The sequence below is a fragment of the Pongo abelii genome, chromosome 18, assembly GCF_028885655.2.
Source record: "Pongo abelii isolate AG06213 chromosome 18, NHGRI_mPonAbe1-v2.0_pri, whole genome shotgun sequence".
In the NCBI taxonomy this organism is placed as follows: Eukaryota; Metazoa; Chordata; class Mammalia; order Primates; family Hominidae; genus Pongo; species Pongo abelii.
In genome coordinates, this window is record NC_072003.2 from 102,693 (window position 1) to 240,298 (window position 137,606).

General features: G+C 53.0%; 8 protein-coding genes across 19 annotated transcripts; 5 read left to right on the plus strand and 3 right to left on the minus strand.

Moving 5' to 3' along the window:
* Positions 1–12,445: 12,445 nt before the first annotated feature.
* On the minus strand, positions 12,446–18,835 carry POLR3K (RNA polymerase III subunit K). Its single transcript, XM_024233292.3, has 3 exons — positions 18,507–18,835; positions 17,026–17,113; positions 12,446–12,948 (listed from the first exon to the last, which is right to left on the minus strand). The coding sequence occupies exons 1-3, from the start codon at positions 18,615–18,617 to the stop codon at positions 12,821–12,823; spliced, it is 327 nt and encodes a 108-aa protein (XP_024089060.1). The 5' UTR covers positions 18,618–18,835; the 3' UTR covers positions 12,446–12,820.
* Positions 18,836–18,888: 53 nt separating this feature from the next.
* On the plus strand, positions 18,889–22,531 carry SNRNP25 (small nuclear ribonucleoprotein U11/U12 subunit 25). The gene is made up of 5 exons (XM_003778521.5): positions 18,889–19,087; positions 20,528–20,618; positions 20,845–20,950; positions 21,592–21,666; positions 22,139–22,531. The coding sequence occupies exons 1-5, from the start codon at positions 19,019–19,021 to the stop codon at positions 22,194–22,196; spliced, it is 399 nt and encodes a 132-aa protein (XP_003778569.1). The 5' UTR covers positions 18,889–19,018; the 3' UTR covers positions 22,197–22,531.
* Positions 22,532–23,128: 597 nt separating this feature from the next.
* RHBDF1 (rhomboid 5 homolog 1) lies at positions 23,129–37,630 on the minus strand. Of its 3 annotated transcripts, none has more exons than XM_063717122.1 (18): positions 37,488–37,630; positions 29,983–30,123; positions 29,783–29,913; positions 28,681–28,894; positions 28,067–28,276; positions 27,869–27,991; positions 27,633–27,790; positions 26,895–27,149; positions 26,682–26,793; positions 26,482–26,556; positions 26,220–26,381; positions 25,534–25,634; positions 25,310–25,373; positions 24,802–24,896; positions 24,488–24,563; positions 24,318–24,418; positions 24,041–24,194; positions 23,129–23,826 (listed from the first exon to the last, which is right to left on the minus strand). In XM_063717122.1, exons 2-18 carry the CDS (start codon positions 30,097–30,099, stop codon positions 23,407–23,409), a joined length of 2,568 nt encoding a protein of 855 aa, XP_063573192.1. In that variant the 5' UTR covers positions 30,100–30,123; positions 37,488–37,630; the 3' UTR covers positions 23,129–23,406. The 3 variants fall into 3 exon arrangements, with proteins under 3 accessions (XP_063573192.1, XP_063573193.1, XP_054389215.1); XM_063717123.1 differs by having other exon boundaries at positions 37,484–37,602; XM_054533240.2 differs by lacking the exon at positions 37,488–37,630 and adding an exon at positions 30,794–34,938.
* A 4,912-nt stretch (positions 37,631–42,542) lies between these two features.
* MPG (N-methylpurine DNA glycosylase) lies at positions 42,543–50,317 on the plus strand. 3 transcript variants are annotated; one of them, XM_002825900.5, is made up of 5 exons: positions 42,543–42,985; positions 43,310–43,433; positions 44,485–44,760; positions 47,491–47,695; positions 49,872–50,317. In XM_002825900.5, exons 1-5 carry the CDS (start codon positions 42,717–42,719, stop codon positions 50,246–50,248), a joined length of 1,251 nt encoding a protein of 416 aa, XP_002825946.4. In that variant the 5' UTR covers positions 42,543–42,716; the 3' UTR covers positions 50,249–50,317. The 3 variants fall into 3 exon arrangements, with proteins under 3 accessions (XP_002825946.4, XP_063573198.1, XP_024089064.1); XM_063717128.1 differs by lacking the exon at positions 42,543–42,985 and adding an exon at positions 44,202–44,391 and having other exon boundaries at positions 43,321–43,433; XM_024233296.3 differs by lacking the exons at positions 42,543–42,985; positions 43,310–43,433 and adding exons at positions 43,504–43,730; positions 44,202–44,391.
* NPRL3 (NPR3 like, GATOR1 complex subunit) lies at positions 44,501–105,148 on the minus strand. Of its 8 annotated transcripts, XR_010137699.1 has the most exons (16): positions 104,311–104,658; positions 95,805–95,874; positions 89,004–89,042; positions 84,391–84,520; positions 82,619–82,693; positions 77,975–78,128; positions 75,794–75,875; positions 64,900–65,037; positions 62,326–62,482; positions 57,490–57,596; positions 56,873–57,002; positions 54,003–54,192; positions 52,988–53,180; positions 51,138–51,340; positions 46,734–46,806; positions 44,501–44,936 (listed from the first exon to the last, which is right to left on the minus strand). XR_010137699.1 is itself a non-coding variant. In XM_063717125.1 (15 exons), the coding sequence occupies exons 1-14, from the start codon at positions 104,426–104,428 to the stop codon at positions 51,175–51,177; spliced, it is 1,749 nt and encodes a 582-aa protein (XP_063573195.1). In that variant the 5' UTR covers positions 104,429–104,658; the 3' UTR covers positions 44,501–46,806; positions 51,138–51,174. The 8 variants fall into 8 exon arrangements, 7 of the variants coding, with proteins under 7 accessions (XP_063573195.1, XP_063573194.1, XP_054389221.1 ...); XM_063717125.1 differs by having other exon boundaries at positions 44,501–46,806; XM_063717124.1 differs by lacking the exons at positions 44,501–44,936; positions 46,734–46,806 and adding an exon at positions 48,701–49,066.
* A 16,645-nt stretch (positions 105,149–121,793) lies between these two features.
* On the plus strand, positions 121,794–123,752 carry HBZ (hemoglobin subunit zeta). The gene is made up of 3 exons (XM_024233297.2): positions 121,794–122,193; positions 123,096–123,300; positions 123,478–123,752. Exons 1-3 carry the CDS (start codon positions 122,099–122,101, stop codon positions 123,604–123,606), a joined length of 429 nt encoding a protein of 142 aa, XP_024089065.1. The 5' UTR covers positions 121,794–122,098; the 3' UTR covers positions 123,607–123,752.
* Positions 123,753–131,624: 7,872 nt separating this feature from the next.
* Positions 131,625–133,704, plus strand: LOC112128517 (hemoglobin subunit zeta-like). The gene is made up of 3 exons (XM_024233298.2): positions 131,625–131,855; positions 132,758–132,962; positions 133,407–133,704. Exons 1-3 carry the CDS (start codon positions 131,761–131,763, stop codon positions 133,533–133,535), a joined length of 429 nt encoding a protein of 142 aa, XP_024089066.2. The 5' UTR covers positions 131,625–131,760; the 3' UTR covers positions 133,536–133,704.
* A 464-nt stretch (positions 133,705–134,168) lies between these two features.
* Positions 134,169–135,139, plus strand: HBM (hemoglobin subunit mu). Its single transcript, XM_003778523.2, has 3 exons — positions 134,169–134,470; positions 134,650–134,854; positions 134,957–135,139. The coding sequence occupies exons 1-3, from the start codon at positions 134,379–134,381 to the stop codon at positions 135,083–135,085; spliced, it is 426 nt and encodes a 141-aa protein (XP_003778571.1). The 5' UTR covers positions 134,169–134,378; the 3' UTR covers positions 135,086–135,139.
* Positions 135,140–137,606: the final 2,467 nt, after the last annotated feature.

The following is a 137,606-nucleotide window of genomic DNA, read 5'->3' on the forward strand; positions in this document are numbered from 1 at the left end:
CATCTTACTGGAGTCCTTCCTGGTATGACTGAAGTGCATTTCACATGACTTAAGTGCCAGCCACTGCCCCAACTAGCAGCCCTGCATCTTTATTTCTACAAAACCCTGCCCCTGCAGTAACCATGTGGGCCCTCCCCTCCCAGGGGCCAAGCCCGCCCCCAGCCCTGGATCTTACTTGGCTGGGACTGAGAACACTCACTGGGCCACAGGGGTCCCAGGCTGCAGGGCCCTGCTCCCAGCCCCCAAGCAGCCAGGATGTTCTTGCCAAGGGGCCCCGCCCCAGGCCTATAGCCGCTGCTCACCGTGTCTCCGGGGCAGGTACTCCGGGTCCACCAGGCTGACCTGCTCCCTCCCAGACACGCATTTGGAAAGTGATGATGAAATTGTCGGACGGCAGGAGCACCGCCTCGGGCGGCAGCACAACAGTGCACTCACTGCCCCGCAAGATGTACTTACGTGTGCCACCAGGAGCCTGGTTGCTGGAAAGGGCATGTGTCAGCACCACGGGGTTGCTACACTATCCTGGCATATCTGCTGCAATCCTGGGGACCCCACCCTCATCCCTGTCCAGCTGGGCATGGCCCTCCACCCTCACCTAGTGAAGAGGAGCCTGGGGCTGGAGCCCTGGCCCAGCTCTGGGGCAGACCAGTGGCAATCGATCCTGAGAATGTTGTTGGTGAGGCAGGTGGAGGTTCCAGCCCTTGGCCCTGGAGACAGTGAAGGTCGGGAGCCCACATTGAGTGCTTCAGGGCAGAGCTGAGTTGGGGGGTTGCGGGGGGATCTGACAGCTGACACCCTAGCAGGGCAGTTACCAGTGAATGATCCCAGAATCTGTCCAGGAAAGCACTGGGAGGCCTGGGAAGTGATGGGCTCTGACCCATGGTACATGGGCAAGTCAGACCCAGAGAGGCGTCAAGAGGGTGAAGGAAGGGAGACTAAGGTCTGTCCAGGGACTGAAGATAGGGAGGTAAAGGAAGCAAGAATAGAGACTGAGTTCCAGGCTGAACCCTAGAGGACATGCCCCAGCACAGTTTGGGCCAAACTTTCCCTAGGGTCTCAACATCAGACAAACCAGTCCCCCAAACATGCCCTAGTTCTCCACACACCTCATACAGACACTAGTGCCCAGCCCTCACCTCATCCTTCCCCTGAGACAGACTCCAGAGCAGACACAGGTGCAGACACAGGTGCAGGCCAGGAGCCAGGTGCCCATGTCTCGCCTCAGGGCCTCACTCTCCAAGGTCCAGCCTGCAAGGGCCTGGGCTGAGGGCCTGTGCGAGCCATCCCTCTCTGGAGGGGTGCTCCCCATGAATTGCTCCCCAGCAGAGTGCTCCATGGGTCTCCATCTGCACTCACACGGTGTCCTGTGAAAGACACTGGGCACCACTACCCAGAGTTTACTGATAAGGAACTGAAGCTCAGAAAGGCACTTGACCCAGCCAAAGACTCATGGCTTCAGGGTGTCAGATGTACCCTGAAACTTAGATCTGGACTCTGACTTAGCTAGGTCTCCACGTCCACCAAGAAGGCTCCTCTCTAGGATGGGCATCCTCTGCCAGCCCATCCCCTGTCCCTGGGCCCAGGCCCCATTCTGCAGGGGAGTCAGGACTGGGGGAACCAGTCACTACTTACAACCACCACAGGTGCATTCTCTATGAAAATTCTCAGAACAGCTCTGTAAGGGAGAAGCACTGTCCCCATTCACAGGCTGAGTCCCAAGGAGTGAAGCAGGGAAAATGACTTGGGCAGGGTCACACAGATGGTCTCTATGCATTCTTTTTTTCTTCTCTCTCTCTTTTTTTTTTTTGAGACGGAGTCTCCCTCTGTTGCCCAGGCTGGAGGCTGGAGTGCAGTGGCGTGATCTCGGCTCACTGCAACCTCCGACTCCTGGGTTCAGGTGATTCTTCTGCCTCAGCCTCTCAAGTAGTTGGGATTACAGGTGCCCACTGCCACCCAGTTAATTTTTTTGTATTTTTAGTAGAGACGGTTTCACCGTGTTGGCCAGGCTGGTCTTGAACCCGTGACCTCAAGTGATCCACCAGCCTCGGCCTCCCAAAGTCCTGGGATTACAGGAGTGAGCCACCATGCCCAGCCTCTATGCATTCTCTCTCCCTTTTGTCTTCTTAAATAAAGACCCATCCCAGGATTCTGTCCCAGGAAGGTGGACGAAGGCAGCAGCGGGGTATCGATGCAACAGACAGCACTTCCAGAGCTCTGTTGTACCCGTTCCAAGGTGCCTCCAAGGGAAGGCACACCAGAAGGGCAAAGCCCTCTATGATGGAGTGTGAGGCGTGAGCCCCAAGATTCCTGGGGGAGCCAGAGGCTGGCTGGAGATGAGGGGCTGGGTGTCAGGAAGCTCGAGTGTGGGAAGGTTACTGATGCCCTATCACCCTATTTGCAGCTCCAGATGATACACCAATAGCTTCTAAGCAGGAAGCAGGGCCAGCCTGGTTACACAAGACTGACTAGTGTTAAGGAGGAGAAAAAAAACAGACATACAGCATGCACGCTTTGTTGTTGTTGTTGTTGTTTTTTGAGACAGAGGCTAGAGTACAGTGGCACAATCTCAGCTCACTACAAACTCTGCCTCCTGGGTTCCAGTGATTCTCCTGCCTCAGCCTCCTGAGTAGCTGGGATTACAGGTGCGTACCACCACTCCCAGCTAATTTTTGTGTTTTTAGTAGAGACGGGGTTTCACCATGTTGGTCAGGCTGGTCTTGAACTCCTGACCTAATGATCCGCCCGCCTCAGTCTCCCACAGTGCTGGGATTACAGGCATAAGCCACCATGCCTGGCCCAGCATGCACGCTCTTAAGGAACTCACACACTCTCAACAGGCAGTAGGCACTACTCTAACCCCACTCCTGCAGCCTACCCAGGTACCCACAGGACAGTCCCCTGTTAAGACTGATGATCGGGAAGCCTCACCCTTCCCTAGAATGGAGCGTGCAGTCTGGCACCACCGGCCACAACATGAAACACTGTGGCAAGTTCTCTGCAGCAATGTCTGTCCCTTCTTGCAGCAGTTACTGGAAAGGTAGGAATGGGAAGACAGTCAGCCTGCTCTTGGGATATGTGAGGGCAGGGTTGGAGTGACCACCAGGACCTGGGGGAAGCACAGGCACAACAGCCACAGCTGAGAGCTGACCCAGGCCCCAAGATGGACAACCGCTGCCCCGGCAGTGGAGAAACACCCACATCTGTGTAGAATCAGGCCAGGCCAGCCACAGGCTAACCCAGGAGCAGATGGCTTGAGAGCAGGGAGCGGGGTGGCTCCAAGCTCAGCAGTCCTCATTTCTAGACAGGGAGAGGGGATGGTAGGGCAAGACCCACATGTGACACCTGAGAGCTACAAAGGAGGAGGCCAGGACACCCCCTGGGGGAGCACTGGAGTGTTGGGTACAGTGACAAGGGGGTATGGCCATCTGAGGGGAAGGTCTCTGCTTTTCCTCTGCACTGAAAACTCACAGCTGTACCTGGTAAGCTGAGCAGGGCAGGGTTACCACCCTCCTACAGATGAGGAAACTGAGGCTCAGAGACCTGGGACCTGCCCAATACCTGGCTCCTGACACCTCTGTTCTTGGCACATTCCCACCAGCTTCTGCACAAGCCTGTGAACTTCCCGAGGGCAGTGCCTGCAAGGCACCCTCAGCACATGCCCCAGCAGAAGGCACCACAGTGCTTTATAAATGGGGTGGAGCTACAGGCAGACCTGCGTTCCCCCATCCTTGACCACAGGACCAGGCAGTCGGCAGGTGCACACACCCCCCACCCACATGCTCCGTGCTCCTGGATGTCACCAGGGAGGCCTCACCACAGCTCAGATAACACCAGGTCACAGGACAGTTGTGAGAGCAAGAGGGGAAGCCAGTGTCTGCCACCTGGGACAGAGCTGCCCCTGACACCTCCAGTCCTGCTGGGAAGCCTGGCTGACATCACTGCCCAGCACACCCTCTCCTGCATTGGATCTGTGGACATAGCCTCCAGCCCATGGTCACTCTGGGCCCTTCTTAGAGCCTCACCTGTTCCATGGCCTCAGCATCAAGGCCTGGCCCAGATGACCACTGGGCCTCACGGCCTGCCTGCCCTGGTTCCCTGGGCCACTATGAAGCTGTGGGCTGCCCTGCAGCTAGACCCTTCCCTCAGACCACAGGCTCTGCCACACCCACGGGAGGGTCTTCAGGCAAGCTCAGCCCTTCACCCTCCCTTAGCTGGGCAGGGTGGCCCACACCTATAGTCCCAGCTCCTCGGGAGGCTGAGGTGGGAGGATCTCCCGAGCCTGGCAATTTCAGGTTGTGGTGAGTCATTATTGCACCACTGTACTCCAACCTGGCTGACAGTGAAACCCTGTCTCCAAAAAAAAAAACAGTAACTGCTGCAAGAATATTCCCAAAGATGAGAAACTAACGCAGCAAAAAAGGAAGTGTAAATATGTGTTAAAACTGGCAGTGGTAAAAGCATGTGTGGAGCAGGAAAAAGCTTAGGTGGACAAATGTACAAAGCTTGTGAAAACATAAAGTGCTTAAAGTGTATGGTTTTTTACTCCATCATCATTATTATTACTATTATTATCATTATTATTATTATTGAGACGGAGTCTCACTCTGTCGCCCAGGCTGGAGTGCAACGACGCGATCTCAGCTCACTGCAACCTCTGCCTTCCAGGTTCAAGTGATTCTCCTGCCTCAGCCTCCAGAATAGCTGGGATTACAAGCTGTGCCACCATGCCCAGCATGAGCCACTGCGCCCGGCCTAGTTTTTGTATTTTTAGTAAAGATGAGGTTTCGCCATGTTGGCCAGGCTGGTCTCGAACCCCTGACCTCAGGTGATCCGCCAACAACAGCCTCAAAGTGCTAGGATTACAGGCATGAGCCACTGTGCCTGACTTCACTGCATTATTCATCAGCAAGAACTCTGTGGGAAATACCTGAATCCATTGTCAGTGGTGAGTCTATTGACTCTATCAGTGGTGTCAATGGTATACTTCATTTGCTCTCCTGCACGTAACCAGCATTCACAGATGCACATTTGCAATTGATTTCAATGACAGGGAACACTAACTTTGAACCCCAATTAGGCAAGATGGCATCCACTCTTCTCAGTAATAGACCCACATTATAAAAATTAAACTCAATTATTATGTTTTGAATTTTGTCCATAATCACATTCTGAGGTTAAATTCAAAAAAATTAAATAAAAAGTATAAACTAAAAAAAAATTGCCTATAAAAAACATATGGAAGTTACCAGCCTGGGCAACATGGCAAAGCCCTGTCTCTACAAACAGAAATATATAAAAATTAGGCCAGGCGCAGTGGCTCATGCCTGTAATCCTAGCACTTTGGGAGGCCGAGGTGGGCGGATCACTTGAAGTCAGGGGTTCAAGCCCCGCCTGACCAGTATGGAGAAACCCCGTCTCTACTAAACATAGAAAATAAGCCAGGCATGGTAGCACATGCCTGTAATCCCAGCTACTCAGGAGGGTGAGGCAGGAGAATAGCTTGAACCCAGGAGGCGGAGGTTGCAGTGAGCCGAGATCATGCCATTGCACTCCACCCTGGGCAACAAGAGCAAAACTCTGTCTCAAAAATAATAATAATAATAAGATGCGCATGGCGCGCACCTGTAGTTCCAGCCACTCAGGAGGCTGAGGTGGGAGGATCATTTGAGCCCAGGAGGTCCAGGCTGCAGTAAGCTGGGATTGTGTTGGAACAGGAATTAAAAGAAATTAAAGAATGTGTAAGCAGAAACTCAGCTGTATGTAAGAAAACCCAGTTCCCCTGAGAAAGAGAAAGAGCTGGAGTCCTTTAAAAATTGACTGCCTGTTTTTCTGTGGCTAGTGAGCCTTATCTCCCCTCCTTTCCCAGGCATTGTGAAGACCCTGTTTCTCTAGCTGTGCAGCTGCAAGGTCACTAGACAGATAAACTCAAGTCATAAAACATGTTTTTCTTTGAAAAGTGAGAAAAGATGTAATGCATATCTCAATTAATTAAATAACTATCTTTGTTTCTCACTTCTGTAATATGTTTCCCCCTGCACAGATCTCCCACCACCCCACAAAATACTTAAAAGGTAACTCTTTGTTCAGGGCTCAGTCCTTTGGATGTTAATCTGACTGGGCTGGTGCTTCTAAATAATAAATATCCTCCTCAACCCCATCAGTCTCTCTGATTCCTTATCAATCCTGAAACATTTCTGGGGGTTCATCTGGGATTGGAGACGACAGATTTACTCTCTCCTTTGCCTGTGCCACTAGAGCCCCAGGGCCAGGGGAGACCCAGCATCCAAGGCGCACCACGGGTGAACTTCACCCGGATGGAAGCCGGCTCTCCCCACGTCCTGGCGCCCTGTCCAGCAGCACAACGGAACCAGGCATGGAGCTGTAGGATGATACCAGCACTTCGGGAACCATGGTAAGGAGTAAGGGCCCAAGGCAGGAAAGCCTGTCCCACGGGGATGAATGGGAGCTTGATCACCTCCCAGGGACCAACCACTAATCCAACCCAGAGCAGCTGGGGGCGGCAGGAGTGGCCTGCCAATTTGGATGAACCTCGCGTCCCCACTAACATAGTGAAAGTGGTTCACTGGATCTGGAGACAGCAACTGGGAGTGTGTGGGTGCGTGTGAACCTACCCGGGACATGAGAGAGGCTAGTTTCGTCCAATAAGGAGTCCTGGGGTAGGAGTGGTGTGTGTTATGTGTGTGAATGTAGGAGCCTAACTAGGCTCACCCGGGACATAAGAGAGGCTCATTTCATCTGATGAGGAGTCCTGGGGCAAGGGAGGTGTGTGAAAGTGTGTGAAAGAGACAGTCTCGGGAGAGGCCAATGCAGGGAGTGACATGGGGAAGCACAGATCCCTTAGTGCAGGCTGTGTGCTCCCAGGCGAGTGCAGGGGAAATCAGACGTAGGACGTTGCATACAGCAGATAAGACCAGCTCCACAGCCGCAGCAGGCTGTGAGAGGGGAAGGCACATTCCTGGCTAAGCAGTGTCCGAAACTCCAGGACCGGGTCTGGTGGACCCAAGAGTGAAAGTGAGAGTGAGAGTGTGCCACAAGGGAGGAAATAGGAGGGAAGGTGTCTAAACCAACTCCTTTGGAGTGCATGATAAAGAACTTTAAAAAAGTATTTAGAGGTGATTATGGGATGAAACTGGATGCTCAAGAGTTAAGGACATACTGTGAAATAGATTGGCCTGCTTTCAATGTGGGGTGGCCCTCTGAAGGTACAACAGACAGGGAATTAATTGGCCGTGTGTTTAAGGCGGTCATTGGAGGTGGAGGAAAACCAGGATACCCAGACCAGTTTCCCTATATGGACACTTGGCTCAATGTGGCACAAACTTGCCCCAGGTGGCTACAGCCCTGCCTAGAGGGATATTACAAGGCATTAGTTGCCCAGGCAGCCCAACCAAAGGAAAAAAGAAAAACCAAAAATAGAAACAAAGAGATGCCTCAATTTATAGCTGATGCATTAGCAGAAAGTAACCCTGGATTTGCTAGAGGGTGTGGCCGAGGAACAGGGCAGACAAGACAGGGAGATGAAGCTGGTCCCGGCTGGCCAGGAACCAATGTGCAAGGTGCAGATAAATGGGCCACTGGAAACATGAGTGTCCCAAGAAGGAAACGGATGGAGATGATGGTCAATGGTCTAACACCCGAGTGTGGCATTCAGTTGCTGGTCATGGTGCTTCAAAGGCAGATCCTGATCTGATTGGCTTAGCGGGGGCTGAGAATTTTGAGGACTGAGAATGACTGGGCTCCATCTTTTTAGGCCCCGGGGAGCCTGTGGTCTCTATGGAAGTAGAGCGCCGATTAATGGATTTTTTGGTCAATACTGGTGCTGATTTATCTGTGGTAACTCACCCAATTAGCGCCCACAAAAAGAACTATGCTACTATCATGGGAGCTACTAGGGCCAAAGAAAAGACACCTTTTTCCAAATACAGGAGATGTGTTATTGGAGGACAAGAAGTGCAGCATGAGTTTCTATATATGCCAAATTGTTCAGTGCCCTTGTTGAGGAGAGACTTGCTCCAGAAACTGCAGGCACAAATTTCCTTTACACCTAAAGGGAATGTGACCCTGGAGATAGGGAAGCCAAAGGCAATGGTATTGACTAATGGCTAAATGAATGCAGCCCTGACTAGCAGTTTATTGTAGAACACTCACAGCTCACACCAAGAGAGAAATCAGCTGCGCTGGCAGCTACAGAGTTAAAGGGAAAGTCACAGTGGCTTGTAGCCACTGAGCCAAAAGCAAAAGTAAAAATCAGCTGCCCTGGAAGCTATGGGGACAAATGAAAAGTCTCAGAAAAGAAAGAGAAAAACCGTTTTGCAAGAACCACAGGAGGGAATAGAGACCCCTCCTCCCTATATTCCAATCTGCCCCCCTTTACCAAGGCTAACTGCACCTAAGGAGTTAAGTTCAAACAGATACACGCTCCCAGTCTCACCTGAGAGGGAGAAATCAGAGCTCCAGGAAGTTAAAGTGAAAGGCTCAAAAAGTCAGGCAGGCCATCTCAGGTCTGGCCATGCCCAAGTTATACTTATGCCTCTTAAGAGGACAAGAGGACCCCCACCAGGATCCAGATGATGCAGTCCAGCTTCAGCACCTACAAAGGTGCCAAAAAACATTTCTGCAAAGGCTAAAGGAAGGTAAAAGAGAAAGGCAACCAATACAAAAAATCTCAGAGGACAGGCCGGGTGCGGTGGCTCACACCCGTAATCCCAGCACTTTGGGAGGCCGAGGTGGGCGGATCACAAGGTCAGGAGATTGAGACCATCCTGGCTCACACGGTGAAACCCCATCTCTACTAAAAAATACAAAAAAATTAGCTGGGCGTGGTGGCACGTGCCTGTAGTCCCAGCTACTCAGGAGGCTGAGGCAGGAGAATGGCATGAACCCAGGAGGCGGAGCTTGCAGTGAGCCAAGATCACACCGTTGCACTCTAGCCTGGGCAACAGAGCAAGACTCCGTCTAAAAAAAAAAACACACACACACACAAAATCTCAGAGGTTCTCCAGGGTGCAAATAAAAGCACCAGCCAGTTTTATAATACACTTTGTAAGACATTTTGGTTGTACATTCCGTTTAACCCTGAGGCTGCTGAAAATCAGCACATGGTGAATACGACATTTGTAAGGCAGGCTCAAGGAGATATCAGGCATAAATCACAGAAGTTGGAAGCTCCGCAGACATGAATGCTACTCAGCTTATTAAAGTGGCTACCAAAGTGTACATTAACCGAGATCAGGAGGCTGATCAGAGGCTTAAGAAAGGCTAACTTAATAGCAGCAGCCCTTACAGGAAGAGAAGCTAGCTTTGCAAGAAGGCATGGACGCGGGCGTGAACGCAATCGTGGAAAAAGCTAATAAACTGACTTTAGAGACTGAATACCCTAAACCAAGCTACACTGCTCCTCATCAAGTCAGTGCCAAGAGGCCCCCTTCATTGCTGTGTGGACTTGGTAGATAAAGTGTTCTCAAGCTAGAGAGATTTAACAGATCGGCCCCTTGGGGACTCAGACATTGAATATTTTACTGATGGAAGCAATTTCATACTAAAGGGAGTCCCCCAAGCTGGGTATGCAGTGGTGACTTTGGACTCAGTAGTAAAGGTGCAGTCTTTGCCTACAGAAACTTCTGCTTAGAAAGCAGAGCTGATAGCTCCGACAAGAACTCTCTGGCTAGGAAAAGACCAAAAGACAAATACAAAGATTCCAAATATGCTTCTGCCACTTTGCGTGTTCATGAGGCTATTTACAAAAAAAAAAAAAAAAAAAAAAAGACTTTTAACTACTGAAAGTAAAAAAAAGCACAAGGAAGAAATTCTGCAGCAATTAGATGCTGTATGAGCCCCAAAAGAGGTGGCCGTGATGCCCTGCAAGAGGCACTAAAAGCAAGAACACTAAAGGCTAAAAAAAATAGAAACGCAAAAAGGCAAAGCAGGCTGCAGTGGCAACTCCACCTTCTAAAGAGGAAGCCTTAGCTATGCCTCTCTTCCCGGAGATTCCCTCCCAGAGATCCCACGCGCCCCTCCAAATAAAAGGGCTTGGTTTGCCCAGAAAAATAAGAACTACATTGAAGGAGGATGGTAAAAATTCTCCAATGGGAGGCTAGCCATACCTGAAATGGTGACCCCGATTTGTAAAACAGTTCCACCAAGGAACTCACATGGGAAAAAAAAAAACAGCACTAAAGACATTATTAAGGCATCACTTCTATGTGCCATGACCCTCTGCTATTACTCAAGCCATTTGTAAACAAACAGTGTTTAACTTGTGTTCAGAACAATCCATAACAGGGGCCTACTCAGCCCCCAGGAGTTCAGGAAACATGAGCCAGGGAGCCATGCCCTGTGAAAAACTGCTTATGGACTTCGCCAAATTGCCCTGAAAGGGGGGCTATCAGTACATGTGGGTGTTCATTTGCACCTTTTCAGGATAAGTCGAGGCCTCCTCATCTGGCCAGAGAAGGCACTAGAAGTGACTAAGGTGTTGTTAAGAGACATTATTCCCAGATTTGGACTGCTTCTAACTCTAAGATCAGACAATGGACCAACATTTGTGGCTACAAGAGTTCAGGACTTAACTCGACTATTAAAAATAAAGTGGAAATTGCGTACATCCTACAGGCCACAGAGCTCAAGTAAAGTAGAGTGCATGAACCAGACACTCAAACAGCTGCTGAAAAAATTTTGTCAAGAAACTCATCTAAAATAAGATCAGGTCTTGCCCATGGTCCCCCTGAGTCAGGCACACCCCCACCAAACAAACTGGGTATTCGTCCTATGAAATATTGTTCAGAAGGCTGCCCCCAATCATTAATCAAATTAGAGGGGATTTAAAAGAGTTAGGAGAGCTAACCCTTAGAAGACAGATGCACTCCTAAAGGAGTGACAATTCAAGAGATGCACGGCTAAGTATTAAAAAAAAAAAATGCCTATAAGTCTAACAGACCCAGTACACCCTTTCAAACCTAGGGACTTTGTTTAGGTTAAAAAATAAAATCCAACCACTCTAGGACCCATAAAGGATAGGCCCCATATTGTGATCAGGAACTGATCAACATGTTCAAACAATAAGAAAATACTCATATTAAGTGTAAAGATTGGCCAGACACAGTGGCTCATGCCTGTAATCCCAGCACTTTAGGAGGCCGAGGCAGACAGATTATCTGAGGTCAGGAGTTGGAGACCAGCCCGACCAACATGGAGAAACCCCATCTCCACTAAAAATGCAAAATTGCCCAGGTGTGGTGGTGCATGCCTGTAATCCCAGCTACTTGGGAGGCTGAGGCAGGAGAACCGCTTGAACCTGGGAAGTGAAGGTTATGGTGAGCCGAGATCATGCCACTGCATTCCAGCCTAGGCAACAAGAGCGAGACACCATCTCAAAAAAAAAAAAAAAAAAAAAAAAAAAGATTACACCATTTCTGGGAAAGATACCAAGTCTCAAAAGAGTAAAAATTGTGCCAAAGGCAGAAATGTTAAGTACCATGATTTCATAAGCAAGAATACACTATTGAAGATTTGGAGGCCAGGAATGGTGGCTCATGCCTGTAATCCCAACACGTTGGGAGGCTGAGGCTGGAGGATCACTTGAGCTCAGGAGTCCAAGACTAGCCTGGCCTACATGGCAAAACCCAGCCTCTACTAAAAATACAAAAATTTGCCGGGCATGGTGGCACATGCCTGTAATCTCAGTTACTTGGGAGGCTGAGGCAGAGGAATCACTTGAACTTGGGAGGCAGAGGTTGCAGTGAGCCGAGATCACGCCACTGCACTCCAGCTTGGGCAACAAGAGGGAAACTCCGTCTCAAAAAAAAAAAAAAAAAAAAAATTGTATCTCAGCTAGGCACAGTGGCTCACGCCCGTAATCCCAGCACTTTGGGAGGCCAAGGTGAGTGGATCATGAGGTCAGGAGTTCGAGACGTGCCTGGCCAATATGGTGAAACCCTGTCTCTACTAAAAATACAAAAATTAGCTGGGTGTGGTGGCGGGCACCTGTAGTCCCAGCTGCTTGGGAGGCTGAGACAGGAGAATCCCTTGAACCCGGCAGGCAGAGGTTGCAGTGAGCCGAATTCATGCCACTGCACTCCAGCCTGGGCGACAGAGCAAGACTCTGTCTTAAATAAATAAATAAATAAATAAATAAATAAATAGTATCTTATACATTTAAGGCAACCCTAGGAAGCATATCAGGGAAGGTTCAAAAAAATGAATAAGGGAGTAAGAATAGGAATAAAGAAACAAATTGAAATCCCAGTGATTAGCATTTTCGTAGCCTGTTCAAATGTAAGTATGTAGTCTACTCTGGGATCACTGTGATTTGGGGTTTGCTTTCCACCTCTTAAGCTATTTAAAACACTGAGAAGGCAATATTAGAACTTTCATTTAAATGAAATATTCAGAATTTTGATTAAAATAAATAATAAATTACACAAGCTTACAAGTAACAGTTAAATATTTAGGGGCATGTACTAAGTTTTGCAAACAGTACAAATATTTAAGAGTGCTGATTGGGAGTAAGGGAATGTCAACTGCCAATAAATGTGGAAGATGAAAGAATAGGACTTTAAACAGAGCATATTTATGCTCTCTGTCTCCTCCCCACACAGAAAAACTCACAGACATTCATGACTTCATCCACCCTGCCTGGCAGATAGGCCATATTTCCTGACCCCCCAGCTTTTCACCTCAAAAGGTTTATCTTTCCACCACACCAGCAAAGACCCTCAGGACACAGGATTCACACTGCCAGCTAAGCATCTACCCCGAGGGACAAGGTAAGCACACACTAAGGCAGCTGGGCCATCCTGCCCTAATCCCTCCAGCGGTGTCCACACTGAGCATTGCAGCACTTGTAGAAGGTGGTCATCGGCTCATCTGCAGAGCGGGTCTGAAGCTGCATGAAGTAAGCACGAGGATGTTCACATTTGGGACACGGCTCTGGCAATGAGAAAAAAGAAGTGACCACATTAAAAAAAGATGATGCTCGTGACTGTCAGAAGTGGGTATTACTTAATATGTGGGAGGCCAAGGCGGGCAGATCACCTGAGGTCAGGAGTTTGAGACCATCCAGGCCAGCATGGTGAAACCCCGTCTCTACTAAAAATATAAAATTAGCCGGGCATGGTGGCAGGCGCCTTTAATCCCAGCTACTTGGGAGGCTGAGGCAGGCGAATCGCTTGAACCCAGGAGGCAGAGATTGCAGTGAGCCAAGATCACACCACTGCGCTCAAAAAAAAAAAAAAGTGGGTATTACTTAATATCTTTTTTTTTTTTTTTTTTTTTGAGATGGAATCTCGCAGTCACCCGGGCTGGAGGGCAGTGGGGCGATCTCAGCTCACTGCAACCTCTGCCTCCCGGGTTCATGTGATTCTCCTTGCCTCAGCCTCCCAAGTAGCTGGGATTAAAGGCGCCTGCAACCAAGCCCGGCTAATTTTTTTGTATTTTTAGTAGAGACGGGTTTTCACTATGTTGGCCAGGCTGGTCTCGAACTCCTGACCTCGTGATCCGCCCACCTCAACCTCCCAAAGTGCTGGGATTACAGGCGTGAGCTACCGTGCCCAGCCTACTTAATATCTTTAAAGATGGTAAAGAACCTCCGTGCTCATTTGATCCCCCTTGACAAGGGTAGATCTACAAACAGTGATGTCATTCCCACTACACTCTAACACTAAGGGAATCTGGGAGACCTGTGACTCACACACTCTCCTCCTCCCCTCCCTGAGTCCCGTGGTTCTTCTCAAATCCAGCTGAAGGCTGGTTGGAAACATAACATGGAAGGTGACTGTTTTGGTCCATTTTGTGCTGCTGTAACAAAATGCCTAAGACTAAGTAATGGTTAGATGGTGGAAGAGTTTTGAAGTAAATGCTGGAAAAAGCCTGCATTGTCAAGAACTGAGCATTAAAGGCCGGGTGCGGTGGCTCACGCCTGTAATCCCAGCATTTTGGGAGGCCGAGGCGGGTGGATCACGAGGTCAGGAGATCGAGACCATCCTGGCTAACACGGTGAAACCCCGTCTCTACTAAAAATACAAAAAATTAGCCAGGCGTGGTGGCGGGTGCCTGTAGTCCCAGCTACTCAGGAGCTGAGGCAGGAGAATGGTGTGAACCCGGGAGGCGGAGCTTGCAGTGAGCCAAGATCGCGCCACTGCACTCCAGCTTGGGCAACAGCGAGACTCCATCTCAAAAAAAAAAAGAATTGAGCATTAAGGGCAATTCTGGTGTGGGCTCAAAAGAAGAGAAGAGGCCAGGTATGGTGGCTCTTCCTATAATCCCAGAACTTTGGGAGGCTGAGGCAGGTGGATCACGAGGTCAGGAGTTCAAGACCAGCCTAGCCAAGAGGGTGAAACCCCGTCTCTACCAAAACTACAAAAATTAGCCAGGCGTGGTGGCAGTTGCCTGTAATCCCAGCTACTAGGGAGGCTGAGGCAGGAGAATCGCTTGAACCCAGGCAGCACAGGTTTGCAGTGAGCAGAGATCGTGCCACTACACTCCAGCCTGGGCAAAAGAGACTCCGTCTCAAAAAAAAAGCCAGGCGCAGTGGCTCAGGCCTGTAATCCCAGCACTTTGGGAGGCCGAGGCCAACAGATCACCTGAGGTCGGGAGTTCATGACCAGCCTTATCAACATGGAGAAACCCCATCTCTACTAAAAATACAAAATTAGCCGGGCGTGGTGGCGCATGCCTGTAATCCCAGCTACTCAGGAGGCTGAGGCAGGATAATCGCTTGAACCCGGGAGGTGGAGGTTGCAGTGAGCCAAGATCGCACCACTGCACTCCAGCCTAGATGACAGGGCAAGACTCCGTCAAAAAAAAAAAAAAAAAAAAAGAAGTACCCCAAGGCACATATTTCTCTTCAAAGCGATTTCACTTTGAGAAACTTATCCTACACCTGACAGAAATGGCTTCAAACACTCTAACACTATTTCTGACATTAGGTAAAAAGATTTTTTTTTTTAGACAGTCTAGCTCAGGCTGGAGTGGCATGGTCTCGGCTCACTGCAACCTCCGCCTCCTGGTTCAAGCAATTCTCCTGCCTCAGCCTCCTGAGTAGCTAGGACTACAGGCACGTGCCACTGAGCCTGGCTAATTTGTTTTTTTTTTTTTGAGATGGAGTTTTGCTCTTGTTGCCTAGGCTGAAGTGCAATAGCACAATCTCAGCTCACTACAACCTCTGCCTCACAGGTTCAAGCGATTCTCCTGTCTCAGCCTCCCAAGTAGCTGGGATTACAGGCATGCACCACCACGCCCAGCTACTTTTTGTATTTTTAGTAGAGACGGGGTTTCACCATGTTGGCCAGGATGGTCTCGATGTCTTGACTTCGTGGTCTGCGCACATTGGCCTCCCAAAGTGCTGGGATTATAGGTGTGAGCCACCATGCCATCTGCTAACTTTTTCACATAGCAGATTTGTATGTTCTTCTTTTTTTTGACAGAGTTTCGCTCTTGTTGCCCAAGCTGGAGTGCAATGATACAATCTCGGCTCACTGCAACCTCTGCTTCCCGGGTTCAAGCGATTCTCCTGTCCCAGCCTCCCGAGTAGCTGGGATTACAGGCGCTGCCGCCATGCCTGGCTAATTTTTTGTATTTTTAGCAGAAACAGGGCTTCACCATGTTAGCCAGGCTGGTCTCGAACTCCTGACCTCAGGTGATCCGCCTGCATTGGCCTCCGAAAGTGCTGAGATTGCAGGCGTGAGCCACCGCACCCGGCCTATATGTTCTTTTATAGGGGGAAAAACACAGTACTAACCATCAGTTATCTCTCTCATCTCTCAGTACAACTTATATTTAGGGCCTTCCCCTTTCCTCTCCTGGTCACATCTATCTCTATCAGACATGCAATAAACATTTATTTTACCCAATCTGCAGTTTAATGCTCATTGGTATTAACTTCTAAAAATCTATATTAGAACCGTGTATTGGTCCGTTCTCACACTGCTATGAATACCTGAGACTGGGTAATTTATATAGAAAAAAAGGGTTTTGTTTGTTTGTTTGTTTTGAGACAGAGTCTCACTCTTGTCACTGAGGCTAGAGTGCAGTAGTGTGATCCCAGCTCACTGCAACCTCTGCCTCCTGGGTTCAAGCAATTCTCGTGCCTCAGCCTCCTGAGCAGCTGGATCTACAGGCTCGAACCACCACACCTTGCTAATTATTTTATCTTTAGTAGAGACAGGGTTTTGCCATGTGGGCCAGGCTGGTCTGGAACTCCTGACCTCAAGTGATCTGCCTACCTTGGCCTCCAAACTGCTGGGATTTACAGGCATGAGCCACGACACGCAGCCAAGAAGAGAGGTCTAATTTACTCACGGTTCTGCGTGGCCGGGGAGGCCTCAGGAAACCTACAATCATGGTGGAAGGTACCTCTTCACAGGGTAGCAGGAAACAGAATGAGTGTGAGCAGGGGAAATGCCAAATGCTTATACAACGATCAGATCTTGGGAGAACTCACTCACTATCAGAACATCATGGGGGGAAACCACTCCCATGATTCAATTACCTCCCACTGGGCCCCTCCCAGGACACCTGGGGATTACGGGAACTATAATTCAAGATGAGATTAGGGTGGAGACCCAGCCAAACCATATCAAACAGAAAGAACATACTGTTTTCCTTAGATTCTTATTTTTATTAATCTACTCATCATTGCCATTATCAAAGCTATCACCTGTTGAGTGCCTCTTACATACCAAGCACGGTATAATTCACTTTATGCTCTCACGGTCTACGAATATGGATTAGCCCCAGAGAAGTCAGGAGACCCAAGGAAGGTCCTACAACAATACAAGGTTGCCCTGAGAATCTGACCTGGGCCTGTATGACTCCAAGGCTGGTACACACATTGCTTGTCTGACAGATTATTAAACAGTAACAAATACAAATAAATTATTCAAGAACCATTTTCTATTTTTAGAACCCTACATCATTTATATGACATCATAGACTCTGCCAATGCAGTGGCATCAACAGCCTCGTAATTATCCACAGTTTAGCAACAGAAATAGTTTTCCCTCTTACCTGCAGTAGAGTCAACATTCTCCCAGGCAGCTGCTCCACCAAGCACATCATCCACTTCTTTCAGTTTTGGGTACTTCCGATTTGTTACCTAACAAAAACAACACTTCAGACTCCAAGTAACTGAATAGCGCAAACCTGGGCTGCCAAACCTCAAATTTCAGTGAACTCTTATGTAATATAAGAGTTCACTCGGCCGGGCGTGGTGGCTGACACCTGTAATCCCAGCACTTTGGGAGGCCGAGGAGGGTGGATCACGAGGTCAAGAGATGGAGAGCATGCTGGCTAACACGGTGAAATCTCGTCTCTCCTAAAAATACAAAAAATTAGCCCGGTGTGGTGGCGGGCGCCTGTAGTCCCAGCTACTCGAGAGGCTGAGGCAGGAGAATGGTGTGAACCTGGGAGGCGGAGCTTGCAGTGAGCGTTGATCGCACCACTGCACTCCAGCCTGGGCTAGGGAGCAAGACTCCATCTCAAAAAAAAAAAAAAAAAAAAAAAAAAAAAAAGGCCAGGCGCGGTGGCTCACGCCTGTAATCCCAGCACTTTGAGAGGCCGAGGCGGGCGGATCACGAGGTCAGGAGATCGAGACCGTCCTGGCTAACACACGGTGAAACCCCGTCTCTACTAAAAATACAAACAAATTAGCCAGGCATGGTGGCGGGCGCCTGTAGTCCCAGCTAATTGGGAGGCTGAGGCAGAAGAGTGGCGTGAACCCGGGAGGCAGAGCTTGCAGTGAGCCGAGATCGCGCCACTACACTCCAGCCTGGGCGACAGAGCGTGACTCCGTCTCAAAAAAAAAAAAAAAAAAACGATAAAAAAAATAAACAAATCGCACATTACATAATATATTAGAAGGTAATAAGCCCTATGGAAACAATTACAAAGGAGAGGAGGATAAATTGGAAGGAGGAGCTGAAATTTAAAATACGGTAAAGACAAGACCAATGGGTAAGGTGGTTATCTAGGGGCAGAGTGAACTGAGCAACAGCAAGTGCAAAGGCCCTGCTAGCACCACGTGCACGATGAGAGATCGTCCAGGAGGCGGTGTTGATGAGGCAAAGGGCAACAGGAAGGGCATTAGGACTTGAAATCGGAGACGCAAGCAGGGGAGGGGGTCAGTGTCAGAACCTGGTAGGCCCTGGGAGAACTCCGGCTTTTCGTCTGCGTGAGCTGGAGAACAGCCGAAGGTTTCTGCGCACAGCACGGACCTGTGTGCCTCAGCTTTAAGGAAATCACCGTGGCCGCTGCTGTGAACGCAGAGAAGGGCGCAAGCGTGGGAGCAGAAACCCAAGGAGGTGGGAAACGGTGGGGCTTGCTGAGTGTATTGGAAAGTAGAGCCCACAGATCTGCTGCAGACCAGAAAGGGGCGCGAGAAAGAGCGGACAGAGGCAGACGCCGGGGCTGGCGGCGATGGAGCAGCAGTCGGAGGAAGCGGAAGGCCTGCGAGAGTCGCCCGCGGCCCAGCGCCGGCCTTCGGGTCCCACCTTGCGGGTGATGTTGTGCACGTAGGGGCACGTGTTGCAGGCGAAGCGGTGGCAGCGTTGTCCCTCCTCCACGATCAGCCCGTTCCCGCAGCCGGGGCAGAACAGCAGCATGGTCTCGAACTCCGCAGGCTCCAACTCCCTGCAGCTCCCACTGCCGCTGAGCGCCGACGCGCCGCCCGCCTCGAGCTCACATTGGTCCCGGCAGCCTCCCCGCCACGCCAACCAACCAATGGACAGGGCGATTCTGCGCTCCCAGCCCCGCCGCAGGCTGTCTCGCACTTGTCATTGGTCACCGCAGCCTCCCCACCCATCGGCGCGCCAATGGCTGGGCGGCCTCGCTGGGGCGGGCCGCAGTTCCTGCGCTTGCGCGCTTGGCCTCCCTAGTGCGGACAGGCAGCGCCGGCAGAGCCGGGCTGAGAGGTGCAGCCCTGGAGGAGACGGAGGCCGCGGGTGGGCCCGAGGCGCAAGAGGAAGATGAGGACGAAGAAGAGGCGCTGCCGCACTCCGAGGCCATGGACGTGTTCCAGGAGGGTCTGGCTATGGTGGTGCAGGACCCGCTGCTCTGCGATCTGCCGATCCAGGTGTGTGCGGGCGGGGGCTGGGGGCGCGGGAGTCGTTCCCCGGGGGGCCGGGCATCTGGGCGCCGGCAGCCTCCAAAGGCGCTGGTGGGAGGCTGCGGCCCAAGGCTGAGGAAGGCGCCTCAGTGTAAACGAGGGTTTTAACCTTGGCCGGGTGCACTCGCCTGGGGCGCGAAGCTTAAAGAGGAACCAAAAACCTCCTTAATGAGTGACATTAAATGACATTTTAATGTAATTGTATTTAGGGGGCTCGGGGGACAGGGTCTTGCTCTGTTGCCCAGGCTGGAGTGCAGTGGCGTGATCTTGGCTCACTGCAGCCTGCACCTCCTGAGCTCAAGCCATCCTCCCACCTCAGCCTCCCGAGTAATTGGGACCACAGGTGCGCGCTACCACACCCGGCTAATTTTGAAATTTTTTGTACAGAGGGAGTCTCACCATGTTGCCCAGGCTGGTCTGAAACTCCTGGGCTCAGGCGATCCTCCTGCCTCGGCCTCCCAAAATGCTGGGATTATAGGTGTGAGCCACCCGCCCAGCCTGTAATACCTTTAAAAGTCAAAGTTGATGCAAAAAAAGAGCCTACGGTAAACGAAAAAGCTTAGTTTTAAATAAGAGCAAGATTAGTAGTACTGATTGTTCCATTTGCCTCAAGCGTCAATCATGTGTCAAAGCGTCAGTATCATGCTTTGGCACGATACTGTCTTATTTATTTATTTATTTATTTATTTGAGACTGAGTCTTGATGTTGCCAGGCTGGAGTGTAGTGGTGCGATCTCGGCTCACTGCACCCTCCCCCTCCCGGGTTCACTACAGGCACGCGCCACAACGCCCGGCTAATTTTTTGTATTTTAGTAGAGATGGGGTTTCACCATGTTAGGCCAGGATGGTCTCAATCTCCTGACCTCGTGATCCACCTGCCTCGGCCTCCCAAAGTGCTGGGATGACAGGCGTGAGCCACCGCACCCAGCCAATTTTAAATGTTTTATATTTTGCTCATCATGGATATTTTAATTGCCTTGTATTTCTTACATGTTGTATTAAAATATTTATTGTTATTACCGTTTTTTGCTGCCCTGGTAAATTTTGCACACCTGCCTTACTCAGTCCCGAGCCCTGGCCTGGGTCCTGATGATCAGGTATATCCTCAGGGTGAACTGACAGGCCCCTACCCACCCCTGGGGGCGGATCCTCATATGAGTTTATTCTCTTGCCTGTTTCTTAGCACCCCTTTCCCCCAAAGACTCTGTCCACTATGGACATTAAAATGTGAGTGAACATGAGATTGGGGCTCTGATGAATTGGGAAACCGTAACATACAGGCAACCACCCTTCCTTGCCCATCGTAAAATGGAGCACCACTTTTTGGCCACTATCAGCTTGTTCTTTGTTGTTGCTCAAGGGGTAAAGAGAGCCAGGGTTCCCACTTCTGCCCTTGGTCTTTTGTAGGTTACTTTGGAAGAAGTCAACTCCCAAATAGCCCTAGAATACGGCCAGGCAATGACAGTCCGAGTGTGCAAGATGGATGGAGAAGTAATGCGTAAGTGCTGCCCTCCTCCCTTCAGGTTATGTGGTCCAGGCTTTCACGCAGGAAGATGTAACAGTGCTGGTCAGCCTGCTCAGACACTCACAGGCCATGCCCAGGGGTACTGGGGCAACCACAAACCTGCCCTGTGCACAGAGTTGTGGGTTCCTTTCCTGCCATCGGAAGCTACGGCTTTGGGTTCTCACCATGGATCTTCTCCCATCTGTGTCCGTGGTTGCAGCTGTGGTTGTAGTGCAGAGTGCCACAGTCCTGGACCTGAAGAAGGCCATCCAGAGATACGTGCAGCTCAAGCAGGAGCGTGAAGGGGGCATTCAGCACATCAGCTGGTAAGTGGAACAACAATCCCTTCATTATAGCACTTCCTGGGGTCAGTGCCCTTCTTGGCACTGTCACCAGGCACCACCTGGAAACACCTCTCAGCTCTGCATGAGTACAGCACCACTGAAGTGATGAGCTCCCTGTCACAAGAGTTCAGACAGTGCAGGTCCTTCTGTGCCTGGGACTCCTGCCTCGGCCATCCCCAGCATACTGCTCTTTCATCGCCATCACCCTATCCAAGCTGCTGGATATCTTCACTTGGGGACACCGTTGGGAATTTCCAGTGTGTCTGGAAGTGGCCTCCCTATTTATGGATGGTACACCTGTAGTGGCTCCCATCCCCTTCTCACCTGGGTGCTGTCAGCCCTCACTCTCCTATTGGATCAACTGTCCTGTTCACCGAGTCTCAACACTGTCACCTGTTGCATTAGCAAGGTGTGTTTGGCCAAGCTGCCCCATACAGCCCTCTGAGAACAGAGCCTCCTTGTAGCTGCCTCAGACCCAATTTGCACATTGTACAGAACAGCCCAGGTAGGGAGGACAGCTGCCCCAGGTCCCATAGGGCTGAATGCCTCAAGCCCACGTCATGCACAGCCACTCAGCTCACCCTACTCAGGGCATGTGGTTTACCTGCATTCCCCTCTTACAGGTCCTATGTGTGGAGGACGTACCATCTGACCTCTGCAGGAGAGAAACTCACAGAAGATAGAAAGAAGCTCCGAGAGTAAGTGCCGGCCACATCCTGAGCCGTAGGGGACAGCTCTTCTGTCGCCCCTTAGTCCCCCATGCTCTGCCAGAGGGCTGCGGCCCCCTCTCCGGAGATAACACCCTCCTCCAAGGAGCTTCCTTGGGACCCTCCCCACTAGGAGAATGGCAGGCAGAGGGCACCTGGAGGGGCCTTGCTGCTTCCCACCAGTGGCAGCTTGGGGCTACGCAGTGCCAGCAGGGAGGAAATCAGAGTGGGCGTGGAGGCGAGAGGCTGTGACTCTATCTGACACTCAGTTCCCTGCCCCAGGGACTTGTGAGTCGGAGTGCTGCTGGGTCTGTGAGAGGATAGCCACTACCACTTCCCGGCCTTCCCAGAAGCCGCATGCCCCCCGCTGTTGTTTCTTCGTGGTCCCCCACAGCCTCAGGAGGGGAGTCACAGATGTGTCCTTCTGTAGGGCAGGCGCTTTATGCCTTTCCTTCTTTTTCAGCTATGGCATCCGGAATCGAGACGAGGTTTCCTTCATCAAAAAGCTGAGGCAAAAGTGAGCCTCCAGACAGGACAACTCGCTTCATCACTGGTGGCTGAGCTTTTTCCCAGCAGGATCGGCTCCTCGAGTCATTGTGCCTCTTTCACAGAAAGGATGTCGTGTTGGCCTCACCCCAGGCATGCCCAACAGGAACTGTCAGCATAAACCTGGGGGCCCTCAGGACTAGGACAGGGTGAGCCAGTGCTCCCTTCTTTCATGCACTTGGCCTGAGACTGACCTCTCCCTGGGTCCAAATGCCCTAGTCACATGGCAGAGCCACGGCCTGGCCCTGTGTATAAAATAAACCTGTTTGCTTCTTGGTTTGAAAAGTAAAAATCCACAGTAACCTGGGTAGCAAAGACTGAGATTGCCTCATCACAGAGGTGAGTTAAAGGGGAGAGAATTGGTACAGGTGAGTCCTATAGTCCAAGATGGCACCACATCACCAAAGCCTTGAGGCCACACAACTCCCCAAACCACACAACTGTGTTACCATGGTCTCCACAGCAAGGAGGAAATAAAAGCAGAGTGGCTTTAGGGTCTGCATCCCGGAGCTCACGGTGGCAACGAGCACAGTACAGCTGTGTGTGGGCCCTCCAGCCTCAGCCTTTAGGGTTCGCCCGCAGCAGTGCCTGCAGCAGGTTCAGTGGACAGGGAAGGAGTGTGGGGTGGAAATTGGAGCTGCTAAGGGTGGGGGCGGGGTGCTTCCCAGCATGTGGGGAGGGTGTGACAGCACATCCCTAGGTCCCTGTCCCAGCGTCGGCTACCAGCCACTCTGAGGAGAAAGAGCAGGGTGCACGTGCCTGGCTGAAGGATTTCACTGGGAAGTGAAAGAGGCTGTGACTGTATCTGACACTCAGTTCCCTGCCCGGCTGAGCCAGCCACAAGGGGCCTGCAGGACCTCCCTCCACAGCTTTCAGCCAGAAACAAAGAAGGATGGGGAAGCCCTGGTCAAGTTAATGGCAGCTAAAACGCTCCCAGTCCATTTACTGGCCACATGAGGTGGCCGTCAAACAAGTTAGAAGGTTATGACAGGAAGGAGTATAATAAATGCCCGGCAGTACGAGGGGTTCAGCAGAAGTGAACAAGGCACAAGAAAGAGGTCTGTGTTCAGGAAACAGGCCAGTCCCCACATGGAGCAGGTGACTCCTGTAAGCCTGTGAGGCTCAGGGTTGTCGTGTCTTTCTCTAGCCTGCTGGAGCGCATGTGCCCTGGAGCCCACAGCCAGCTCAGTGGAGCTGAGCGTCCAGTTCGTACTTCTCGCAGAACTTGTCAGTGAAGGGGATGCAGGTGAGGAACTCACACCACTCACAGCGGACAGGATAGAAGTAGAAGAGGACCACCAGGCCAGCCAGGAGGCCCAGGAAGACCACCTGAAAGATGATGATCTGGCAGCGTTTCCGGTACAGGTCGAACTTGCCAAAGCTGATGTAGGGCAAGAAGGCGAAGGAGAGGAAGAGGCCACTGATGAACCCCGAGATGTGGGCAAAGTTATCAATCCACGGCAGCAGCCCAAAGGTGAAGAGGAAGAGCACCACAGCCAGCAGCTTGAAGAAGGCACGCCAGGGCCGCGCCAGGATCTGCCAGCTCTGGAAGAGCTCCACGAAGAGGCAGGCCAGGATGCCAAACTGGGAGCCAGCAGGACCCACCTGGGGGATGGTTGGGGTAGCTATAAGGCAGTGGGGCTGGGCAGGCCCCCTGGACCCAAGGCCTCATCTTTCTGCCCCACTTCCCATGGGCCAGAGCATATTGGGACCGAGGATCCAACTGGAGATGCTCCCAGACTCAGTGCTCGATATGGACAGGTTCACAGCAGACTGCAGGTGCACACGGGAGGATCCCCACCTTGAGGGTCAGCCTTACCTCTGCTCGGTATGGCAGGAAGATGGCACTGGCCAGGTTGCCGGTGACACCACTCAGCAAGTAGATGATGGCTATGCGGTGCCAGCCTGCCAGCTTCTCCAGGTCCCGCAGGACAGTCATCTGGAAGCAGATGGACACCAGGCAGTGCAGGATCCTGTAGTCAGTAGCAGGCAGGGGTCGGGAGACATTCAGCAGAGAAGTGACCTCTCTGCCACCCCCAGCCAGCCAATCCTGAGGACCCTGAGACCCCCCCCACCCGGCCCACAGTGTCACTTGCCCGGCGTGCAGGAAGAGGGATAGCCACAGGCGGTAGAACTGGTCAGGCACCTCGGGGTTGAGGAAAGGCAGGAGTCCACACACATCATCCATGCAGTGCACCTGCGCAGAGCAGCATATCAGCATCACAGCAGCTGGGGGAGGGGAACGACGGATACTCTGGAGACCTACCTGAGAGCAGAGTGTGGCCTCCTCGTGGAAGTAACCCCTCATGAAGTCACAGTACTCCCGGGAGGTGATCTCACACCTAGAAAGGTAGGCCAGGGTTCGGAGGCTGCTGCCTTGCAGAGGGGGATTGCTAGCATCCAGGGCAAGTTTCAGCCGCACCTACCCATCTTTCTTGGCCCCAAGGAAGTCCAGACCCCCTCTAACCCCACACCCTTGGTATACTGGGTTATTTCAGGATTTGGTTAGGGAGAAGGCACAGCCCTAGGGCGATGCTCTGAGCCCAGAGACCAGCTGCACTCGCTGGCACGCACACGTACCTGCCCTTGGTGCCAATGCAGCAGGGCCGTCCTGTGATGACACAGTCCATGTGGGGATGGTTGGTGTGGTTTCCGGCGCTGTTTTTGGTGCAGATCTGGGTCACAAATGGGGACGAGCTGGGTCAGGGCCTCCCCCAACCTTTGGCCCCACACCATGTTTGGGGGTAGAGGCAAAGATGGGTGGGCTCATAAAGTAGAAAACGGTGTGGCTTCCTTGACTTCAAGCAGGCCACCACACTGAGTCTCTATCAAACTGGAATAATGTCACTTGACCTTTCAAGTCTCCATCTAGTTCTCTTGATCTACTTGCTCAGAGGGGCAGGCGTTGGTTGATGGACAGGCTGTGCAAAGGCCAGGTGCACAGCATCTGAAAACGTGAGGTGGTCCCATGATGGGAATCTCTGGCATCACCAGTGGGTGGGGTGTGGCATTCTCCCCCACATGACATGGAGGGCTCCCTAACAACCCCCCACTGCAGCTCACCGGCCACTCCCCAACTGCAGCTCACCGGCCACTTGGTGATGTCTTCTGGCCACTCATGAGGGTCTTCGGAGGAGGGCTCATCACACACCCTGCATGAGCCAAGTATGTGGTCAGACGCTGCTTCGAGCCCCTAGCATTGGCACCCTTCCAGCCAAGTCACCAACAAGAGGAGCCCGGACACCCTCTGCACCACAGCCCCCAGGGAAGGTGTGGACAAAGGCAGGTGAGACAGCTGCCAGCAGGACTAACCTGGGATCCTGGTGGCAGACAGAGCCAAACTGTCTCTTGTGGCCCGCAAGCTCTGGGGCGCTGGGATGGATGGGCCACTTCACCCACACTGCCAGCGTGGACTGTGGGAGGGGGACACAGGGTCAGGTCCAGTTGGGTCAGGGCAATGAGGGGCGTGCAGGGAGTCAGGAGTCGAAGGCAAAACCACTGAGCTCTTCCCTCCGCTTCTCCAAGTCACCCCCACTCTTGAGAAACACGTGCATGTTGGAAAAGTTACAAGGAGTTTGACAGCATAATTCCTGTTAGCTGAAAATCAGAAACAACCTCTGTGTCCCAAATCAGGGAACTGGTATGGACTATGGCGCTTCCATATAAGGTGATGTGATGAAAGTTTGGATGAATTTTTTTAAAAATTGCTTAGTGGAAAAGAGGCAAGTACCACTTATGTAAGCTTTAAGACACATGCTGGAAGAGTACACCCAAATCAAAAAAGCAAATCAGATGATGGTCTATGGGGCGAGGAGCTGGAGATGGGGGAGGGTGGGGATAAGGAGAAATGAATATGACAAGAAAGGCCTTGCACATAAGGACGGCGGGACGTGCCAGGAACGAGGGCGAAGGATCACTCTGCCGAGTCTATCTGAAGTCTGAAGGAAAGAGCGAACACGGGGCAGACGAGGGTGGGAGTCCAGGGCGGGGAAACGCACCGAGCACTCCTCCTCCGAGGTCTGCACGCAGCCCGACCTGTCGTTGCGCACGCAGCAGGCGGAGTGCTTCTCGCGCTCACGCGCTGAGCGAATGAAGCTGTGCACCTGCGGGTCCTGGCGCATGCACGGCGAAAACTTGGCGCCCAGGTGGATGAGGGCCTCCTGCGGGCGAGGGAGACGAGCAGCCGCGGTCCAGGCCTCCTGCCCGCCGGGCACCTCCAGGTCCCGCCCCCGCCGGCCCCGCCCCCAGCCCCGCCCTCACCGAGCTGGGCCCGATCCAGAAGTTCTCCTGCTGCACGTACTTGACGTTCTCGTAGACCCCGCGGTTCCGAAGCACCTGGGAGGTTGGGGAGCGGGATCAGACGGGCCCCGACTCTGGCCCTCTCCTCCCAGAGCGGGTCGGGAGGGGGTCCAGTGCCCAGACTCCACTCGTCTGGGCCCAGTGAAGGCACAGGGGCTCACCGAGTCCACCGTTTCATGCTGCGAGAAGCCCACGGGCGCGATGCCATAGATGCACACGGCTAGAATGGTGACGAGCGAGTGCACGAAGGTAAGCCAGTAGGTGAAGAAGGGCCTGCGGGGCGGAGCATCAGCGGGGGCCTCATCCCCAACCCGGAGCCCCCACCCCCGGCCAGGAGCCTCCATCCCAACCCAGGCCTTGCCTGCCACGCCTACCTGTGGTCGTCCATGTCCTCGATCTGGCGCTTGACGAAGCTGTCGATGCGCTTGCGGTAGGTGCGGTTGGTGAGCCGTCCCACCATGCCCAGCCCATACGGCCGCTTCTCCCGGGCGAAGAGCTTGCGCACGGGCACCGCGATACGCTGGCCCCGCCGCGGCCCCGCGGTGCTCACCACCTCCTGTCGGAGCCGCACCTTGGGCTGCGGGGCTGCGGCGCCCTCCTTCTGCTTCCGCCAGCCTCGCTCCAAGGGCCTGGAGGGAGCCGGCGTTCACCTCCCGCCCCAGCCCCGCAAACTGCTGCAGTCCCTCCCCGGGGGCACCAGGGCAGCCTGTCTCTATCCTGGTGAAGATGCTACGCAAGTCACCCGGCATCTGCCTTCTCCTCGCCAGTAAAAAAGCAACACTGCGCGCCTCCGGGGATGGCAGGGAGCTGGAACGGGGACCCACTGAGTTCTGCAACTCAGCAAGTATCACCTCTGTCACCTCCTCCTCCCCGTTAGATTCTGCCCAGCCCCTGGGTTCTAAGATTGCTGTCCCATTCCACAGGCAAGCCACGAGACTGGGGCCATGCCCAGCCCTGCGTCTCCCACCCCTGGTGGCCAGTGACTAGTGAGTTCCCAGTCCCTAAGGCTACCCCTCCCATCGCCCACAGAAGTGAATGCCGATACTCGCCCAGCTGTTCCTGACGGGCCCGGGGTCTCTCTCTGCCCCGCTTTCCCTGCCTGCCGCACTCACAGCATCAGGTGGCTGCGCTCAAGCTCGCTGCGGTCCAGGGCCCCGCCGGTGAGGTCCGCCTGCTCCGGTGCCTTCTCCCAGTCCTTTAGCGCCGCCTCCGATGGGGACTCGAAAACTTCATCCGGGTATGTGGACAGCTCTTCATGGAGGATACCTTCCTGAGCAAACACATGAGGTCAGGGTGGACGCAGGGAGGAAGGGAACGGGGGTGGGGGGACGCCCTGGGCACTTCTTACCCGGGCAAAGAAGGATGTGTCCAGCTCATCGGGGAAATCAGTTGTGTCCTCCTCCAGAAAGCTAGCTGGAGTGAAGCTTCGACGCTGTGCCCGGCGCAAGGTGCCATCCCTCACGGAGCGGCCCTGGGGACGGGGAAGTGAGCATGAGACCCGGCTGCCGGCTCGGCCCCCAACCCCGCCTTTGGCCCCTGCACCCACTTTCATCAGTGCTGCGGCCGCCCGGAAGCTCATCTTGGCCACCGACTCTCGCTTGCGCCGCCGCGGGAGCCGGTGGAAACCTGAGCGGGAGCTGGAGAAGGAGCAGAGGGAGGCAGCCCCTGGCGTGACGGGAGTGTGTGGGGCACTCAGGCCTTCCCCAATGTCATCTGCCACACGGAAGGCGCGGCCACGGGCCAGGGGGTCTATGATCTGCAGGCGGGGAGGAGATGCTGGAGTCAGGACCATGGGGGCTCCTAGCTCACCCAGACGCACAGAGGCCTTGCAAAGACAGCGTGACTGCTGCTCCTGACTCCTCATGGGCCCCTGGACAGCTGTATTGCCACCACTCCCACCCCACAGCACCTAGAGGTCCTGCCTGGAATGCTCTCCCATCCAGACACTGGCCCCCTGGTGCAATCCCAAGACCATGTCCCCATCCCAAGGTACCCCTTCCCAGAGACTGTTTCAGGTGCCTTCACGAGCAGGCTGTCTGACTGCCCTTCCAGACTGTGAGCTCCCAGAGAGTCCCTTCTGCTCAGGCTGGCTGTGTCCACAGCCCCAGCGCCTAAGAGCAGAAGGAGGGGCCTGCAGGAGGCAGCAACAGGCAGGCATACCTTCTGCATGCCCAGCTGGCATGGCCCCACATAGAGTGGGGGTGGCGTCTCGGTGCTGGTCAGCGACACGTTGTCCTGGCTGGGCAGGTCCAGCTCCCGGAGGACCTGGGGCTTCAGCTTCCCGTAGCGCTGGCTGCAGTGACGGATGCTCTTGCGCTGCCATTTCTGGGTGCTGTCACTGTCCTTGCTCACTCCAAACCAGTCAGCGGTCCCCCTGGCATGGCAGGGACTCAGCAAGGGGCAGCCAGATCGCCCCCTCCCAGGCAGGGGACTTCAAAGGCCCTCCTCCAGGGCAGCACGCCCTGCCCCAGGCCTGTAGTCACTCCAGGGGCCAGGGTCTAATAAGAGGATGAGTGGGTTCCAGCCACCCCCTGAACTGTTAGCCAACTCCAAGTTTCCACTAGACCACAGCTGGCAGGCCTTGCCCGGTTGAGTGCTTCATAGAGGCCCTCACCCCACCATCCCTGAGGGACAGTTGAGAGGAGACACTGAATCCAGAGAGGGAGCTGCGAGCTCAACCCAAGAGAGCTTGGCCCCAGGACACCACAGAGCTCAGACAGCAGATGCCTACAGGCCCAGGCAGGCTGTCCACAGCACTTGGACATGCAAACAAAAACACTGCCAGCACCTGCCGTTAGGAGCCCCAGGGAATGCCAACCACGCTGGCAGCTCCCAAGAGGCCACATGCCAAGCACATGCCAGAAAACACCAACACACTCATGACCTGTATGAGATACCTGAACAGGGACCAAGACAGAGACTGGCGCTGTGGGAAGGCCCTGCGGGCAGCCCGGGGACCCAAGAGGGGTAGAGTGTGGACACGCCCGAAGCGTACTTGTCGGCTGCTAAGAGGCCAGAGCACCCGGGTGGTGGAGACAGAGAAAGACAGAGTGAGTGCTGAAGAGAAGGGAGTGGAGCAGGCTAGTGGGGTGAGAGCGGTCAGTCTCCAGAACAGGAGGAGGGCAAGGGGATGTGGGGACCGAGATGGAGGAGGAAGCTGAGACAAGAGGGCCCTTGTTCTCATTCCCATCCTCAGTGTACCTGCCTCTGCCCTGCCAACCCCCAGCTCTCACCCCATGGAGCAGCCGGGCCATGTCGGTACCTGCGGATGGTCTGTGTGATGGACGTCTGGCGCTGCAGCACCGGCCGCCGGAGCTCATGGTGGGGCGAAGAGATGTGGGCTGTCTCGGCTGGCATACTCACACTCCTCAGGAAAGCCTGTCGCCTCAGGGGCTGGGCAACAGGGTCATGGTGAGGGTACTGGCCAGGGGGCACCCACAGTCCCTGCAGGACAGGGCCTACCTGCAGGAAGCTGGGCTCTTCCACTGTCGGGGGCACCGCAGAGGGAATGTCCAGCTTTAGCCAGGGTGGCTTCTTGCGCTGCAGACTGCTGGTGCTGTCCCTGCGGGCCTCACTCATGGTTCCTGGCAGAGCAAGGCAGGCCTGCGGGGCATGGGGTGTTATTCAATAATGACAATGCTGACATCTGAAGATTCATCGCACCCAGACCCAGGGGGACGGAGAAGCAGTGATAAGCCCAACCGTGGTGCTCATGTCCCCCATTGTCAGAGCACTACTATGTGCTCAGCACTGACTTTCTCTCTGCCTGCCTTGTTCATCCCAACAGACAGTGCTGGGCACATCCTAGCTCCTCAGACAACATAAGTCCATGGGACAACTATCTTGAGCACACACTATGATCAGGATACTGCTCTAGGTGCTTGAAGCACGTTGGTGGAGAAATGAGACAAAATCCCTGCCCTCCTGGAGCTTACAGTCTAGACAATAAACTCTTTAAATAAGTGAATGTACAGGTTAAAAGACGCTAAGTATGATGGGGGAAGAAAGCAAACTAGGGTTGCTTGACAGGAGGCAGTGAGGCCTCCCTGTGAAGTGACATCTGAGCAAAGGCTTGAAGGAGGGGAGTGAGCACAGCTGGGGTTGCAGGGGTTTCCACACACAGGGGACAGTCTGTGCCCAGGGCAAATCTCAGACCTGTCTTACCCAGGCCTCACCCTCTTTCCCACCAAGACTTCCACTCCAGGGACAAAGGGCCCACTATGCACATGACAGCCTGTAAGGGGTGTGTCATCGGTCCACTGCACAGACTCACCACATTCAGGAAAGAGGGTGACAGAGCAGCAGCTGGTGGCCCCGGGCTCCTGTGCACAAATGACTTTCCAGAAACCACCCGGGCGCAGACGCCACAGTGACCACCAGGTGGTGCCACGTACCCAGAAACAGCAGTGAGGCGGCTGGGTGCCGGGGCTGCGGGGCATTGCATGCTTGGCTCTACCACGAGCATCCCAGGCACGGGGCCAGGGCCCAGGGCAAGGCCCCAGAGCAGATAGGCCAGGGTTCCATTCTGGCCACCACTGCCTGGCCATGTGACTACGACTGCATTTCCCCCTTACACCTTCCTGGCAGACCTGCAGCTGTCCCCAACCCAGGGGGACCACACGGCGATTCCAGTGGAGACCCAGATTGAGAAGGGCCCCTGAGCATGACACGAGACAGATAGTGGGGGGCTGGCCAGAACTGAAGCAATTTTGGACAGAAAACCCCAAACTCCTCAGCCTCTTTAAAGAGCTGCAGCCTCTGACAGGCTCGGAACTGCGGGGTGGGCAACCCACCCACTCAGGCTCAGAAATGGCTTTCACTCACAGGTCTCCCTCTCAACTGCTTGGAGGAAAGCCCCACCTATGCTGTACAAATAGGGAAACTGAGGCCAGGAAACACAGGCTTGCCTTGCTCAAGGTCACATATGGAGGGCAGCACAATTAGAGACAGCCCACGGTGCTGCTCACAGCGCCTTATGGTCTTATGCCAGCCAGGGACAGGCCTGGGACAGAGCTCACGGCTTCTTCCGACCCTGTACTACCAGGGAAAGGCTGGGAATGCTGCTCACAGCCCCTACTGGTCCTACATGGACCAGAACAGACACAGGTGGGAGGGGGTCCTTCAGGGATGCCTTCTGCTGGCTCTTACCCCCCCCCCCCCTCACGCTCCAGCCCCTTATCTGAGCTGACTGTGCACTTCAGGTCCCAGGTGAGAGTTGCGGGGCAAAGTTTTGGGGCACTCCCCAGGCATGGTGCCCAGGGTCATTCCATCCACATGGCCCCCTAAGGCTGAGTTCCTGTCCCTGGCCCATACTTGGCCTGGAATCCAGGGCAAGAGCCAAGGGCAGCAGTCTCCACATCACTGGGAAATCCCTCCAGGGCCCCTCGCCCACGCAGAGCCCCAGAGTGCAACAGGGTCGGACAGGAAGGCATCCTAACTGAGAACTGGGTGGGTCAAGGTCCCTCTGGGAACTGCACCAGGAGACCCCTCTGCATCTGACTCGTGGCCCAAACCCAGCCCAGACCTGCGTGTCCTGGATACGGTCCAGCCAGTGTGAAGGGGTCACAGCTCGACTTCCTCATCGTCCCCCAGCCCTCCCTCCACAGGGCATACGGACTCAGTACCATCACCCTGCTGGTAAGGAATCGCCAGGAGGGACCACCTCTGAGTCTCAGACACTAAGGGTGGAATTTCAGACAGCGTCAGGCACGTTGGGAAGGCAGGTGGTGGTCGGCAAGGGGCTTCCGGAACCCACGGTGCTGGGACAGCATTCTGAGTACACTCCCAGCATGTTCTTACCCAGAAAATGGACGAATGCTCTTAGTGAGGCCATTATGGGGGCCAGAGAGGAGCAGGGCCCAGCGTAGAGACTGGGGCCACTGCCAGGAATCAGCAGGCTGAATCCAGGGGGCCAGCCTCTCCAGGAGTCTCCACCTGTGCCCAGCAGCACTAGGCGACATCCAGCTGGTTCTTCACTCAGGAGTGTGAGGTACCTTTGCCAACAGAGACCGTTGCCAGCTGATGGGCTCACACACATCCATGACTTCCTGGCTCCTGCTGTCTGCTGCTCCTCACACCTGACTCCCTCCCATCTCAGAGCCCTGCAAATGCGTTCTGCCCAACCTCCCCTGTGTTGGAGGACCTGCAGCCTCAGGCTGCCCTACTCCCCAAAGGTGGTCCTTGGCCTGGATCCCCGGGCACAGCACAAGACAGGAGTTCATTCACATATGTATGGGCCACTGTCTTATCACTGCTGGTTCCACAGTGCTCAGGACTGGCCTGCCCTGAAGCCACCACTGGGTAAACACTGATCACTGAAGAACGCAGGCCATCAGGTCCCTAATCTGGGGTAACGGAGGATTCCTCAAGATGACCTCTCAACTGGGTCTGGGAAGAGGAGCTGTCTGACATGAGCGGGTTCAAGCAGGAACAGTTAGGGGGTGAGAAGAGCTGAGAGCTGTGAACGTGTACAGGTAACCTGACCTCCCCAGTACTGTCTCAGCCGGGGACCACAGTCGGCACCAGGAGACAGTAGAGCGCTCAGCTCATGAGGGAGGCACCAGCCGCCATGCCTGTACATCCAGGTCTCCTGGGGTTCCCACCTCCACAAAAACCCCTGCTGCTAGGAGTGCAGGCAGGAGGGGACCTGAGAACCCACAGTTATAGGTCCTGCGGGTGGGCAGTGCTGGGTGTTCTGGCCTGCCCCACCCATGTGTGCCAAGATCCCCATCTGGGCCTCAAGTGGGTGGGATTCCAAAGGAAGAGCTGGAGTAGGCGTGGGGAGGGGCAGGCCCAGGCTGGACAAAGAGTCTGGCCAGGGAGCGGCACATTGCCCTCCCAGAGACAGTGGCTCAGTGTCCAGGCCTTCCCCAGGCGCACAGTGGGCTCTTGTTCCCAGAAAGCCCCTCAGGGGGATCCAAACAGTGTCTCCCCCACCCCGCTGACCCTTCAGTGTATGGGGAAACCGTGGCCCACGGAAGGCCTGACTGCCTGGGGTCACACAGCATCTGAGTCACTGCAGCAGGATCACAGCTGCCAGCCCAGGCCCAGCCCCATCAGGAGACACCCAAAGCCACAGTGCATCCCAGGACCAGCTGGGGGGCTGCAGGCAGGACTCTCGATGAGGCTGAGGGACGAGGAGGGTCAAGGGAGCCACTGGCGCCATGCACGCTGACGTCCACTCTGGCTGCCTGCAGGGCCTGGTGTGGAAGGGCTGGGTGGGGGATGGTGGAGAGTCCTGTTAACTCAGGTTTCTGCTCTGGGGATGTCTGGGCACCCATCAAGCTGGCCACGTGCACAGGTGCAGGGAGAGCCAGAAAGCAGCAGCCGATGCAGGGAGGCCACTGAGGACAGCCCAGGCTGATGCTCAGGCCCCATGTGTCTCCACCACCTACAACCCTAAGCAAGCCTCAGCTTTCCCATCTGGAAAGCAGGGGTCACAGCAGTGCCTGGCACAATAGGCAGTGGCTGACTCCACCACAGAGTGGTAGCCTGTGGGTGCTTGGCACTCTCTGGGGGGCAGGAACTGGGGGGTGAAAGGGCCCTAGAACATATGCAATAAGAGGGCAGCCCTGGGGACACCTGGGGACAGGACCCTCCAAAGGTGTCGAGTTTGGGAAGAGACTAGAGAGAAGCTCTGGCCAGTCCAGGCATAGACAGTGGCCACAGCCAGTGGAGAGCTGCATCCTCAGGTGTGAGCAGCAACCAACTCTGTGCTCAGGCCTGCCCTGCACACTCACAGGACCATGCTGGCAGGGACAACTGGCAGCAGTGTTGACTGCCAACCCCGGGGCCAGAACCATCAAGCCTGGGCTCTACTCTGCCCAGGGAACTGCCTGCTGCCGAGGTCAGCTGGAGCAAGAGGCCTCACCCCGGGACACCTGCCCAGACGTGTCCTCAGCTCACCCCAGCCTCATCCCAGGGGGAGGTGGCTCCTCCAGCATCCCCACCCACACGCTGCTCTCTGACCCTCAGTCTTCTGTTTGACTCCTAATCTGAAGCTCAATCCTAGATCTCCCTTGAGAAGGGGGTCACCAGCTGTCTGACAGCCCAGCATCCAGGTCTTCTGGATTAATGAAGGGAAAGTCACCTGGCCTCTCTGCCTTGTCTATTAATGGCATCATGCTGAGAATGATATTTGCTAGGCCCTTTGCAAACCCCAAAGTGCTCTTCAATGCTCCCAGTGAAGCCTCTTCTTTTCTGTGGAAGAAATGAGGTTCAGAGTGGAGCAGGGCAGGCCTGAGACCTTTGCAGGGTTCTCTCCAGGTCCCCAGCAGGACACACTGGCGCCCTGCCTCCCCTCATCACCCTAGACAAGTAGACAGAACAAGAGGTTCCCCGCTACAGGCTATCTGTGAGGGAAGCCGCCCTAGAGCCTGGAGACACAGGAATCCCTGAGGACCTGACCTGGGAGGGTAGTGCACAAAGGGGCCAGCACTGGGGGGGGGGGGGGGGCACTGCCCCACAGCTCAGCTAGCAAATATGGCACAGGGGTCGCCAGAGCTAAACCCCTGACTCAGTTGGGTCTGACAGAGGCTGACATGGCAGACACACCCAGGAATCAGGGGACACCAAGTGCAGCTCAGGGCACCTGTCCAGGCCACACAGTCAGAAAGGGGATGGCAGCAAGGACTTAGCTACACTAGATTCTGGGTATAAACTGCCTGGTAAGCTGGTCACTTCTAGTCCCCAGTCTGGAGTCTAGCTGGGTCTCAGGAGTTAGGCGAAAACACCCTCCCCAGGCTGGAGGTGGGAGGCCCACATCCCATGCACACGTCTGGCCAGAGGACAGATGGGCAGCCCAGTCACCAGTCAGAGCCCTCCAGAGGGGTCCCTGACTGACCCTACACACATGCTCCCGGGTGCCCAGGCACCCTTGGGCTCAGCAGCCTCGCAACCCCCTCCCAGGACCCACCAGAAGCAGGATAGGACTGAAGAGGCCACAGGAGGGAAACCAAGTCAGAGCAGAAATGGCTTCGGTCCTCAGCAGCCTGGCTCAGCTTCCTCAAACCAGATCCTGACTGATCACACTGGTCTGTCTAACCCCTGGGAGGGGTCCTCTGTATCCATCTTACAGATAAGGAAACTGAGGCTCAGAGAAGCCCATCACTGCCTAAGGTCCCAGAGCCTATAAGGGAGCTCAAAGCCTTGGGCCAGGTCTGCCCAGGAGCTGTGGTAGAAGGGACCCTGTCTGCAGACCCCCGGAAGACAAGGCAGACCACCTGGTTTCTTCAGCCTTGTGGCTGCGGACGGCTGTCAGACCCTTCTAAGACCCCTTGCCACCTGCTCCATCAGGGGCATCTCAGTTAAAGAAGGAAGGAGTCATCCCCAGAATCATCCAACTCAGAAAACAGGCAGAAGCCAAGGAATCCAATCATTGGGCAAAATGTGATCCTGGCACAGACACTAAGGTGGGGGAACTGGAGCCAGTGTGGCGGAGGCCCTCACAGCCGAGAGCAACTGGGGTTGCCCTGGGCAGGGACTGTAGCTGGGAAGATCCTAGGGGAGGGCCTGATGGTCCCTGAAAGGCAGGGGAGACCTGCGTGACTCCTCCTAAACCAAGAGCGCCCCCTAGAAACTCAGCTCCCCAAGGTGGGGACCGGCCAGCTCATGAGGGGTGCTGGTTGAGGGGCCTGCTTGTGCAGTGGAGGCCACCCAGCCAGTGAAGGCTACTTGGAAGGGCTGGGAAAGGGTCTGAGGCCCAGTGCCTTCAATCTGGGACCACCAGACTCCCATGCACTCCATTTGCCCCTGCCCCATTCTCAGGAAAAGGGGTCCAGCTTGCCCAGAATGACCTCTGGTGGCAGGGGGCTCCACCTCAGGGACCCCTTGAGCCCCAGCCAGCTGCTTGGTCCCCAGCTTCTGCCCACTCTTGGGGTGGGGGCTAGGAGGTTGGGGTTGGCTCCACAGGGGTGGAGAGAACCCAGCCTGGGACTGCCCAGGCATCTAGCTGGGTCAAACCTGAAAAGCCAGTTTCATCCTTGAATCTTCTCCCGGTCTCCAACAGGAAGTCCCGTTGGCGGGTAGGAGTTCCCAGGATAGGAGTAGGGCCTCCAGACCTAGGCCCCACCCACCCGGAGAGACACACACATTCACCATCTCAAGCGGCACACACAGAAGAAACTCTGGTCAGGACCACCTGGGTTGGAAGCAGGCCTTGGGGGGCCAGGGAAGATCCCTTGCCCATTCCCCACCCAGCCCCACAAACATGCCCCCAGCATGACAGACAACCAGGCCCTCTGCCAATGCCCTGAGCATCTGGGGTCTGGCTGTCACCCCAGCTGGGAGAAGGCCTGTCCCCTCTGGCCTCTGCACACAGAGTGAGAGTCTGTCTTCGGAAGTCGCTCCCAGCCCACCCTGGAGCTTCGATGTTTACAGATGGGGGAGTCAGTGTCGGGGGGCAAAAGGCGGAGTCAGTCCCCCACCCCCAGCTCCACGGCTCCTGCTATTCCCATCGGTGAGGGCAGCTGGGACAGGGACCATCTCGCCCTGAGCTGGAGTTTCAACTTGGAGACACCACCCACCGGTCGTGGCCGGGAAGGAAAATGCAGTGGGGGGAGTTTAGAGGAACCTGGGGCACCCCCGGACTCTAGGCTCCCGCTCCTGGGACCCTCAGCTGTTGGGCGGGGGCTGGAGCCGAGCTGTCCGGCCCGGCCAGGCCGCTGGGACTGCTAATCCGGCCACGGGCTATTTTTGCGGCGCGCCGGGCTAGGAATCCGGGGCTGGGCCGCCTCCGCGGGCGACTCGGGAAACTCCAGGAAGAAAAGTCCGGCCGCCCCAGCGGGGCCTCGCCGCGATCCCTCCCCAGCCCCGACCCCGGCCCCGGCCCCGACACGGCCCCGACACGGCCCCGGCCGCTCTGAGCAGCTCCGGCCACGGGGTGCTGAGGACTCGCCCCGCGCTCGGCGGACGCAGCCCCGGAACCCGCCCGCCCCCAGAGCCCTGCGCTCCCGGCCGCGCTCACTCACTGCCGCCGCCGGGGGTCTCTAGGGGGTCCTGAGGACGCCGGGGAGGAGGGGCTGCCGCCGCTGGCCGGGAGGGCGCCCGCGCCGAGTCCCCGCCCGCCCGCCGGTCCGGCCCGCCCGGGAATGCCATGGAGCGAGGGGCGTGCGCGCCGGGGGCGGGCCCGGCCGGAGGGGGCGGTCGCGCTGACTCAGAGCTCAGGAATGCGCGCCGCCCGCCTGCCCGGCCCAAGTCACCTCCTCCCGGAAGGCCGCTGGGCTCCCTTCTCCCCAGTGTCCGCCCGCGGGGACACCTGGGACTGGGGTCTCCAGCGCCTTGGCCCGACGGAGGGCCTGGTGGGAGCTGATGGCAGCATCAGCGCTGGGCGGCTCCGCCTGTCCCTGGCTCCAGATTGAGGCCTGACCTGTCCCTGATTTGTGCTGAGAAAAGGGGGAGTGAGGAGGGAGAGCAGGTACGGGGTAAAGGGTGGAGGATGGGTGTGTATCCCTGGCTCCCCTAAACCCGACCTCCGCCAGAGGCCCACACTGACAAGTCCTGTATCCCACACTCACGCAATCCCACTGAGCACTCACATTCCCTCACACACATTCGTGTGCACCGATCACTCACAATCATACACACACGTCCCCACATTCTTCCACTTCATGCGTTCATTCGCCTATACATGCACGTGCTCACATGCACCCATCTACTTATGTACATCTTTCATGGGTACATACTCGTGCACACACACAAGTGTACACACTGATGCACACACTCAGTTCAGGACCACAGTAATTACCCCTCCCCCTGCCCTGTGCCCCTACCCCCAGAAGCCCTGCTCCACCAGCAGGCAGTCAGGCCAGGCTGCACCGGCCCCACCTGAAGCCACTCAGCAGAGGCAGCGCAGTGTCTGGTGTCCACTCTGGGCTCTTCTCACTGTCTCAGAGCTCAGCGGCCCACCCCGGGGTGGGCTCATATCCCTGCACAATCTGGGCTGGACTCAAAATGGCCCTCTGCTTTCCGCTGGGGCTGCTGGTGAGAGTTTCCCAGCATTTCTCTCCTGACAATGGGTGGGCTGACCCACCCAGGGCACATCCCAGGGTGAGGGACAGGGGTGCCAACAGCAGAGTACAGGCAAGGCTGTCCAGGAGCTCTGAGTGGCGGGGGGCCAAGGCTTCCTCTGGATAGAGGGTGCAGGGATCCCTTCATCCCATGGGTCCCTAAGGACCCCTCTACAGGGCGCCCCCTCAGGCCTCGGACAAATGTGTCTTCAGGCCCTGTACTGGTCACAAGGTGCTGCTGCTTCAGTGCCATCCTCTGGGTCTGGGTGGCACCAGCCCTCTCCAAACTGAGCTGTTGCACTGAGGGCCCAACGCAGACAATGGCCTGGTCCTTGGCTACACAGAAAAGGGGACAATTTGAACTAAAGGTGCTGGTACACTTACCGGTAGATCCCAGAGCCTGGGCAAGATTCCTCTGCCCATATCCTTGTCCATGCCATGGGATAGCGCGGTGCCTGCACATAGTGGGTCCTCTCTGAACACAAGCAATATCAACACAATTCTCATGCAGAAGGAGACAATGAAAGCTTTGGAGGGGGTGGAGGGGAACTCCACCAGGGGATGACTGCCAGTGCATCACAGACACCGGGTGAGAGGGAGCCTGCCCCGGTGCCAACACTCAGTGCTCCTGTAGCCTGCATGCGCCACCCCTCCCATGCCAGGCTCACAGCCAGAGACAGGACAGTCTCCATGCTTAGCATTATTGACCCTGCCAGGGATAAGCAAGCCCTGTTGGGCCTGGATGCCCAGACTAGGCTGGCAGGGCCAGAAGTGGTGTCCTCTCTGGAAAGCTGGGGACTGGGCTTGCCTCCAAAGCATGCCACAGCTGGGCATCTGGTGTCAGCAGGTCTCCTCCTGCAGTGGACTCTGTCAGACCCCACCCAGACCCGTTCCAAGACCCAGACACTCATTGCCAGCTGCCAGGAACACCAGCCACAGCTGGCTCAGAGCTGAAACACCCCGCACCCAGGAGTCACCTTCAGTGGGGAGCATGCCCCAGTCTGCCTCTGCAGGCACATCCCCAGCTCAGAGCCTGTGTCCAGGAATCCCCAGGCTCTCAGCCCACCCTGGCCTCCTGAGTGAGGTCATCAGAAGGATGATCAGAGGGAGGTTGACACACGTGTGCTCAGTGTCAGGCCTCTGAGCCCAAGCCTGCACATATACATCCAGATGAAGAAAGTGAAGAATCACAAAAGAAGTGAAAATGGCCGGTTCCTGCCTTAACTGATGACATTACCTTGTGAAATTCCTTCTCCTGGCTCAGAAGCGCCCCCACTGAGCATCTCGTGCCCCCACTCCTGCCCACCACAGAACAACCCCCTTTGACTGTAATTTTCCACTGCCTACCCAAATCCTATAAAACGGCCCCACCCCATCTCCCTTCCCTGACTCTCTTTTCGGACTCAGCCCGCCTGCACCCAGGTGAAATAAACAGCCTTGTTGCTCACACAAAGCCTGTTTGGTGGTCTCTTCACACGGACGCGCATGAAACTCAGGACTGTACCCAGTCCACATGGACAAGTGTGTGCACATATGTGTGCTCTGCCTCATGCCTGCCCTGCTACTCTCTGTCCTGGTGGAGGAGCTCCCTATACGGAAACCCAGCTCCTGGCCTCTCTCTTCCCACTTCATGCACCCTGGAGAAATGGAAATCAGCTGCAGTTGCCCAGCACTCCCGGGGCTGGTGGGCAGGCGTCTGAGAATGGGTGGGTGTCTAGACCAACCCCAGGGTTTGTGGGCCTCACGCCAAGACACGAAGGAATGGGAGCCCTGACCAGTAAGAGGAGTGTTCCCAACAGCTACCCCAGAATCCTCAGCTCAGCTTCCAGGCCACAAGTAATCACTCAAGGGGTCAGACCCTGGGCTATGGAGAGTCCCTGGAAGGATCAGAAGAAACCGCCTGGGGAGTAGGGCTCCAGGGATGGGCCCATGACCAGCTCCTGGCTATTTGGGGAAGAGGCAGAAGTGGGCCAGGCCAGCCAGTGGCCTGAAGTCATAGGCTATTTCTGAGGCAGCTGCCCCCTCCCCATATCCCAGGGTTTGGCAAGGGGTTCCCATAAGCACCTGGGCCCGGGGCCTGGCAGCACAGCCCCAGGCAGGGAGGATGTAGCTCACACACACCCAACCTCGGCCTGCCCAGTGGCTGCCTTCTCTGCCCAAGGAAGCTTTGACCCTCCAGGGCTCACCAGACACAGACGGCCACCGAGACCAGTCAAGAGGCCAGCAGCCACCCTGCTGGGAAGCTGCCAGCTCAAAGCTGTGTAGAGGACCCCATGGGCTCTGACCTGACACCTGCTTCAACAGCTGTCAGCACCCCCACTCCATCAGAGAGAAGAGGGAGCCAGTGTGCTGGGCACCCTGGGGTCATAAGGCTGATACTAGAACCCTGGCCCCTGTAGCCGATAGAGGCACATCTCTCAAAGACTTGTTTATAAAGGCTTCAGTGACTGATGGCCACACCTCCTACAGCTGGAGGCAGCTCCAGCCCCTCCACAGCCTGTGGCCTGTCGTGGAGGTCAGGGGTCAGGGCTGCTCACCCCAGCACCAATACTAGCCTTCACTCCTTTCAAAGCCTCAAGGGTGTCCTCATCTCCATCTTCCAATGATATCCTTGCCTCCTCCAACAAGCCTGTTCCAGCCCAGCAGTGGGGCAAACTGCGGACAGAGGAAGCCCCAGGCCCCCTCCTCTCACCTGTTCCAGCCCAGCAGTGGGGCAAACTGGGGACAGAGGAAGCCCCAGGTCCCCCTCTTCTCACCTGTTCCAGCCCAGCAGTGGGGCAAACTGGGGACAGAGGAAGCCCCAGGCCCCCCTCCTCTCACCTGGCACCACTTTCTCTTGCCCTGGACCACCCGCCAGCCCACTCTGCAAGCCGCAGTTGGAACTCTCATCCCACCACTACCAGCCTGTGGTGGGAGTGTTAGACCACAAACCAGGAAGTGGGGGGGGGTGCCCAGAGATTGCGCAACCCCCAGCACTCAGGCCAGAACATCTGGAGTTGGTTGCTGGCGCCCCAGCGCCGGCCTCTCTACCTCCTGGGGCAGGGGCCAATCTGCCCTCCAAATGATTCTTTCCTCATAAGAAAGGTGGGGATAAAAACACCCCTCTGGGAGCCTCTGGACTCCCCATGATTTCTGCAAGGACCATGTATCACTTGTAACATCAGAATAAATATAAGTATAAAGTAACACCCATCCTCTTCCTGCCCATCAAGAAGACAAAGGCTCAACTGGGGCCTCAGTTTCCCTACTAGACTGAGGGGGAGCACTCAGCAGGCGGGGGGATGGGGGAGCTGTTCCCACAGGAAGGAGAGACTCATTGTTTGGGAGACATGGCTGCAGGGGATAAGTAGGGAGGGTGTGGGATCACATCCAGGGCTGCTTTATAAACACGGATTGATGACACATTGTGCCCCCACCCCGGGAAGCGGCACACAGTGCTACAAACAGCTGGTGGCTTCCAGCCGGCTGATGGCCCCTCCCTCCCCAGGAAGTCCTGGCTGGGGCCCATGGGAGTGGGACGGCTGGTCAGAGGAGACGCAGTTGGAGACCAGGGTCCTGCCCTGTTAGCCTTTCTGTAGGACCAGGTGTCACACTCATCTGAGGGCTCCAGAAACATGGCCTGTGCGTCTGTCCTGCCCAGCGTCTCCCACCTGACACGGCCAGGTGCCCAATTGCTCTTCAAGGCCTTTTGAGGTGCCCCTTTCCAGGACCAGGGTCACAGAAGTCAAAGCTCAGGAAAAGCCCCTCGAGGGTTTTTGTACAGCAGAGGTGGGCTGTGGGGTGGGATTGTGCCTGCCATAGTGGAGGGGCCCTGCAGACCCAGATAAACCTTCAAGTGGCCAGAAGCGGGGGATGGCTCTGCTGGGTGCTGGGGCTGCCATGAGCCATGGGAGCCAGCAGTGTGCCCAGCTCCCTCAGGGCCCGTCCCCTAGGCCCTTCCTTCCACTGGGCCAAGCACCGTCCCTGCCCCTCCCTAGGGGCATGGATCTGACTTGAGAGGTCGTGAGAGGTTACAGGCGCAGCAGGCGCTGGGCCGTCGGGGAGGCCTCAGAGGCGTAGGACGGCTGCGCACTGCCAGGTCGTGTTCAGCCCTGGTCTGGCCTCAGCCTCTAGAGGAGGCTGGCTGCGCTCCAGCAGGCCCAACCCAGAACGTGGGCGAGCTCCCTTCAGCATCCTTGGGCGGAAAGAGGGATGGGGGCTCTGCTGCAGAGGCAGAATCCGCGCCGCTCCCTCCTTCCTTCCCCCCACCAGCCTGCGACAACCCCGACCAGGGGCGGGGGCTTCCGCACAAGCCTGGCGTCCACTTCCTGGATAAAGACTCCCTGGCCCACTCCGGACCATGGCTGGGGCGGCCTCCTAGGCGCTCACTCCGCTGGCACCCCACCGGAAAACACGTCTGCGGCCTGCCCCCTCCCCCAAAGCACGACCACTCCGCCCGGGCCCCTCGAGGATCCACTCAGGTTCACGATGGGCCCGTCCTCTTGGTGGTCTGACCACCGGCTGGTGGAGTGGGTTCTGAGGCCGCCAGGCGACCAGGGCGCAGGCGGGGGCGGACAGCTCATTGGGAGGGGCGCCGGGGCACAGTGGGGGGCTCGCCCCACCCCCAGGTGCCCCTTCCCCGCTCTCGCTCCGCAGGCGCCGCATCAGGCCCGGGCATCGGTCCAGAACTGGCGGTGGGCGCTGGGAAGAGGATCCACCTCCACGTGGTCCGCCCCGCCCCGGGGGCGAGACCGTTCTCGGCGTTCACTGCCCCCCTCTCCCGGCTTCCGTCCCCTTCTGCGCAGGCGCTGCTCCGCCCCGGTCCCAGCGGTGCTTCCGTGGTCGGCGGCTGCTGGGCTCCGCGCCGGGGTCCAAGCCCCACGAAGCCCCGGCCCGAGCCGTCGGATGCCCGCGCGCAGCGGGGCCCAGGTGAGCCCGCGCCTCGGCCGCCCCGCGGAACAGACGCGCCCACCCCCAGGCGCAGCAGCGAGCGCGGCCGCGGGAGCGGGGGTGCCGGGGACGGGCGTACCGAGGGTTCGGGGCAGAGCCAGAGCGTAGGCCAAGGGCCAAGCTCGGGCCGAGAACAGTGGCCGCAGCGCCCGCGGGCCGAGCTGCGGAGACGGTCACGTCACCGTCCGTTCCAGGCCGACTGGCAGTCTCCGTTCGACATTAACGTCAGCACTCCCGTTAAAAATAATGCATCTCTCCCATGCCAGGAGGACTTAGGTGCTGCTAAAGACCAGCCCTCCGGGTGCTGCCAGGCCGGCGCTCACCCGCCCCCTTCATCTTCCTTCCTCCTTTGCCCCAGGAGAGCTGAGGATGTGTGGTTAGGTTTCCCCTACCCATGGGGATGCCAGAGGTGGGAGGCTGGCGGCCTGCTGGGTCTCAGCAGACCCTTCTAGTCCCTCAGGAGACCTTGCCTTTGCCCCACTTGCTCGTTATCCAACCTCGGCCGTGAGGCAGAGGACAGTTAGGGACCCTGAGCACGTGGTGGTCACCCCGGTGCTCACCCCTCCCTGTGTGTCAGGCCTTGGCCCTGCCAAGATCCTGTCTGTGTTTTGAATTCTGGTAAGGGTTGGATGAAAGGGCAGGGTTCCAGAAACCAGCTCAGACGTTTGCTTGGGACCTGCATGATGAGTGGGAATCAGAGGGCACCAGCCCTGCTGTTCCAGGCTCAGGCCCCCATCTGCTCCCCAGGTCATGCAGCCTGGGCCCCCATGCTGTGCAGTTTGCACATATGTGGGGCAGAGCAGCCACCCTGCCACCAGCAGCCATCCATCGTCAGATGTGATCATTTCCTGAGGCCTCGAGTGTGTCAGGGTGTTTGTGCCTCATAACAACCCACAGGATGGTCACCCCCGCTTTGCAGATGAAGAAGCCGAAGCAGGTGGTCAAATCCAGTCCTTACACTTCCTGAGCCTGACTTTACCACACAGTTGTCTCCTATTCGAATGCTTATTTATTTTTTTCCCCATTATAGTTTTCCCGAAGGATGGGGCAAAAGAAGCAGCAACCAGCCAGAGCAGGGCAGCCACACAGCTCATCCGACGCAGCCCAGGCACCTGCAGAGCAGCCACACAGCTCGTCCGAGGCAGCCCAGGCACCTTGCCCCAGGGAGCCCTGCTTGGGACCGCCCACCACTCCGGGCCCATGCCGCAGCATCTATTTCTCAAGCCCAAAGGGCCACCTTACCCGACTGGGGTTGGAGTTTTTCGACCAGCCGGCAGTCCCCCTGGCCCGGGCATTTCTGGGACAGGTAATGTGAACATAGCACCGAGGTCCCTCCTGAAGTGCCTGTCACTGCAGTTGTCCCTGAACCCCGTCCGCCGCCTGCTGGACTTGGCCCTAGGTTAGTCCTTCTTGTCCTCATGCAGTTAGCTGCTTTGCTCACACTGGTCCCTGGTTAGCTTCATCTCAGTTGCCTGAGATCATCTGGGAAGAATGTGGAGATTGTCAGTGCTGCTTGCCCAGGGTGGAGCAGGGGTGCCACTGTCTACCTCTGGCTCTGGGCATCTAGGGCAGGAGCACTTGCACCGTTAGCCTTCCTCACCGGCAATCCACCTCAGTTTTTCCACACGTGGGAACTGTGGCTGTGGCCAGTGTCGGGCTGCCCCTTCCTGCTCTAGTGGCTCACAGTGCAGTGCTGGCTTCCCAGGGCCCCCACAGCTCAGTGTAGGTCAAGGACCTGGGCTCTGCCAATCAGACTTGGAGTAAGAAGCAGGGATTGCCCAGGTCCCATCCTGGTGGGGCCTGCGGTGCAGCCTGTCTCCACGAGCAAATGCTCACACAGCCGTGGCATCTTGGCTGGATCTATTGGGAGCGAGGTGGTGGTGGTCCTCGATGCCAAAGCCCCAGGCCTGCCTTTCTGGTTCTCCAGAGGCTCCAAGGCCTTCCCTTTGTCCTTCAATGAGCCTACTTTTAGGTTATAATCACCAAGAAGATCCAGAAAAGAAATACCAGTGCCAGGAGTCGGGTGCTAAAGGAGCAGACCCTAGAATGTGGGCTTGACCTCGTGGAGAACAAACAACATTCTGTCCCCATGCAGATTCTTCTAAAAGCACCTTAAATAATGGGCATTTGTGGCCAGGTGTGGTGGCTCATGCTGGTAATCCCAGCACTTTGGGAGGCCGAGGCGGGCGGATCACGAGGTCAGGAGTTTGAGACCAGCCTGGCCAACATGGTGAAACCCCGTCTCTACTAAAAATACAAAAATTAGCTGGGTGTGATGGCGGGTGCCTGTAATCTCAGCTACTCGGGAGGCTGAGGCAGGAGAGTCACTTGAACCCAGGAGGCAGAGGTTGCAGTGAGCTGAGATCACGCCATTGCATTCCAGCCTGGACAACAGGGCGAGACTCCGTCTCAAAAATAAAAAACCAAAATATAATGGGCATTTGTGATACAACAAAACGGCACGTTTGGCAGGTGCATCGTAGGAGCAGGGCAAGGGCCCAGCATGGCATCAGGGACCACAACACGTTTGTCTCTATTCAGCATCCTTGGCAGGCCACAGTCATGCCCACTTGAGCCCATTGGTGGACAAGATGATGTCCAGCAGAGAAGAGGGTGTGTCACCCTGTGTCCCTTGGATCAGGGACAGCCCTCTCCATAACCTCCCAGTGGATGCCCTTGCAGACCCCTCAGCCAGGCTTGGGTCATGCACTCATCCCTAAAAGGGTCACTGCAGTGAGTTGCCATGAAATCCCAGGCCACTCTCTGGGCTGAGGAGGGTATGGTCTCCCCCAGGAGGCTCCGCCAGCGAGGAAGAGGGTGTGTGTTGGCCATCGGGGCGGGGAGGGGTGAGAGGCCCCAGTATCTGCCATTGGTGGAAATGGTGTCAGTGAAATCCTGATTAGAAATTTGGGATGGAAAAGGAAACAATGAGAAAAGGGCTGTGGGAACCTCCTCTCCAGAATGGTAGGTAGTTGGGCCCCCCCAGTGTGCCCCCATGGAGGCACACGAGTGTGCAGAGTGAAGCCCCTGGAGGGACATTTCCCTCTAAGCTCCAGGGAAGATGGAACAGGGCCACCCTTTCTCCCCTGGACATGGTCTGGCCAAGCCTGGCCTGTTCACTTCTGTCCTCAGGGCTCTGGATGCCTAAGGATTTCTGGGCTTCCAGCACAGGCACTGACCGCTTCTTCCCACCACCCTACCTCCAGGAAGTCCTCCTGAATGCTCCCCCAGCGAGCATCTAAGCTCCAGTGCCCCTCCTCCCCAGCCCGTGATACTGACCATGGCCTCTGGCACCACAGGGCTTCCTGGGCGGAGGTGAAGGGAGCCTGGCTGTCCAGCTGACCTGCCTGGGCTAAAAACGAGAGAGGTGCTGGGGATGTGGTTGGGCCCCAGTGCTCTGCTGTTAACTGGGGCTCCAAGCAGTGAGACACAACTGTTCGCCGTTACCAGGACCATGGTCCAGGCTGGGGCACCGTGGGGCAGCTCGGCCTACTGCTCAGAAAGCCGGGGGGTGGGAGCTGAGTATGAGGGTCCCTTGTGGCCACCTCAGCAGCTCAGGTTTAGGGGACTTCACGGGCTCTGGGATTTCCCAGGTAGCTGGTGTGGGGACATCCTTGGGGTCCTGTGCCTTCCATGATGCCTGGCCTCATGCTAAATGCTGATGGTTTTCTCAAGGGTACTTGGGAAAGGAGGAAGCTGGGGAATGGAGGGTCCTGCTGAGAGGACTTGGAGGTCGACCTGCAAGGTGAATCCATGACTGCCGGTTCCCAGCCCAGCCCTGGCTGTGGCCTGAGGTGTCTTCGGCCTGTGGTCTAGTTGTCTAGCAGGGCTGGAGGAGACAACTGGTGCCTTCAATATCCACATTCAGCCTCAGCAGGAGCAAAAGAAAAGGCAGGATGGAGACGGGGCAAGGTCCCTGGCTAGACCTGGGCGGCTGACACACCCTGAGCTGGGGAGATGAGGTCCAGGCTGGGCACTATTAGGGTGAGTGGACCCCCATCCCTTCCTGCCCTGAGCAGAAACTGACTGCCCACAGGTCCTAGTCCGGCGACTTCCTAATGGCACAGAACTCCGAGGCCGCATCGTGGAGACTGAGGCATACCTGGGGCCAGAGGATGAAGCTGCCCACTCAAGGGGTGGCCGGCAGACCCCCCGCAACCGAGGCATGTTCATGAAGCCGGGGACCCTGTACGTGTACATCATTTATGGAATGTACTTCTGCATGAACATCTCCAGCCAGGGTGAGCAGTGCTGGGGCACGGGGGGGTTGGTGGTTGAGGGGGTTGGAGGGCTGGCAGAGCCCTGTCAGCTGGCAGCCAGGGGACCACTAGGAGGACTGAGGTGGGGCAGACATTTGAGCAAGGAAGTGCCATTTCCAGGGCCAGGTTAGGGTTTCAGGAGCTCTGGCTGCATTGACGGGGCAAGGTTGGTTAGAGGGGTAGAAAGGGTTGGTTGGGGCCGGGCGTGATGGCTCACACCTGTAATCCCAGCACTTTGGGAGGCCGAGGCAGGCAGATCACCTGAGGTCAGGAGTTCAACACCAGCCTGGCCAAGATGGTGAAACTCTGTCTCTACCAAAAATACAAAAATTAGCTGGGCATGGTGGTGGGCACCTGTAATCCCAGCTACTAGGGAGGCTGAGGCAGGAGAATCGCTTGAACCCGGGAGGCTGAGGTTGCAGTGAGCCAAGATCGCGCCATTGCACTCCAGCCTGGGTGACAGAGCAAGACTCCATCTCAAAAAAAAAAGAAAGAAAAAGAAAGGGTTGGTTGGAGTGGAGGCAGAAAGGAGGCTGAGGACACAAGTGTCACCTGCCCTTGATGGAGGCAGCACATGAGGATGAAAAGCTGATTTGAGAAGATGATCACAGTGCTAAGAGCAGAGTGGTCAGGTTGCCAAGGATGGAGCAGTGGGCACAGCAGGGGGAGTTAGGGTCGGCAGAGGAGTAGGTGAGGAAAGGGAGGTTTGGCAGGAAGAGATCAAAGGGCTCGTGTTTTTGTCAGGATGTGGGACTTGGATGTGTTCTGTGTGAAGGAGCCAGGGCAGGGGGGTGTGGTGATGAGGGCGGCCAGGCCCTGACTCATTTGCAGGCGGCTCTGTGGGGGCTCAGTGAGACAATGAGGGGCATGTGCCCTGCACCCACAGGGATGTAGAGGGTCCTGCTCCTCCCTACTGAGGTGGGTCAGGGTGGGCAGCGGCACCCCACCTGGTGAGCTGGAAGCAGCGTGGGAATCACACAATGGACGGGAACTTAAAGGCTCTGCTTGGCCTTGATTTTATCTTGAAATACTTTGACAACTGGCTGGTCGAGGGTATCTGCTCACAGGAACACCGCATTTGCTGGCTTTGCCGGAGGGCATGGCTTTGTCCACTAGTGCTCGCCCCTGGCTGCTGATGCAGAGCCTCATGTGGCTGCAGCCCAAGATTAGGGACTGGCTTGGCCACCTCCGGGCTAAGCTTCTGACTCCCAGGTGGCTGGGAGGGCCAGGGGTGCACAGGTGCGTCAGAGCAGGTGTCTCTAGGGAGCTGCCTTGCTGGAGGGCCAGGGCCCTTCTGGCCAGGGTCCAGGTCATCGTTGTCCCCAGCCAGGAATCCAAGGGGCCTTTCCAAAGCTGCAGGGCAGAGGGAATTCGGGTATCTGTGCTTGAGTGAGCCCCTGGGCCCAGGAGCCTCCACTTGCTATCTCTGCTTCTCAAGTGGCCTGGCCTGGTGAGGGAGGGGGCCAGGCTGGAGGAGGGATCCCAAGGGAGGTGAGGGGGCTTTGTCAGCCTCTTCCTGCCCTGCCTGTGCAGGGCGTTGCAGTCAGTCCTTCCACTGAGTCATTGCATGGGCTCTCCCAACATCCGGTGCACACTGGCAGCTGCTCTAAGCCAACCCCTAGCCCCCACCACTTGACCAACACAAATGCTGAGTGAGTGAGGCAGAAGGGGAGCGCTGGGGCCTGGCTAGGCCAAGGCTTCCTGCTTCCTGGCTGAATGATCGCACCCAAGGACTGGCTCTCTGGAGCTTCCTTTGCTGGCCTTATAGCTGCTGCCAGTCACAAGACCAGGGGAAGCCAGGTAGGAAGGAACTGATATCCAGCATTTGTCATGTGTTTTTAACAGTCTGGCTTTGTCGGGGCAGCCACAGTGGTGGAGGCCCTGCCTGGTGGTGGGAGCCAGAGGTGCCCACAGGAGGCACACCTCATGGTGCAGGCTTGGAGGATGGCAAGGTAGGCAGAGGGGTCTGGACACAGTGAGGTGCAGCCCCCTCCCACCAGGTCAGACCCAGCAGACGGTGCAGGTGCACAGAGCAGGTCCCTGGCCCAGGCAGGAAGGCAGCTGCACCCTCCCTGCAGCACGGGATGTCTGGATGTGCACTAGGGCAGATAGGACAGGAGCCTAGGGAGGCTCCACTTCCAAACTGTCCGTCCCACAGGGGACGGGGCTTGCGTCTTGCTGCGAGCACTGGAACCCCTGGAAGGTCTGGAGACCATGCGTCAGCTTCGCAGCACCCTCCGGAAAGGCACCGCCAGCCGTGTCCTCAAGGACCGTGAGCTCTGCAGTGGCCCCTCCAAGCTGTGCCAGGCCCTGGCCATCAACAAGAGCTTTGACCAGAGGGACCTGGCACAGGATGAAGCTGTATGGCTGGAGCGTGGTCCCCTGGAGCCCAGTGAGCCGGCTGTAGTGGCAGCAGCCCGGGTGGGCGTCGGCCATGCAGGGGAGTGGGCCCGGAAACCCCTCCGCTTCTATGTCCGGGGCAGCCCCTGGGTCAGTGTGGTCGACAGAGTGGCTGAGCAGGACACACAGGCCTGAGCAAAGGGCCTGCCCAGACAAGATTTTTTAATTGTTTAAAAACCAAATAAATGTTTTATTTCTAGAAAACTGCCTTAGCCAGAGCTCCTCTAGGTGATCAACACATGTCTGGAGCTAGCTCTTCCTCCAGGACACGAGAGCTGGGGGCCCTGAGTACGTAGCGCCAGGCCCGGTGTGGATGCTGGGGAGAATTATCATTGTGGGAGCCGAAAGCCCCCAAGGGTGGGGTCCTGCACAGTGGGCCATGCCTCCACCAGCAAGATGTGCACAGGTGACAGGGCTGCTCCAGCCTAGCAGGGCCAGCCCAGGCCCTCGTGCCCCAGATGGTCAGGGCCAGGTCACAGCTTGGCTATGAGCCTGTTTGTGGCTTCTGTGGACTGTGGTGAGGGCTGGGCCAGGAAAGACTCATGGCAGCCTGGGAGGAAGAAGCGCATGGCAGACAGAGGTGCTGGGGAGGGGGCCGCAGGGCACTTCACAGATGGAAGGCTGTCAGAGAGACAGGGACAGGCCACACAAGTGTTTCTGCACATTCTTCAAGGTGGCCACAGATGGGGGGGTCCAAGGAGCAGGTGTAGGGACAGAAGGAGGGTCTGAGAAACGCATAGCCCACATGGGCCTAGAAGGATGCGGCCCTCACCCAGAGACAGGAGTCCTGGCAGGCCCCCTCCAGCGTGGAGATGCCTACGCATGCGGCAAGGACTGGAAGGAAGCGTAGGAACACAGAGGGCAGCAGCCCCACAGCGGAACCACCAGGGGCCAGGACAGCAGGGCTCTGCAGGCTTCACTGGGCCACGGCCAGCCCGCATCCACCCAATGCCAGGCCTCAGGGCCAAGAGGGCTCAGCCTCAGCACGGGGGGATCCCTGGGGTGGGGAGACGCGAGCGCCCACCTGCGCACCCCAGCAGCCTTCCGCCCTCCGCCTGGGCTCAGGGGAGCAGAGCCTGGAAGACGGCAATGACGGGGTCCTCGTGGGTGGTCACCACCAGCACGCTGCGGAACTTGTCAAACAGCATGAGCAGCTGGGAGCGCCGCGTGTTCTCGTTGTACATAATCTCCTCCAGGTGGTGGCGGCCGCGGAAGTAGTGAAGGAGCCTGGAAGGGATGGGGGCGTGAGCCCAACCTGACGCCAGCCCCCAAAGGCCTCTGCTGAATAGCTGCTGTTGGGAATCAGCTCTGAGCTGCCCACAGGCCTGAGCAGAGCTGGCAGTGAAGGCCAGGGAGGCAGCCACCACAGCCTCCCAACAAGGGTAGGCAGGCCTCCTGGACCCCATGCCCACCATGGTCCCACTGACCAGCAGGTAGGCAAAGAGGGTCCAGGACGGTAGATGGCTGTTCGAACCCAGAGCTGCCCCAGCCTGCGTCCTGATGTTGGGACCAGGGGTCTGCTGGTGGCTTCTTTTTCATGCTACGGTGAGTCCCACGTAGCTCTGGAGCCAAACGGTCACTGCTTTTTTTTTTCTTTTTTGAGAGACGGAGTCTCACTCAGTCACCCAAGCTGGAGTGCAGTGGCTCAATCTCGGCTCACTGCAACCTCCACCTCCCAGATTCAAGTGATTCTCCTGCGTCAGCTTCCCAAGTAAGCTGGGACTACAGGAGTGCGCTACCACACCTGGCTAATTTCTCTATTTTTTAGTAGAGACAGGGTTTCATTATATGTTGGCCAGGCTGGTCTCGAACTCCTGAACTCAGGTGATCCACCCACCTCGGCCTCCCTAAGTGCTGGGATTATAAGCGTGAGCCACTGTGCCCAGCCTGCTTTTTTTTTTTTTTTTTTTTTTTTTTCTTTTTTTTTTTTTTTTTTTTTTTTTTTTCTTGAGACGGAGTCTCGCTCTGCCGCCCAGGCTGGAGGCGCAGTGGCGCAGCCATTCTCCTCCTCCCGCCAAGCTCCGCCTCCCGCCTTCACGCCATTCTCCTGCCTCAGCCTCCCCAGTAGCTGGGACTACAGCCGCCCACCACCACACCCAGCTAATTTTTTGTATTTTTTAGTAGAGACAGGGTTTCACCATGTTAGCCAGGATGATCTCGATCTCCTGACCTCGTGATCCGCCCACCTCAGCCTCCCAAAGTGCTGGGATTACAGGCGTGAGCCACTGTGCCCGGCTTTTTTTTTTTTTTTTTTTAATGTCACCATCATTTGGAAGGTCACTGCTTTAGGGTGCTTTCTGCAACTCAGGCTGGCACAGAGGAGGCTAGGATGCAGGTGAGACCTGGACCAGCTGCTCAGAAGAGTTGCAAGTGGTTCTCTCAAGGGCCTGGAGTGTAGTTCTTAACCGGGAACTCAGTCCCTGACAACCTGACCACTCCCCGGAAACTGTGCCCCTACACTGTCCCTCAAGTCAGGGTGGGGCTGACAGAGACCACTGAGCCACATCACCTATAACATGGGGGATCCTGGATGCCCCCAGGGCTTAGAGTCCTGGGCAAACCCCTGCCAAGTCCCATGAGGGTGAGAACTTGGCACTGCCTCTCAAGGGACAAGAAACATCTAAGAAGTACTGGAGAGAGAAGAGTCCCAAAAATAGGCACGCCACGCCCATGGCTCAGAGTCTTGGTGACAAGCCACATCCCCATGCCTGGGCAGTGGCACCTGCCCCTACACACCTGAATGTAGAGACTCCATCTCGAACAGGGCCCCATCTGTTCTCAGGGGATTTGGTGGTTCTGTTGCATACGTCCCTATCCACTTTCTGCCCTTACCCTGCAACTGGCCCCAGTCCCAACGGGTCAACCTACACCCACCTGGCAAACATGCGGAGGTCCTCAGGGTTCTGGGCTGCGGGTACACTGAGGATGGCTGCGCGTTCATGCTCCGACAGGCTGGCCAGCAGGTTCTCCGTCATCCTCTGGTTCAGTGGCGAGTCCCCGCTGGGAAGTAGTTCTGCGCTGGAGTTGTCCATGCTGGGGCTGGTGAGGGTCATGTCATCGCTGCTGGCTGTGGGGGGCATGGGTCAGAGTGACCAAGTGGAATTCCAGGACACCCAGGGGAACAGCGAGGGCAGAGCCAGCAGCCAGCCTCCAATGACACCTCTAACTCCCACAAGGGTTAGGGTACATCTGCCTGCAAGCATCTGCTGCTGCCCTACCTCCTGGGTGTGACACGCCCCTCATATGGCTGACTTGGGAAACGGGTAGCCTCCCCTCTGGGGGCAACCTCAAGGGACCTGAACAGAGGTGCAGTGTGTGCCCCACAAACACCCCAAGGTGGGCCTGGGCATCCTGCCCCTCACCCAGGATGGAGGACAAAGCACCCTGGGCAGGTGGGGTCCTGACATGAAGCATGAAGCCTACAGCCAGACCTCAGCCAAGGGGGGACTTTCAAAGTCTTCCACCCCCTTCCTTCCCCAAGCCTGGGGACCGGGGACCTGGAACCTGGCAACAGGCTGCTGCCCTCAAGCCACACTGGCCATGACAGCTCTTCTGGGGCACAGAGGTGACAGCTGTCCTGGTAGTGGTGTGAGATCCTGCTCTTCTCCCAGGCTGGGGCAGAGATTCCAGCACAGATTTGGTGGGCTGAGAGCTGCTCCTAATTCTAGCAAGCCTGCTGAAGAGCCCGGAGACAGAGCTGCCACCTCAGAGTCATGGTGGTGCTAGGAGACAGGAGAGGTGTCTCCACAGGGGACACGAGGCACGTGCATGTGCGTGTGCAGCCGTGTGGAGGCCCCTCATCACTCACAGCACTGCCCATGTTGAGCCTCCTGGATGCCACCCCCAAGCGTCTCCCCTGACTACCACAGCAGTGCACTGGGGGCCCTACTTGGGGAGCCAAAGCTGAGGGCGTTGGGCGTGCTGAGGCTGCGACCGCCAACCCGGGCAGTGAAGGGGACGTCGTCCTCTCGCGGGCGGGGCTCCTCCTCGCTGGGTGAGGCCATCAGGCAGACATAGGTGTGCAGCTGGATGAGAAGCCGGCGCTGCAGCATCCACACCACCATCTGGATGAGCTGGGTCTGTGGGTGGCAGCAGGTGAGGCTGGTCCCCCTCCCCACTCCAACTTCTTCCTGGGGGATCAGGGAGCCATGGCCCTAGACATGGCCACAGCAGGCTCCCTGTGCTGACTCACAGGCAGAAAGGCCCTCTTCTCAGAAAGGGAGCCCCCAGCTGCCAGCCACCTCTGCAAGGCCCGCTCACCCTCCCGGGAAGGGAGAGGGGCCGGGGAACATCTGGATCACACCTGCACAGGCTCCCACCACACACCTGGGCCACCCAGCGCCTGGCTGAGGAGCAGGACCTGAGATGTGGAGGCCCCTATGACTGCTTCTCTGAGCAAACCCCCCACACTGTGCTGCTGCAGCTGCTCCTCTGCCTCCTCTCTTCTTTGGCCCACTGGCCCTGGAGTTGGACCCAGCCAGCCAGTCCACCTCCAGACAAGCCCAGACACTGTTTAAAAAGAGGCTGTGGGCAGGTACCCTGAGAGCAGAAAGTCCTCTCCTTGGATCTACCCGAAAGTCCACCCTGAGCACAAGAGTGGATCCACAAGAAAGCTGAGGCCAGTGACCCTGGGCTTGGGGGTGGAGCACCCCCCCGCCCCCACCGTGAGAAGGCACGTCCTGGCCAGGCCCTCCAATGTCTCTGGGTTAGCAGGTGGGGCTGGCAGTGAGAAGCAGTGAGGAGTCTTGTGCCAGGTAGAGTCCAGTCCCCATGAGAAAGCACTGCCCAGACTTAGGTGTTGAGCAGCGAGGAGCGTGAGGCACATCAGTGTCCTCAGATACACATCTGTCTACTAATCTCTGGGAGGGTCAACAAGGAGCTGCTGGCCAGGGTCACCTCCTGGGAGGGGGCTGGGGAACTGGGGATGGGAGTGGGGGATATATCGCAGGCAAGTAAGAAGACCTGGTCAAAAGGACTGCAAGATAACCAGACTTCACGTGAATTTAAGAAATAAAACAGACGCGGGTGGATCACTTGAGCTCAGGAGTTTGAGACCAGCCTTGCCAACACAGTGAAACCTCATCTCTACTAAAAATACAAAAATTAGCCGGGCGTGGTGGCGCGTGCCTGTAATCCCAGCTACTTGGGAGGCTGAGGCAGGAGAATCACTTGAACCTGGGAGGCGGAGGTTGCAGTGAGCCAAGATCATGCCACTGTACTTCAGCCTGGACAACAAAGCAAGTTTCTATATCAAAACAATAAAAAAAAGCTGGGCATAGTGGCTCACGCCTGTAATCCCAGCACTTTGAGAGGATGAGGTGGGTGGATCACCTGAGGTCAGGAGTTAGAGACTACCCTGGTCAACACGGTGAAACCCCGTCTCTACTAAAAATACAAAAAATTAGCCAGGCGTGGTGGCGGGCACCTGTAATCCCAGCTACTTGGGAGGGTGAGGCAGGAGATTGCTTGAACCTGGGGGTTGCAGTGAGCCGAGATCATGCCATTGCACTCCAGCCTGGAGTGCAATCAAAATTAAATAAAATCAGTAAACCAAAAATAAAACAGAGGGGCTTCCCAGCACTAGAGCCTAGGCAGAACCTGGCTCCACCTAGGCCCCTTGACAAGGCCTGGAGTAACCACTCAGTCATGGCCTGGAAAAGCCACCCTGTTATCTAGACCACAGGAGGCCTCTGGGAAGGGAGCACCAGCAGCTCCTCCCTCAGCACTGCCCCAAGAAGAGGGGTGCAGAGAGTGCCTTTTATTCAGCTGGTACAACCTGGCTCAGCTCCCAGAAACCAAGGGCTCTATGAAAGACCGCACTGAGAGCTCTGTCAGGTTTAGCATCTAAAGGAGCTGAAAAATCAGAATCAGAATCATTCACAATTTGAGAACGGAAAGGGTTTGACTTTAAGACCTGGTTTTGCCTAATAGATCTGGCACTTACTCAAATACTTTTGGAGACAAAGACTTGAGAACACCCAGCTCGTCTGTCTCCAACACTGTGTCCTGTCTGGCCCTGCTCTGAGTCTCTGCCCAGAACTCACTGGAGGGGAGGATGGCAAAGCCACGTCAGCACAAGGCTATGACACCTGCAGCCCACAGGGGAAGCCACTGGCCCTGCCACAGATGCAGGTGCACCAGTTCATCCCACAGACCTGCAGGAGGCCTGCTATCCCCCAGCCACTCCTAGCTCCCAACCTGCCTGCCCGCTGCCCTGACCCAGGCCCACTAGGGTCCTCTCTAGGCTCTCTTGAATGAGGAGATTCTGGGGACCAGTGACCCCAGAACTCATACCCACAGACCCTGTGGCCACCTGAACCATGGCAGGGAGTGAAGACAGAAGCAGAACTCTCAGAGGGTCAGGCCTGGCCCAGTGAGAATAAAACTGCCTTTGCACCCTCATCTGTAGGCAGTCCCCAGTCCCAGAGGGGTACAAGGCAGGTCTGTAGGCCCAGAAAAGGTAAGCACTCTCCTGCTTAACTCGGTTCTGACCCTAAAAACTGCCTGCCACAGCCAGGGTGGGCTCTATGGGGAGGGAACAACTGCCCAAGTGTTGGGTCACTGGCCAAGCATCTGCAGGTGGCCCGGCAGCTGACTTTTGGGCCCTGCTGGGCACAGCACTTGCACGGCAAGCCCCCAAAACCAAGGAGAAGCAGGTGGCAGTGCTGAGGGCTCTCAGATCAGAACCAGCAGCCAGGCAGGTAGTGCCTATCCACTACGCACCTGCCACTCCAAGCTCCTTGAGCTTCTGTGACTCACCTCCTGCACAGCGGGGGCCAGGGGATTCCTAAATTCTGACAAGGAGACCGGCAAGGAGAACTTGGCAAGGACGGACGGCAGGTCATGAGATGGGAACTGGTGGGAGAACTGCTCGGCCAGCGGGGAGTACCTGGAGGCAGGTGAGCATGCCAGTGAGTGCAGCAGACCCCCCACCATGTTCTCAACACTGGCCTCAGTGGGCAGCAGAGAAGCAAAGTATGGTAGGTAGGACAGTGCAATGAGGGCAGAACGGTATGAGGCCAGGCAGGCCTCCAGGTGGACAGAGCCTGGGCACTTCCCCTTGAGCAGCAGCAGGAGCCATGGGCACAGTTCACCCTGCATCTCACCTCTGATCCCTCAAGGTGGATTAGGAGAGCCAGCCTGGAGGAGGGGGCCAGGCATATGGGGGACACAGGAGAGCCACAGAGCACAGAGCCAGACCAGAATTGGGACCTGGGCATGCTAGTGGCCAGGACTTAGGCTGAAGTGAGAGCCTGGCCTTGGGGCTTCCACAGCCTTTGGTGCCTGGCCAACACAGAGAACAGCATCTGGAGGGCCCTGCCAGCCTCACCCCTTCCCACTCGGGGCTCCAGGCTGTGGCAGCCAGCAGCACTCACAGACATACGCTGGCATTGGGAGACAGCATGTAGACGTTGTTCTCACACAGCGGGTAGATGATGATGGCCTTGCCCCAGTACACCAGATGAGCTGCAAGCTGGAAAACCTGCAGGCAGAAGGGAAGCTGCAAGGACCATGCCTGAGGCTGGCCCACCGGGAGCTGTCAGCAGCTTTCAGCCTGGGTGGCCATGGCCTACCAGCCTGGAGAAGCTGGCCCCAGCCTCACGCAGAACACACCTGGTGGCTATGGCCCAAGACTTCCTCCCTAACGTGGAACAGCACCTTCCCAACCTCTCACTAGGATGTGGGGCACAGCCAGCACACAGCACTTTCTGTGAGCAATGTTTTGTTTTTTTTTTTGGGAAGACAGTCTTGCTCTGTCGCCCAGGCTGGAGTGCAGTGGCACAATCTCAGCTCACTGCAACCTCTTGCCTCCCAGGTTCAAGCGATTCTCCTGTCTTAGCCTCCTGAGTAGTTGGGATTACAGGCACATGCCACCACGCCCAGCTAATTTTTGTATTTTTAGTAGAGACAGGGTTTCACCATGCTGGCCAGGATGGTCTCGATCTGACCTCATGATCCACCCACCTTGGCCTCCCAAAGTGCAGGGATTACAGGCGTGAGCCACCGCATCCGGCCACAATGGCCTTTTTATCGCTGCTCCCTGTGCTGTTTGGTGCCACTGTTTTCCCATCCTATGCTGTCTTGACTCCCGCTGAAGAATGGTGGTCTCAGGCCACAAGCATGGGAATGTCTGGGGTGCTGGGAACACAGCGTTGGCCCAGCTGGGCAGGGGGCTTAGCTGGATGTCCTGGCAGGGGCACAGCCCTCTCATACCCCCTAAAACTCCAGCATGGCCTTGCCCCGATGATGGGTGTGGAGTCACTCAGCATGCCACCCCTACATACCCAAAGGCCCCAGGTCTGCCCCATGTGCCCCGACTCCCACAGAGACCCCCCTCCTAGCTTTGTTCTTGTGGACACTTGAACACCAGGAAACACAAACACACCCAAAACCCCTTCCAGAGGAAAGTTGGGGCCTGAGGTCTGAGAGCACAGCACCACAGCACTTCATGAAAAGGTGTGTGAAATCCTAAGCTCTTGCACTTCTGCCTCTACATCAGCCCAGGACACCACTCCACCCTCTTGGCGGGTAGGCCTCTGTGGAGGTGAGTCACCCCTGCCTGGACACAGTGCTGCCCTGCTGCTGAGGACACTTAGACCTCAGCTCAGAAAACAGGGCCTCCAGACTGAGTGCAGTGGCTCATGCCTATAGTCCCAGCATTTTGGGAGGGCAAGGCAGGAGGATCGCCTGAACCTCGGAGTTCGAGGCCAGCCTGGGCAATATAGTGAGACCCTCATCTCTACCAAAAACTTTTATTTAATTAGCCGGGCACTGCGGCACATGCCTGTAGTTACAGCTACTTGGACGCTGAGACAGGAGGATTGCTTGCACCTGAGAGGTGGGGGTTGCAGTGAGCTGAGATTGTGTGAGTAGTGCCTCCAATGGCACCGCCAACCCTGACATGGCAGGTTTCAGCTCCATCACCACCCTGTTCCCTCACCCCACGTGCCACTCGCATGTCTCTCTCAAAAAGACACACCCACTTTCCCCCAGCTCTGCTCAGCATAGTGGTCTCCACCTCCTGCCTCTCCCTGCAGCAGCCTCCAAGATGCTGTCCATTCTGGAAATCGAAAATCCAAAATCAGTACTTCAGGGCAAGCATAAGGTGCCAGCAGGACCAGGCTCCCTCTGGAAGATCCAGTAGAGAATTCGTCCTGCCTCGTCAACTGCCAGCGTCTCTTGGCTTGCAGCCACATCAGTCCACTCTGTCTCTGTGGTCACACCGCTGCCTCTTTTCGGTCAGATCTTCCTCTGCCTCCCTCTGATAAGGGCCTTAGTGATTCCATTTAGGGCTCAGCAGGATGATCTTCCCATCTCAAGATCTTTTACTTAGTAACATCTCCAAAGTCCCACATGAGTTCACATTCATAGATTTTGGGGATTAGGATGTGTATATCTGTGGGGGACATTATTCAGCCAATCACAACGAATGTACAACACGATCCTAATTTTCATAATACAAAATAAAATGTTTGTGTGTATATATATATACACACACATAATAAAATGTATATATACAGATAAAAAACCTGGAGGGATCTAGGTTACCTGTGGGATATGGAACTGTGGGAACTTTTTGTGTCTATAATTTGTGTAGTGTTTGAAGTCTTATATTCATTTTATCATGACACACCCAAAATTTACTTGTAGATTCTCTCTGGATTGATATAAACATGAAGAATTTTATTTTATTTTATTTTTTGAGACTGGGTCTTGCTCTGCTGCCCAGACTGGAGTGTGTGCAATCACAACTCACTGCAGCCTCAAACACCAGGGCTCAAGTGATCCTCCCACCTCAGCCTCCTGAGTAGCTGGGACCATGGGCACACACCACCATGCCCAGCTAATTATTTAGTTTTCTGGAAAGACAGGGTCTTCCTATGTTGCCTAGGCTGGTCGTGACCTCCTGGGCTTAGGCAGTCCTCCTGCCTCATCCTCCCAAAGTGCTGGGATTCTAGGCATGAGCCACTGCACCCAGCCACATTAGGGACTTTAGACTGTCTGGTGACGTCACACCTGAGGCAGATGCTCCCCAGGGGGCCATCTCCAGGAAACAGAGTGACCCACCAGGGCTGGGCCCCAGGAGCTTCCACACCACCACACCAGCAGCAAAGCCCTGCTGACCTACAGCGGGGACAGCAGGTAAGGAAGGGGTACAGACAGAAGAAAACAATGACAAACAGCCTTCCCTCTCCCCAGTCAAGGCCACGGCAGGGAAGTGAAGGGGACATCAAAGGGAGACCAAAGCTTTGTCCAAGGAGACTCTGAGAGCAAGGATGAGAGGCACAGTGTCCAGCACAAACTCCTGCCAGACAGCCTCAGGAAAGTCAGGCCCAGCTCCTTTCAAAAGCTCAACACAGGACCGGTGAACAGCCACAGGCATTTACCATGTGGCTGGTGCTCATCAGGACACAGAGGGTCACTGCCTCCCTCACTCTGCAGGGTTGTATGGAGCGGTGAGTTCTTTTAAAATTCTGTGTCTCCTGAATGCTATGAAGGTGGGCAGGACATGGTCTTTACTGAGTCCTGTCCAGCCCACGAAGTCCAAAGACATAGATGGGCATGATGGCTCATGCCTGTAATACCAGTCCTTTAGGAGGCCAAGGTGTGATGATCACTTGAGCCCAGGAGTTTGAGGCCATCCAGGGCAACATAGGGAAACCCTGTCTCTACCCAAAAAAAAAAAAAAAATTAGCCAGGCGCACACCTGTAGTCCCAGCTACTTGGGAGGATGCTTGAGCCTGGGTGAATCATGATGGCACCACCACATGCCAGCCTGGGAGACAGAGCAAGAACCTGTCTCAGAAAAGAAAAAAGAAATACAAGGGCACAATTTGGTAAGTGCTCTCACAGAGGATAGATAAAGGGTCCTGAGATACAGAGGCGGGAGACTTGCTCTCAAAGACAGAATCCAAAAAGGCTGCTTTCGGGGAAAAGTGGCCTAAGAGTCAGGCCTTGTTGGACAAGTTCCCCTAACGTGCTAAGAAGCAAAGACCTGTTTCACAGGCCAAAAGAGGAAGGAAGCTCAGCCAGAGGGACCCAGGCAGGCCCACCTTACGCCTGTGTTCCTCGGCAGCCTCTGCTGCCCCCTGGTGGCCATGCTGTGCACACCGCCACCAGACGAGGGCGCCACCCACAGGCACCACCTGCTCCCACCCTCAGGCAGTATTTCAATCGTCCCGTGGCTCTGGGCCACTCCCACATGACTAGCAGCCACAGCTGACCCCATGGCCTGTTGGCCACCCCATCAGCAGCCCCTGCTTCTGATTTCTCCCCGTGCTTTTCTTTTTTTTTTTTGGAAACAGAGTCACCCAGGCTGCAGTGCAGTGGCACAATCTCAGCTCACTGCAACCTCTGCCTCCCAGGCTCAAGTGATCTTCACACCTCATACCCCCAAGTAGCTGGGACTACAGGTGCGCGCCACCACACCCAGATTTTTTTTTTTATTTTTTTGTATTTTTTGTAGAGACAGGGTTTTGCCATGTTGCTCAGGCTGGTCTCAAAGTCCTGGGCTCAAGCGCTCCGCCTGCCTTGGCCTCCTAAAGGGCTAGGATGACAGGCATGAGCCACCGTGCCCAGCCTTCCCTGTGCTTTTCCTCCCACACTCCACCCACACTCCAACCAGATCCACAGACGAGGCTGAGGGGCCCTCCATCCAATCAGAAAGGGCAGCCCTCTGCATGGACAGGCCCATAAGCATGTGGCTCAGCAAGGAAGTGGCATCTTGTACAGAGTGCACAGGCCAACACATGTGCACACACAGGGGCGTAAGACCACCAGGTTAGGTCTTTATTCTACACATGGGAGGGCCCTGCGTCCAAGCTTCCTGCCCTCAGTTCCCATATGCTTGTTCATGCACCACTGTGAGACCCCATGACCCTGCTCGCTCCTGCCCTGCCCACCCCCTAGCTCTGGTGTCTCAACCTCCAGGACTGGGAGCACCCCCGTCCTTTCTCTCACAGACTCGCCTTACCTCTCTGAGACAGAACCAGTCAGTCCCATGGCTCACTCACAAAGCCAGCCCTGAACCCAGGTCTGACTCAGATGCCAAAACCTCCAGCCATCCCAGGGACTGGCCCCAGCCCATGGTGGGCTGTGCCGCGGCTCTCAGCTGGACAGAGCCCCTGTGGATGTACTGTGGCAGGCGGCCTGCCTTTCCTGATGCCCCAGCACCTGCCACATGCCACCCATCCAGGCCTCCAGAGCTATACCTGCAGCAAGGCCAGATCCGCATCCTGGGCTAGCTGCTGCAGGTTCTTCACAGCAGATGTGGTCTTGATCACCCGCACTAGGGCAGGGGAGCAGTCAATAGGAAGCTCACCCAGCAAGGACTTCTCATCACTGAGCAGCAGCAGGGCGTGGTAGGGGCTGCAAAACAATCACCTGTCACAGAACACATGAAGTGCAGGAACCCTGCGCCAGGTATGCACCAGGTATGTACCAGGTCCTGCACCAGGTATGCACCAGGTCCTGCACCAGGTATGTACCAGGTCCTACGCCAGGTATGCACCAGGTCCCGCATCAGGTATGCACCAGGTCCTGCACCAGGTATGCACCAGGTATGCACCAGGTCCTGCACCAGGTCCCGCACCAGGTATGCACCAGGTATGCACCAGGTATGCACCAGGTCCTGCACCAGGTATGCACCAGGTATGCACCAGGTCCTGCACCAGGTATGCACCAGGTCCTGCACCAGGTATGCACCAGGTCCTGCACCAGGTCCTGCACCAGGTATGCACCAGGTCCTGCACCAGGTCCTGCATCAGGTATGCACCAGGTATGCATCTGGGACACAAACATGCAGCTGGAGCCTCCCGGCCCTTAACTGCAGAGAGAAGGGCCAAGAGCAGGATTTGAGAAAAGGGCAGTGGTCTGTTTGGAGGCCTTCACAAAATCTACCAAGGACTGGCTCATGCCTATAATCCCAGCACTTTGGGAGGCCAAGGCAGGCAGGTCACGTGAGGTCAGGAGTTCGAGACCAGCCTGGCCAACATGGTGAAACCCCATCTCTACTAAAAATAAAAAAATTATCCGGGTGTGGTTGCACCCATCTGGGGTCCCAGCTACTCAGGAGGCTGAGGCAGGAGAATCACTTGAGCCTGGGAGGCGGAGCTTGCAGTGAGCCAAGATTGCGCCATTGCACTCCAGCCTGGCGACAGAGCAAGACTCTGTCTCAAAAACAACAAAAACAAAACCTGCAAGGATTATGTCACCCTCAGAAAAAAACACATGACAAAAGTGGGGAAGGCTCGAAGACTGGACTCCATATCCCACCTCAGAGACGCCCAGCAAACATCTGTTGATTGAAGAAATGAATGAATCTTTCCTAAGGAAATTGTCCCAAATATGGGAAAAGCAAAATCCTCCTCACAGACTAGGGATAGAAGTACGTTAAAATATGCTTAGCTAGGATTGAAAGGAAAGAGCACGGACTGGGGAGGGTGGAACTAGGCAGCGCTTTGCTTTCTGTCATTTCCAAATTTTCAGCAATGTGCCCAGATATATTTTTATAATTAAAAAATGTTCAAGGTATTGGGGGAGTTGGGAACAGGTGGTGCCAAAAGACTGGCTCAGTTCTTTCCTTGCAGAAAATCAATTAAATTGCCAGGGCATGGTGGCTCACACCTGTAACCCAGCACTCTGGCAGGCCAAGGCGGGTGGATCACGAGGTCAGGAGTTCAAGACGAGCCTGGCCAACATGATGAAACCCCATCTCTACTAAAAATACAAAAATTAGCCAGGTGTGGGGGTGTGCACCCATAATCCCAGCTACTCAGGTTGCTGAGGCAGGAGAATCGCTTGAACCCGGGAGACAGAGGCTTCAGTGAGTGGAGATTGTGCCACCCACTGCACTCGAGCCCTGAGCAAGACTACATCTCAAAAAAAAAAAAAAAAAGAAAAAAAAGAAAGTCAATTAAATTAAGAAAGTATATTTTGGGAGGCTGAGATGAGTGATGAGCGGATCACCTGAGGTCAGGAGCTCGAGACCAGTCTGGCCAACACGGTGAAACCCTGTCTCTACTAAAAGTACCAAAAAAATTAGCCAGGCATGGCAGTGGGCGCCTGTAATCCCAACTACTCGGGAGGCTGAGGCAGGAGAATCACTTGAACCTGGGAGGTGGATGTAGCAGTGAGCCGGGATCGTGCCACTGAACTCCAGCCTGGGCGATAAGATCAAAACTCTGTCTCTCTCTCACACACACACACACACACACACACACACACACACACACACACACACACACACACACACACACACACACACACACACACACACACACACACACACACACACACACACACACACACACACACACACACACACACACACACACACACACACACACACACACACACACACACACACACACACACACACACCCCAAAAAAAAAAAACAAAAAAAAGAAAAAGAAAAAGAAAGTAACTGAAATCCCATGAGTGCTGACTGAAATGCAAGACTGGGGTAGGGCAACACCATCAAGATGAAGTCCCTCCAGCCCTCCGGCCTCCCCTAGGACACTCAGCCTCACATCCAGGCTGCCCTGCCCAGGCCTAAGGTGGTGCCAGAAGGGCCCAGGGGAAACCTGGGATTGGTCATTTCTGGACACAACTGGATACAAAATTATGTGTTTTAACTTCTATAAATGGCAGAGCCCCACCTGCCAGCTTCCGCAGCAGGAAGAAGAAAAGAGAAATTTTGGAACAAAGTAAGTGGTAAAATCTCAGGCAGAAGCTAAAGGGAAGGGCCCTGGCAGGGAGTGAGCACGTGGGGCTGGGCACTCACCGGATGGCTTTCAGGCTCCGTTCGATGGCCTCTGGGGGGATCAGGCTGGAGGCCGCATAGTGGATCTTGTGGGGCAGGCAGAAGCTCACCTCCAGCCAGCTGTTGATGTGAAGCCGAACCACGCCCGATGTGCACAGGCTGCAGAGAGTGGGCGCTGTTACCCGTTCACATAAACTTTCTAACCATGCACACAGATCAGAAAACACCCTGCTCAATGGTGCTGATTCCCCTGCTGCTCAGGGGGAAACTGCAGGTGGAGACCTGGGCAGGAGAGCATCTCTTAAGATTACATTATGTTTAAGAAAAGAAAATATGGGGGCCAGGCATGGTGGCTCATGCCTGTAATCCCAGCACTTTGGGAGGCCAAGGTGGGCGGATCACGAGGTCAGCAGTTCAAGACCAGCCTGGCCAACATGGTGAAAACCCATCTCCACTAAAAATACAAGAATTAGCCAGGCATGGTGGCAGGCGCCTGTAGTCCCAGCTACTCGGGAGGCTGAGGCAGGAGAATCACTTGAACCCAGGAGGCAGAGGTTGCAGTGAGCTGACATCACGCCACTGCACTCCAGCCTGGGCAACAAGGCAAGAGTCTGTCTCAAAAAAAAAAAAAAAAAAAAAAAAAAGAAGAAGAAGAAAGAAAAAAAGAAACATATTTCTGGCTAGCCCTGGAATCTGTAGTCCAACCAGACTGCCAGGGCTTGAGAGAAGCCGTACCCTGTCCTGGAGACTCAGTGCACTAGAGGCACTCTAACTCAGGCCCCTGCCCGTCCAGACCCCTGGCAGACACCCAACACCCAGAGTACATCCTCCCTGTGAATGGGCCTGCCGTGCACACCTTATGAAGACCCAGTCACAGGTGCACGTCCAGGCAGAACAGTGGCTATCTCAGAGGGAGCTCCTGGAGGGCAGGGAAGGAATGCCAAGTCCCCCCAGAGTGTCCCAGTGGTGAGAAGCACACAGTGCCCATCTCCCTGCACTCTGCAGATGCCCACAGCACCCCAGCTGCAGTGCCTGTGGATACCAAGTGGTCACCACAAGCCAACCGTGCTAGCCAGCCCCAACACTTCACTACAATGGAAAACCTTTCACTCCACATTCTATCAGTAATGGCAACTTGGTTCTTTCGGGTCCCAAAGCTTGCTCAGGCCAAACACAGCAACACCATCCCAGATTCCTTATTTCTTTCACAATCCACTTTAAACCATCAGCAAATCCCGTCTGCTCCACCTGCAGAGATGTCCAAAATCCAGGCCTTTTCAGCACCACCAGGCCCAAGCCACCCAGAGCACTGGCCCCTCTGCCTACCCCTCCCCACACTCCCACCTGGGCAGTCCCAGCCATGGGCCTGCACACCCACGTTCCTGTGACCTCACTTCCTGTGCCCAGTCACTCAGGTCCCGCTGTGCTCAGGGCCCTGGCATTTGCCCTTGCCCACAAACTCTCCGCAGACACCCCAAGGCTCCTTTACTCCATCAGTCTCCACTCAAGTGTCACATTCTCAGTGAAGCATCCCTGACCCCAGCCCCACTGGCACTCCAACCCCTGACCTGCTGCCTAATGCTGTCTCCCCAACCAGAACTCACTCCTGAGGAGGGGGGCTTGTGGGTTTCATTCTCTGCTCTCTACACATTGTAAAACGTTGTCAGGCACATAGGCACGGAGCTGCATTTCCTGAATGAAGCCAAGGAACACACTGCCCTCCCTGCGTGCACTGTCTTTCCTAGGAAGCCCTGCCCCAAGAACAGGCTCCACAGTGGGGATGCAACCCACGTCATCCCCTGGGGGAACCACACAAAACAAGGAAGGAGTTGTTTTCACCAGGAGCTTCTAAAACTCCCTGATGGAGAAGCCAGGGCCCCACCCCACTCCACCGCTCACCACAAAGCGCCCTTGCCTTAAATAAGAGCCAACAGCACTTGTTCTATGACGCAGAGGAGATGCAACTGCTCAAGCAAAGCTGTCTGCAGCTGGCCTTCACCGCATCCCCAGGGGCTCCAGGCAACAGGCGGGGGATCTCCACCCACTCTTGTCAAGGCCTGGCCACTCGAAGTGGCTGGCACCTTCCTTGTGTCCTGCACAGGGAACGCAGCCTGTGAAGCCTCACAATGACACCAGTTCTAAAATAGGAACAAAACACACACAAGTTCTTCTCCAAACTGCCCATTTCTACAGCACCTTCCCCGCATCATGTTTCCTCTGTTCACTGCCCCACTGCCCAGGAGAGCAGCCAACTAGTGCTTTTCCCATCACCCCCTGACCCTATTCTGCTATTCTCAGCTCCCAGCTGGCAGGACAGGCCAACACACCCACATCCGGCTAAGTCCGGGAGGCTTGGCCAGACTTCTGGCTGCCCCAGGCCAGAAGGTACAAACGGTCCCTCTGACATCTCTCAGGACACGTCAATATGGGTGCTGAGAGAACACCATGGCCCCAGGGTCCCAGAGGAGGGCAGCAGTCTCAGCTTCTTCCAGAACTGCACGCTAACCAAGTATGTCAGAGCAGACAGAGGCTCCCAGAACCTTACCTCTCTTTGGTCAGGGTCTTTGCAGGGTGAAAAACTCGTATCAAACCTTGAGAAATGTCCCAGCCTCTAGGGAATTAAAGATCACACCGGGAGAGATTTGTCCAGGGGATCCAGGTTACTCAACTTGAGTAAGCAATAGCTAGGATCTTGGCATCCGTATGCAACAGGGAGGGAAGGGCAAGCGAGAGGTGGCCCCATGCACTGTGCTGCCACCATCTGGGTCAGAAAGGAGGGCCACTGGAAATAAAAGGTCTATTTTTTTTTTCTTTTTTCTGAGACAGGGTCTCACTGTTGCTCAGGCTGGAGTGCAGTGGCGCCATCTCCGCTCACTGCAGCCTTGATCTCCTGGGCTCAAGACAACCTCCCAAGTAACTGGGACTACAGACGTGCAACATCACGCCTGGGTGATTATTATTATTATTATTTTTTTTTTGTAGAGAGGGGGTCTCACTATGTTGCCCAGGCTGGTCTCAAACTCCTGGGCTCAGTCGATCCTCCCACCTTGGCTTTTCAAAGTGCTGGGATTACAGGCGTGAGCCACCGCACCCACCCAAGGCCTTTCTGTTTCTGTCCTATGTAGGATGCAGCTCAAAGTGGCTGTTGGGACACCACAGAATCAGATACGGAGGCTCCTATTGTTTCAAGTGTAGCTGTCTTTGTTCCACATAGGAGCACAGTGAGGCCTTATGACATGTGCTGTGGCTCCCAGCACCAGTTTAGGTACTTGGAGTGCAGCAGGGAAGAAAACAACTTGGCTGCTCTGCATGCTGGGGGCTTCACTCAGCAGCATCTAGACAGACACATAATTGGCCGGGCGTGGCGGCTCACGCCTGTAATCCCAAAACCTGGGAGGCCAAGGCAGGCCGATCACTTGAGGTCAGGAGTTCAAGACCACCCTGGCCAACATGGTGAAACCCTGTCTCTACTAAAAATACAAAAATTAGGCCGGGTGCCGTGGCTCACACCTGTAATCCCAGCACTGTGGGAGGCCGAGGCAGGTGGATCACCTGAGGTCAGGAGTTCGAGACCAGCCTGGCCAACATGATTAAACCCCGTCTCTACTAAAAATACAAAAATTAGGCCAGGCGCAGTGGCTCACACCTATAATCCCAGCACTTTGGGAGGCTGAGGCGGGTGGATCACCTGAGGTCAGGAGTTCGAGACCAGCCTGGCCAACATGGTTAAACCCTGTCTCTACTAAAAATACAAAAATTAGGCCGGGTGCCGTGGCTCACACCTGTAATCCCCGCACTTTGGGAGGCTGACGCGGGCGGATCACCTAAGGTCAGGAGTTTGACACCAGCCTGGCCAACATGGTTAAACCCCGTCTCTACTAAAAATACAAAAATTAGGCCAGGTGCGGTGGCTCACACCTGTAATCCCAGCACTTTGGGAGGCTGAGGCAGGCGGATCACCTGAGGTCAGGAGTTTGAGACCAGACTGACCAACAGGGAGAAACCCCGTCTCTACTAGTAAAGTATAAAATTAGCCGGGCGTGGTGGCGCATGCCTGTAATCCCAGCTACTTGGAAGGCTGAGGCAGGAAAATCGCTTGAACCCGGGAGGTGGAGGCGGAGGTGGAGGTTGCAGTGAGCTGAGATCGTGCCATTGTACTCCAGCCTGGGCAACAAGAGTGAAACTCCATCTCAAAAAAAAAATAAAATAAAATACAAAATTAGCCAGGTGTGGTGACAGGCACCTGTAATCACAGCTACTTGGGAGGCTGAGGCAGGAGAATCACTTCAACCCAGGAGGTGGAGGCTGCAGTGAGCTGAGATCGCACCATTGCACTCTAGCCTGGGTGACAGAGCAAGACCCTGTCTCAAAAAAATTGAAATTAAAATTTTTTAAAAAGACACATTGGCCAGGTGCGGTGGCTCACGCCTGTAATCCCAGCACTTTGGTAGGCCGAGGTGGGCAGATCACCTGAGGTCGGGAGCCTGAGACCAGTGTGACCAACATGGAGAAACCCTGTCTCTACTAAAAATACAAAATTAGCCAGGCACAGTGGCGCACGCCTGTAATCCCTGCTACTCAGGAGGCTGAGGCAGGAAAATCACTTGAACCTGGGAGGCGGAGGTTGCAGTGGAGCCAAGATCGTGCCATTGCACTCCAGCCTGGGCAACAAAAGTGAAACTGCACCTCAAAAAAAAAAAAAAAAAATAGCCAGGTGTGGTGGCAGGTGCCTGTAATCCCAGCTACTTGGGAGGCTGAGGCAGGAGAATCACTTGAACCCGGGAGGCAGAGGTTACAGTGGAGCCGAGATCGTGTCATTGCACTCCAGCCTGGGCAACAAAAGTGAAACTCCATCTCAAAAAAAAAAAAAAAAAAAAAAAAATTAGCCCGGTGTGGTGGCAGGTGCCTGTAATCCCAGCTACTTGGGAGGCTGAGGCAGGAGAATCACTTGAACCCAGGAGGCGGAGGTTGCAGTGAGCCAAGATCGTGCCATTGCACTCCAGCCTGGGTGACAGAGCGAGACCCTGTCTCAAAAAAAATTGAAATTAATGTTTAAAAAAAAAGACACATAATTGTAATCAAATTGTATGGAGCATTAGAAACTGGAGAGAGTTATAGGGAAAGGAACAGGGGCTTGGAATACACCTCATGGAAAGCCAGGAACAAGTTCCAGCTATGGGTATGGAAAATGAGGGCAGGAGGGAGAACACATGAAGGTTCTTCTAGTGACTTCCCGGCTTGGTCATCTCTGCTGCCCTCACCATGTCAGCTGTCCTTGGAGCCGCAGTCATTCGGTCTGGTTTGTACAATGGCATGGGGCCCTCTCCTCTGGCAGAGACACGCCGTGTTGGTTCCTCTAACTTCCGCGTGGACTTTACTCCATTTTCCCAAGCATCAGCTCACCCACCTGCTGCTTTCTCCCTCAGAGCACTCTGCACTGAGGCTGGTGCTACTTTATGAACTAACCCAGCTCCCTAGAGCGGTGACAAGTGCTGCCACCAGGAGTGCCCCAAAGGCCATGGCAGACCTGGGCAAATTCCCTGAACATGTCAGAGGGATGACTGCTCTGGAAATGTGCCGGCCCAACCTCCAGCCTGTAAATCCCCCACAGCAAGAGGGTAAGCCAGGAGCTGCACTGAAGTCTGTTAAGAAGAGGGAAGAGAAAGGTTTGTCCCTGTTTTTAAGTCTGCAGCTTTAAGACAAGAGCCCTTAGCACAGGCAGGGTTTGGGCCCTGAAAGGGCTCCTGCCGAGCTTGCACTTCTGTTTGCAAGGTGTTTAATGGTTTGGTCTGAAAACACTCTGCAGGAAAACACTGTCCTCCTCAAGGCTTATCCAGCCCCTCACACAGCTCTGGGCCAGCCAAGAGGGCCCAGCCCAGTCTGTGACAGGAGATAGGTGCCCCAGCCAAAGCCCTGCATCCTGACAATGACTATGCAAAAGGGAATGACTGGCTTCAAACACACTCTCGCCGTTCATCTCCAAGACAGAAATGTGCACAAGCTTAGTCTAGTCCCCTCAGCTTTTAGCATCTGAGAAAGCATCCATTCCTAACCTCAGAACTGGACAGGACCTGTGAAGCTATCCCGCAAACCTGTGCATCCTCTGGTCCCACGGATGGGCCTGGCTTCCTACCATAAGTAGTGGGATGCTGCATAACCCAAAAGATCTATGTGGGTTCCAAACAGCCTACCTTGAAATTTCAAACGAAAGTTTATATATAGGTGTGTTTTTATGGAAATGGGGACTACAACTCTCAGGATATTCACAGAGCGTCCATGGGACCAACCCTGCTCTCAACAGTTTGCAGTGCAAGGCTCTGCACCAAGTGCCACCTACCCAGCCAGACCCTGGACATCACTCCCCACCACAGGTCCTGTTAACTCGGAGACCCACTCAGCAAATCACTTCTTCACACTCCATGGAATCTACACTGCTGTTATTCCCACCCACACATTCCATCGACCCCTAGTGGATGAGCTATGCTCCTCCACAGGCTGAGTGTAGGGGCTGTGTTGCAGAAAATGAAGAGACATCCCTGCCCTCCTGGGAGACAGAACTCAATGGTCATATGAATGAGTGACATGCTGTCACTGAGGGCCACTGGGATCCACAAGGAGACACAAGTGCTAGGTCTGGCACAAGTGTTGGGGTGGCCTCCTGAGCAATTCACATTCCAAGCCTATATTCACAGATGTTAGGTCCTGCAGGACAGGGCCACCAGGCTATTCAGCCACACCATAACCCCAGCTTTAATTAAAATAGCAACTGGGGACTGGACGTGGTGGCTCATGCCTGTAGTCCTAGCACTTTGGGAGGCCGAGGTTGGCAGATCACGAGGTCAGGAGTTCAAGACCAGCCTGGCCAACATGGTGAAACTCCATCTCTACTAAAAATACAAAAATTAGTCGGGCGTGGTGGCAGGCGCCGTAATCTCAGCTGCTCAGGAGGCTGAGGCAGGAGAATCGCTTAAGCCCGGGAGACAGAGGTTGCAGTGAACTGAGATCGTGACATTGCACACCAGCCTGGGTGACAAAGCAAGACTCCGTCTCAAATAAATAAATAAATAAAATAGCAACTGGGGGCTGGGCATGGTGGCTCACGCCTATAATCCCAGCACTTTGGGAGGCTAAGGCGGGTAGATTGCTTGAGTCCAGGAATTCAAGATCAGCCAGGGCAACATGGCAAAATCCCATTTCCACAAAAAAATACAAAAACTTATCAGGCATGGTGGCATGTGCCTATAGTCCCAGCTACTTGGGAGGCTGAGATGGGAGGATCACCTGACCCTGGGAGACAGATGTTGCAGTGAGCCAAGATTGCGCTCCAGCTTGGCAATAGAGTGAGACCCTGTCTTAAATTAAAAAAAAAAAAAAAGAACCAGGAACAATTCCTTTGAAAAATCCCACCCCAATCTCCAACCTCATTAATCTCACAGCTTCTGGTCTTTCAGTTCTGTTCTGAGATTCCCTCAGATCTGGCAGTAAGTCACCATCAGGAGAAAGGGCGCTCTGTGTCCTAGGTCACCTGATCAGTAATGGAAATTCAGTCTCCTCTTCTCAGTGCAGAAGAGTGAGCAGCAGCAGACCAGACCCTCAAGGCCAACCATGGACCTGATGGGATGAGGACAGAGGAGAGGCCACAGCCCAGAGGGGCTCCTGGGTGGCTGCAGAGCCATGCCAGTGCCAGACAAGGATGGGGTACAGGGAGGATACTACTGCCTGGACTCCTGCCAGAGAAACACAGCTCCAGCATCCCTGGGGCAAGCTCCAGGACCCAAGACTGTTAGGGTGGGAGTCTGGATGGAGGAAATCGATCCTGGGCACTAACAATATGCGTAGGTCAGGAAAGAACGCTACGTGCTGAACAACAGCTTAGGAGCCTTTTTCACCAAAACTCAGATTCCTGTCCTCCTTTAATATCCACTAGGTGGCGCTGGGTTGCCTCAAGTTCTGAGCTACTCCGCAGCCTGCAGATCACACAACAGGCAGTCCAAGGTTTTGTCTCCTTTCAACTTTCCAGCACAATTCAAACCTAAGAAATCATAGTCCATTCTTCCTTTAGAAATATAAAGTCAATGGGCCAGGCACGGTGGCTCATGCCTGTAATCCCAGCACTTTGGGAGGCCAAGCCGGGCGGATCTACAAGGTCAGGAGTTCGAGACCAGCCTGGCCAATATGGTGAAACCCCATCTCTACTAAAAATACAAAAATTAGCCGGGCGTGGTGGCGTGCACCTGTAGTCCCAGCTACTCAGGAGGCTGAGGCAGAACAATGCACTCCAGCCTGGGCGACAGAAGGATATTCTGTCTCAAAAAAAAAAAAGAAAAAAGAAAAAGAAAAAGAAATATAAAGTCAATGGTTTGGTTTTTATTTAAACAAATTTTTAAGACACAGGGTCTCACCATGTTGCTGGGGCTGGAGTACAGTGGCTATTCAGACACCAGCATAGAGCACTACAAGCTCAAACTCCTGGGCTCAAGTGATCCCCCAACCTTGGCCTCACCTGTGAGATGGGACTACAGGAGCACACCACCGCACCAGCTTGGTTTTTATTTTAATTCCAAGTTAGCCTGATTTTTGCTTGTAATCTAATCCGAGTTGAGGCATACACTCAGAATAAGGGAACAATTTCCAAGGAAGTGACTGGATACCAGGCAATTCAAAAGCAGAGGGTAGTAATTCTCTCAACACAGAGAAAACATCAGTGTGATAACAATGAATAAAAGACAGGGTCAGACTACATGACCACAAAGGTCCCATTCTCCAACACAGAAGGGGCCAGAAAACAAAGCAATCACCTGGCAAGGGCTGATGTTCTCTCACACCTGAGGAGGCTCAGTCTCCAGGGTCACCAAGAGACAAACAAATGCTAGTTGCAACTTATATCACAAAAGACAAATCACTCTCCTATATTTAAGGACTTATATTTCCCAATAGAAGAACGAACAAGGGATCTGAGCAGCAAGCTCACAGAAAAGACAGGTGGTTTAAACATGTGAAGAGACGCATCAATGCATTACAACAAAGCTACACAGAGATCCCATTCCCCCCCATTATACTGGTTAAGATCCACAATTTCACGAGACTCGATGTTGGCAAAGCTCGGGGGAAGAGGCATCTCATGTGTTGCTGGTGGGACAGAGGTACAAACCCCTGAGAAGGAAACACAACATTACAAATGCCATTTTCCCCATTAGTAATGCCTTTAGGAATTTATCTTATAGATACAGAGGCGCACATACAAAATAACACAGGTAAATGGTTAGCACTGGAAGGCTGGAACAAACTCAATGGTGGGGGCAGTTGCGGCTCACTAGGCAGCCAAAGAAAGAATTAAAAAGTATTTTTTAAATTTTATTTATTTGTTCTTTTACTTTTTAAAATTTTTATTATTATTATTATTTTTGAGATGAAGTCTAGCTGTGTCACCCAGGCTGGAGTGCAGTGGCGCAATCTCAGCTCACTGCAACCTCTGCCTCCCAGATTTAAGCGATTCTTCTGCCTCAGCCTCCTGAGTAGCTGGGACTACAGGCATGCACCACCGTGCCCGGCTAATTTTTTATATTTTTAGTACAGATGAGGTTTCACCATGTTAGCCAGGCTGGTCTCGAACTCCTAACCTCGTGATCCACCTGCCTTGGCCTGGCAAAGTGCTGGGATCACAGGTGTGAGCCACCGCACCCGGCCTGTTTTTTTTTTTGATATGCGGTCTGGCTCTGTTGCTGGGGCCAGAGTACAATGGTACAACCATGGCTCACTGTAATCTTGATTTCCTAGGCTTAAGTGACCCTCCCACCTCAGCCTCCTGAGTAGCTGAGACTACGCTTGTGCCACCACACTCAGATATTTTTAAAAAACTTTTTGTAGAAATGGGATCTCACATTGTTGTTCAGGCTGATCTTGCACTTCTGACCTCAAGAAATCTGCCCCTCAGCCTCCCAAAATGCTGGGATTACAGGCGTGAGTCACCACGCCCGGCCTGCTTGTCCACATTTAATAAAGGTGATGCTCAGCCAATATAATCAGAACTGTGAAGTTTTCATGGTATCCTCAAGGCTTGCTGCCCTCACACAGTCAGTGTCGCAAACCCCAACTCAGAGTGAGGAGGAGACAGCTGGCCCCAGCTCCACCCACTGAGCCTCAATTTCCTCATGAGTGACTGGAGTCAGTGACACCCACCTAGTGAAGGTGGGCCCAGAACTTGGTGTTGCGTCATGCTCAGTAAAATGTCATTTTGCATCTGTTTGATTTAAAAACACTTTCGGACTCTCATGTATAACTTCGGGCTCGTTTTCTGTTTTAAGAGGAGTCTGGAGGTGGTGGTTCCAGCAGAGTGCATGCTACTCAGCAAAGGGGCTGGCATTTAAAAAACAGCCACAGCCAGGCACGGTGGCTCACGCCAGTAATCCCAACACTTTGGGAGGCCGAGGCGGGCGGATCACCTGAAGCCGGGAGTTTGAGACAAGCCTGACCAACATGGAGAAACCCTGTCTCTACTAAAAATACAAAATTAGCCAGGTGTGCTGGCACATGCCTGTAATCCCAGCTACTCAGGAGGCTGAGGCAGGAGAATCTCTTGAACCCAGGAGGCGGAGGTTGCTATGAGCCGAGATCGCGCCACCGCACTCTAGCCTGGGCAACAAGAGCAAAACTCCGTCTCAAAAAAAAGAAATAAACAGAAATAGAAATAAAAAAATAAACAAAAAAAACGGCCACCAAGGTCACTTCTTTCAAGAGCAGCCACCTGACCATCCCTTCCCAGTCCTCTCCGGCCCTAACCTCAGGGAACCCTGATGCTCACACCCCAGGAGAACAGTGGTCAGTACCGGGGAGCCCTACCTGTTGACGCTGCTCCTCAGGCCCAGGCAGGCTGGCCCATAAGAAGGAGGTTAATAAGCACACCCACCTGTCTTACCTGTCGTAAGCTTCCTTGAGGTCCCTGGCCAGCTTGCACTTGGGTAGGATGTGATGGAATGGGGACTGAGGACCTTCATTTCCTACAAGAATCACAACACAAGATTTACAGCTCCTGGGTTCAAGCGATTCTCCTGCCTCAGCCTCCCAAGTAGCTGGGATTACAGGCGCCCGCCACCATGTCTGGCTAATTTTTTTGTATTTTTAGTAGAGACAGGTATTCACCATGTTGGCCAGGCTGGTCTCGAACTCCTGTCCTCAAGTGATCCACCCACCTTGGCCTCCCAAACTGCTGGGATTATAAGCATGAGCCACCACACCCGGCCTAGACCTGCTAATTTTAAAATTTTTTGTAGAGATGGAGTCTCGCTATGTGGCCCAGGCTGGTCTCAAACTCCTGGGCTCAAGTGGTCCTCCCACCTCGACCTCCCAAAGTGCTGGGATTACAGGTGTGAGCCACCACGTCCAGCCAAAAAGTCTTTTATTCATCCTTTTTCATAAATTTCTAAAAATATATATATATAGACTTAAAATTCCTTTTTACTTCCTGTGATAAAGTCACAGACTCTAAAAAGATAATGTTTAAAAAAACAAAACTTTTGGATTGTTATTATCACAATTATAATTAGTACATAATTGGCCAAAACAGAAACATATTATAAATTTTGACAGGTAGCTGGGCGCGGTGGCTCACGCCTGTAATCCCAGCACTTTGGGAGGCTGAGGCAGGCAGATCACGAGGTCAGGAGATCAAGACCATTCTGGCTAACACGGTGAAAACCCCGTCCCTACTAAAAATACAAAAAATTAGCTGGGCGTGGTGGCGGGCGCCTGTAATCCCAGCTACTTGGGAGGTTGAGGCAGGAGAATGGCGTGAACCCAGGAGGTGGAGGTTGCAGTGAGCAGAGATCATACCACTGCACTCCAGCCTGGGCGACAGACGAAAAAACAAAAGAAAAACTTTACATATTTGACAATTACCTGTCAAAATTTATTTTATTTTTATTTATTTTTATTTTTTTTTTGAGACAGGATCTCACTCTCGCCCCTGCTGGAGTGCAGTGGTGCAATCTCAGCACACTGCAACCTCCGCCTCCCAGGGCTCAGGTGATTCTCCCACCTCAGCATCCCGAGTAGCTGAAACTACGGGCACATATGACCATGCCCGGCTAATTTTTGGGTTTTTTCGGTAGAGGCAGGATTTCACCCTGTTGCCCACACTGATCCTGAATTCCTGAGCTCAAGCAATCTACCCGCCTCGGCCTCCCTAAGTGCTGGGATTACAGGCATGAGCCACCGCAGCCAGCCACAAGTAAATCTGTACTGAAGATGCACCTGAGTCAGAGAGGCTGTTCTTTTATTATTGTTCATTCATGTCAATAACTAATTTTACTTATTGCTATAACAACTAGGTCTGACTTTAGTTTTGTTCCTAATTCTCTCTTTTGTTATAGAGGTGCTGGCCAAAGAAAATGGAGAAGGAGAGTTTGTTACAGGTGTCTCTTTATGTTTTGAAATCTTTACAGCAGGCCAAAAAACACTCAGTATTCTGTCTGCAAAAATTATTTTTAATAATTGGTTAGCTGATAACCCAATTAGGTCCTCCTTCAATCTGGCTGAAAGCAAAGAACTGGAAACTGTCCACCTCACCAGCTGGATATTTCCGACGCCCTCTCCTGCCCCAGGGAGTAATAATAGTTTCTTCAACATGTCCAACAGGACCAGGGCTAGGCAGAGCTGCCTCACCTATGTGAACAGTGATCATGCAGCAGTGTGTGGGAAGAAAGAACATTTCTGGTCGGGAAATCTATTTCAACACATCCATCCAGGAAAATTCATCTACAAACGTGCCCCTTGGGAGTCTTCCTGTGCCCCCACAGGCACAATCAGCCCAGTGTGAAGATCATCTAACTTCTCTGAGCTTTAGTTTCCACATCTGCAAAATGGGGATGATCACGGACCCTGCCTTGCGAAGCTGTTGTGAGGCCTTCATTCTCAATGCCCGGCTCACCAAAAGCCGATGCTTGCAAGCTCCTGACTGCTCTGCTGGTGTTGGGGTGGGTGAGGCCCCGCCAACACCTGTGCCATTCACACTGAATGACAGCCCCTCCACAGAGGCCTGCGCTGCAGACAGGCCACCAGCCAGCCCAGACCCGTGCCCATCACACCCTGCTGCACTCACCATCAGCCATGGCGGACACCTCATCCTGGAGCGCCAGGATCAGCTTAGCCTCCCGGGTGAGGTACTGGCAGCGGCGCTCCTCGTGCTGCAGCACGGTGGCGATACGACGGGACAGGTTATGCAGACAGTTTATCACTGACGGGTCTGCATTGGCCTGCAGCAGAGAGACCATACACAGACTCAAACGTGTGCACAGGGACACAGCTGGACACAGTTTAAATGGAGCTAATACAGGTACACAGCAAAAACTCAAATCATGAAAGAAAGCGTCTCTACTCCTTTCCCCCAGGCTCCTTTGCAGAGGCCACTGCTGCTCATTTCCTGAGTCCCCTCCAGGGCCCATCCATAGACATGTGGGCTGTCAGCCCCCATGCTCTATTCTTGGGAGTGGCTGCCTGAATAGTAACAGAGATGGCTCTGGAAATGCCTGGGTGCCCTAAGGGGGCATTGTTGTTCTTATGAAAGAACAACAATGCTGCCTCCCTCACCAAGGACTGAATGGAGGAAATTAGTGAGCCCTGTAACAAACTGAGAACTGAACCTGCCCTGAACAAAGACCCTGGTAGTGTCTGTGGTCACCACTATACTGCTGACTACTGGTAGGCACAACCAGTCTACAATTTGTAAGAATTCTGTCACAACAGGTCACGTTACTACAGGGATGCACGGTACAAAAACAGAGGCACCAGGCCAATTGTTCACTGAATACTTTTGGTCCTGAAGGATGAGAAGCTCTTCCCAGCAGAAGTGGCACTGGTTAACAAGAAAACCAGCAGGCTCCAGGCCCATATCTCTGCCCAAGCGCTCCTTCTGCAACCATGATGACTGGGTCAAAGGATAGTGCAGGAGACTCTCAGGAACAAGAGGGGCCCTCGACCCTCTGGAACCTATCAGGGACCACAGTCAGCCAGGCAAGCACATCTGCCCAAGCCAAGGGCGGAGGCATGCAGCTGTGGGGATCTGTGAAAACACCTGAGGGAGCAGATAACTGGGCCAGCCATGACTCAGTGCTTCTGGAGGCCAACAGGACTGCTGAATCATCCTGTGGGGGTGGAGGTGGGACAAGGGAAAGGGGTGAATGGTACTGCTGATTACAACCTCTGGTGCTGCCTCCCCCTCCTGTTTATCTGAGAGGGAAGGCCATGCCCAAAGTGTTCACAGCCAGGCTTCAGGGACAAAGCCTGACCCAGACAGTAAACACGTTCTTCACCTGGAGCTGAAGAAATTCTCTATATTCTCATCAGATCCCAAGTTCACAAACAGAACTCACACCTGGATGGACTTACAAGGCAGCATCCCTTGCCAGAGAAAGGACTGACTGTTGCTCCCATGCCGTACCCACCACTGGGCAGCAGACCTCCTCCATGTCAAGGGCATCCCCTCAACAGTGTCCTTGGGACCAGAGGGCTGACATATGGGGTGTATACAATTGCCTCAAAACAAAATACCCACTTAGAAGAAGAATCTGTGTACCAATACTTCCACGAGCAAAGCGAGGAGGAGGAGAATGATCCTGGATATGTGATTATTCAGCTGAGGCACAACAGTGTCCATGAGTTGGATGTCCAGGGCCCATATGCTTGACCTTTCCAGACATACAAGGTGGTGTAGTCCCCAGTGACGCTCAGCGACCTGCACTCATGGGGTGTCCCAGCATGTCCGGTTTGCAAAGGCCGGACATGGAGTGACAGACATGCTGAGAAAGCTAACACCTAGGGTGTGCCAGCACTAAGGGGAACTCTTAGAAACACCATATTTTCACCATACACAACATAAAGTGGCATGAAGTTTAAGGCATCACCCATGAGACTTTCTCAACCCCAAAACTTGTACCTAAATAGAACCAAGCCTTCAGAGTTAACTTCTAGTTTGCAGGAAATACAGGGACAGAGAGCAAGTCTGACTGCACAATGAGATTAATCCAAATGTGGAACATTTGATGGAACAAAGGGAGGGGAGACCTCTGGATTGGCAGAGACATAAAGACACCACATGCACTAGCTGGGCTGGGTTTCCATCTTGGTTCAGACAGTCCAGCTGTGAAAAGGCTTTAGCAATCAGGAGAAGCTTCAATGGACCAGGTACTAGGTGATGCCAACTTATTACAGTAAATTTTTTCAGATGTACAAAGGGTAGCATGGCCGAAAATTAAGTGCCCAAATTTTATACAGATATCTTCTGAAGTATGTAGGGATGAACAGACATCAGGTCTGGGACTTGCCTTGAAAAGAGAGGGAAGGAAATATATGGAGCCAGGGTTTAAAGGCACCTGAGACAGGCATATAAGGTTTGTCAGTCTGCTCTCTCTAGTTCAGGGTTTAAAATTTTTCAAAGTAAAAAAAAAAAAAAAAAAAAAGTGTATTTCTTTTTTTTTTTTTTTTTAAGACAGAGTCTCACTCTGTTGCCCAAGCTGGAGTGCAGCGGCATGATCACTGCTCACTGCCACCTTGACCTTCCAGGCTCAGGTGATCCTCCCACCTCAGCCTCCCAGGTAGCTGGGACTACAGGCGCACATCATCATGCCTGGCTAATTTTTGTATTTTTTGCAGAGACGGGGTTTCGCTATGTTGCCCAGGCTGGTGTCAAACTCCTGGGCTCAAGTGATCCACCCACCTTGGCCTCCCGAAGTGCTAGGAATACAGGAGTGAGCCACTGTGCCTGGACAAAAGTGTATATTTTAAAAAGAAAGAATATATATTTAAAATGACAAAAGTGTATATTTTAAAAAGAAAGAATATATATTTAAAATGACAAAAGTGTATATTTTAAAAAGAAAGACTTGTCCACCCAAAAAATACAAACTCTTTACATTATCAAAATTTCTCCTACTCGTCAATATCACGGCCAGCTGAAGTCCTAGACTATCTTGTTTCCTGTTGCCTTTTTTTTTTGAGATGGAGTTTCGCTCTTGTTGCCCAGAATGGAGTACAATGGTGCGATCTCAGCTCACTGCAACCTCCGCCTCCCGGATTCAAGCGACTCTACTGCCTCAGCCTCCTGAGTAGCTGGGATTACAGGCATCCACACCTGGCTAATTTTGTATTTTTTAGTAGAGACGGGGTATCTCCATGCTGGTCAGGCTGGTCTGGCTGGTCTCAAACTCCTGATCTCAGGTGATCCGCCCGCTTCGGCCTCCCAAAGTGCTGGGATTACAGGCGTAAGCCATTGTGCTCAGCTCCGGTTGCTTTTACCTGTCCATAATCAATCCATACTTCTCCAGGTTCTGGTCGGATCTCCATTTCTCACCCTCAACGGCAAGAGGATGGCCAGTGTATAATAATCACCACATTGTTTAATCATTCCCCAACTACTACACACTATGATTATCTCCAGTTTAATTATTGTTATAAAAATCCTTATTCTTGCTGAGAACAAGCCGAGGGGGGGAAATCTTCACGCAGTTGTAAAAGCTGCTTGTTTTCTTGATAATATTCCTAACAGTGGGACTGCTAGATCTAAGGGCATCATATGCTCTGCTGTCAAACACTGTTCCCCGAGGTGAGGCCTGCCTACAGCATCCTGCAAACACTGTTCCCTGAGGTGAGGGCCTGCCTACAGCATCCTGGGTGGGGCTGTGGCTGCGTTTCATCAACTGTCCCACAGGGGTTATCCGTGTTGACAGGTGGACAACATTCGTCATGGATTTTGTTTATTCATTTGCTTGTTTTTTTACTTAATTCATTTTTCTTTGTGGCTCTTTATATTATGTAATTAGGTAAGAAATACAAAGATGCTATGAAAATGCAAATACTACAAAAGTGTATCAAGCAGAAAGTGAAGAACTTCTCCCAGAACCCTATACCCCAGGAGCCATTAACAAATCATTTTGTTTTAATTTGTAGTTCCTTATTTATCAACAAGGCAGGCCTGTCTTAAAAATTAAGCTCCAGCTGGGCATAGTGGCTCACACCTGGAATCCCAGCACTTTGGGCAGCCAAGGAGGGAAGATCATTCGAGCCCAGGAGTTCAAGATCAGCCAGGGCAATAAGGTGAAAACTCATCTCTACAAAAAATACAAAAATTAGCAGGGGCGGGGCACAGTGGCTCACGCCTGTAATCCCAGCAGTCTGGGAGGCCAAGGTGGGTGGATCACCTGAGGTTACGAGTTCAAGACCAGCCTGGCCAACATGGCGCGACCCCCATGTCTACTAAAAATACAAAAATTAGCTGGCATGGTGGCGCACGCCTGTAATCCCAGCTACTCGGGAGGCTGAGGCAGGAGACCTAATTGAGCTTGGGAGGCAGGGGTTGCACTGAGCCAAGATTGAGCTACCACACTCCAGCCTGGGTGACACAGCGAGATTCTGTCTCAAAAAAAAAAAAGAGAATAATTGCAAATGGGTATGGGGTTTCCTTCTGGGGTGGTGAAAGTGTTCTGGATCTAGATAGTGGTGATGGTTATACAACATGAATGTACCAGATGCCACTGAAGCATAGACTTCAAAATGATAAAATAGTGTTATATGTATTTTACCAAAACAAAAAGGGGTAAACAATGAAGTGCAATCTGCCAGCACCCCAGGAGGGGCCAGCACTATGCCCACTGCAGTCCAAGCTCCGAGTCAATGACACGCTCGTTGGAAAAAAGAGCTGCTTCTCCCCTGGCCCCACTCCCTGATCTTAACCATTTATATAAACACTCACCCTCAGTGCAAACACCACATTAAAAAGAATCATAGTAGGTGCTTCCCTCTTCGGGGAAGGATCTGTTTTGGAGACCTGTAAAAGATGCATAATTCTAATTAATTGAGACGACTTTCTAAGGAAAGCTGTTTTAGAGCTATTCTACTTCAGGCATGGCAAAAGTCCCCAGAATACAGCACCAAGGTCTTGGAAAAGCAATGAATGCCTTTGCTCTGGAGGCGTGCCTACTGCATGGACAAAGTCACAACTATGACAAGAGTGGGAAGGTCAGTGCTCTGACCCCCCCACCCCCCCGCTAACAGAAGTGAGCTGACAATGCCCACAGGGGACGAGATGGAGAGGCGCATAAATGGGTGGAGGACCCAGACCCACACCCCCACTGCCTTCGCGTGTCCGCCTGCATCCATCCAGGCTGTATCTGCTAAGTATGATGCATACTCAGAACAATTGAGGGACAGGACGATGTTCAGGGACAGCCAAGCCCTGAGCAGGGCCCAGGTGAGGCAGGCCAGCAAGTCCTAATCTCTGTGCTCCCGGTTCTGGCATCCAGCCAGCTTCACAAGGACCAGGGCACTCAAGGGAAGCATTCCAAGGGGCACGAGGGAACTCTTCAAAGCCAACTACAAGTTCTGCCACCAGGGAGACTTGGGGACCCAGGCTGCCGTGGCACCCATCCCCTACCCCTGACTGCCACTGCTGTCTACGGGGTGTGACCGCGGGCAGGCTGCCAACTCTCCCCTTCATTGCCTACAGGTAGGGGACTGTGCCCCAGCAGTGGGGGCTGTGATGAGAAGGGAGGGTGCGGTACAGGGGGCCAGGCTCATCAACCGCCTCAGAACCTTCTTCCATGGAGCTTCACGAATAACACCACAGAACCTCCCAGAATTGCTGGATCTGTATAAATGTAGCTAAATCCTACGTTACTGTGTTCGACCCCTCAGAATCTGAGTAATGCCGTCACTGATCCTGCCTGTATGCAGAGAGTTGACTGGCAGGCTCTGGTGTACAAGTTCCTTTCATCCTGCTAACAAGATGAATTCCTCAGTGCTATGATACCTATTCATCAGAGAACACATAGAGAGGGTTTAGCAGAAAAATAAGTGCTAAATAATACTAATATTAGCTACTACAGTGTCTTGTAATAAATAAGAGGAAATGCTTGCACCACATTGTAGAAAATTCAAGGGTTTGACAGATGCTAGTTAACTCATTATCTTGGCCTCCCCTGGAAACAGACATCCTATATATGAAGGGGAGGGCCACAGTCAGTAGAGACCTAGAAGGCAGACTATAAAAGCTAGGGACAGGGACTGAAGCACCTGTCTTCAGGGGCAAGAACACCTGTCTCTTTTTCCACTGGACTCTCTGGGTTTATAAAGATGCACAGTTCATAGCAAGTGTCTAATCAGGTCTCCTGCCCAGTAGTTACCTTCACCAGAGCTAGTGTCAGCCTCAGTTCTGAGCCCCCCAGAGCCAGAATGGACCAGGCCTGCCGGCCCAGGGAGAGCCACATCTGCCCAGAGGGTCTGTGCGTGCCCAGGGAGAACCCCACCTGCCCAAGGACAGACACATCTGTCCAGGGGAAGCCACACCTGCCCAGGGGGAGCCACACCTGCCCAGAAGGTCTGTACCTGCCCAGGGGAAGCCACATCTGCCCAGGGGAAGCCACATCTACCCAGGGGGAGCCCCACCTGCCCAGGGAGAGCCACACCTACCCAGAGGGTCTGTACCTGCTCAGGGGGGAAGCCACACCTGCCCAGGGAGAGCCATACCTGCCCCAGAGCATGCTGTAGCAGTGTTGGGTGCCCAACAAATCGCACATTATCAATCTTCAGTTCAAATTTTTGGCCACACATTTCAGACTTGGTTGCCAAAATTGTTGCCAGAATAACATCTGAAAACCTTAAAATTTAAGAGAGGTAGAATAAAAATAAGTTAACAAAGTACCACAGCACCATGCCCTGCTGGCCCCAGAGCAGAAGGGTCTCAGTAAACTGCACCTTCATGGAGTTGCTCTGCCCCGACCGCTGGTGGAAGCTACTAACAGTTGCCCTTCTGTAGCAATCCCAGAGGTTATGGATGTAAGATCACCAGAATTACAAGGTAAAAGGCAAGAGAAGCACAGACTGAAGGCACATGCTGTCATTTTTTGGCATGCTCTATTAAATTCAGGAGAGAAACAGTTGCAGTTTGCTTTCAAAGGGAGGATCAGCTGGAGCCGGCACTGCCCTGCGGAGCTGCCCTTTAAGGTTCACAGGCAGAGGGGCCTCTCCCAGTTACACTCAGGTTTGCTGTGCTGCACCTTCAACTCCCAGGACCCAGGCCCTTCACCCACAGAGTCTCGTGGAGGGCAAGGGGACAGTGCACAGGGATGCGTGCAGAGCACTGACTTCCTTCCTCATAGCATGGCTGCCCATCCGCTCCCTTATCCCGAACGCTTAAAGTTTCCAGTTTTTATCAGGGAAGAAACTTTGTGCAAGAAGTGCAAGCCCACTGTGATCACAGCTATTTCCAAATGGCAGAAACACCGGGTGGCACACGACTGGGTGCTATGGAGAAGTGGGAGCAGCTGTGGTGTGGGAGGGAGGCCGTCCCTTTTCCCTTTTTCCCCTTTTCAAGGTCGTCTGTGCCCTTACGTCTCCTTACTGGCAATGCTGATGCCTCCTGCCTGGGGAGATCCGGTTAGGGGAGTGTCACCTGCAGGGGTGCTGTGGGTGGTGCTGACTCTTATCTCAGAGCCCAGGGCTCTGAGGGCCTCCGCTCTAGAAACACAAATGTACTGCCTCTGATCTGGACCCAGAAGAGAGAGAAGTCCCATGCATATCTCTCCACCCAGGAAAAATATATCTAATATCTAGGTCAGGAGGGTACACTCTCTTGGGGAAGGCAGCTCCAGCCTCCCCAGGGCCATACTCTGCCCCTGGGCAGGGAGACCCCTAAGGTCCTAGAAGAGACCACTGAGGACAGACATTCTAGTGCGCAAACCTGGTCATGCTTCTTCCCCGGAGGCCCTCTTGGTGAAGGGGTGGGAGAGACTAATAACTCCTCCATGTTGTGATGAAAAAGGAAGGTCTGCTTTGAACTGCACTGTAGCTCAGCTCTGTAATAGCAAATGGCAAGTAGCTACAGGATTCTTTCCAAGTCTATCATGGGCCGTGGGGCTCACGCTGTTTTCCAGCCTTCCTCCTGAACTGGCACGACCCTCTAACCATCCAAAGTCGTCCTAGACCCACAAACAAACCACATACCAGGGTTTGGTCAAACCTATTTGTGCCATTTGGAAATAGCCTCTCAACCCAGTCAGGTTGCAGTTGGACGTTCTGAAATCAATCTTGTTAGAGATATCCTGGGAAATGCAGGACCCACAGCCAGGTCCTCAGCAGCCCACTGCAGGTCTCTCCTGCAGAGATGGAGGATTCAAGTGCCTTACACCACAGGCATAATACGCTTTCTTCAAAAACCCTAAATGGCTCACTCTGTTCTATAACTCCCATCTGTGGAACATGGTAATGTTGAAGGAGGGTTTGAGGTATTAAAACGCCACCAAACACTTCTGCTCTAGCAACTGACCCAGGGCCAACACCTCACATCCTATCTAAACAGTGCCCCTCCACTCTGCCACCCAGTGACTCAGGGGACACAGAGATAACAGAAAAATAACCACCACCACTCCAGAAAGGTCCCTTGCTCTGACAGCCCAAAATCTCCACTAAAAACTGCTGCTCTGTCATAAAGAGTCACAGCCATGTCTCAGCCTCAGCCCTCAGGCACCAGTCCAGGGACCAAATTTAGTTTGGCTGTGAGATGGTCCCTGGGATTTTCAGAGGCAAGCAGTGGTAGCCCAGTTCACATTTAAAAATACCTAAACTTCAAGGTGCCCTCACAACAGCCAAATAAAAGACTCTTTCCCTGATAGAGGCCAGGGTCTGCAGAGACGGCCAACTGGAAATCTGTGAGCTGAAGTAAAAAGGCACATTGGGCCAAGCATGGTGGCTCACACCTGTAATCCCAGCACTTTGGGAGGCTGAAGCGGGTGGATCACCTGAGGTCAGGAGTTCGAGACCAGCATGGCCAACATGATGAAACCCCGTCTCTACTAAAAATACAAAAGTTAGCCGGGCGCAGTGAAGCCTGTTGTCCCAGCTAGTCGGGAGGCTGAGGCAGGAGAATCACTTGAACCTGGGCGGCAGAGGTTGCAGTGAGTGGAGATCGTGCCACTGCGCTCCAGCCTGGGTGACAGAGCGAAACTCCATCTCAAAAAAAAAGTCACATTGACTTAGTGGCTGTTCATGGAGCCCTCTGAAGCAGCCAGCAGGGTGGCAGTTAGCCATCCTGTTTATCTGAGCAAATCTGGCCACAGAGAAATCTACTCCCCACACCTTAATATTACACACATATAATGACAAAACACTTTTTTTTTTTTTTTTGAGACGAAATCTTGCTCTTGTCACCCAGGCTGGAGTGCAATGGCGTAATCTCGGCTCACTGCAACCTCCGCCTCCCGAGTTCAAGCGATTCTCCTGCCTCAGCCTCCTGAGTAGCTGGGATTACAGGCGCCTGCCACAACGCCCAGCTGATTTTTGTATTTTTGGTAGAGACGGGGTATCACCATGTTGGTCAGGCTGGTCTCGAACTCCTGAACTCAGGTGATCCACCTGCCTTGGTCTCCCAAAGTGCTGGGATGACAGGCGTGAGCCACCACGCCCGGCCCCATGACAAAACAATTAAGCGGCCTTTTTTTTTCCCCCTTGAGATGGAGTCTTGCTCTGTCGCCCAGGCTGGAGTGTAATGGCACAATCTCAGCTCACTGAAACCTCCGCCTCCTGGGTTCAAGTGATTCTACTGCCTCAGCCTCCCAAATAGCTGGGATTACAGGCGCGCGCCACCACGCCCGGCTAATTTTTCATATTTTTTAGTATAGACGGGGTTTCACCACGTTGGCCAGGCTGGTCTCAACCTCCTGACCTCATGATCTGCCCGCCTCGGCCTCCCAAAGTGCTGGGATTACAGGCATGAGCCACTGCACCCCCCAAAGTGCTGGGATTACAAGCATGAGCCACTGCACCCATCTGGCTTTATACTTTATATAGTGTGTCTGGTAATGTAATACGCATAAAGACAGAGTTATATTCATGAGATTGGGGGTGGGGCAAAACTTATAAACAGCAAACTGAACCATAAACAAGTGTTGTTTTGTTTTATTGGCTTCCAACATTTATAAAAATCCTTTTCCCTCATTTTGATGGTGAAAGGCCTAATAAATGTACTGCAGCACAATAAAACATCTGTTACAAAAACTGAAGATTCCTGGAATAACCTGGAAATTCAAGAAAAACATGTTTAGGAAGATGAACCAGCCCAGCCAGAAAACAGGCCAAGATCTTCTGTGACTGCCAAGCTATTCTGGAGCAGGAAGATGAACCAGCTCAGCCAGAAAACAGGCCAGGATCTTCTGTGACTGCCAAGCTATTCTGGAGCAGGAAGATGAACCAGCCCAACCAGAAAACAGGCCAGGACCTTCCATCACTGCCAAGCTATTCTGGAGCAGGAAGATGAACCAGCCCAGCCAGAAAACAAGCCAGGACCTTCTATCACTGCCGAGCTATTCTGGAGCAGGGCTTGCTCTCTAGCTTGGGCAAAAAAAGGGATGGAAAGACATCCTGGAAGGGAGCTCATCTCTGCTCCCCCCACCCACCTAAAGGGATGGAAAGACATCCTGGAGGGGAGCTCAACTCTGCTCACCCCACCCACCTCCTTGCTGGAAGCTCACAGACACTGTGTGTACCTCCAAGGCCCAGAGGAGATGCACTGTCAAGGGGAATGGAAGAGTCGCACTTCATCCATGCCCTCTTGGACAAGCACCATATCAATTCCATGAGAACATTTCTGCCTCTATTAAGCACACTCAACAGCATCTAGGCCTGAGCATCACACTTAATGCCCAACCCTTGGGAGAGGCCCCCACAAAACCCCTCAAAAAATAAAAACAAGGAGCAACAGTCATAGGTCTCTCTAGGGCGGCAGTGGACTAGGGAGATGACAGAGTCCACTCCTGCTTGCCCACCACCCTCACAGGACTACTTGTGCCTACCTGGAGGAAGAGGAGGTTTGTGTGACATGCCTGGTCCCAGAAGTCTCCCTGGTGCCAGCCAGCCATGCCTTGGCCTCTCAGGTAATGTGAAATAGCTAAATGACTGGGTGGAGAAAAAGCGGGGGTGGTGGGAAGTCTGGGCGTTCGTGGGGGAACTGGGGCAGTGAGGTCCACGCCTGTGTGCCTCATCAGTCACTCTTCAACATGGAGGGGAATCAGGAATTAAGCACAATTACAAGAAGAGAAGGCAGCCGGAATCAAGACAGAAAGACGGTGGAGAGGTCTCGGTCTTACCCTGCAACCAATTGCTCATCGGTTGGAGGACATGGCTCGCTGAAATGGGAACAGGACCATCAAGACCAAACAAAAACATATCACTTTTTTAAAAACCATGAAAAGTTACAAGGCTATTTTATAAAAACTGCATGAAAGTCTAGCAGAAGTGCCACCATTAAGCATTAACTGTTGAGCATCACAACTAAGCAACTTACCAGACAAGAAACAGGATCACACACTCCCCACGCTGAGAAACAGATCACACACTCCCCACGCTGAGAAACAGGGTCACACACTCCCCACGCTGAGAAACAGATCACACACTCCCCATGCTGAGAAACAGGGTCACACACTCCCCACGCTGAGAAACAGATCGCACACTCCCCATGCTGAGAAACAGGGTCACACACTCCCCACGCTGAGAAACAGATCACACACTCCCCACGCTGAGAAACAGGATCACAAACTCCCCACGCTCAACGCTTACCATGGGGTTTTCTCACTAAAGGTCAAATTCTCACACAGAAGTATGGGCTGGGCAGGAACGAAAGTCATTTTTCAGAAGTAAGCACAAGGCTGGCAGAGCTGGGTCAGACCAAGCACCATATGTATTAGCTGGACGCCTGTGCAGAAGTATCTCATCTTTTCTTTCTTTTCTTTTTCCTTTTTTCTTTTTTTTCTTCAAAAGAGACAGGGTCTCACAATGTTACCCAGGCTGGTCTCATACCCCTGGGGTCAAGCAATCCTCCTGCCTCGGCCTCCAAAAGTACTGGGATTACAGGCGTGAGCCACCGCACCCAGCCTAAAACTAATCTTTGTGGTAAAAGTTTTCTCATCTGCATGACAAGAAATCGCCTACAGAGGATCACATAAGACTCCCAGAGGCAAAAGCCTTCTGAAGACTATAGCGTGTCATATGAATTTCACCAGCTCCAATTCTTGAGATACTGTGACTGCCAGCACGCCTGACTTCCCTAAGCCTCTGCCTGGAGCAATAAAGTCGTCATGGTGGATCCATATATATTTGTCAGAAAACGTGGGCTTCTGTATTACCTGAGTTGAGATTTTTAGAAACAGTTTAGGAGTCTACTTTCTGGCTAGGCACGGTGGCTCACGCCTGTAATCCTAGCACTTTGGGAGGCCGAGGTGGGTGGATCACTTGAGGTCAGGAGTTCGAGACCAGCCTGGCCAACATGGCGAAACCCTGTCTCTACTTAAAAAGAAAAAATTAGCTGGGCTTGGTGGTGGATGCCTGTAATCCCAGCTACTCGGGAGGCTAAGGCAGGAGAATCGCTTGAACCCCAGAGGTGAGGTTTCAGTGAGCCGAGATCATACCACTGCACTCCAGCCTTGGGCGACAGAGTGAAACTCTGTCTCAAAAAAAAAAAAAAAAAAAAACTTTATTTTCCTTTGCAGGGATTTGAGTTCTGGGACATACTGCTTTTCCGTGTATTCTGGAAAGAGAAAGGAGACCTGAATCCAGGAGTGGAAACAGTGTGGGAGCTCTGCCAAAGATCCACAGAAGTGATCTCTTTCCTCAGCAGCTGCCAAACTCCTCAGGTTGTATAGTATGAAAGCATTAAGATGTTTCACGGACTTTCCCAAGATCACCCAAGAAGTCAGAATCCTCGAAGCTGGAGCCTGACTGTAAGCTCTGTCTCCTACAACTAGACAAGTCACAATGCAGCCCCTTTGCTCCAGAGGAAAAGGAGTAAGCACAGAGGGCTTCCGAGTCCAGCAATGCTCCATTTCCTGACAGGAGCATTTTACAGACTTGCGTCTGCCCCTCTGAGGGAGGCAGGGCCATCAGCTAACACTCAGAGACAAGGATGGTTCTACGACATCCTGATCTGGGAGGAAGAGGTGAACGCAACTCACCACCCTCAGGCATCTTACAGAAAACAGTGGAACTAAGGCTCATTCTAAGGAATGTGCCCAAGATCACACACTGTAGGCTACAAAGCGAGAGTCAAACTTGGAACCCTGAACCTGCGCTTGTCCCTGTACACTGCCCTGCAGCATGGATGCGATGGCTGGGCAGGGGGAAATGCCCAAGCATAGAGACAAAAATGCCTACCCGCTTTCTTGTGTGTCAACCTCAGCTACAGAAAAGAGAGGGCATCTTTCTAACACATCAGTGTAGGGCTCTAAAAACACAAGCTAATAGAGGTAAACCTATCAAGAGAGGCCCTGGCAGAGCCTCATGTGTGCCTGGTGGGAGGACCTATATGTCGTGAGCCAGAGAGTGCCTGCCTGGCCAAGGACCCCATCTGGCCTAGGCCCAAGTGCAGCCACTCCACTGCTACAAAAGTGGCCAAGCCTGAGGACAGTAGCAGTGCCACCTGATTCCCCAAGATGTCACCTGAGAATTAAAGGGTAGAGATGGTAGCTGGGTGAGGGGGCTCATGCATGTAATCCCAGAACATTGGGAGGCCAAGGTTGGAGGATCACTTAAGCCCAGGAGTTCAATCATCTGAGGTCAGGGTTCTCCATGTTGACCAAGCTGAGTTCGAGACCAGCCTGGCCAACATGGAGAAACCCTCTCTTAAAAAAAAAAAAAAATTAGGCTGGGCGCAGTGGCTCACACCTGTAATCCCAGCACTTTGGGAGGCTGAGGCAGGAGAATCGCTTGAACCTGGGAGGCAGAGGTTGTAGTGACGAGATTGTGCCACTGCACTCCAGCCTGGGCAACAAGAATGAAACTACGTCTCAAAATACTAATACTACTACTACTACTAATAATAATAATAATAATGATTTCAGAGCATTTTGAAAATGAAAGAAATCAATTCTTCTCTAAACCTCTAGCTCCCCATTCTCTGAGGCAGTGGCCTAAGCACTGCTCGCAGTTTCAAAGAAGGGAGCAGGAAGACGGTGTCCACACAGAGAGGGACATGCCCACACCAGCCTTTCTGAGGGACACCAGGCTATCTCTCAGACCTGGCTTGATGGCTTCTGCCCCTGCCAGTGGTGGGGACACATGGTACATTTAAGCATGAGCACCACGGCCCCTAATACCCAGGGAACACTACATCTTTTCTGACCTTGGTTTCAAGTCTTAGAGACACTGGACAATATCCATTTTCTTTTCTCATAATTGAATTATAGAAAAGGATTATAAAAAATATACCCTGAATCATATCTTAAATTGTTTTTGAGAGGGGGTCTCACTCTGTCACCCAAGTTGGAGTGCAGCAGCGTGATCTTGGCTTGCTGCGATCTGCCTCCCAGGCTCAAGCAATCCTCTCACCTCAGCCTCCTGAGTAGCTGAGACCACAGGCGTGTGCCACCACGCCAGGCTAATTTTTTGTATTTTTGGTAGAGACAGGACTTCATCATACTACCCATGCTGGTCTTGAACTCCTGAGCTCAAGCGATCTACCCACCTCAGTCTCCCAAAGTGCTGTGATTACAGGCATGGGCCAACGCGCCCAGCCCTGAACCATATCTTGATGATGCACCTCAAAAAACCAGCCCCCTCTCTAAGCCGGCACTGTCCAATTTTTTTATTTATTTTATTTATTTTATTTTTGAGACAGGGTCTCACTCTGTCACTCAAGGCTCAGGCTGGAGTACAGCGGCATGATCTCGGCTCACTGCAAGCTCCACGTCCTGGGCTCAAGCAACCCTCTCCCTCAGCCTCCCCAGTGGCTGGGACTACGGGCGCAGGTCACCAACCCAGCTAATTTTTGTATTTTTTGTAGAGATGGGGTTTCGTCATGTTGTCCAGACTGTTCCCAAACATCTGGCCTCAAGTGATCCCCCCGCCTTGGACACCCAAAGTAGTGGGATTACAGGCATGAGCTACCGCTCCTGGCCCCAACAGAACTTTCTACTGTGATGGGAATATTCCAAATCTGAACCACTTAATATGGTAGACACTATTTCCATGTAGACATTGAGCACCTGAAATGTGACCAGTGCAACTGAGCAAGTGAATTTTTTTTTTTGAGACAGAGTCTCACTGTCGCCCAGGCTGGAGTGCAGTGGCACGATCTTGGCTCACTGCAAGCTCCACCTCCCGGGTTCACACCATTCTCCTGCCTCAGCCTCCCGAGTAGCTGGGACTACAGGCATCCGCCACCATGCCCGGATAATTTTTTGTATTTTTAGTAGAGACGGGGTTTCACCATGTTAGCCAGGATGAGTCTGGATCTCCTGACCTCCTGATCCGCCCGCCTTGGCCTCCCAAAGGGCTGGGATTACAGGCGTGAGCCACTGCGCCCGGTCGCAAGTGAATTTTTTATTTTATTTCAGTTAATTTCCTTCTTCTTCTTCTTTTTTTTTTTTTTTTTTTTTTTTTCTTTGAGACAGACTCTAGCTCTGTTGCCCAAACTGGAGTGCAGTGGTGTGATCTCAGCTCACTGCAACCTCCGCCTCCCAAGTTCAAGTGATTCTCCTGCCTTAGCCTCCGGAGTAGCTAGGATTACAAGCATGTGCCCCCATGCCCGACTAATTTTTGTATTTTTAGTAGAGGTAGGGTTTTGCCACGTTGGCCAGGCTGTCTCCTGACCTCAGGTGATCCACCTGCCTCGGCCTTCCAAAGTGCTTGGATTACAGGCATGAGCCACGACATCTGGCCTATTTCAGTTAATTTCAATTTAAATGGCCACACTGGCCAGTGTTTGTAATAGTGAGTAGCACGGCTGTGTCCTCACTTTTCTAAGGCAGGCCACGACCACTCACAAGTTACTATGTAGCCTGTTAATACTGTTTCAGTCTGGTAAACTGAAGTTCTGGTTTCAGAAAGAAAAGCACTTTTGGGAACAACAATCAAAGACACAGGCCGGGTGCAGTGGCTTATGCCTGTAATCCCAGCACTTTGGGAGGCTGAGGCGGGTGGATCACGAGGTCAGGAGATCAAGACCATCCTGGCTAACACAGTGAAACCCCATCTCTACTAAAAATAGAAAAAATTAGCCGGGCGTGGTGGCAGGCGCCTGTAGTCCCAGCTACTCCGGAGGCTGAGGCAGGAGAATGGTGTGAACCCGGGAGGCGGAGCTTGCAGTGAGCTGAGATCGCGCCACTGCACTCCAGCCTGGGTGACAGCGAGACTCCGTCTCAAAAAAAAAAAATTCAAAGACATAGAGAGTGGATTTGATGCACTTTCACTGCCTTGCTCCAGGAACATGCTCTGAGCTATGACAAGGCAGAGCAGGGGCTTGCGGGCCTACGTGACAAAATAAAATAGGAGGGGAACTGAGCCCCTAAGGGTATTAACCCTGTATCTGGAAAACATGGGTGGCAGGCAGTGACATTTACAGATATATAATGTGCTAAAATTACTGAATGAAGCAATTCTTCAATAAAAGATTCTAGAGAGAAGCACGCCCCTCCCACAGTTTTACCTCTTCATTATGTTAAATATTAAATTAATTCCCTAGAAAATATCCTCATGGTCATGTCATTATAAGTCTGAAAATTAACTGCAGGAATTAGGTACTGCCAGCCTTCCTTCTGAGTCTTCAGCAGCCTGGGCCTCACATCCACTGCAGCTTGGAGTAAGGATAATGTTGGGGGTGGCCAGCAGCCAGCCCTGCTCTAAGCTGATCTGTGACACAGGTGGAGGGAGAACAAGAAATACCTATCCACTGTGCAGGGGCAAAAGCATTCTATATACCTGTGACAAACCAGAGTTTGTTCCACCACCACATTTAAAGGGCAAGACAACCACAGGCCTCTACATCAAAATGACGGTCCAATGGGGTCCAGCAAGCCCCATCCCCTTTCCAAAGCCCACTCCACTCAGAGACAGTCATCAGTCATGCCAGAGGCCCCAATATCCTCCCAAATGATGATAAAAATCACACTCTTGGAACCACAAATTGTGGTCAGGCATGGTGGCTTACGTATGTAATCCCAAAAATTTGGGGGGCCAAGGAAGGAAAATCACTTGAGGCCAGGAGCTCAGGACAAGCCTGGGCAACAAAGCAAGACCCCATCTCTACAATCAATCAATAAAATTTTTTTAAAAAGACTGCAAATTGCCATGGCAGATGTGGTGCTGCCTTGTCAGAGAACTGCAGAGAAACAGCACCACCTCACTGCACAGCAAAGGCCCAGCACAGGGATCTTAGCTATTTTTTCCCGGGACGGTGGAGGCCAAGTCCTTTACTCCACACAGGCCTTGTCTGTGTTTAAGGGAACCCAGGGCAGGTAACTCACAATCTTCCCTCCCTCACCTGGGCCTGTGTTACCATTTACTATGCTTCAAAATGAACAGAAGGCGGAAGTGGTCATTTCTAAAGTTCCTACCCTGGTAGTGCCTCCCAGAGACAGCAGGGGGCACAAACACAGGAAGGAACCGGATCCACCTTTCATCTGTGCCTAAAAGAACATCAAAGAACATCAAGGTTCACACCATCCCAGCTCTAAGCCCCACTGCCCATATCACCACCTGAGCCTGGACACCAAGAAGGGACTTCACCAGGCTGTGCTAAACCCAAGCACCTGCATTTGACCTCTGGGTACATGCTCAAGGAATTAGATCCAAAGACAACAACATAGGGGTCTGACTTCCTCTACGTTCCTTTCATAGGAGATAAACATCCCACATGTACATGGCCTCATCTGTGCTCTGACCTGCTTTACCCACCAGACAAGACTGAAGCTGGAACAGGTGCCCAAATGATTCAGCAAGCCCAAGACTGTCGATGCAGTCCTCCACTCTACACTACCTGAAAGCACCTACTAAATGGAAAAAAAAAAAAAACACCGGACTTCTCAGGGAGAAAATATCTGGGCGAACAGGAGGGTGGGGCTTTGCCCAGGCCTGGGACCAGGACGAGCCCCACCCTGAAGTGACCACAGAGCCCTTACCTGGAATCGCCATCCTGGTCATCAGCATGGTCGCCCGTGTTGTTAACAGCGTATCTGCTACGTGGCTTATCTGAGCGAGGGCAAAAAGAAGGGAAGGGCTAAGAAAACAGGATCCTTCCACATACAGAAGGATTATGGAACCACTAAAAGCCATGTTTTCCAAAACATGGTCTATCCATACCATGTAATATTACTCAGACATAAAAAGGAACGAACATGGGTGAACCGTGACAACATAACGCTGAATAAGCCAGAGACAAAAGAACAAATAGTGCACTTACAGTATATGAAATGTCTAGAACAGGCAAATGCATCAAGACAGAAAGTAGATTAGAGGTTAGCAGGGGCTGGGAGCAGGGGAAATGAAGAGTTATTGGTCAGTGGTTACAGAGTTTCAGTTTAGGTGATGAAAAAGCTTTAGAAATAGATAGCGGTAATGGTTGCACACTATAATGAATGTAATTAATGCCACTTAATTATACACTTACAAATCAATAAAACGACAAATCTTATGTTATCTTCAAAAACAGTGACAAGCCAGGCATGGTGGCTCACGCCTGTAATCCCAACCCTTTAGGAGGCCAAGGTGGGTGGATCACCTGAGGTTAGGAGTTCGAGAACAGCCTGGGAAACATGGCGAAACCCCGTCTCTACTAAAAATACAAAAATTAGCCAGGCGTGGCCTAGCGCGCTGGCTCACACCTGTAATCCCAGCACTTTGGGAGGCCTAGGCGGGCGGATCACGATATCAGGGGATCAAGACCATCCTGGCTAACACAGTGAAACCCCGTCTCTACTAAAAATACAAAAAATTAGCCGGGCGTGGTGGCGGGTGCCTGTAGCCCCAGCTACTCTGGAGGCTGAGGCAGGAGAATGGTGTGAACCCGGGAGGCAGAGCTTGCAGTGAGCCAAGATCGCGCCACTGTACTCCAACCTGGGAGACAGAGTGAGACTCTGTTTCAAAAAAAAAAAAAATTAGCCGGGCATGGTGGTGGGCACCTGTAATCCCAGCTACTCAGGAGGATGAGGATTGTGCTACTGCACTTGAGCCTGGATGACAGAGTGAGACTCTCGGTCTCAAAAAAAAAAAGAAAAGAAAAAAAAAAGCTAACAATCAGCTCAGCCTTCAGCAAAACAATCGTTTTGCTGGTGAAAGTTATTGCCTCAATGTTGATGGCTGTTGACTGATTATAGAGTGGTACTTGCTGAAGGCTGGGGTGCTGTAGTAATTTCTTAAAATAAGACAACAATGACGTCTGCTACATCTATCAACTTACTCTTCCTTTCATGAAAGATTTCTCTGTAGTATGGGACGTTGACAGCACTTTATCCACCACAGAACTTCTTTCAGAATTGGAAGCAATGCTCTCAAACTGTACCACCGCTTTATCAACTAAGTTTATATAATATTTGAAATCTCTGTTGTCATTTTAACAATGTTTACAACATCTTTACCAGGAATACATTCCATCTCCAGAAGCTACTTTTTTTTTTTTTTTTTTTTTTTTTTTTTGAGACAGGGTATCACTCTGTCATCCAGGCTGGAGTGCAGTGGTGTGATCACGGCTCACTACAGTCTTGACCTCCCAAGGCTCAGGTGATCCTCCTACCTCAGTCCCCTGAGTAGCCGGGACTACAGGCATATGCCACCCATGCCTGGCTAGTTTTTGTATTTTTAACAGAGTTGAGTTTTTGTCATGTTGCCCAGGCTGGTCTCGAACTCCTGGGCTCAAGTGATCCACCTGCCTCAGCCTCCGACGTGTTGGGATTACAGGCGTGAGTCAACACACCCAGCCCAGAAACTGCTTTCTTTGCCCATCCATAACAATCAAGTCCTCATCCATTCAAGTTTCATCGTGAGACTGCAGCATTTCAGTCACATCTTTAGGCCCCACTTCTAATTCTAGATCTCTTGCTATTTCCACCATATCTGCAGTTACTTCCTCCACTGAAGTTTTGACTCCTTCGAAGTCATCCATGAGGGCTGGAATCAACTTTATCCAAACTCCTGTTACTGTTGATATTTTGACATGATCACCAATGTTCTTAATGGCATCTATAATGGCACATGCTTTCCAGAAGGTTTTCAATTTATTTTGCCCTGATCTGTCCAAGGAATCACTATCTATGGCAGCTATAGCCTTACAAATTGTATTTCTTACATAGTAGGACTTGAAAGTCAAAATTACTTCTTCATCCAAGGGTTACAGAATGAATCTTGAGCTAGCGGGCATGAAAACAACATTAATCTCCCTCTACATCTCCCTTAGAAGCTCTTGGATGACTAGGTGCATTGTCAATGAGCAGTAATATTTTGAAAGGAATATTTTTCTGAGTAGTAGGTCTCAACAGTGGGCTGAAAATATTCAGTAAACCCTGCTGTAAACATGTACTGTCATCCAGGCTTTGTTGTTCCACTGAGAGAGCACAGGCAGAGCAGATTCAGCATAATTCTGAAGGGTCTTAGGATTCTTATAATGGTAAATGAGTATTGGTTTCAACTTAAGGCCACTAGCTACATTAGCTTCTAACAAGAGAGTCAGTCTGTCCTTTGAAGTTTTGAAGCCAGGTTTCTCTCTATGTATGAAAGTCCTAGCTGACATCTCCTTCCAATATAACGCTGTTTTGTCTACGTTAAAAATCTGTTGCCAGGCATGGTGGCTCACGCCTGTAATCCCAGCACTTTGGGAGGCCGAGGTAGGTGGATCATGAGGTGAGGGGTTCGAGAGCAGCCTGACCAACATGGTGAAACCCCGTCTCTATTAAAAATACAAAAATTAGCTGGGCGTGGTGGCGGGTGCCTGTAATCCCAGCTACTCAGAAGGCTGAGGCAGGAGAATTGCTTGAACCCAGTAGGTGGAGGTCGCAGTGAGCCAAGATCGCGCCACTGCACTCCAGCCTGGGCGACAGAGAGAGATTCCGTCTCAAACAAACAAACAAACAAACAAAAAATCTGTTGCTGGGGGTGGTGGCTCACGCCTGTAATCCCAGCACTTTGGGAGGCCGAGACAGGCGAATCACCTGAGGTCAGGAGTTTGAGACCAACCTGACCAACATGGTGAAACCCCGTGTCTACTAAAAATACAAAAAAAAAAAAAAAAAAAATTAGCTGGGTGTGGTGGTGCATGCCTGTAATCCCAGCTACTTGGGAGGCTGAGGCAGGAGAATTGCTTGAACCCGGGAGGCAGAGGTTGCAGTGAGCTGAGATTGCACTATTGCACTCCAGCCTGGGCAACAAGAGCAAAAACTCCGTCTCAAAAAAAAAGAAAAGGAAATCTGTTGTTTAATGAAGACACCTTCATCAATTATCTTAGCTAAATCTTCTGAATAACTTGCTGCAGCTTCAACATCAGCAGCTGCTGCTTCACCTTGCACTTTTTTATGTTGTTGTTGTTGTTTGAGACAGAGTGTCGCTCTGTTGTCCAGGCTGGAGTGCGGTGTTGCAATCTCGGCTCACTGCAAGCTCTGCCTCCCGGGTTCATGCCATTCTCCTGCCTTAGCCTCCCAAGTAGCTGGGACTACAGGCGCCCGCCACCATGCTGTGCAGGGGCAAAAGCATTCTATATGCCTGTGACAAACCAGAGTTTGTTCCACCACCACATTTAAAGGGAAGACAACCACAGGCCTCTACATCAAAATGACGGTCCAATGGGGTGTCCAGCAAGCCCCATCCCCCTTCCCGGCTAATTTTTTGTATTTTTAGTAGAGACAGGGTTTCACTGTGTTAGCCAGGATGGTCTTGATCTCCTGACCTCGTGATCTGCCCGCCTCGGCCTCCCAAAGTGTTGGGATTACAGGTGTGAGCCACCGCGCCCGGCCCACCTTGCACTTTTACGTTATAGAGATGCTTTCCTTAAATCTCATGAACTAACTTCTGCTAGCGTCCAACTTTTCTTCTGCAGCTTCCTCACCTCTCTCAGCCTTCTCAGAATTAAAGACAGTTAGAGCCTTGTTCTGGATTAGGCTTTGGCTTAAGAGAATACTGTGGCTGGCCTGATCTATCCAGACCACTGAAACTTTCCATACCAGCAACAAACAAAGCTATTTACCTTTTTATCATGCATTCACTGTTTTGTTTTGCTTTGTTTTGAGACAGAGTCTCCCTCTTGTTGCCCAGGCTGGAGTGCAATGGCAGATCTCAGCTCACTGCAACCTCCGCCTCCCAGGCTCAAGCAATTCTCCTGTCTCAGCCTCCTGAGTAGCTGGGATTACAGGCATGGACCTACACTCCCAGCTAATTTTTGTATTTTTTTTTTTAGTAGAGACGGGGTTTCACCATGTTGTCCAGGCTGGTCTCAAACTCCTGACCTCGTGATCCGCCCACCTTGGCTTCCCAAAGTGCTGGGATTACAGGCATGAGCCACTGTGCCCAGCGTTTGTTTGTTTGTTTGTTTCTTTTAAGAGTCAGGGACTCCCTATGTTGCCCAGGCTAGATCGCAACTCCTGGGCTCAAGCAATTTTCCTGCTTACACCTCCCAGGTAGCTGGGAGTACAGGTGCAGGCCTGGCTCAGAGTAACACTTCCCATTTCCTTCAAGAGCTTTTCCTTTGCATTTACCATTTGGCTGTTTCGTGCAAGCGGACTAGCTTTTGGCCTAGTTCACCTTTCAACATGCCTTCCTCAAGAAGCTTAATCATTTCTAGCTTTTGATTTAAAGTGAGAAACATGTGATTCTTTATTTCACTTGAACCCTTAGAGGCCACTGTAGATAACCGGCTTAATTTCAATACTGTTGTGTCTAAGGGAACAGGGTGGTCCAAGGAGATGGAAACAGATGGGGGAACAGCCAGAATATACACAATTATTGATGAAATTTGCTATCTTATGTGGGCATGGTTCTTGGTACCCCAAAACAATCACAATAGTAACATAAAGATCATGTATCACCATAACAGATACAATAATAATGAAAAAGTTTGAAATACTGCAAGAATTACCAAAACATCACACAGAGACACAAAGTGAGTATATATTGTTGGAAAAATGGTGCTGACAGACTTGCTGGACACAGGGTTGCCATAAACCTTCAATTTGTAAAAAACACAATAAAGTGAAGGGCAATAAAACGAGGTAGGCCCCTATGCACATGTACACATACACACCCCCTCACAGTGTGGGATGACAATTAGGTTGGAAAAAGCATAGGCAAAATAAAAAGAATTTAAATGTACATACACCAAGAGCCTTCATATACACAAACAATAATACTTTACCAGAGTAAAAAAATTTAAAAACCTAGTGATGAACCTAAGAAGAGTGCAAGAGGCCCATGAAAACAATGGAAAAGCTAATAAGAGAGAAAGAATGAATAGAAGACATATCATTTTCCTGAACAGGAAGATTCAACATAAAGATGCTTTTTCTTCCCAGTTAATCAACAGATTCAAAGCTACCTACACCAAGAGCTTGCGAGTGGGACCTAATACACTTGATGCTAAAGTTTACAGGGAAAAATAATAAAGCACAGCCAGGATAATGCTGAAAAGAAAAGTAATGGCAAGTGACTAACCTTACTGATAGTATAACATAATATAAAGTTACAGTAATTATTATGGAACCTACACATAGATCATTGGAGGAGATAAGAAAGATAAAAAAATAGATCCAAGTAAACATGAGAATTTAGCACATGATAAAGACAGCAGAATCAATTAGTGGAAGTAAGGTGAATTATTCAATAAAATTATGTTGGGACCAGTTAGCCATATGGAAAAGAAAATTATGTTGGCCCAATCAATCATCATTTGGCCACGTTGTGGCCCGTTATAACTCCAGTTCCACAGGGCTCCAAAGGCAACCACGCAGTTCATCTGCAACTCTTCACAAGAGCCCAGAAAATATCAGCTCTTAGGATGAGCCTTCACCTTATGCCAAGACAAACACATTTAAAAACAAGACATACTTTGGGAGGCCGAGGAAGGCAGATCATGAGGTCACGAGTTCAAGACCAGCCTGGCCGATATGGTGAAACCACATCTTTACTAAAAATACAAAAATTAGCCAGGCGTGTTGGCACGCATCTGTAATCCCAGATATTCGGGAGGCTGGGACAGGAGAATCACTTGAACCCGGGAAGCAGAGATTGCAGTGAGCCAAGATCACGCCATTGCACTCCAGCCTGGGCAACAGAGTGAGACTCTGTCTCAAAAAAAAAAAAAAAAAAAAAAAAAAAGACATAAACAGTCTGGAGGAAAATAAGGGAGTTTTTTATTGTTGTTGTTAATAATTTTGGAGAGCAGAACGCCCTTCTATTTAAAACAAAACTCAGAAACCACAAGAGATTAGACTGAAAACTCCATAAAAATCAAAACTCTGGCAAGAACTACACAGAAGCAAACAGGGTAACTACAGCTTTGTCACAAGACCTATTTTTACATTAAATATATAAAGAACTCCTTCAAATCTATAAGGAAGAAAAATCAAACAACCCAAGAGAACATTAGGCAAAGGTTATAAATAAGTCATTCACTGAAAAGGAAATCCAAATGGCTCCAAAAATAGGAAAATATGCTTTCTATCTCAATTAAAAGGCAAATAAACATTAAAATTACTACCAGATATAATTTTTCACCTACCAGATTAGATTGAAAAATCTAACCTATTAAAAATAAATATGGAATTCACTGTGGCCGGTAAAAAGGGCAAGGATGCTCGACAGGTTCTGATTCTACATCAAAGATGCACACATGAAGTGAAAATGAAAACGGGCAGAACAGTGTGTATGGTGTGACTTTGCTTGTGCTTAGAAAAAAAACACAAGTGCAGGCTGGGCGTGGTAGCTCACGCCTGTAATCCCAGCACTTTGGGAGGCCAAGGCAGGCGGATCACGAGGTCAGGAGATCGAGACCAGCCTGGCCAACATGGTGAAACCCCATCTCTACTAAAAATAAAATAAAATAAAAATTAGCTGGGCATGGTGGCGCATGCCTGTAATCCCAGCTACTCGGGAGGCTGAGGCAGAATTGCTTGAACCAGGGGATCAGAAGGTTGTGGTGAGCCGAGATTGCACCACTGCACTCCAGCCTGGCGAGACTGCAAGACTCATCTCAAAAAAAAAAAAAAGAAAAAAGAAATACATACGCCTGTATTTACACAGAAGGTCCTGGAACGACACACAAAAACAATAACAGTAGTTACCCCTATGATGGAAACTGGGGGCTGGGGGCCAATAGTAGAAAAGAACTTTCTTTTCATAATCTAAACTCCTTTATATCTTTAAAACTTTCTGCTATATCAACAAGTTTAAAAATAATTTTAAAACAAAATATAAAATAAAAACTGAACAGTCTGGGTGCGGTGGCTCACACCTGTAATCCTAGCACTTTGGGAGGCCGAGGCAGGTAGATCACTTGAGGCCAGAAGTTCGAGATCAGCCTGGCCAACATGGCAAAACCCCATCTCTACTAAAAAAAAAAAAAAAAAAAAAATAGCAGGGTGTGGTGGCGCACGCCTGTAGCCCTAGCTACTTGGGAGGCTGAGGCAGGAGAATCCCTTGAGCCCGGGAGGTGGAGGTTGCAGTGAGCCGAGATCACGCCACTGAACTCCAGCCTGGGCGACAGAGCGAGACTCCGTCTCAAAAAATAAATAAAATAAAAACGAAAACTGAACATTCATGATGATGAAAAATCAAAAGTAACCTACATGCCGTCACAGAGGAAGGCAGCAGCCTGCAGCTAAAGGTGAGGTTGATCCCTGCTTGCAAAGGCAGACGGAGCTCCAAGGCCGACTATAGGAAAAGGGCGCCACAGAACAATTCGTGCGATGAAAAACCCCACGCAACGTTCTCTTTTCCTGTGGATAGATCTGCATCTATGTACAGGGCAGACAACTCCCAACACGGCCAGGGATGATCCCTGTGCTGGCTGGAACTTGGGGTGGCAAAGACAACTTCAGATGTTCACGTTTTTTTTTTTTTTTTTTTTTTGAGACGGAGTCTTGCTATGTTGCCCAGGCTGGAGTGCAGTGGCGCGATCTCGGTCCACTGAAACCTCCGCCTCCCGGGTTCAAGCAATTCTCCTGCCTCAGCCTCCCGAGTAGCTGGGATTATGGGCACGCACCACCACGCTCGGCTAATTTCTGGGTTTTTTTATTTTTATTTTTTCAGTAGAGACGGGGTTTCAACCATGTTGGCCAGGCTGGCCTCGAACTCCTGACCTCAGGTGATCCGCCCGCCTCGGCCTCCCAAAGTGCTGGGATTACCGCCACCGGCCTTGTTCGCGTAATTTTGTATTTTCTCAAGATGAATACATCCCAAACTCATTTTATTTTATTTTACTTTATTGTTTAAAGGCTGGAGACTGATAAAATGTCAGCAGTAGTTGCTTTGGTGTGGTGAACAATGCATGATTTTAATTTTTTTTACTTTTAATTTTTTTTCCTTTTTCTACTTTTCAAATACTCTACAACGAGCAGGTCTCGAATGCCCAGCAAAAGCTAAGCTCCGCGAGGCGGCCCTGGAATGAGGCGGCCCCCGCGAGCGCCAGGCCCCCGCCCAGAGCTCACTTACTTGTCTGGGACGCCGGGTGCTCCTGGCTTCTCTGGAAGGGGTACCTGAACAGCAGCTTATTGCCCCTGCTCCCCGAGCTCACCAGAATCACGCTGATGGGGCTGGTGTTGTCCCGCATCCCGCCGTGGGGCCGGGGCCGGGGGCGGAGGGGGCCCGAGGAGGACGAGGGCGGGGGCGGAGGGGGCCTGAGGAGGACGACGCGGGGACGGGGGGAGCCTGAGGAGGGCAGGGGTGGAGGCGGAGGGGGCCTGAGGAGGGCAGGGGTGGAGTCGGAGGGGGCCTGAGGAGGGCAGCGGTGGAGGCGGAGGGAGCAGCGCGACAGTCACCAACCCACGTGCCACGCTCCGGGCTCGCGAGACTTCGGCGACACAGTCCGGAGGAGCTGCTGAGGCGGCGGCCGGGAGAATGGCGCAGGCGCAGGCAGCGGAATGCGCAGGCGCGGGGTCTTTAGGAAGCCTCCGAGCTGCCCGGGTGCTGTATGGAGCCGTACGATTCTCGCTTGGGGCACAGCGGCCCTCTTGCTGGTGTGGATGGGAAAGGCGCGGGGTCGAGTCAGCGTCCCTCTCGATGTTGGTTTCTTCATTTTAAAAATAACACTTGGGCCGGGGGCGGTGGCTGACGCCTGTAATCCCAGGATTTTGGGAGGCCGAGGCGGGCGGATCACGAGGTCAGGAGATCGAGACCATCCTAGCTAAAACAGTGAAACCCCGTCTCTACTAAAAAATAGAAAAAATTAGCCGGGCGTGGTGAAAGGCGCCTGTAATCCCAGAGGAGACTCGCTTGAACCCGGGAGGCGGAGGTTGCAGTGAGCCAAGATCACGCCATTGCACTCCAGCCTGGGCGACAGAGCGACGAGACTCCGTATCAAAAAAAAAAAAAAAAAAAAATGCCGGGCGCGGTGGCTCACGCCTGTAATACCAGCACTTTGGGAGGCCGAGGCGGGTGGATCACGAGGTCAGGAGTTACAGACCATCCTGGCCAACACGGTGAAACCCCGTCTCTACAAAAAATACAAAAAAAAAAAAAATTAGCCGGGCGTGGTGGCGGGCGCCTGTAATCCCAGCTACTCAGGAGGCTGAGACAGGAAAATCGCTTGAACCCGGGAGGCGGAGCTTGCGGTGAGCCGAGATTGCGCCACTGCACTACAGCCTGGGCGACAGAGCCTGGAAGCCGACAGGAGATCTTCGAGACCTTGGGCGAGGCAGTGACACTAAAGGCAGGAGCGACTACAGAAAAATAAATTAAACTTCATCAGATTGAAAACTTTCCTGCGGCCGGGCGCGGTGGCTCACGCCTGAAATCCCAGCACTTTGGGAGGCCGAGGTGGGTGGATCATGAGATCAGGAGATCTAGACCAGCCTGGCCAACATGGTGAAACCCCGTCTGTCTGCTAAAAATACAAAAATTAGCCGGGCGTGGCGGCGCGTGCTTGCAGTCCCAGCTACTTGGGAGGCTGAGGCAGGAGAATCGCTTGAACCCGGGAGGCGGAGTTTGCGGTGAGCCGAGATCGTGCCACTGAACTCCGGCCTGGCGACAGAGTAAGACTCCATCTCAAAACAAAACAAAAACTTCTGTGCTTTAAAGGACACCACCAAGAAAATTAAAAGTCCACCCACAGAACGGGAGAAAATATTTGTAAGTCACATATCTGATAAGGGAATTGTATCTAGAATGTAGGAAACTTACGACTCAACAATAAAAAGACAATTGAAAAATGCACAAAGGATATGAATATTTTTCCAGTGCATTATGCAAATGGCCAATAAGCACCAGAAGATGCTCAGCTCACGGTAGAGGCTCACGCCCGTGACCCCAGCGCTGAGCAACTCCAGACCAGCCTGTGCAAAATAGAAATTAAAAACGCTCAACATTATTAGGCATTAGAGGGATGCAAATCAAAACTACAAATTGATGCCACATCACACCTCCTACGATGGCTATAATCAAGAAGACAAAATAAGCGTCAGCAGGGGTGTGGAGAAACGGGAATCTCTCTCCTGTTGGTGGGAATGTAAGAGGCTACACTCGCTGTGGAAAACAGGCTGGCAGTTCCTGAAAGGTTAGAGTTAACACAACACTTAGCAAATCCCCCTTTTAGATATATAGCCAAGAGAAATGAAAGCATATGTCCACACAAAAACATGTGTGTTCTTAGTAATATTATTCATAATAGCCCAAAGTGGAAGCAATCCGAGGGTGTATCAATTGATGAATGGGTGAACATGGTATAGTTTGTTTATGGGAATACTATTCAGCCGTAAAAAGGGATGAAGTACGGCACATGAATCCATCTTGAAGACACACTAATATATGATTCCATCTATATAAGATGCCCAGAATAGGCAAATGCATAAAGACAGAATGATTAGTGGCTGCCTAGGGCTTCCAGGGGGTCAGGGGAAATATGGAGAGATTGATAGGGGTTTTTTGAAGGGGAGTGATGAAAATGTTCTAACGTTGACTGTGGTAATGGTTGCACAGCTCTGTGAATGTGAATACACTAAAAGACATGGAAGTACCGGGCGCGGTGGCTCACGCCTGTAATCCCAGTACTTTGGGAGGCCCAGGCAGGCGGATCACGAGGTCAGGAAATCGAGACCATCCTGGCTAACACGGTGAAACCCCGCGTCTACTAAAAATACAAAAAATTAGCTGGACGTGGTTGCGGGCGCCTATAGTCCCAGATACTCGGGAGGCTGAGGCAGGAGAATGGTGTGAACCCAGGAGGCGGAGCTTGCAGTAAGCCAAGATCACGTCACTGCACTCCAGCCTGGGCGACAGAGCGAGACTCCATCTCAAAAAAAAAAAACATGGAAGTGTACACTTGAAGTGGATAAGCTTTATGGTATGCAAATTGGTATGGTATGGTAAATTATATCTCAATGAAGTTGGTTTTTAAAAAATCACTCCACCTACCCTATCCCAGGCTTCCCCAGGAGGTAACTAAAGTTAATGGGCTTCTTTGGCTGCTTCCAGAACTTTCCCAAGCACATCAAATGCATCAGAACCTAACCACTTGACTGAGGGATGTGCATTTTCACTGTTGCAAGTAACCCTCTTGCACCAACACTGACACTAATGAGTATTTTGCAGAACAAATTTGTGGATTGGCCTCACCAGGGTGAAGGGTACGTGCATTTGAAATGGCTCAGCAGTACCAACAGGTGTGTTTTCTTGCACAGGGCTGCATAACATTTTTTTTTTTTTTTTGAGACTGAGTCTTGCTCTGTCACCCAGGCTGGAGGGCAGTGGCACAATCTCAGTTCACTGTAAGCTCTGCCTCCCGGGTTCACACCATTTTCCTGCCTCAGCCTCCCAAGTAGCTGGGTCTACAGGCGCCTGCCACCACGCCTGGCTAATTTTTTTTTTTTTTTTTTTTTTTTTTGAGATGGAGTCTTGCTCTGTCGCCCAGGCTGGAGTGCAGTAGCGCCATCTCGGCTCACTGCAAGCTCCGCCTCCCGGGTTCATGCCATTCTCCTGCCTCAGCCTCCCCAGTAGCTGGGATTACAGGCGCCCGCCACCACACCTGGCTAATTTTTTTGTATTTTTAGTAGAGACAGGGTTTCACCACATTAGCCAGGATGGTCTCGATCTCCTGACCTCAGGTGATCCGCCTGCCTCAGCCTCCCAAAGTGCTGGGATTACAGACGTGAGCCACTGCGCCCTGCCTAATTTTTTGTATTTTAAGTAGAGATGGGGTTTCACCGTGTTAGCCAGGATGGTCTCGATCTCCTGACCTCGTGATCCACCCGCCTCAGCCTCTCAAAGTGCTGGGATTACAGGCGTGAGCCACCACACCGAGCCTGCATAACATTTTTTTTTTTTTTTCTGAAATTACCGGAAAGGAAAATGGTGTCTTGTCCTATGTTGCATTTCTTTGATTGAGAGAGAGAGCTGCATCACTTAATTATTTGCAGAGAATTGCCTTTCTTGTTTTCTTTACAGGTTGTCTGTTCTTGGATGGTTTGGCTGTGTTCTTTCTGAGGAATAGATAACCTCTGTTACACATTTTGCAAGCCTTTATCCCAGTCGTCCGTGTTTTGATTTTATGTATAATCAAAAGGTTTGTGAGTTCTCCCACACTTCCCAGGAGTGCCTCTGGGATGGAAATGAGAGTGCAGGAGCAGGGCTTGAGGCTGCAAGGGTGAGATGGGACAGATGGGGGTGGGGGAACCCGGGGCGGTGGCCGGTGGTGGTAATGGAGGCCTCCTCACAGGGACACTGGGTGTCTGCGTGCGACCACGCGAATGGAGCAGGACTGTGACTCAGGTCTCGCTCTTCTGACCTAATCGTGCTACTGCCCCAATGGGCAGAACCTTGGGGCTTCAGACTGGACATCTCTGGGCTCAAAGGATCCCACTGTTCCCCCAGTTACCCTCTCAGGGCTGGCCTCCTGCCAGTAACCCCAGCACTCATTGTTCATTCTTCTGACTATCGTCAATCATAATGAGCGCTCGAACTGGTGAAAGTGCAGGGAGCTCACCATGACCCCAGCCCACAGAGGTCCTGGGTGTGTCCGTGCCCTTGCAGCAGCACTCTGGATCCCAGTGCCACCCTCATGTCCATGTTTGTACCTCATTGGCTGTGACAGAAATGAGACATCATCGTCACACCCTGGCCTGAGGGTCAGTGGGCCTTGCTTTGGACCTCAGTTTCCCCACCAGTAACAGGGTTCACAGCAGATGGTCCCTGAGTGAGTTCCAGCTCTAAGTTCTCCCAGTGTCTCCTGGACAAGGAAGCACCAGGGCCAACCTCCATTTGCTACAGGGGACATCCTCAGGCTCTTCTCTGCTAAGACCCCACACCTCCAAGGCCTCCTGATTTTACCTTTAAATAGCTGTTTCATGACCTGCTTTTTTGGAAACTGAAACCCCTGACCCTTCCTCCCAGCCTGGGCCTGCCCTTGGCAGGATAGAAGGCCTTATCGGTCCTGCCACTTGGTCTGGGCCTCAAAGGGCCACCACCATCTGCAGGAGGGCCGGGTGGGGCTCACAGACACTATCTGGGACTTGCCTGGACACCTCCACCTTCTCAGCTGAGTGTTACTGCCCCACCAGGGAGAACCACTCACACACAATAGTAATAAAAATAATTTAAAATTCATGCTGCAAGTTCCCAAGCGCCCTCCCAACACTGAGGTGGGGGCTAGTCTAATCCCTGTGCCTGGAGCTTGGAATTCAGGCCGGAAACCACCAGTGGACACCAGCATTCCACACTCACTGCACAGGCTTGGGCTCAAACCAAGGCCCAGGGACAGGAAGGGACAAGCCCCAGCCCCAGCCAGCCTCCCAGCCCACACAAACCATCAGGGCTTGTTTTCTGCTCCACAGAAGCCTCAGACATGTTTCATAACCTCCTGGAGCCTCCGTTTCCTTATCTTTCCAATGTAATGATGGCCAGGTGCAGTGGCTCACGCTTGGAATCCCAAGCACTTTAGGAGGCTGAGGCGGGTGGATCACTTGAGCTCAGGAGTTTGAGGCCAGCCTGGGCAACATGGCAAAACTCTGTCTCTACTAAAAATACAAATATTACCCAGGCATAGTAGCACGTGCCTATACTCCCAGCTACTCAGGAGGCTGAGGTGGGAGGATCACCTGAGCTTAGGAAGTTGAGCCTGCAGTGAGCCGAGATTGTCACACTGCACTCTAGCCTGGAGGACAGAGTAAAGAAGACCCTGTCACAAAACAAAACATAACAAAATAAACAAACAAACAACCCAACTAATGACAATAAAATAAACCCTCCCTCACAGGGTGGTTGTGAGGGTCAAGCACCCAGAATGAAGAGTGTTGGTGCCATGTGCAGAACTTAGAAAGTGCTCAACAAATGCCAGCCAAACAGACATGGACTCCCCTCAGCACAGTCAACCCAAGGTGGACTGTCGCCAAACGCAAAAGACCACACAGTAAAGCTTTCAGAAATGTGGTCTAGTGGCCAGGCGCTGTGGCTCATGCCTGTAATCTCAGCACTTTGGAAGGCTGAGGCGGGTGGATCACAAGGTCAGGAGTTTGAGACTAGCCTGACCACCTGACCAATGTGGTAAAACCCCGTCTCTACTAAAGATTCAAAAAATTAGCTGGGTGTGGTGGTGCACACCTGTAATCCCAGCTGCTCGGGAGACTGAGGCAGGAGAATTGCTTGAACCCAGGAGGCAGAGGTACAGTGAGCTAAGATTGCGCCATTGCACCCCAGCCTGGGAGACAGAGCGAGACTCCGTCTCAAAAAAAAAAAAGTTAGCCGGGTGGTAGTGGCATGTACCTGTAATCCCAGCTACTTGGGAGGCTGAGGTAGGAGAATGCTTGAGCCTGGGAGGTGGAGGATTGCGGTGAGCCAAGATGGCGCCACTGCACTCCAATCTGGGTGAGACAGTGAGACCCTGTCTCAAAAAAAAAAAAAAAAAAAAGTGATCTAGAAGACTCTCTTCACTTTGAGATAAAATTTGCATAACATAAAGATAACCGTTTTAATGAGAACAAGTCAATGGCATTTAGCACATTCAGAGTGTTGTGCAACAACCACCTCTCCCTAGTTCCAGGACATTTTCATCGCCTCAGATGGAAATGCCCTCCTCACTGAGGCATCTCTCCCGGCCTTTCTCCTCCCCGGCCCTAATAACCTCTAATCTACTTTCTGCTGGGATTTGCCCATTCTGTACGTTTCCTAAAAATGGCTTATCTAAGCCCCACAATTTCATGCAGCACGTAGCCTCGTGTGTGACTTCTTTCACTTGGTGTAATGGTTCGAGGCTTGTCCATGTTGTAGCCTGAGTCAGAACTTCGTTGTCATGGCTGAATAATATCTCACGGTGTGGAAATATCAGTTTGCTTATCTGTTCATCCAGTGATGGACATTTGGGTTGTTTCTACCTTTTGGCTATTGGGAAAGGAAAGGATAACATTTTTTAATTGGATTTTTAAAGTCACTAGTTTGACTGCATTAAAATTATAAATTTTTGTTTAACTAGAATATCATTAAGATACAGAGTTGGGGGAGATCTAACACACAAAAGTGCAAAGGAATTATATCCAGAATATTTTTGAAATTTCTACAAATCAATGACCGGCAACACAGTGGGAAAGTGGCCAAGACTAAAATACGTTAATAAAGAGGAAACCGAAATGGCCAGTAAATATGGGCTCAACCTCACTAATTATCAGGAAAATGTAAATTAAGACCACAAGAGAAACCACTACACACTCACCAAAAATTACACACCCAATAAAAAGGCTAATTTTTTTTTTTTTTTTTTTTTTTTTTTGAGATGAAGTCTCACTCTATTGCCCAGGCTAGAGTGCAATGGTGCGATCTTGGCTCACTGCAACCTCTGCCTCCTGGGTTCAAGCGATTCTCCTGCCTCAGCCTCCTGAGTACCTGGGATTACAGGCGTGCACCACCACACCCAGCTAATTTTGCATTTTTAAATAGAGACGGGGTTTCACCATGTGGGCAAGGCTAGTCTCGAACTCCTGACCTCGTGATCTGCCCGCCTTGGCCTCCTAAAGTGCTGAGATTACAGGCATAAGCCACTGTGCCCAGCCTAAAAAAGGCTAAAATTTAAGAAGACCAGGGCTTTGACTGCTATGGTTGGAATGTTTGTCTCCTCTAAAACTCTTGTTGAAACTTAATCCCCAGTGTGGCAGCGTTGAGAGGTGGGGCCTTTGGGGTAATGAGGTTGGATCATGAGGGTCCTAGCCCAATGAATGGATTAATGAGTTGTCATGGCAGTGGGGCTGGTGGCTTTATAAGAAGAGAGACCTGGCCGGGCACAGTGGCTCACACCTGTAATCCCAGCACTTTGTGAGGCCGAGATGGGCAGATCACAGGTCAGGAGATCGAGACCATCCTGGCTAACGTGGTGAAACCCTGTCTCTATTAAAAATACAAAAAATTAGCCGGGCGTGGTGGCGGGCACCTGTAGTCCCAGCTACTCGGAAGGCTGAGGCAGGAGAATGGCGTGAACCCGGGAGGCGCAGCTTGCAGTGAGCCGAGATCGCGCCACTGCCCTCCAGCCTGGGCGACAGAGCAAGACTCCGTCTCAAAAAAAAAAAAGAAAAAAAGAAGAGAGATCTCAGGTGGTGCACAAGCATACTCAGCCTGCAGAACCTGCAATTAATACTCTGTGCCACTTTGGGACTGCACAGAGTCCCCACTGGGCTTGAAACTTCTCAGCCTCCGTAACTGTAGGAAATAAATTCCTTTTAAAATAAATTCCACAGTCTCAGGTATTCTATTATAAGCAACAGAAAATGGAGTACTACACCGACTATATCAAATGTTTAGAAGGATTTGGAGCAAGGAGAATGCTCGCACACCACTAGGGAAAACTTAAGTTGGTTAACCACTCTGAAAATGTTTGGCATTATTTACTAAAGTTGAAAATATATATGTCCTATGACCCAGCAACTTTACTCCTAGGTATATATGTACAAAATAGAATTTCAGGCATGTGGGCACCAGGTGACATGTAAAGGAATGTTTATTGGAGCATTATTCATAATAGCCAAGAACTAAACAACACAAAGTCCCAGCCCAAGTACAATGAATAAATTGTGGTATATTCCTACAAGGAAATATTAATAGATACAGCAATGAAAATGAACACATATAACATGGCTGGTAAATCTGACATGAGAGAGTGAAAGAAGATGGACATTCAGTGTGCAGACGGTTGGATTAAAAATATTTTTTTAAAGGCCAGGCTTGGTGGCTCACACCTATAATCCTAGCACTTACAGAGGCTGAGGTGGGCAGATCACCTGAGGTCAGGAGTTCAGGACCAGCCTGGCTAACACAGTGAAACCCCACCTCTACTAAAAAATACAAAAATTAGTCAGGTGTGGTGGTACATGCCTGTAGTCCCAACTACTTGGGAGGCTGAGGCAGGAGAATCACTTGAACCTGGGAGGCGGAGGTTGCAGTGAGCCAAGATTGCGCCACTGCACTCCAGCCTGGGTGACAAAGAGAGACTCCGTCTAGAAAATAAATAAATAAATAAATAAATAAATAAATAACCAACAGGCCAGGAGCGGTGGCTCACGCCTGTAATCCCAGCACTTTGGGAGGCAGAGGTGGGCCTCCCACGAGGTCAGGAGATCGAGACCATCCTGGCTAACACGGTGAAACCCTGTCTCTACTAAAAATACAAAAAAAATTATCCAGGCGTGGTGGTGGGCGCCTGTAGTTCCAGCTACTCAGGAGGCTGAGGCAGGAGAATGGCGTGAACCCGGGAAGCGGAGCTTGCAGTGAGCCGAGATTGCACCACTGCACTCCAGCCTAGGCGACAGAGCGAGACTCCATCTCAAAAAAATAATAATAAATAAATAAATAAATAACAGATTGCATAAAGTGGCTAATGCCTGTAATCCAAGCACTTTGGGAGGCCAAGGCAGAAGCCTGAGCAACATGGTGAAACCCCATCTCTACAAAAAAAAAAAAAAATTAGCTGGGCATGGTGGCATGTGCCTGTGATCCCAGCTATTTGGGAGGCTGAGGCAGCAGGATCACTTAAGCCTGGAGGTCGAGGCTGCAATGAGCTATGATCGTCCCACTGCACTCCAGCCTGGGCAATAGAGCAAGACCCTGTCTCAAAACAAATAAACAAAAGCCAGACAGACACAAATGAGAGCATTCTGTATTGTTTCATTTCTATGAAGGTCAAAAGCAGGCAAAAACAACCAAAGTGCTTGCAGATGCATATCTGAGTAGTTAAAAACTTACTGAAAAGCAGGCCTGGCTCACGCCTGTCATCCCAGCACTTTGGGAGGTGGGCAGATCACGAGGTCAGGAGATCGAGACCATCCTGACTAACACGGTGAAACCCCATCTCTACTAAAAATTCAAAAAATTAGCCGGGTATGGTGGCTGGTGCCTGTGGTCCCAGCTACTCGAGAGGCTGAGGCAGGAGAATGGCATGAATCCGGGAGGTGGAGCTTGCGGTGAGCTAAGATCACGCGACTGCACTCCAGCTTGGGCAACAGAGCGAGACTCCATCTCAAAAAAAAAAAACTTACTGAAAAGCAAGAAGTCAGGTGGAGGTTACCTTTGGGGAGGATTGGGGTGCTGTCCACTTTCTAATAATTCATTAAACTATAGTCTACATCGTGTGCTATATTTCACGATGGAAACACAGAAAAGAGCTCTTGCCCATAATGCTGCTTTGCAGGTTTGGAAATTTCAGATTCAATTCCTCTCCTTGTGGGGGCCAAGGATGGGAAGGGCAGGTGGTTCCAGTAGGGAAAGAGGAGGCCCTGGGGCCTCAAAGTAGCTAAGAACCATCCCCCAGCATGGGCGGCACCCACCCTGGAAACAGGACTCTACTTCCTCCTCTGTTAGGGAGCAGAGCAGCCCTGCAGTGCCTTCTAGGCACAGGTCCTCACTCTGCAGCTGGAGGAATTCTCCCAGGCACTGACAGCCAGCCCTTCACGGCCCAAATGCCCCGTGCGCTCGGCCTCTAGACTTGCCTTCCCTGCTCTGTGTATCTCCCTCTGCCTGGCCCTCAGCCTCCTCTATCAGTCACTGTCTTCTCTGCCAGTCTATTCATCTGTCTCTGTCCCTCTCTCTGCCACCTTCTCTCCTATTGAGAAGCCAAAACCTCAGGCACAGACCCACACCCCCTCCTCATGGGCCCATGTGCCCAAGGAGCCCCTAGGTACCAGGCTGAGATGAACCAGGAGTGTCCTTCTGAACCAAGCAACAGCGAAGGGTGACCAGGGAGGGCCAGTTCATCTCGGTCTGAAAGAAGCTCCAGATGAGGAAAGGATACACTGGCCTCCTGCGGTCAGCAGCACTTCCCAGGACAGTGAGCAAGACAGGGGTAAGGCCAGAGTGGGTGGGCACACCCCTGGGAGAGAGGAGCCCTGCCACACAAGAAGAGGAGACCAGCAAGGAGGACCCAGGCAGTGCTAGAAGGGAGTTCCTGGAAGCCTGGTAGAGAGCCCCTCCCATCTGCTAAGCCCGGAGGGCATCAAAGGCTGCTGCTGTCCTCAACCCCTGACAATCTCATCATCTCACATTTCAGGCATGGAAGAATGAGGGCTGTTGCAAGTAAAACATCAAGATGGCTCTGTCATCAAGCCTGGATGACAGAGCCAAGCTCCATCTTAAAAAAAAAAAAAAAAATGCCTGTGGTCAAAGCTCTCCTTACAGGGGAAAACAAAACAAAACAAACTTCTCCTTAAAGAAAACATTTGCCTTTGATTGCATCATAATTCCAGCAGAATTTCGTGCAGGTAACTCTTTAGCTAACTCTAAAATTCATACAGAAAGGTAAAGAAATTAGAATAGCCAAAGAAATTTTGAAAGGAAGAATAAAGCGAGAGGAATCACATTCCTCAATTTTTAACAGCTCTATTGAGATAAAATTCACATACCATACAGTTCACCCATTTAAAGTGTATAATTCAGGCTGGGCGCAGTTGCTCACGCTTGTAATCCCAGCACTTTGGGAGGCTGAAACGGGCAGATCACCTGAGGTCGGGAATTCGAGACCAGTCTGACCAACATGGAGAAACACCATCTCTACTAAAAATACAAAATTAGCTAGGCATGGTGGCTCATGCCTGTAATCCCAGCTACTCGGAAGACTGAGGCAGGAGAACTGCTTGAACCCGGGAGACGGAGGTTGCCGTGAGCCGAGATCGCGCCATTGTGCTCCAGCCTGGGCAACAAGAGCAAAACTCCGTCTCAAAAAAAATAAACAAAAATAAATAAAGTGTACAATTCAGTAGGTTTTAGTATATTGACAGTTATGCAACCATTATCATAGTCAATTTTAGAACATTTTCATTACCCAAAAAGCAAACCCATATATTAATACATTAGCAGTCACAGCCCCCACGACGCCAGCACTAGAGAACCACCAATCTACTTTCGTGTCTGAGGATTTGCCCATTCTGGACACACCATGTACGTGGAATGATACAACATACGGCCTTTTTTGTCTGGCTTCTTTCCCTGAGCGTGTTTCCAAGGCCCTTTTGTGCTGCACAATGGATCGATCCTTCATTGCTTTCCATGGCTGAAGAGTATCCCGTTGGATGAATCATACCATATTTTATTCATCAGTGGATGGTCATTGTTTTTTGCCAAATATGAATAATGTTATTATATACATACAAACTTTTTTTTTTTTTTGGAAACAGAGTCTCGCTCTGTTGCCCAGGCTGGAGTGCAAAGACAAGATCTCGGCTCATTGCAACCTCTGCCTCCTGGGTTCAAGCGATTCTCCTGCCTCAGCTTCCTGAGTAGCTGGGATTACAGGCTCCTGCCACCACACCCAGCTAATTTTTGTGTTTTTAGTAGAGACGGGGTTTCGCCATGTTGGCCAGGCTGGTCTCAAACTCCTGACCTCAGGTGATCTGCCCGACTTGGCCTCTCAAAGTGCTGGGATTACACATGTGAGCCAAGCGATTCCCCTGCCTCAGCCTCCCGAGTAGCTGGGATTACAGGTGAGTGTGTGCATCACCACACTCGGCTATTTTTTTTTTTCTTTCTGTATTTTAGTAGAGACGGGGTTTCACTATGCTGGCCAGGCTGAGCACGAACTCCCGACCTCAGGTGATCTGCCCACCTTGTCCTCCCAAAGTGCTGGGATTACAGGCCTGGGCCACCGTGCCCGGCCACAGACTTTTTTTTAAGGTAGTAAGTTTTTTAATCCACTTAACAAAAATCAAACTTTTTTTTTTTTTTTTGAGACGAAGTCTTGCTCTGTTGCCCAGGCTTGAGTGCAGTGGTGCAATATTGGCTCACTGCAAACTTCACCTCCCGGGTTCAAATGATTGTCCTGCCTGAGCCTCCCAAGTACCTGGGATTATAGGCATTTCCCACCACGCCCAGCTAATTTTTGTATTTTTAGTAGAGACGGAGTTTCTCCATGTTGGCCAGGGTGGTCTCAAACTCCTGATCTCAGGTTATCTGCCTGCTTTGGCCTCCCAAAGTGCTGGGATTATATACACAAACTTTTGTATGGACATATGCTTTTGTTTCTTTCTTTCTTTGTTTCTTTTTTGATATGTAATCTGGCTCTGTCACCAGGCTGGAGTGCAGTGGCTCGATCTCAGCTCACTGCAACCTCCGCCTCCCAGGTTCAAGCGATTCTCCTGCCTCAGCAGCCTCCGAGTACCTTGGAATAAAGGTGCATATTGCTAAGCCTGGCTAACTTTTGTATTTTTAGCAGAGACGGGCTTTCACCATATTGGCCGGGCTGGTCTAGAACTCCTGACCTCAAGCGATCCACCTGCCTCGGCCTCCCAAAGTGTTGGGATTACAGGCATGAGCCACTGCGCCTGGCCTGCTTTTGTTTCTTTCTTTCTCTTTTTTTTTTTTTTTTTTTTTGAGACGGAGTCTCGCTCTGTCACCCAGGCTGTAGTGCAGTGGCGCGATCTCACTGCAAGCTCCGCCTCCCAGGTTCACGCCATTCTCCTGCCTCAGCCTCCTGAGTAGCTGGGACTACAGGTACCCGCCACCACGCCTGGCTAATTTTTTGTATTTTTTTAGTAGAGACGGGGTTTCACCTTGTTAGCCAGGATGGTCTCGATCTCCTGACCTCGTGATCCACCCGCCTCGGCCTCTCAAAATGCTGGGATTACAGGCGTGAGCCACCGCGCCCGGCCCTGCTTTTATTTCTTTTGGGTGTATATCTAGGAATGAAATAGCTGGGTCACAGGGCAACTCTGTTTAGTCTTTTGAGGAACTCCCAAGTTGTTTTCCACAATGTCTGCAACATTTTACTGTCTCACCAGCAGTACACAAAGATTTCCGTTTCTTCACATTCTTGCCAACACTTGTTATTGTGTCTTTTTAATTATAGTCATCCTAGTAGATGTGAAGTGGTATCTCTTCATGGTTTTGATTTGTATTTCCCTAGTGACTAACGATGTTGTGCATCTTCTTACATGTTTATTGGCCATTTGTGTATTTTCTTTTTTTTTTTTTTTTTTTTTGAGACAGAGTCTCGCTTTATCGCCCAGGCTAGAGTGCAGTGGCACAATCTCTGCTCACTGCAACCTCTGCCTCCTGGGTTCAAGCGATTCTCCTGCCTCAGCCTCCCAAGTACCTGGGATTAGAGGCACCCGCCACCACACTCAGCTAGTTTTTGTATTTTTAGTAGAGATGGGGTTTCGCCATGTTGGCCAGGCTGTTCTCAAACTCCTGATCTCAAGTGATCTGCCAGCCTTGATATATACCTTCTTTAATAGAAATGTACATTAAAGCCGGGCGTGGTGGTGCACGCCTATAATCCCAGCACTTTGGGAGGCCAAGGCAGGCAGATCTCCTGAGGTTGGGAGTTCAAGACCAGCCTGACCAACAGGGAGAAACCCCTTCTCTACTAAAAATACAAAATTAGCTGGGTGTGGTGGCGCATGCCTGTAATCCCAGCTACTCAGGAGGCTGAAGCAGGAAAATCACTTGAACCCAGGAGGCGGAGGTTGCAGTGAGCCGAGATTGCGCCATTGCACTCCAGCCTGGGCGACAAGAGCGAAACTCCTTTAAAAAAAAAAAAAAAAGTGCATTAAAATTATTTGCGATATTTCTTTTTTTAATTATTTATTTATGAGAGACAGGGTCTCGGTCTGTCACCCAGGCTGGAGTTAGGGTGAGATCCTAGCTTACTGCAGTCTCAAACTCCTTAGCTCAAGTGATGCTCCCACCTCAGCCTTCCAAGAAACTGGGACTATGGGCGCACTATGCCTTGCTAATTTTTGTTTGTTTGTTTGTTTGTTTGTTTTTTGTTTTTTGAGACAGAGTTTCACTCTGTCACCCAGGCTGGAGTGCAGTGGCACAATCTCGGCTCACTGCAACCTCCATCTCCCGGGTTCAAGCGATTCTCCTGCCTCAGCCTCCCAAGTAGCTGGGACTACAGGTGCACAACACCACGTCCAGCTAATTTTTGTATTTTCAGTAGAGATGGGGTTTCACCATGTTGGCCAAGATGTTCTTGATTTCCTGACCTCGTGATCTGTCCGCCTCGGCCTCCCAAAGTGCTGGGATTACAGGAGTCAGCCACCATGCCCAGCCAATTTTTTTTTTTTTTTTTTTTTTTTTGAGACGGAGTCTCGCTATGTCACCCAGGCTGGAGTGCAGTGGCGCAACCTCGGCTCACTGCAAGCTCCGCCTCCTGGGTTCACGCCATTCCCCTGCCTCAGCCTCCCCAGCAGCTGGGACTACAGGCACATGCTGCCATGCCCGGCTAATTTTTTGTATTTTTAGTAGAAATGGGGTTTCACTCTGTTAGCCAGGATGGTCTTGATCTCCTGACCTCATGATCTGTCTGCCTCGGCCTCCCAGAGTGCTGGGATTACAGGCTTGAGCCACCGCGCCCGGCCAGCCAATTTTTTTTAAGAGATGGGGGTCTCACTATGTTGCCCAGGCTAGTCTTGAATTCCTGGGTTCAGCCGATCCTCTCTCCTCAGGTTCTGAAAGTGCTGAGATCACAGGCATGAGCCACCACACCCAGCTGCCAATTTTTAATTGATTACTTGTCTATTTATTATTGAGTTGTAAGATATTTTGGGCCAAGCACGGTGGCTAACGCCTGTAATCCCAGCACTTTAGGAGGCTAAGGTGGGCAAATCACTTGAAGTCAGGAGTTCAAGACCAGGCTGGCCAACATGGCAAAACACCATCTCTACTAAAAATACAAAAAAATTAGCCAGGCGTGGCCAGTCGCAGTGACTCACGCCTGTAATCCCAGCACTTTGGGAGGCCGAGGCGGGTGGATCACCTGAGGTCGGGGGCTCAAGACCAGCCTGACCAACATGGAGAAACCCCGACTCTGCTAAAAATACAAAATTAGCCGGGCGTGGTGGTGCATGCCTGTAATCCCAGCTACTCACAAAGCTGAGGCAGGAGAATGGCTTGAGCCCAGGAGGCGGAGGTTGTGGTGAGTTGAGATCGTGCCAGCCTAGGCGACAAGAGCGAAATTCTGTCTCGAAAAAAAAACTGTTAGCCGGCCGTGGTGGTGCACACCTGTGGTCCCAGCTACTCAGGAGGCCGAGGTATGAGAATCGCTTGAACCCAGGAGGCGGAGGTTGCAGTGAGCCAGGATTGCGCCACGGCACTCCAGTCTGGGTGACAGAGCAAGACTCTGTCTAAAACAAAAACAAAAACAAAAAAGATATTTTGTATGTGTTTGGATAACTTCCCTATCAGATATATGATTTGCAAATATTTTTCTCTCATTCTGTGAGACATTATTCCATTTTAAGACATCATAGAGCTATACTAATCAAGACACTGTGGTTGTGGTAAAGGATAGACACATAGAAGAGAGAGTCCAGAAACTGACCCGCAAACCTATGCCCCATTCATTTTTTACAAATAAGTGCGAGAAGCCAACTGAATAGAAAGCATATAGCCTTTTCAAAAAATAGTGCTGGAACAACTGGACATCCACAGGCAAAAAAACAAACAAGCAAACAGAAGAATCTGGACCTGTCCTTCACACCTCAGACAAAAGTCATCTCAAAATGGATTGTAGATCTCAATATAAACATAAACTATACAACGTTAGAAGAAAACACAGGTGAAACTCTTTGTGTTCTGTGGTTAGGCAGACAGTTATTAGGCATGGCACTAAGTAAGATTCATTTAAAATTTTTTGACAAATTGGACTTTATTAAAACTTTTGCTCTACAAAAGACAATGTTAAGAGAATGAACTAACAAGCTACACACTAGGAGAAAACATTTGCAAATTGCATATCTGACAAGGGATTGCATCCAGAAGATACCCAGAATTCTAAAAATTCATCCGTAAGAGAATAAACCACCCAATTTTAAAATGGGCAAAACAGGCCAGGCGTGGTGGCGCACGCCTGTAATACCAGCACTTTGGGAGGCCGAGGTGGGCAGATCACGAGGTCAGGAGATTGAGACCATCCTAGCTAACACGGTGAAACCCTGTCTGTACTAAAAATACAAAAAAATTAGCCGGGCATGGTGGCGGGCGCCTGTAGTCCCAGCTACTCAGGAGGCTGAGGCAGGAGAATGGCGTGAACCTGGGAGGTGGAGTTTACAGTGAGTGGAGATCGCACCACTGCGCTCCACCCTGGGCGACAAATTGAGATTCCATCTCAAAAAGAGAAAAAAAATTAAAAGGAATATTTGCCTCATTACGTTACAATAACTAATATGGAAAGCAATATTGCAATCCCTATTAGCACATGACATTAGGTGAATTCTCCTTTGTCCCTGGACCTGCTGCCTCCTCCTGCTTGTCGGGGGACAGACCCAGTACATCTCCCCTCAGTGCTGGGTGGACGTAACCCTTGCTTTCTTGGAGGAAACCCAGGAATCCAGAAACAAAGGGGAAGGGTACTGGCATGTGGTTGGGCAGGGCTGCCTGAGGTCAGTGTCAGCCGACCATGGGGCATGGTCCCAGGAGGCTGCTTACTCGGCCCTGCTCCTCTGGTTTCCCCCAAGTCATGATTCTGAAATGAATAAGGACGGTGCAGAACTGGACTGCAAATGCAGGAGTGACCTCTTGGGAGGGTGGGGCCCCTATCGCTCCTAGACTCTGTGGTCAGACTCTGGCCAACACCCCCTCTAAGGCCACAGGAGAGGAACAGGAGTGATAGCCCCCAAACCCCAGACCCACCAGACCCTGAGGGCCCCTTTGTCACTGGATCTGATAAGAAACACCACCCCTGCAGCCCCCTCCCCTCACCTGACCAATGGCCACAGCCTGGCTGGGCCCAGCTCCCTGTATATACGGGGACCCTGGGGGCTGAGCACTACCAAGGCCAGTCCTGAGCAGGCCCAACTCCAGTGCAGCCGCCCACCCTGCCGCCATGTCTCTGACCAAGACCGAGAGGACCATCATTGTGTCCATGTGGGCCAAGATCTCCACGCAGGCCGACACCATCGGCACCGAGACTCTGGAGAGGTGAGTGTCAGACCGGACGGCCAGAGGGACTGGGTGGGAGGCCAGGTATGTGAGTGGGGACAGTGGAGAGGGGGCGGTGGAGAGGGGACAGAGGGGAGGGGACCATGGTGAGGAGACAGTGGGGAGGGCACCATGGGGAGGGGACAGTAAAGAGGGGACCTTGGGGAGGGGACAGTGAGGAGAGAACCGTGAAGAGGGGACAGTGAGGAGGGGACAATGGGGACAGATAGCGTTCCCTCTCAGTGAGAAGAGCAGGGTAAGGAGGGTACGATTAGGAGTTGCACAAGCATCTGGGCTCGCTGAGACCTGGGCAGGCACAGGCCCAGGTTCTGACAAGCAGAGGGTGAAAGGTTTCGTTCCAGGCCTGAAGGACCTTACAGGGCAGCCAGGGCACTACAGCCTCTAAAGTCCCAGCATCTGGGATCAAGGCACTGTCCCAGCGTCAAAGTCCCAGCATCTGATCCCCTGGGAGGGGCCAGGGAGCTTTTCCTTCCCTGGAACGCTGCTGGGAGGTCATGAGCCTGCAGAAGGGGTGGCGGGCAACCCAGTCTGGGGCTGGGAGGGAAGTCTTGTGGCCAGAGGAGACGGTGGAGGGGCTGGGGGCACCAGGCGTGCTGGAGGCGGAGGGCGGGAGACTTGGGGACCAGGCTGCACAGAACCCGTTGGAAGCAGGGTGATCAGCCGGGAGCTGCAGGGGCCTGGGGGGCCTCTAGCCCAGGGCAGCCTGGGAGGGGCAGCTGCCTGGGCACCCGGGCACCGTGAGGAGGGGCTGGGGCCTGCTGCGGGGTCGCAGATGTGTCCTGGTGCTCGGAGACGGCCGCAGGGCGCGTGGGCCGTGGGCCGTGGGCCGTGGGCGGGAGGCCGCGCTTCTGGGAGCTCACGGCCCCCGCCCCCCGTCCCAGGCTCTTCCTCAGCCACCCGCAGACCAAGACCTACTTCCCGCACTTCGACCTGCACCCGGGGTCCGCGCAGTTGCGCGCGCACGGCTCCAAGGTGGTGGCCGCCGTGGGCGACGCGGTGAAGAGCATCGACAACATCGGCGGCGCCCTGTCCAAGCTGAGCGAGCTGCACGCCTACATCCTGCGCGTGGACCCGGTCAACTTCAAGGTGCGCGGGGCGCGGTGCGCGGGGAGCGGTGCGCGGGGAGCGGTGCGGGGCGGTGCGGGGCGGGGTCGCGGGGCGGGGCGGGGCGGGGCTGGCTGGGGTCGCGGGGCGGGGCTGGCTGGGGTCGTGGGGCGGGGCCCGGGCTAGGCCCCGCCCCGCACTGAGCCGCCCCGCCCCCAGCTCCTGTCCCACTGCCTGCTGGTCACCCTGGCCGCGCGCTTCCCCGCCGACTTCACGGCCGAGGCCCACGCCGCCTGGGACAAGTTCCTATCGGTCGTATCCTCTGTCCTGACCGAGAAGTACCGCTGAGCGCCGCCTCCGGGACCCCCAGGACAGGCTGCGGCCCCTCCCCCGTCCTCGAGGTTCCCCAGCCCCACTTACCGCGTAATGCGCCAATAAACCAATGAACGAAGCAGCGTCCACCCGGTCTCTGTTGTCCCTGGGCGGCGGGCGCGTGGGGAGGCGGAGCGGGAGGAGGGCGCCCCGGCTGTCTCGGGGCCACTGCTGGGCCGCAGGGATCCTTGCACCGACCCCAGGATCTCTAAGAGGCAGAGGGATGTGCAGCTCCCGGGGCGGCAGCGGGGGGCACTCGGGACCCAGGCGTGGTGGAGAAGGGGTGCAGTTAGGCCTTTGCGGAAGGGGGAGCAGTGCTGGCGCCCACCCACCGCGGCTCTCCCTGGGACCTCCGTGGTCTTCCTTCTTTATTTCTGCCGAATGTGTACTATTTCCTGATTTCAGAACGATCAGGACGAAGAGGGGAGTGATGGGCGTCTGCGCTCACTCATTCCTTCTTCCATTCCTCAATGAAACATTTACCGGGCATAAGACAGACTAGGCATGTTTCTAGGCTATGGATACCGCAGCTGAAATAAAGAAAGCCCTCTACCCCGTGGGGCTGACAATCTAGTGGGGGTTACAGACGTGATAAAGACAGTCAGATCACAGTTCACAGAAATGAGACAGGAGAAGAGGCTGAGCCTCACTCATAAGAGAAACGCAAGTTAAACTACACAAAAATAAAAAACCTCACTGAGATCCATGTCTCACCTCCCTGATAGGAAAAAATCCAAGAGTTTGATCAGACTGCAGGCGCCCCTCCTCCACTGGGCACCCCTCATCCAGGGCAGAGGGAGCCAGCCCGGGGCGCAAGACCACCGGAGCATCTCATTTGCTAAAGACCTGAAAACCCAGGTGTCCATCATCAGGACTAACTGAAAAAACCAAGGGTATCCGCACCATGGAGAGCTCGACTGAAAAAAAAATGAGGATAATTTCTTAAAAACCAAGGATATCAGCACCATGGAGAGCTCGACTGAAAAAAAAATGAGGATAATTGGATAATTTCTTTCTTTTTTTTTTTTTAGACGGAGTCTCGCTCTGTCGCCCAGGCTTGAGTGCGGTGGTGCGATCTCGGCTCACTGCAAGCTCCGCCTCCCGGGTTCACGCCATTCTCCTCCCTCAGCCTCCCGAGTAGCTGGGTCTACAGGCGCCTGCCACCACGGCCGGCTAATTTTTTGTATTTTTAGTAGAGACGGGGTTTCATCATGTTAGCCAGGATGGTCTCGTCTCCTGACCTCGTGATCCACCTGCCTCGGCCTCCCAAAAGTGCTGGGATTACAGGCGTGAGCCACCGCGCCCGGCCTAAAATGAGGATAATTTCTAATAATGAAAATAAAGAGGTTAGAATGGTGTGTATACAATGGTAGAACAGAGGGGAAACACGAGTATGTGTGTGCACATATATGTGAGCTTATGCATAACTATGTATGAGGCTGTGTGTGGACATGTGTGTTTGTGTACAGCCATGTATGTGCCCACATGTGCTTATTTCTGCAAAAATAAACCATGGAAGGAAAAATTGGAAACGAATACAAATAAGGTGGGTAGGGATGGAGGGGAAGGTGGAAGGAAGCTCCTCCAAGTCTGACTCTCTACATAGTTTTGACCTTTGATTTGTGTAAATATTTTACATTATCAGAACTAAATTCAGGCTGGGCATGGTGGCTCATACCTGTAGTCCTAGCACTTTGGGAGTCCAAGGGGAGAGGACTGCTTGAGGCCAGGAGTTGAAGGCCACCCTGGCCAACATAGAGAGACACTGTCTTTAAAAAAAATTACAAAATTAAGGCCGGGCGCGGTGGCTCATGCCTGTAATCCCAGCACTTTGGGAGGCCGAGGCAGGCGGATCACGAGGTCAGGAGATCGAGACCATCCTGGCTAACACGGTGAAACCCCGTCTCTACTAAAAAGTAGAAGAAATTAGCCGGGCGTGGTGGTGGGCGCCTGTAGTCCCAGCTACTCCAGAGGCTGAGGCAGGAGAATGACGTGAACCCAGGAGGCGGAGCTTGCAGTGAGCCAAGTTCGTGCCACTGCCTTTCAGCCTAGGTGATAGAGTGAGACTCCTTCTCAAAAAAAAAAATTAATAAGATTAAAATAAAAAGAGTGGCCTTGCCAGTGGCTCAAGCCTCTAACCCTACCACTTTGGGAGGCCAAGGCTGGAGGATCACTTGATGCCAAGAGTCAGAGGCCAGCCTACGTAACACAGCAGGACCTTGTCTCAAAAAGATTAAAAAATTAACTGGGCATGCTAGCAGCAGATGATTCAGCTTAGGTGAGCCTCCAAATTGGGGGTTAGCCTGGGAGGGTTCTTGGCTTTGCCCAGGAAGGAATTCAAGGGCAAGCTGGTGGTGTTACACAGCAACTGATCGATATCGAAGCCACAGCAGACAGCAGGAGCAGAACACCACTCCTTACAGAGCAGGGGTACCCCATAGGCAGTGTGCACAGGAGAGCAGCTCAGAGGCACTGCTGCACTCATCTTTATACCCACTTTTAATTATATGCAAATTAAGGGAAAGTTATGCACAAATTTCTAGGATGAGTGTGGTAACTTCTGGGTGGTCCAGTCACTACCATGGAAAGGGATGGTAATCTCTGGGTGTTGCCATGGCGATGGTAAACTCTCATGGCACACTGGTGGGTGTGTCTTATGGAAAGCTGCTTCTGCCCTACTTGTTTTAGCTGGTCCTCAATTTGGTCCAGTGTCCGAGCCCAACCTCCAGAGTACATGTAGAGTCCCACCTCCTACCTCACACCTGCAGTGCTAGCTACTCAGGAGGCTGAGGCTGGAGGATTGCTGGAGCCCAGATGTTGAAGGCTACAGTGAACTATGATTGTGCCACTGCACTCCAGCCTGAGCGACACAACAATACTCTGTCTCTAAAAAAGCAAAACACACAAACAAAAAGAGCGGCTGGGTGCAGTGGCTCACACTTGGAATCTTAGCACTTTGGGAAGCCAAGGTGGGATGGTCACTTGAGCCTGGGAGTTCAAGACCAGCCTAGGCAACATAGCAAGACTTTATCTCTACTAAAATATATATATATTTTTTAATTAACTGGACGTGGTGGTGCACCTGCAGTCCCAGCTACTTGGGAGGCTGGGTTGGGGGGGTAGGGGAGTATCACTTGAGCCTATAAGTTCCAGGCTGTAGTAAGCTATCATTGCACCACTGCACTCCAGCCTGGGCAACAGAGAGAGTTCTTACCTATATTTAAAAAAAAAAAAAAAAGAGACAGAGAAAATGGAAAATTCCTAATTGAAAACCCCCAAATTGAAAACCAGCTTAAATAAATGAACAAATGTAAGAATGTGGTGATATAATAATCAGAAAAAAGAATTGTTCCAGGTGACTTCTGAACACAGAACCTTAGCTATGACTGAAAGAACTGCAAAGACACTCTAACACTCTGTAGTTTATTGTTCCTAATAACATATACATAATAATTTCATAAGCTTTTATTTTGAAACATATTCAAATTTTCAATAAATAAAAACACCCTGCAAGAATAAGAAAAAGATGGAGAAAGAAGGATGACTGCCGGTGGGTTTGGGGCTTTTGGGGGGTGATGGAAACATTCTAAAATTGATTATGGTGATGGTCGCACAATTATGTGAACACATTAAAAATTATTGAAATGGGCCAGGGGTGGTGGTTCACCCCTGTAATCCCAGCACTTTGGGAGGCCAACGCGGGCAGATTACCTGAGGTCAGGAGTTCGAGACTAACCTGGCTGACATGGTGAAACCCCCGTCTCTACTAAAAATGCAAAAATTAGCCACGCATGCTGGCACACGCCTGTAATCCCAGCTACTTGGGAGGCTGAGGCAGGAGAATTGCTCGAGCCTAGGAGACAGAGGTTGCAGTGAGCTGAGATCATGCCACTGAACTCCAACTTGGCCGACAGAGTGAGACGTGTCTCAAAAAAAAAATTATTGAAATGTACACATTAAGTGGGTGAATTTTATCTCAAGAAAACTGTTAAATAAAATAACAAGAATATGAAAAACTCTTGAATACTACTCATCCAGACTCCCCAGCTGTTAATATTCTTCCACACTGGCCGGGTCTCTCTCTTGCCCCCACTTGCTCTTTCTCTCGGAGCCCTCAATATCCTCCATATACTGTGTATTTCCTAAAATCAACAAGGACACTACCCTGCATAGCCAGAGAACAACCATCAAAATCAGGTTAATATCGATCCAAATCCATTTATCAACAGAAGCACCATCAAGTTCAAGACCCTTTTGAAAGCAATGATACCAGCCATTTACTCCATCCCTAAAGGACTGAGGCTCCTGCGAATTTAACCGTGTCAATGCAGTCTTTTTGATGTTATTAACTGAAGGAAATGGACATTCTTTAAAATATTTATTTATTTATTTTTCTTTTTTGAGATGGAATCTTGCTCTGTTGCCCAGGCTGGAGTGCAGTGGCACAATCTTGGTTCACTGCAACCTCCGCCTCCTGGGTTCAAGAGGTTCTCCTGCCTCAGCCTCCCGAGTAGCTGGGATTACAGGCGCGAACCACCACACCTGGCTAATTTTTGTATTTTTAGTACAGACGGGGTTTTACCATGTTGGCCAGGCTGGTCTCAAACTCCTGACATGGTAGCCTGTAATCCCAGCTACTCGGGAGGCTGAGGCAGGAGAATCGCTTGAACCCAGGAGGTGGTGGTTGCAGTGAGCCGAGATCGTGCCATTGCACTCCAGCCTGGGCAACAGAGTGAGACTCCATCTCAAAAACAAACAAACAAAAACCAAAAACCAGGAGGGAGGAGTCTCTCTCCTCCAGACCCTCATTGAAGATCTCACCTGAAGATGTCAAGACTCCGTCAAAAAAAAAAAAAAAATCCTGAAGCGCCTCTTGAGCTTACATTCTAGTGGACTATAAACAGAAACATTTCTTTTCCTGTGGAAAAAGAAAAGTGGGGCAAGTAGGGGCTTAGACAGAGGAGGGGAGGATTGGGATTTTAAATGGGTTGGCCACTGTAGGTCTATTAACGTGGTGACATTTGAGGGAGTGGCAGTACTAGGGAAGGGGCTTCAGGGGAGTGGCCAGGAGCTAGGGATAGAGGGAGGGAGGACAGGAGGCCTTGTCTGTCTTTTCCTCCGTAAGTTTCAGGAGTGAGTGGGGGGTGTCGAGGGTGCTGTGTTCTCCGGCCTGAGCCTCAGGAAGGAAGGGCAGTAGTCAGGGAGGCCAAGGAAGGGCAGTGGAGTGGGTTTTGTGGGGAATTTCAGGGCTCCATTGTAGAGATGATTTGCTGGAGACACACAGATGAGGACATCAAACACATCCCTGGATCAGGCCCTGGGGCCTGAGTCCAGAAGAGAGGTCTGTATGGACACATCCAACAATGGGAGCACCAGGACACAGACGGAGGCTAACGTCATGTCGCAGACAGGATGGGTGCTAAGCTGCCACACCCACATTATTAGAAAACAACAGCACAGGCTTGGGTTGGAGGCAGGACACAAGACTATCCAGAAGGAGAAAGAAAGGTGAAAAGCTGTTGGTGCAAGAAAGTTCTTGATATTGCCAACGGCTTGGGCACAGGCTGTGAGGGTGCCCAGGATGGCTTGTGGGGCACAGGCTGTGAGGGCTCCCGGGATGGCTTGTGGGGCACAGGTTGCGAGAGGTGCTGAGGATGGCTTGTGGGGCACAGGCTGTGAGGATGCCCAGGATGGCTTGTGGGGCACAGGCTGTGAGGGCTCCCGGGATGGCTTGTGGGGCATAGGTTGTGAGAGGTGCCCAGGATGGCTTGTGGGGCACAGGTTGTGAGAGGTGCCCAGGATGGCTTGTGGGGCACAGGTTGTGAGAGGTGCCCAGGACGGCTTGTGGGGCACAGGCTGTGAGGGTGCCCGGCACGGCTTGCAGCTACAGGGAGAAAAGACTTGGTGCTGCGGGCCTGCCTTGGGGCTGGGGGAACAGCCCTTATCTCCTGCCCTCAGGATCTCCCGGCCCCTCTCACCCAGGCCCCTACAGCCCCCTGCCCCAGCCTCTGAGGACCAAAGGCGCCCCTGCTTGGGAAAAGGGGGCTCAGGGGAGTCCACCTGACCCGGTTCTAAGCCAGGCTGATTTACCGTTGCTAACATCCTAGCACACACATCCCTCTGCCCCATGCACCCAACCCCAAGGCCTGGTACACTGCAGGCCCCAAGGTCCTGTGAGTCCTTTCAATACCCTCCTCACCTGCTCCCACCACCCCGACTCTGGCTGGAGACCCCCTCCAGGGAGTTTCAAAACAAAGGCTGTTAGTCTCCTGTGGGATTCCCTCACATCTGCAGCCTGGGGTCTGAAAGCTGCCCCATGGTGTGTAGTGCTAAACTTCCAACTTACTCCAGGCCAGCCGTGACAGCCCCCAGGGCAGGAAGGGCACCCACAGTGAGCCTCAAACAGTTATTTTGCAACTGTAAGTCCATATAAGTGTCTTGAAAAGTAATTTGTTTCAAAAAGCTAAAAAAACGAATACTCTTGAGTCTCCTTCTAGTAATTCCCCTTCTAGAGGTCTATCATGAGAAAAAGATCCAAAGCACTGATATTCTTCAGGGAGTTGTTTATAATAGAAAAAAACTAGAGCTTGTTCACAAAGGGGAGCTCTGCAGGCTGAAGATGTAACCAGCCACTGATTCACACAGGAGCTGCATCGCACCTGTTAGCGGGGATGGGGGCACACTTGCTGATGCAGCAACTGAAAAGAATCAGTGTGTGAAGATGTATTTTCTCTCTTTCTATTCCTTTTTTTTTTTCTGAGGCAGAACCTCGCTCTGTCACCCAGGCTGGAGCGCAGTAATGCAACCTCATCGCAACCACGAGCCACCACGTACGGCCCCATGAGCAAGCCACCACGCCCAGCCTTTTTTCCCCTTGTTTTAAAAAATCCTCTATTTAAAAAAGATATGCTTGGGCCGGGCACAGTGGTTCACGCTAGTAATCCCAGCACTTTCAGAGGCCGAGGCAGGCAGATCACCTGAGGTCAAGAGTTCGAGACCAGCCTGGCCAACATGGTGGAATTCAATCTGTACTAAAAATACAAAAATTAGCCGGCCGTGGTGGTGCACACCTGTAATCTCAGCTACTCAGGAGACTGAAGCAGGAGAATCACTTGAACCCAGGAGGCAGAGGTTGCAGTGAGTCAAAATCGCGCCACCACGCTCCAGTCTGGGAGACAGAGTGAGACTCCATCTCAGAAACAAACTAACAAACAAAATTTTTATATCTACCTATAATTTGTATAAATTTAAAATACATGCATAAAATCATACCCTTTGCAAGCACACGTGCTAACTAAAAGGAATATATTCGGCACATCGAAATGGTCGTCTAATGGAGGAGGGGGTAGTTAATAAACAGAGAGGATAAAAAGAAATAAATCAATAGAGCTGGAGGAGGGTCTCCTCCAGGCTGTGATGAGAACATAGTGAGCAGAATTGTGGCCTGCATGACCTCACCTTCTGTGAGGAGTCCGGCCTCCCAAGCCGCTTTCCTGCCCAGGTACCCGGCTCAGAGTGTCCCCCACAAGGCTACTGGAGGAGAACCCCAGACCCAGCCTCGCTCAGGTGAGGGGGCTGCACAGCGGAGGTGGGAGAGGTCTGTCCCTTCCCACCCTGTGACACTGGGTCCCGCTTTCTCTCTAGGGGGTCTCGGTTTCCTCATTTGCAAACTGGAGCTCATGAGGTGGGCTAGAGAATTTTCAGTGAAGTGAGGAATGCATCGTCCCTCTGCCAGGCCCCATGTGCTCTAGGTCACCCTGTCCTCACAGGGACAGGGAGGTCAAGGACAGTCACTCCTGAGGCCAGTCCGGGCTGGGCTGACCACGTGGACTCTCATGCCCAGATCGGGGCCTCAATCTCCCTGAACCTGGGGCTCCAGCTGTGGCTCAGGGGTGGGCAGAAGGGGAGACAGAAGCGATAGCTTCCTCAGCCCCCAGTCCCACCTGAGGGCCCCTTTGTCACTGGATCTGATAAGAAACACCACCCCTGCAGCCCCCTCCCCTCACCTGACCAATGGCCACAGCCTGGCTGGGCCCAGCTCCCTGTATATACGGGGACCCTGGGGGCTGAGCACTACCAAGGCCAGTCCTGAGCAGGCCCAACTCCAGTGCAGCCGCCCACCCTGCCGCCATGTCTCTGACCAAGACCGAGAGGACCATCATTGTGTCCATGTGGGCCAAGATCTCCACGCAGGCCGACACCATCGGCACCGAGACTCTGGAGAGGTGAGTGTCAGACCGGACGGCCAGAGGGACTGGGTGGGAGGCCAGGTATGTGAGTGGGGACAGTGGAGAGGGGGCGGTGGAGAGGGGACAGAGGGGAGGGGACCATGGTGAGGAGACAGTGGGGAGGGCACCATGGGGAGGGGACAGTAAAGAGGGGACCTTGGGGAGGGGACAGTGAGGAGAGAACCGTGAAGAGGGGACAGTGAGGAGGGGACAATGGGGACAGATAGCGTTCCCTCTCAGTGAGAAGAGCAGGGTAAGGAGGGTACGATTAGGAGTTGCACAAGCATCTGGGCTCGCTGAGACCTGGGCAGGCACAGGCCCAGGTTCTGACAAGCAGAGGGTGAAAGGTTTCGTTCCAGGCCTGAAGGACCTTACAGGGCAGCCAGGGCACTACAGCCTCTAAAGTCCCAGCATCTGGGATCAAGGCACTGTCCCAGCGTCAAAGTCCCAGCATCTGATCCCCTGGAAGGGGCCAGGGAGCTTTTCCTTCCCTGGAACGCTGCTGGGAGGTCATGAGCCTGCAGAAGGGGTGGCGGGCAACCCAGTCTGGGGCTGGGAGGGAAGTCTTGTGGCCAGAGGAGACGGTGGAGGGGCTGGGGGCACCAGGCGTGCTGGAGGCGGAGGGCGGGAGACTTGGGGACCAGGCTGCACAGAACCCGTTGGAAGCATGGTGATCAGCCGGGAGCTGCAGGGGCCTGGGGGGCCTCTAGCCCAGGGCAGCCTGGGAGGGGCAGCTGCCTGGGCACCCGGGCACCGTGAGGAGGGGCTGGGGCCTGCTGCGGGGTCGCAGATGTGTCCTGGTGCTCGGAGACGGCCGCAGGGCGCGTGGGCCGTGGGCCGTGGGCCGTGGGCGGGAGGCCGCGCTTCTGGGAGCTCACGGCCCCCGTCCCCCGTCCCAGGCTCTTCCTCAGCCACCCGCAGACCAAGACCTACTTCCCGCACTTCGACCTGCACCCGGGGTCCGCGCAGTTGCGCGCGCACGGCTCCAAGGTGGTGGCCGCCGTGGGCGACGCGGTGAAGAGCATCGACAACATCGGCGGCGCCCTGTCCAAGCTGAGCGAGCTGCACGCCTACATCCTGCGCGTGGACCCGGTCAACTTCAAGGTGCGCGGGGCGCGGGGCGCGGGGCGCGGGGCGCGGGGAGCGGGGCGCGGGGCGCGGGGAGCGGGGCGCGGGGAGCGAGGCGGGGCGGGGCGGGGCGGGGCGGGGTCGCGGGGCGGTGCGGGGCGGGGTCGCGGGGCGGTGCGGGGCGGGGCTGGGTGGGGTCGCGGGGCGGGGAGGGGTGGGGTCGTGGGGCGGGGCTGGGTGGGGTCGCGGGGCGGGGCGGGGTGGGGTCGTGGGGCGGGGCGGGGATGGGTGGGGTCGCGGGGCGGGGCTGGGTGGGGTCGCGGGGCGGGGCGGGGCTGGGTGGGGTCGCGGGGCGGGGCGGGGCTGGGTGGGGTCGCGGGGCGGGGCGGGGCTGGTTGGGGTCGCGGGGCGGGGCTGGGTGGGGTCGTGGGGCGGGGCCCGGGCTAGGCCCCACCCCGCACTGAGCCTCCCCGCCCCCAGCTCCGGTCCCACTGCCTGCTGGTCAACCTGGCCGCGCGCTTCCCCGCCGACTTCACGGCCGAGGCCCACGCCGCCTGGGACAAGTTCCTATCGGTCGTGTCCTCTGTCCTGACCGAGAAGTACCGCTGAGCGCCGCCTCCGGGACCCCCAGGACAGGCTGCGGCCCCTCCCCTGCCCTTTACCCTCCCACAATTCCTGCCCTGACTCCAGTAAATGGATGAGGACGGAGCGATCTGGGCTCTGTGTTCTCAGTATTGGAGGGAAGGAGGGGAGAAGCTGAGTGATGGGTCCGGGGGCTTCGCGGGAACTCGGTCGTCCCCGCTGTCGTCGCGGCCTGGAGGTCACTTGGGGGGCGCCTTGGGGAGGTTCTTGCCCCTGGGCACCGGAGCTGCAGCCCGGGTGGAGCAGAGCAGTCCCGGGCCGGCCCACGGCGTCTACTGGGGTTCTTGAGCCAGACGGGCGTTTGTGCGTCTCCCAGCTTCCCATATCGCACAAAGATTGTCACTTCACTGAGCGTATTGGGAGCGTGTCGGGACTCAGGGAACTTTTCCACAAAGCCTGACGTCCGAATCCCGGGACTCTGGCGGCTGCGGGGGTCCCTGAGGCCGGTCCCTCTCCGACTCCTAAAAGAGTAGGGGGTTTCCTGCCCGGTGTTCTCTCTCCGATTCCTCCCATGTGCTCGCTCCTGGCAGAGCAGTAACTTCACCCGAGGGGAGTAATTACAGATGCCCCTAAAGTCTGCAGTAAAGGTGCCCACGCGCAACAGCGTGGGTCAATGCCAGAAACCCTGGGATCCCGGAGGTCGAGGCCCCCACATAGACGGGAACCCGGGCTGGCTACGTTCCCCGGCGCAGGCCGAGAGTCCCCGCGTTCCCGCCGCGCTCGGGCCGATAAGGACGGGCGGGGTGCCCGGAGGCTCTATAAGGAGGCCAGGGCGGCGGGCGCGGCCCCCAGAGCACGTCAGGCGGCGCCATGCTCAGCGCCCAGGAGCGCGCCCAGATCGCGCAGGTCTGGGACCTGATTGCGGGCCACGAGGCGCAATTCGGGGCGGAGCTGCTGCTCAGGTCGGTAGAGGCGGGGTCTCCGGGAGCTCAGGGAGGTGGAGATGAGGGTTTTGGGCGCGTGGGCCGCCAACGCCGTCCAAGGTCCTTCGGGTGCGGATCCCCGGGGCTCTGGGCGATGTGGGCGCTAGTGAAGCCCCACGCAACCGCCCTCCTCCCCGGTCACTGACCTGGTCCTGCAGGCTCTTCACAGTGTACCCCAGCACCAAGGTCTACTTCCCGCACCTGAGCGCCTGCCAGGACGCCACGCAGCTGCTGAGCCACGGGCAGCGCATGCTGGCGGCGGTGGGCGCGGCGGTGCAGCACATGGACAACCTGCGCGCCGCGCTGAGCCCGCTGGCGGACCTGCACGCGCTCGTGCTGCGCGTGGACCCAGCCAACTTTCCGGTGAGGCCTTTCCGGCCGGGACAATGGTGCAGCGCGCAACCGGGGGGGCTCTGGGGGTCCCTAGTGGGGCAGACCCCGTCTCACCGGCCCCTTCTCCTGCAGCTGCTAATCCAGTGTTTCCACGTCGTGCTGGCCTCCCACCTGCAGGACGAGTTCACCGTACAAATGCAAGCGGCGTGGGACAAGTTCCTGACTGGTGTGGCCGTGGTGCTGACCGAAAAATACCGCTGAGCCCTGTGCTGCGCAGGCCTTGGTCTGTGCCTGTCAATAAACAGAGGCCCGAAACATCTGCCCCTGCCTGTGTGGTCTTTGGGGAGCTAGCACAGCGAGGTCACTATTGTTGGCCAGAGAAGCTCAGGGACCTAAAAGGAGCCTCCTAGAACTCTCAAATGCGCCCCACCCCTGGAGGTTTTCCTCCCATGGCGGGGAGTGCGGTGGGGCAGAGGGAGTACTGTGATGTGGCAGGGGTTGGGGGGTGGCCTTCGACTTCAACTCTTGAATCGGGCTTCCAACCATACTGTTCGCAAAGCACTTCTCCATTCACACATTTATTCATTCATTCATTCTCCCTCCATCCCCACTTCCTGCTGGGACCTGTAGATGCTAATCCTGGCCCCTTTTGCAGAGAGATGCAGAAACCGAGGTCCCAGAGCCAAATGTGCAACCTAATTCGTTGGCCCAGAGCAGAGGGCTCCGCAGACCTGTTCCTTTCCCCTTCCTTTCCCCATGGACACTCCCTCAGTGGCAAACATGCGCTAGCCTGGTGAGCCCTGCCTGTGGCCCTGCAGCCCTGGGAGTGAGGCGGGGAGGAAGTCCTCAGTGGCCACAATTTGGCAGACAGAGCAGGTTTAGGCTTCCAGCCTGCTCAGTGACAAGCTGTGCGACCCTGGGCATGTCCCAGAGCTCTCCGGCCTTTACCTATCGAATAGAAAAGCAACGTCCAACTCACGAGATTTTTGAAATAATTTTTGAAATCATAACACAGGGTGGGTGCCTGCAGGCTCGTTGCCACCCCACCCCTCCACCCAGCCCCAGCTGCGTGTCTCAGTCTCTGCAGGTGCCCAGGCCAAGGCACTCCCTCCCCCAGGTTCCCTCTTCTCCCTCCCCAGGACCAGGAAGGGAATCTTAGGGCTCCACGCCAGGCTTTTCAGACAAAGAACAGGGGATGAGAAAAGAGTGGGACCTTGGAGGTCTCCAAACCCTGAATAGGGATGGCTCTGGGTTGGCCATCCTGGGTCTGTGTGGGGAGCATTGGACCAGGCCTGGCACCCAGGTCTGACCTGGCGGTCAGCAACGAGGTCTGAAGAGAGCTGCTGGAAGCGGAGCCCTGACTGTGAGTCAGCCAAACTTCCCCCAGCAGTCAGTGCCAGTGACCTGTTGCCCTGCACTGCCTGGGATGCCAGCCCAGTAGTTTGGAGAACTTTGCCCCATGTTATCTACATCCCCCAACTGTTTTTTTGTTTTTGGGGGTCTTTTTTTTTTTTTTTTTGCTTTGTTTTTGTTTTTGAGACAGGCCCTTGCTCTGTCGCCCCCGCTGGAGTGCAGTGGCACGGTTTTGGCTCACTGCAGCCTCGACCTCCTGGGTTCAAGCGATTCTCCCGCCTCTGTCTCCCGTGTAGCTGGGATTACAGGCATGGGCCGCCATTCCTGGCTAATTTTTGTATTTTTAATACAGACACAGTTTCACCATGTTGATCAGGCTGGTCTCAAACTCCTGACCTCAAGTGATCTGCCCTCCAAGGTCTCCCAAAGTGCTGGGATGACAGGCGTGAGCCACCACACCCAGCCCCCGCAACTGTTTACATGGATAATTAACAGCTTTTGGTCCCAGGCAGAGTTTGGTGTGAAAGCAGCTTATGTTTCACTTTGGAAAAACTGTGCTCTTCTCCCCATCCAGGAAGCTGCCTGGGTCTGGGCCATATGTGGATACCTTATGGGTATAAGCGGCTCAGGACCCTGTGTGGAAGCTCAGGACAATGGCAGCAGGAAGGCTACCATGAAGAGAGCTGGTCTCTGTTTGGGCAGGACTAAGAGATGCAGGGCAGCCTTGGGCAACCTGTCTACTCTCACTCACTCCTCCTCCCCCTTTCCTGTGCCAGGCACCTCCTGGCAACTTGCCAACCAATGACCCTGCACCCCAGGCATAAGAGCTTCCACCCTCCCCCACCTTTCACTTCTGAGCTTACACAGACTCAGAAAGAACCTGCCACAGTGCTGTCTCCTGAGGACAAGGCTAACACCAAGGCGGTCGGGGAGAAGGTTGGCGACCACGCTGCTGACAATGCCACGCAGTCCCTGGAGAGGCAAGGACCCTCCTCTCCCCGCTCACACCTTGGGTCCAACATCCACTCCAGGGCTCCACTGGCCACCCCTAACTATTCCTGCCCTGGACCCAGCCCCCAGCCCCTCACTCTTTGCTTCCCCCTGAAGCATGTTCCTGACCTTCCTATCACTTGGCCCTGAGTTATGGCTCAGCCCAGATCAAGAAACAATGCAAGTAGGTGGCCGACACACGGACCAATGCCGTGGCCCACTTAGACGACCTGCCCAATGACGTGTCTCAGCTGAGGAAGCTGCATGTCAATGACCTGTGGGTGGACCCAGGCAACATCAGGGAGAGCTTTGGGCTGGGAGGCATCTAGGGTGTGGGGGCAGCTGGCCTTCCTCATAGGACAGACCATCCCACACGTTCAGGGAGGTGGAGCACAGGTGACAGTAGTATCTACATCCCCTGACTCTCTCTCCACAGTTC

Coding starts and splice junctions, on each gene's coding strand:
- RHBDF1 (XM_054533240.2), bottom strand. CDS start 30,985: ATGCTCGTGGTAGAGCCAAGCATGCAATGCCCCGCAGCCCCGGCACCC. Junction 27,150..27,632: donor GAGCGCAGCCACCTGATGCT/GTGAGTGCGGCA, acceptor GGCTCCCTCCAG/GCCCTTGGAGCGAGGCTGGC. Junction 24,419..24,487: donor AGGCCACACTCTGCTCTCAG/GTAGGTCTCCAG, acceptor TGCTCTGCGCAG/GTGCACTGCATGGATGATGT.
- MPG (XM_002825900.5), top strand. CDS start 42,717: ATGGGGGCTCTGCTGCAGAGGCAGAATCCGCGCCGCTCCCTCCTTCCT. Junction 43,434..44,484: donor CCGCGCGCAGCGGGGCCCAG/GTGAGCCCGCGC, acceptor TCCCCATTATAG/TTTTCCCGAAGGATGGGGCA. Junction 44,761..47,490: donor CCCGGGCATTTCTGGGACAG/GTAATGTGAACA, acceptor GACTGCCCACAG/GTCCTAGTCCGGCGACTTCC.
- HBM (XM_003778523.2), top strand. CDS start 134,379: ATGCTCAGCGCCCAGGAGCGCGCCCAGATCGCGCAGGTCTGGGACCTG. Junction 134,471..134,649: donor GGGGCGGAGCTGCTGCTCAG/GTCGGTAGAGGC, acceptor CTGGTCCTGCAG/GCTCTTCACAGTGTACCCCA. Junction 134,855..134,956: donor TGGACCCAGCCAACTTTCCG/GTGAGGCCTTTC, acceptor CTTCTCCTGCAG/CTGCTAATCCAGTGTTTCCA.
- LOC112128517 (XM_024233298.2), top strand. CDS start 131,761: ATGTCTCTGACCAAGACCGAGAGGACCATCATTGTGTCCATGTGGGCC. Junction 131,856..132,757: donor GGCACCGAGACTCTGGAGAG/GTGAGTGTCAGA, acceptor CCCCCGTCCCAG/GCTCTTCCTCAGCCACCCGC. Junction 132,963..133,406: donor TGGACCCGGTCAACTTCAAG/GTGCGCGGGGCG, acceptor CCCCGCCCCCAG/CTCCGGTCCCACTGCCTGCT.
- POLR3K (XM_024233292.3), bottom strand. CDS start 18,617: ATGCTGCTGTTCTGCCCCGGCTGCGGGAACGGGCTGATCGTGGAGGAG. Junction 17,114..18,506: donor TGCACAACATCACCCGCAAG/GTGGGACCCGAA, acceptor TGTTTTTGTTAG/GTAACAAATCGGAAGTACCC. Junction 12,949..17,025: donor GAATGTTGACTCTACTGCAG/GTAAGAGGGAAA, acceptor TCTCATTGCCAG/AGCCGTGTCCCAAATGTGAA.
- SNRNP25 (XM_003778521.5), top strand. CDS start 19,019: ATGGACGTGTTCCAGGAGGGTCTGGCTATGGTGGTGCAGGACCCGCTG. Junction 19,088..20,527: donor TCTGCGATCTGCCGATCCAG/GTGTGTGCGGGC, acceptor GGTCTTTTGTAG/GTTACTTTGGAAGAAGTCAA. Junction 20,951..21,591: donor GGCATTCAGCACATCAGCTG/GTAAGTGGAACA, acceptor CCCCTCTTACAG/GTCCTATGTGTGGAGGACGT.
- NPRL3 (XM_063717125.1), bottom strand. CDS start 104,428: ATGCGGGACAACACCAGCCCCATCAGCGTGATTCTGGTGAGCTCGGGG. Junction 65,038..75,793: donor CTCAAGGAAGCTTACGACAG/GTAAGACAGGTG, acceptor CACTCTCTGCAG/CCTGTGCACATCGGGCGTGG. Junction 54,193..56,872: donor TGGCCCCCGCTGTGCAGGAG/GTGAGTCACAGA, acceptor TGCCACCCACAG/ACCCAGCTCATCCAGATGGT.
- HBZ (XM_024233297.2), top strand. CDS start 122,099: ATGTCTCTGACCAAGACCGAGAGGACCATCATTGTGTCCATGTGGGCC. Junction 122,194..123,095: donor GGCACCGAGACTCTGGAGAG/GTGAGTGTCAGA, acceptor CCCCCGTCCCAG/GCTCTTCCTCAGCCACCCGC. Junction 123,301..123,477: donor TGGACCCGGTCAACTTCAAG/GTGCGCGGGGCG, acceptor CCCCGCCCCCAG/CTCCTGTCCCACTGCCTGCT.